The 123,176-nt window shown below is 46.2% G+C and overlaps 1 protein-coding gene across 6 annotated transcripts; it reads right to left on the reverse strand.

The window, feature by feature from the left end:
• Nucleotides 1-17,161: 17,161 nt before the first annotated feature.
• LZTS3 (leucine zipper tumor suppressor family member 3) lies at nt 17,162-94,242 on the reverse strand. 6 transcript variants are annotated; one of them, XM_081876868.1, is made up of 5 exons: nt 93,566-94,241; nt 32,701-32,797; nt 29,408-29,896; nt 25,593-26,423; nt 17,163-18,241 (listed from the first exon to the last, which is right to left on the reverse strand). In XM_081876868.1, exons 3-5 carry the CDS (start codon nt 29,855-29,857, stop codon nt 17,525-17,527), a joined length of 1,998 nt encoding a protein of 665 aa, XP_081732994.1. In that variant the 5' UTR covers nt 29,858-29,896; nt 32,701-32,797; nt 93,566-94,241; the 3' UTR covers nt 17,163-17,524. The 6 variants fall into 6 exon arrangements, with proteins under 6 accessions (XP_081732999.1, XP_081732998.1, XP_081732994.1 ...); XM_081876871.1 differs by having other exon boundaries at nt 93,539-94,241; XM_081876869.1 differs by lacking the exon at nt 93,566-94,241 and adding an exon at nt 55,431-55,549.
• Nucleotides 94,243-123,176: the final 28,934 nt, after the last annotated feature.

The following is a 123,176-nucleotide window of genomic DNA, read 5'->3' on the forward strand; positions in this document are numbered from 1 at the left end:
AAGACCCCATAAGGAGTCTCATCGCGGCATGGTCACTGAGACCGCTTATTTTAGAGGGAGTCTCACTGAAGTCTATGGAGGCCATTGGTCATCGCAGGGTGTGTGTGTGTGTTATTTATTTATTTCCTGTTGTTGTTGCTCCACTGCCTCCCGCAGTTTGGTCAAACTCATGCTGGTAGCTTCGAGAACACTGTCCAACCATCTCGTCCTCTGTCGTCCCCTTCTCCTTACACCCTCCATCTTTCCCAACATCAGGGTCTTTTCCAGGGAGTCTTCTCTTCTCTTGAGGTGGCCAAAGTCTTGGAGCCTCAGCTTCAGGATCTGTCCTTCCAGTGAGCACTCAGGGCTGATTTTCTTAAGAATGGAGGGGTTTGATCTTCTTGCAGTCCATGGGACTCTCCAGAGTCTCCTCCAGCACCATAATTCAAAAGCATCAATTATTTGATGATTTATTTCCTATCCTGCCTTTTTCCTCCCAGGAGCTCAAGTCACCACGCGTGGTTCTCTCCCCCTCCATTAATCCCCACAACAACCCTGTAAGGTAGGCCAGGCTAAGAGGCAGTGACTAGTTCTTGGCTAATAAAATTTGAGCTGCAGTTGTGGCATACAAAAACAATCTAACATTTTTTGGGGGCAATTCCACACCTGTTATTCCAAGAAGAAAGGCCTCTGGTTTCTTAACAAATGTGTATTTCAGCATTTTTTTCAGCTCATTATAAATCTTCTCCCAGAAGTCTTCACCTTGGGGCAGGTCCACCACATATGGTGAAAGGTACCCTCCTTTTCTTTACATTTCCAGCATAGATTATCACTATTGTGGTAAATCTTTGCTAACTTTACAGGGGTCAAGTACAATCTATATATCATTTTCATTATATTTTCCTTTAACATTGTAGCATTTTACATTGGATGTAGCATTTTACATTGGGGTACAGGAGAATCTTGTATTATACGGTGCAGATGGCAAAACCTACTGGACTCCTAAGGTCACCTTTCACAGCCCAGTGGCAATTTGAACCCTGGACACTCCCAGACCTTTAATCTTACACTCTCTAACCACACCAACTCTCCAATGTGTTAACATACGCAAAATTAACTGCCTAATTGGGATTAAAGTTTAGCCAGGACCTTGTGCAATTAAACAGGACATAAACACTCTGGGTGACCTGTTTATTGAGCGTGTGCCCTAATTTGCTATTTACTGAACATTCATTCTGATTTGTTTGCAGGGAAGTTAGATGCTGTTGCGTCAAGCAAACAGCCAATGCTTTCCAGTGTGTTTTCTTGTCGCTTTCCTCAAGACCAGATGTTTTCAACCTTTTCTGAGTCCACGGCTCCTTTGGCCAACTGCATTCTTTTTGCTGAATCCCTGTGGAGCTCAGGAGCCCAGTTATGTCACCTCTTGTCTGCAGAGCTGGCAGCCTCTCACCCTTTTTTGAATACCCTCCCTTGTGGATGTTCCCTCCTCTCCTTAGGAGTCCTCTGGGCAGCCACTGCTGCTGCCCCTGGTCTCTGAGTCCCGTCCCCCCCCCCCCGGTGCTTCCCAGAGGACCATTTGCCCGCAGAGTTTATGGCCAGGGCTGCTGCAATAAACAGCTGTGCAAGCCTTGGGGAGGCAGAGATACGAGAATGCATGGGGAGGGAGGAAAGGAAAGAGAGACAGAGGCCAGTGTTGCCCACGATACCCCTGACCATCATTCAAGGCACCCCAGGGCGTCATGGCACATTGGTTGAAAACCACTGCTCTAGACCAATGGTTCTCAATCCCCCCCCCCACGGGCCATATGGGGGACCACTTAATGATTTCGCCCTGAATGGCAGGGGCAACCCAGCAAGATGGGTGGGGTATAAATAGTAAAATTATTATTAAAAATAATGCCTGTTGTTGTATTTGCAATGCCCTGTTGTATGACTACAGACCTATTGCATTAACATTTATAGTGATGGAATGCTTTGAAAGACTGGTCCTTCAACAGCTTAGAACCTGCTTTCCACAGGACTTTGATAAACATCGGTTTGCCTATAGAAGAAATAGGTTTACAGACGATGCGATAGCTATCACCTTTCATCTGGCAGCAAGTCATCTAGAGAAACCAGAAAACTATGTCAGGATGTTGTTTATTGATTATAGCTCGGCTTTTAATACCATCCTTCTGGACAACCTCATTAAAAAGTTGACATGAACCTTTCTTCTACCATCTGTGACTGGATTAAAGACTTTTTGGTAGATCAGACACAGTGAGGATTGGACATGTAACATCTAATTCCTTAAAAATCAACACTGGCACACCACAGGGATGTGTGTTAAGTCCCTACCTGTATTCATTGTACACATACGATTGTGTATCATCTGACCCGTCTACTGCAATTATTAAGTTTGCAGATGACACCACCATAATGGGTTTAATAACAGGTGGAGATGAATCAGCGTATAGAGGGGAGGTCCAAAAAAATATCTACATGGTGAATAGGGAACAACTTGCACCTTAATATCAGCAAGACAAAGGAGATGGTGTTGGCCTTTCGGAGGAAGAGAGAACTAGCCCCGCTGTACATGGGGGGGGGGGGGCTTTGTAGACAGAGTCTCTTCCTTTAAATTCCTAGGAGTTTATCTCAGTGAAGACCTTACTTGGAAAATCAATACAACCCAGGTGGTTAAGAAAGCCCAACAGAGACTCCATCTCCTCAGAGTATTGCGAAAGAACGATGTCAATCAACATTTGATGATCAACAAACATCAAACCCGCGAGGAAAATTCTCAGGGATGATTCACACCCTGGCCGGCACTTTCTTGCTCTCTTGTCCTCAGGCAGAAGATAGAGAAGCATGATTAGTCGCACCAACAGGGTAAAGAACAGCTTCTATCCATGGGCTGTTAGGCTGCTGAATGAAAAGATAACAACAGGGCAACTGACTTCCGGGTTTGGTGTGTGTGTGTCAGTAAAAGAGGGGATCTAAGACTAAGAGAGCTGAGTGGGGGGTGCTCGTGTAATCTCACTATATACAAGTTGTACAAGTGACAATAAAGTGTTTCATTTCGTTTCATTTTTACAGATTCTGAGGCCACCTTGCATTGTGTGCTTTTATTATTATTTTGTTGACATGCAAATTTTTGTGTAAATTGTTTTTGAGCTTGTCAACAGGCCATATAAAAATGTTTTATCATAAACTGTACCATGCACTTTTGGGCATGTGAAAGTTTATGCCACAGTATATCTATTGCGCTTTGAAGTATCACCACAACTTTTAATGCAGATTATAATCAGGCTGAGTATTTCTGTGCTAGCCATTAAACTCTTAACAGTGTCCTTAGCAACAGAGGAGGAGATGTAGCATATATATTTGAGAGTGGTTGTTCACATCCATCTGTACTTCACGCTTGCTGACCAAGGCAATAACTATGAAGAGCAGCAACTATAAAAAGAATGAACTGGGAAACAGATGGACGTTTAGACAGGCCATGAATAATTCTGAAACTCGTGATAGCTATGCCATTATGGCAATTTATGGGCAATATATCCTCCCTTAGCTGTGTTGGTTTTTTTCCTCCTTTTCTGCAGTTTATATTCTGGGGGGGGGGGGGGTTTGACCACAGCTGTATGCTGTATTCCAAATGTGCCCCCACCATCTATTTGAATGAAGTTGCTATGATATTTGGAAGACTGAAATCAAGACAGCTGGTAATACCTAACATAGAATTTGTTCCTACCGAAAACCACCAGGGTGGAAGGTCACCATTATGCTCCCAATATCTTTTTCTTGGAGCCAGCTCAGACCCTATGAGTGTATACTAGATGTGAATATTTTTTTGCTCCAATAGACATCACTTTACATTTGGAGCTAAACCACATGCCAAATGTGAGAAAGGTGTGATAGTTCTTTGCTAATTTGAAGTTCTGCGTAGGGGTGATTTTGCAGATGAGAAACAGTGACGGAAGACTCCTTACTGTCCATGGCCCCCACCCCCCTGCTACGCTTTCCACTGCAACTTCCCCCTCCTCCCCTCCTCCAGGGTTCCATACAATTATTCTACTACCTTCAGTGTGTGGATTTTCTGTATGGGATTTTCCTATCTTGAATAATTTGGTCTTGTCCACAAGTTTGGTTTAAGGGCTGTTTTTAGAATCCTAAGCTACTAGCCCTCATGGCTGCAAACATGAGCGTAGGCAGGATTTTTTCCCCCCATAGGGGCAGGCATTATTTTAGAGGGGGCAGAACCGAGTTATCTGCAATGCAATTGGTCAGTAAGTTAAGTAGTATGCCTTCACCTAGGAAATGCAAGCATCAAAACTTCCTAAATTTACATAATTTTACACTTGCTGTTCTTTTAAACATCAGGGGAAGGACAAAGGGTACGGAAATGCACAAACTAATATATAACCCAGTTGAAATGATTTATTGGTGTTTTCCACTGTACTGCAAACTTTCCAAGAGACCTAGCTAGCTCAACACCCGGGCACCAGACTGAATTTTAGGGCCAAATATCTTTTTTTTGCTACCTTTGGGGCCTTTTACAAGCCATATAGCATCCTAGTGGCTAGGGGGGGTTGCTCTATGCCTCTGGGTCAATCATTTGTTCATTTCCTACCCTTAAAAAATAAAAGAGGCACCCCACCTTTCTGCTTCAGGCAGTTTCAGAGCTCCCAGAGCTGCTGCTTATGTAAAAAATTAAAACGGTTGCTCACGGTTATAATCCCAGCTAGCTCAGCTTCATGAAAGCATTCGGACATGACCACAACTAAATGCCATGCAAATGCCTAGGCAGATCCATTAATTAAATCAGCTGTTCAGCAAAGGCCCTAATTGGGCTGTGACAAGCTCCCGGAACAATTGTGACGAGAGTTTATTCCTTGTCTGTTGTTCTTATTAACTGCCACTTCCTCTGCAACGACAGGCCCCTTACGCTGGAAAACTGCCTATCTGCACCAGGTTCATCGCCTCCCAGGAACCTAAGAAGAGCTCTGAAAAATGAGTCCAAGGGTTAATCTAGATCAGGGGTAGGGGATCTCATGCCCAAGGGCCAAATGCAGTCCTGTCTGGCCCTCAGAAGTCTCTCCCATCTTCCCAGGCTGCACCCTTCACTGGCCTTGCTTTAAAAGGTAAAGGTACCCCTGCCCATACGGGCCAGTCTTGACAGACTCTGGGGTTGGTGTGCCCATCTCACTCAAGAGGCCGGGGGCCAGCGCTGTCCGCAGACACTTCCGGGTCACGTGGCCAGCGTGATAAGCTGCATCTGGTGAGCCAGCGCAGCACACGGAACGCCGTTTACCTTCCCGCCAGTAAGCGGTCCCTATTTATCTACTTGCACCCGGGGGTGCTTTCAAACTGCTAGGTTGGCAGACGCTGGGACCGAGCAACGGGAGCGCACCCCACCGCAGGGATTCGAACCGCCGACCTTTCGATCGGCAAGCCCTAGGCGCTGAGGCTTTTACCCACAGCGCCACCTGCGTCCCGGCCTTGTTTTACACCCTCCTTAAGTGTTTCTGACTGGCTGGGATGTACCCTTGAACCCCCGAGATGCCTCTTGCTTCTCTGGATGGGGGATAAGGAAGAGGGTGTGCAGGTGGGTGCACAAAATCTAGCCTAAAGGTAAGGGGACCCCTGACCATTAGGTCCAGTCGTGGCCGACTCTGGGGTTGCGGTGCTCATCTCGCTTTATTGGCCGAGGGAGCCAGTGTACAGCTTCTGGGTCATGTGGCCAGCATGACTAAGCCGCTTCTGGCGAACCAGAGCAGCGCATGGTAACGCCGTTTACTTTCCTGCCGGAGCAGTACCTATTTATCTACTTGCACTTTGATGTGCTTTTGAACTGCTAGGTTGGCAGGAGCAGGGACCGAGCAATGGGAGCTCACCCCGTCGCAGGGATTCGAACCGCCAACCTTCCGATCGGGAAGCCCAAGAGGCTCTGTGGTTTAACCCACAGCGCCACCCGCGTCCCTACTGTGCACTTAAAATTTATATGAATCGCTTTGCCCACTTTTGTCTCTGGCTGCATCCAGCACTGACAAGTGGCCCTTGGAAGGTTGACCAGAAGAGAATGTGGCCCTTGGGCGAAAGGTTACCCACCTCTGATCTCAATCAACTCCCAAGCAAGTGTGCACAGCAGCGCAACCTTAGCATCTGTAAGATACGTTGGCAAGACTTCAGTCGGGCCTCTTTATAATTGTCCATGGGCTTAATGCATTTCTAAACTGGACTGGATTTAGAGGTAGGTGGCCCAGCTTGCCAGACTCTGGGCAGGGTGACTGTCATATGATACAGCTGCTCAACAGCTGTAACCAATTCCACAAACAGTGGAATATGTGGATCTTGCTCCTGCCCCAAGGTTCCCTGCAATACACAAATTTCCCCTTCCTCCCTCTACACGTGCATATGTGTCCATTTTTGTAACTGCAGCCACTTTTTCCAGTCACAGAGGCAGATTCATTCATATTTCCATCAACAAAAACACTGCAACAGCTTTCAAATGTTTAAAGGGTTTTTTTCTCCATTTTTAATTTTTGCTCAGATAAAACACCTTCAGGCATATGGAGATATAGACAGACAGATGTGTGTATTGTGTGAGCGTGTGCATATGTACACACCAACATATACACATACCTCTCTACAGATATATATATATACATTATTTTAAAAAAACACTATCCCATGGCAAGAGCTCTTCTTGTCTTTAAAAACCAATGAAGACGTACAAGAAAAGAGGAGATGGTGAAACAAGTTTATTATTATTTTTAAAAACTATTATGTCTCTGCTGCACATAAAGAAAAGGACTTTTTGTTGTAGCCTTTCCCATCCAGTTGTTTTGGACTACAGTTCCCATCAACCCCAGCTGCACAGCTGGGCTGCCTGGTCCAAAACCTCTGGAGGGCATCATGTTGGGGAAGGTTGCTTCAATATTTTAAACACAATGACCAGCAAGGCAAAGTTGGTGGGTCAGTGTCTGAATGCAAGGGTTGGAAAGGATACACACCTCAAACTTTAGAGTGTTAGTTCTGAAAAGATTCTTTAAAAAAATAAAAATTGTGTTTCAGTCCCTTCCGCCTCCCTTCTTGTGGGTTTTGTGGTTTTAGTTTGCAAATCTCAGATAGACATAGTTCCAAGAACCATCAACAGTCAGCATGTGACAAAAAGATTAACAGTTTTGATTCAGTACACTTCTGGCTTAAATTCACAGTAAGAGCAGATATACAGACACAGATTGAGGCTTGTGGTTTGTTTCGTGTTTTTTTAAAAAAGGAGAAAAATAACATCAAAGCCATTTTGCTTCCAACGTGCTGACCCAGAGCCAGTCTAGATTTTGTGTTTTAAAAGATATTAGCCGTCAGCAAAATCTAAAAACATGCAAATGAGCAGAGTTCTTATTGCTGGTGAAATCGCACTGGGTTATCCTGTCAACTAATTAAAAATCCTGCAGCTTCACGTGTGTTAGTCCATGTTTTTCTAGAGCAGACTTCCCCAACCCCGTGCCCCCCCGCCAATGCTTTTTGCTGTTCTGCAACTCCCATCAGCCCATGCCGACACAGCCAGTAGTCAGGGACTGTCTGTTGGAGAAGGCTGTTCCAGGTTGTCATCTCTCTGGCAAAGACTAGTCTGAATAATGACTAGTCATTATTTGGGTCGTCTGAATAATGATGCTTCTTTTGTGCTGCGTCCCCCATTTAATGGTGTCTGAACAGCTTCTCCCATTTGCAGCCAGCCAGGGCCACCACAATTGGCACAGTGGTCTCAGGTGGCAGGTATTAAAGAAATTGCCAGTTATTTAATGACTACATTTAATTTTATTAGGCTTTTTACCTCAAGGGGGTGCCACCTGACTTTTCTCCCTCAGATGATGCTAGATCTGGCCTGAACTGTAGGAAGCAAAACTATTTTTGTCATTGTTTTTGACTGGTGGGTGGGAACTCTGTGTCACTCAGGCTAGCAAGTGAAGTCTCAGCTCCATTCAGTCTCTCCAAAATTGATGCAACACACACCAGAAATTAGCCAGGGGGAGGCATCCTTTCATTGATTTCGTTCCCAACAAACTTCAGCTCCAGCGCAACTTATATAGAGTCTTGCCAACTTTTGACATCTAAATTTCCTCGCTTCTGGTGTTCCGGCCGGCAAAGGCTTCTCGTGCAAAATAATTCCATTGCCCAGAATTCCACAAGTCCGGCAAGAAATGAGACATTACTGGACGCAGCCTTTCAAGACTTTTCTTTGGTAACATACTTACAATGAGCTGTAGAATGGAATTCCCCCATGCGTTGCTTGTTTTGAACTGTGACCATGCGTTGGGCGACAGTACAGTATGCGCAAAAATTATTGTGTGCATACAGCCTTGCAGGACTTAAAAAGACAGCAAATTGGGAAAAAGAGAACTCTCCCAGTTCCCTGGTTTATCACAAAGCTGTGAGCCCTCTGGCCCTGTCTGCTCTGTCCTTTTCCATGTGTGATATCTGCAAAGTGGTTTTGCTATGGGCAGCAAGGTGCACACACACTGGGCTTTTGCAGATGTCTCTGTATTACCTAGCTCTGAATACAGAATGAAACCATAGAATTGGACAGGACCCAAAGAGTCATCTGGGCTAACCCTCTGCCATGCAGGAATCAAACACAGTGGTACCTTGGGTTACATACGCTTCAGGTTACATACGCTTCACGTTACAGACTCCACTAACCCAGAAATATTACCTCAGGTTAAGAACTTTGCTTCAGGATGAGAAGAGAAATCGTGCTCTGGCGGCGCGGCAGCAGCAGGAGGCCCCATTAGCTAAAGTGGTGCTTCAGGTTAAGAACAGTTTCAGGTTAAGAACGGACCTCCGGAACGAATTAAGTATGTAACCAGGGGTACCACTGTATTTCCTGGCAGATGTTTAAAAACCTCCAAATGAGAGCCAACTGCTTCTGAGAAAGCCCATTCCACTGTTGGGCAGCTCCTACCACCAGAAAGTTCTTCTTAATGTTCAGTCAAAATCTCCTTGTGATTTGAATAAAAATATCCTTGTAATATGCCCGATTACGATTTTGTTTTGTTATCTGCCGTACTGTGCAAACACACACAACCAGTCCTTTTGAGGAATCTCCAGTTGGAGGCTAGCTATTGTAAACTGAAAAGTACAGAACCAATTCCTTCTGGTCAGTAGTTTTCCTGCTGACCAGAAAGCAGAGAGAAGCATTTTGAAGCAGCGATTCTGGGTGGCGATGAAGGATTGCAACTCCGCCCCCCAAAGTGGGCTACTGGGGAAAAAATCATAACCACGCAGAATGGTCAATACAGGTTTCTCTCGTTGGCAGCTAAGGCACTAGAGAGTGTGCCTTAAGAGGACTGCATTTTAGTTCAGAGCTGACAGCTGCTGATTTTATTCCCAACTGTTAGGGTGGGGGAGCTGTAGGCTCTTTCTATTCTTATTTCCAGTTTTGTCTCATTTATTCTTACCAACTTTTGCTGGTTAATGTCCTTCAGGTTAGTGACCGGGAACAGTTTTTAAAAAAACATCTCTCTGAACACAAAGAACATCAGCCTCTAGAAAAAAGCCAAGTTTCAGTCACTTCTGCAAAAATAAAAAAGGTTGAATTAAAAATAAATTCCTCTGAGGGGGAGCAGCAAGATTTACAAGAGGAGTAGGGTGGGAAAGGGTATCTTGTTCCATTCTTGCCTCCCCACCAACACCCAAATCTCTCAGACATCCACAGCAACAAAAAGCTCGCTACCCCTTTCATCCAAATCACAGTGGTTATTTCCCAGAAACTGGTATTTTAAAACAGTGCCTTTGTTTCAGCACCCAGGCCTATCAGTTTCCCCCTGGTGTTTAGGAAACATCTATTAAGGACCATTTCTCATGGCACCTGTGCATGGCTGCCTATTTTGGTTCCCGCCCCAGGCCCAGATGGTGCTGTACGACAAAGCACCTCATCCAGATGAGGCCTTTGCCATAAAGCCAACTCGCCATTCGGTATCGCAACGCCTAGCGTGCCAAGCAGTGGCTCAACGGTTGCGACGAACGATTGCACTAAACCGAAATCCTGCACAGCATCCAACTACCTGAGAATCTCAGCTTTTCGCTTCGGAGAACAGCAAGCGTTTAGCCCTCATGGATGCAAAGAGTAGCAGCTGGAAAATGTGCTGGCGGCCACCTCCTCACAAGGGAACCCACAGCACGCAAAACCCAGCAGGGATTCTGTCAGTCGCCAAGGCCTAGAACCTCATGGCACCAGCATAAAAAATAGAAATATGGTTCCGGTAGCATCCTGACGGCTCATTGGAGCAGGTCTTTGGTCGCACTGGCCAGGAATCGGAAGGAAATATTATAAAGTGCTGTTTCAATGGGTGGGTCCTCCTGGGTTTTTTGCCCACTTGGCTGCTTCCGTCCACAATGAACCTGCAGGCAGCGGTGTCTCTCAGGAATTTCTTCCAGGCGGAGGTGCCTCAGGAGCAGGGGTGGCAGAAATCTAAATGGTCTTGTTCAAGTGAGTTTGGTTTCAAACCACAAGTTAGAAGCGAAAACACACAGACACTTCAAAATAGCTTAAAATCCTCAGGTTCCCCCCACCTACCTACAAGATTATCGACAGGTAGACAGAAAACATACACCAAAACAAGACCCCCAGGAAGGTATAATGTAATCTCTAGAGCGCATGAAACCAGTGGGGCCTTGGAAAACCCTCCAAGATGTTGTCTTCTTGCCAGAAATTCCGTTCTCGACAGCCAAGTCTGCTCTTTCCGCAAAGCCCAGTTACTCACAAGAGTTTTCTCTCTCTATTTTTTTGTACACGTGTTTTGCTTTAATAATCATATATACATATACAGAAGTTATTTACATCCAAGTACACTTGTCTCTGTATAACTTAGCAGCATATAAGTAAATGATTTGCTTCCTAGTTCAGTTAATAAGCACTTTCACATACAGACAACCCGGCAGTGATTTTCCTGCAGATGCTAGCAACAGTAGGGTTTGCCCAATGCCGCCTCCACTAGGCAGAAGGTGTCTGCCTCAGGTGGTAGAATTTGGGCACCATCGTAGAGTGGCAAACCATTTCGTTCCAAAACCTATTTATATATATTTAGAGAGGGTGACTCTGCGCACGTTTGTGAGAGTGTTGTTTCTTAGGCACCAGAATGTCTGAGAAGGCCTGACCCTGTGTCTTGCTGTGGTGGGTGATTGGGAAAATTGGTGTAGATTGGAGAAATTTGTGGGTTCTTCTCCGATATCTATGAAGGTGTCCCCCCCCCCCCACAGAAAAGCACCATTAAAAAAACCCTCTGAAGAAGGCATTGACCATCAGGCATTCTGGAGGCAAGCTAAACCATGGATTGTGCAAAAAAAAGGAAGATGACCCAAAATCTTTTATGCAGCCAAATCAACTTACAGCACAAAGTTTTTGCTGCTGTTACTGATTCGATGTGGAATATGCAAGGGCACGTCTGCACTCCAAATATAAACCATCTTAAAACTGGGTTTAACTATCGCGGTTTCCCCATAAATCGCGGGAAGGCTAGTCAAAGCCCCAAAGAGAAATGGGATATTGCCTCTCTTAATACGAGTGCTCAGGATTTAGCATTAGGTAATAAAATGGGGCTAGAAATAAGATTCTGGAGCCAAAAACCTTTAACCACAGTATGTAGACTCTAGCTTACATATTCCATGGCCAGAAGATGTGGCAATAACAGCTGTGGGCTTGAGAGGGGAATTTCACAAATTGGCGAGACACGGGCCAATTAGGGACGCCAGCTAAATGGGCCTGACATTTAAAGCACTATGATGCCACTTCAAACAGTCATAGCTTTCCCCAAGGAATCCTGGGAGGGTGCTGAGAGTTGTGAGGGAGATCCCAATTCCACTAAGCAAGCTACAATTTTCAGAGTGGTTTAACAGTCTACCCCCTTCCCAAAGAACTCTTGAAAACTGTCGATCTGCCAGGGAAATAAGGGTCCCACAACAACTCTCAGCAGCCTTAACTAACTGAACTTTCCAGGATTCTTTGGAGGAAGCTGTGATTGTTTAAAGCGGCATGACACTGCTTTAAATGCATAATGCAGATGTAGGGCCTTAGTTCCCATTGCAGGGGAGCAAAAGCGCTGCTTTTGGGCTTCCTGAGAGCACTTGGTTGGCCAATGCGAGAAGCAGGTGGCTGGACCAGAGAGAGACTGCTGGCTGACTTGACCTTGAAAGGCTCTTCTTGTGTTTTTATGGGTTCCTTGTTTGGTTGGGTGCCAAATCAGCTACCTGAGCTTGAAATGGGATTAGCTTTGCAGTGCAGACAGGTTCCAGATTTCCTGCTTCCAGGCAGCACCTCCTATCGCAAGGATGCCATGTTCTTCCAAACACTTCACTTGGTGACGTTTTGGTATTGGAAAAATGCCACTGCCCTTTCCTGTCCCAGCTAGCAAGCAGGCTTTTCTTTTATTTATTTTTAATTTTTCAAATCACTTTAAATGCAAGTCCAACAGCACAATGGTAGCCACAAAATCCTTGAGGTGGCCCCCTCCTTCACGTAAGGAATTCTGAGCTCCCAATCGCTTCCAAGAATAATTGGTTCTTTTATCGGCCTTGCATAGCATTCATTCCTTTCCTAACCTAGGGCAGATAAGAAGGTCCATTAGAGGGTGTGGAAAAGCTGGGAGGAACTGACTAAGTTGGTACAGACTAGCAAAATACCGCTTTTGAGCAAATCCATTTGCTCAAAAGTTCTGCCGCAAATATGGGAGCTGAACTCGTGTTCCTGGGACCTAATCAGCACTTGCTAAATAAATCCAATTGCATGCAGCTGAAGCAGCAGGGACTTGATGGCAGGGGCTCCTTCGCTAGGGAAGAGGAAAGTTACCGACTACGCTGGCTCCCAGTGGAGTACAGGGTGAGGTTTAAGGTGCTGGTTTTGACCTTTAAAGCCCTATGCGGCCTAGGACCCTCGTACCTACGGGACCGCCTTTCCTGGTATGCCCTGCGGAGAACCTTAAGGTCCACAAATGACAACACTTTGGAGGTCCTGAGCCTCAAGGAGGTTAGATTGGTCTCAACTAAGGCCAGGGCCTTTTCAGTACTGGCCCCGACTTGGTGGAACGCTCTGTCACAAGAGACCAGGGCCCTGTGGGACTTGACATCTTTCCGCAGGGCCTGCAAGACAGAGCTGTTCCGCCTGGCCTTTGGTTTGGACTCCGTCTGACACTGATGTTTCTCTTCCCTTATGGTTTTGATTTATAGGCTACTTTTAAAATGAGGCAGAATTTTAAATTACATTTTATCCTGGATTTTAAATTGGTCCCCCCCCCCATTATGTTTTTACTGTAATTTTACTGGTGTTAGCCACCCTGAGCCTGGGGAGGGCAGGGTATAAATAAAATTTATTATTATTATTATTAATGCAAAAGGACTGGATGGTAGAGCCAGCGGCGGAGGAAACATCTCGGGCACCTGGGGCGGAGTGCCCAGGGGCAGGGCAAACTGCCCATGGGGCGGGGGGGGGCAGCGCCCATAGGAAGGAGACGCGGGGCCTCAGCCGCCCAACAGCTGGGGGGAGGCAGCGGACGGACAGTGCGGAGCCTGCAGGCCCCAAGACACATGGCCTGTGCGCACTGCAGGCCCCGCAGTGACGAGTGCCACCCACCATTTTGTCACACACACCCCGGTCAAGGTGGCACCCAGGGCGGACCGCACCCCCCTTCCTACGCCCCTGGGTAGAGCACCTGCTTCTCATGCAGAAGGCCCCTGGGTCAATGCCCAGAACCGCCATGCAGGGCTGGGAATGCCTCCTGCCTGAAATCCCGGAGGGTTGCTCCCAATCAGTGTAGACGATACTGAGCCAGACGGACCAATGGGCTGGCTCAGTATAAGGCAGCCTCCACATGTGTGTGTTTCTGCTACTCAACAAAAGCAATGTTCTGGGGGAAAGGCCTGAGGGGAGAGAAAAACTACCCATCTCTCGATCGAGATCATCTCTAATTCTAAATACAGTCATACCTTGGGTTACAGACGCTTCACGTTGCGTTTTTTCGGGTTATGGACCGGAAGTACCAGAATGGGTTACTTCCGGGTTTTGGTGGCTGCACATGTGCAGAAGTGCTAAATTGCGCTTTGCGCATGCGCAGAAGCGCCGAATCGCAACCCGCGCGTGCGCAGACGCGGGTTGTGAACATGCATCCCGCACGGATCACGTTTGCAACCCAAGCGTCCACTGTATGTTTGGCCAAACCATCTTCCCATTAAAAAAAAATACAAACCCACTCTAGTTTTTGGCTGAGCAAAGAGCAGTGCAATGATCTAGAACAGCATTTCCCAAAGTGGCTTAGTGGGATTGCCTAAAGGGGTGCTAAGAGACAAGGGGGCGGCCGGGGTGTGGAGGTGCAAATGATGACGAGCCTTTGAAAAGCTAGGGTCACTGGATCATCCATTTTGCTGAATTAATTTAACGTAATAATAGTAATTAGATTTTTTCTTTTATAAAAATAAATGTTTTGAATTTTATTGTGCTCTTATCTTCCTTGGTCGGTTGTGCAAATCGCTGTTCTGGAATACTGGTTTTTTATAGGGGAGGGGGGCACCAGGGATGAATTTAAGGAGCCAAGGGTGTGTGTGACTTGGAAATGTTTAGGAACTACTGACCTAGGAGAAAGCTCCTGCTTTCTTAACCATGCTGGACAAGGCAGGTGACCAACTGTGTGTGTGTTTAGTGTTTGGAGTCGGACTAGATGCCCCACATAATTTCCTTTCCATCCTGTTCTCCCCCAATGCCAACTGCATGTGGTAGCTTAGTTCTTGCCCTCCCGGCTGCATTAAAGGAAAGGAACGAGGTGTTAAGTGCCAACTATCTAAAATGGTAAAAGGGAAGCGGGTGGCGCTGTGGTCTAAACCACAGAGCCTAGGGCTTGCCGATCAGAAGGTCGGCGGCTCAAATCTCCGCAACGGGGTGAGCTCCTGTTGCTCGGTCCCAGCTCCTGCCAACCTAGCAGTTCGAAAGCCTGTCAAAGTGCAAGTAGATAAATAGGTACCGCTCTGGTGGGAAGGTAAACGGCGTTTCCGTGCGCTGCTCTGGTTCGCCAGAAGCGGCTTAGTCATGCTGGCCACATGACCCGGAAGCTGTACGCTGGCTCCCTCGGCCAACAAAGCGAGATGAGCGCTGCAACCTGAGTCGGCCACGACTGGACCTAATGGTCAGGGGTCCCTTTACCTATCTAAAATGGTAGTCAATATAAAAAATGTTATAAATGTTTTTGGGGGGCCACGGTTTCACAAATCCAGGCCTACTGATGCCACCTCAGTTCACGGCTCTCTCATCGGGATATCTGGAGCACTGCCTTTGAGAGAGTTGTTTCGATTCAGTCCACGCTGCAGAGCATAGATTGTACATGCCAGGGAAAGACCTGCCCTCTCCTATTGTATGTGCAGCCTCTCTCACAGCTTGTGTGTGTAGATGCCTGAGGGCATAACCTTGCAAGAATCAGTTACAGATAGGTAGCCGTGTTGGTCTGCCAGTCAAAACAAAAAATTCCTTCCAGTAGCACCTTAAAGACCAACTAAGTTAGTTCTAGGTATGAGCTTTCATGTGCATGCATACTTCTTCAGATACACTGAAACAGAAGTCACCAGACCCTTCTATATAGTGAGAAGGTGGGGAGGGGTATTACTCAGGAGGGTGGTGGGAATGGGTGATTGGCAGATAGCTGTGATGAGCCTGTTGACGACTCTTAACGACTGCAATAGGTCTTACAGGAAAAAGCAAGGGGTGAGAAGGTGAAAAATGGCTTTGTCATGTATAATGAGATAAGAATCCAATGTCTTTGTTCAGACCAGGTCTCTCCATGGTTTTAAGTTTGGTAATAAGTTGCAATTCAGCAGCTTCTCTTTCCAGTCTATTTCTGAAATTCCTTTGTAATAGAACAGCGCTACAAGATCTCTATACAATAGAGATTGTATACAAGATCTCAAAGTAGCTGTTCTATTCAGTGTATCTGAAGAAGTGTGCATGCACACGAAAGCTCATACCTAGAACTAACTTAGTTGGTCTTTAAGGTGCTACTGGAAGGCATTTTTTGTCTTGCAAGAATCAGATAACCTGCAAACTGCTCCCATCCGCAGAATACGAACACCACCACAAACTAAGATGGAGTGTGAACCAGAAAGTAAATAAACACACCTTGCTTCCAATTTTTAATTGGCTTAGCCTGGGACCAAAGGTGGCACACATGAAGCCCGTAATTGAGAACTCAGAATTGGCTTTCATAGGGAACTCCTTCAAAAGGGGGCGACAGACAGCAACACTACGAATTCGTATCACTTTTATACTGGTCATGGCTCCTCTAAAAGGATCCTGGGAATTCTAGGTGCTGAGAATTGCAAGCGATCTGCAGCCCCTGCTCCTCTCAGAACAACAGTATCCAGAGTTATCTGGGGAGCAGAAATTATGATTTATGTCCGGTTGTGACACAGAAATGTGCCAAATGTTCTGGACCGTAGCTGCCATCACCCCCTGACTCTCGGCCATGTTGACTGAGGCTGATGGCAGTTGGGAGTCTGATACCTGGAAGGCTTCCTCAGAAAATAGAAACGTTCTGCTGATGTGGAAGAGAACGTCTCTTTTCCCCTGAGGAATGTCGGAGGGATTCCGCCCTGGGTTATGGCGAAGATGAGGCAAGCCTGAGTGTGGCATGAACTTCTACTAGCCAATATGGCTAAAAAATGCCCTGGGGAAAGAAGGTGGGCCAGAAGACGATTAAGAGAGGTGCTGCAGTAATGGCAGACACAGAAAACTCTGCGGTGTCTTTGTCAATGGGGCTAAGGGAAAATAAAATAAAAACAAACACCAGGCACGCCAACTCCTAGGGGCAGAGGGCTCTTCAGCCCGCCTCAATATTTGCTGGCAGGGGACCGGGGCCCCTTGATGTTGAGGGGGCAGAGAAGGCCGAGTGCAGCGTGGCTCAATGGCTGGCTCCTCCTGAGTGTGAGAGAGGAGGCTGCACCAGGCCACCCAGTCGGCCTCTTCCCGACAATGCACGTCACACACATGTGATGTCATACACGTGATGCGCATTCCACGTCACGTCAAGAGGAAGCCGAGCAGGGAGCCCAGTGCGGCGCAGCTCCCTCTGTTGCACTCAGGAGGAGCCAGCCATTGAACCGCACCACGCCGGGCTCCCCACTCGGCTTCCTCCCACCAATGTGCGATGACATCACATGCAAGTGACACACGTGCGACGCGTGTCCCAAGCATGACATCACACAATGCAACACACTCTGGGCCCCGCAATCTTGGGTGCAAGACTGCGCCCCGACCCCTCCCCACATACACACTCAATCCACCCCACAATACTCCTGATGTCAGCCCATTCCCTAGAAAAACACAAAAAAAACCTGTCTCTATTTTTCCTTTATCACCTGCAAAGCACCAGAGCATTGTGGGAGATGCCCAGGGCAGACGAACTTACACTGCTGGTTATATAGCATATTAATTCTCCTCGGGAAGATCACCGGCTGAAGTACATGCACAGTAATTTGGGGAGGTGGGGTTGGGGGGGGGGACAACGTACTTTGAACGCCTCAAGTCCTTTCCTCAGATCTCTGTGGACTCTATCCTCTCCAGCCTGGAAGGAGTCCATGTTTTCTTCTCGTCGGTGTGTGGCGGGCTGGTGACCTTGCTGGTCATTTCGCTGACTTTGTGCTCAAGGATTTGGTTCTTCTGGTACATCTCCACGTAATTCAGCTGCAGCTGCTTCTGGTACTTGATGACCTTCTCTTTCTCCTCCTGCCAGGTGCGCCGCTCCTCCTCAAAGTCCAGGACCAGCTGCTCCCGCTGCTGCCTCTCGGCCTTCAGCTCCGCCTGCAGCCGCTCCACCTCCTTCTTCAGCGCGTTGAAGTTCTCCTCGCTCTGCCGCTTCATCTTGGCCTCGTCGCTCTCGCAAGTCAAAGGGTCCCTCGCCAGCTTCTCCGCAAGCTCGGCACCAAAGTGGCCATGGGCACCGCCCAGGCTGGTGAGGGTCTGCTTCAGGTTGGAGACCTCCAGCTCACACTGCTCAAGTTTCTCCCTCAACATCTGCACCTCGCCCATCTTCCGCTGCAGTTCGCCCTCGGAGATCTCCAGGCTGACGCTCTTGGTGCTGTAGGAGTCTTTCAAGGTCAGGATCTGCTCCTCCTTCTCCCTCAGGAAGCTCTTGCCTTCCTTCAGCTGGGTCCGCAACCCGACGATCTCGTTGAGCTTCTGGGAGACGTCGGACTGGGAGTCCTTCAGCTGCTGCTTCAGCAGAGAGATCTCACCAGCCTTTTGGCACACCTGGAAGAGAGGCCTTGTCATGAGACAACTCAAACAGCGTTTGCTCTAGCACATGCTATGCTTCAAGCAATATCACGCCACTCTGAACAGTCATGGCTCCCCCCAAAGGATTCTGGGAGCTGTCATTTGTTAAGAGTGCTAGAAATTGTTAGAAGACCCCCTATTCCCCTTCAGAGCTAGAGTTGACAGAGTTTCCTGGGAAGAGGGATTGATTGTTAAAACACTCCGGGAATTGTAGCTCTGGGAAGGGAATAGGGAACAGCACCCGAAACAAACTACAGTTCCCAGGATTCTCTGGGGGAAGCCATTGATTTGTGAAAGTGGTATAGCACTGCTTTAAAATGTTAAGGCCTACTTTAAGCTGCTGCACCAGCCCCACAGAATGAAAAGCATAAGGCGCCACTGCGCTCCTGCCCAATGTACTTTACCCAGCCCCTCCACACGCAGAAATGCCATTAGAGACGGACACATCTATCAGTCTTGGGATTGCTCAGTTTCTCATTTTTTCCACTGGTAACTTCCGTTTTCCACATTTTCATTTCAGCTAGTGACCTATTTATTTTTAAGTCCTTGTGAAAATTCATCAGCTCCCTAATGCAGATTTCTTCTAAGGCATGCCGTTTTCACTAATATGCACATTTCTGCAAAGCAGTTTGCATAACACGTTTTATGCTAGTTTACTTGCCCATTACTTGGCTGGAGAACGGCATTGCAAAATTCAGACAAATGCACATTTCATACGAGAGCTTTTTTTATTTTTTAAATGTACATTGTTTTGGAAAATGCAGATAAGGTTGGTTCACCTTTAAATCTGAACCAAATCAAATTCCCTCCCCCGCCCCTTTGCCAAATGCTAACCACACCTATCGCTGCAGAAACTTTGTGTTGGAGCTTTGAATTCTCATCTAGTAACAGCTACTACAGGCAGTCAGGCTGGAGGAGCTCACAGAACTCTCAGAGAAAAGAATGGGAAAAGAGACCTTTCTTTGCCCTAAGGGTGTCAGGCTAAATGATGTATAGCAATTTTAAGGGCTGCACCTGTTTTTGCCAAGGATGAAGCTGCTCGCCCTGCTCTCTGGGTGTGCAGGGCAAGGCAAGCCCGTCCCGGCAGTATTCTGCACCCGTCTACCTGTAGTGGCTGTTGGTAGACAAAAGTGGTTGCCTTCCTCCAGCCTTCCAACACAAACCAATAGTTGTTCAAATAGAGGCATTCCCTCATTAGGATGGGAAGATTATGAGCCAGCTCTGAGAGACAGAACGGCTGAGAGTTTGCAGCAGAAAATGTAGCTTGAACCTCTATGCATGATCCCCAGGGCGATAAACAAGGACTGTTCCAATAAGCAGAGAGAGGCTCCAATGCACACGCCCTCATTGTGAAAGTTATATGTGAAGTATACGGCCTAGGACCCTCATACCTACGGGACCGCCTCTCCTGGTATGTCCCACGGAGGACCTTACAGTCTTCAAAGAAAAACATCTTGGAGGTCCTGGGCCACAGGGACGTTAGGCTGGCCTCAACCAGAGCCAGGGCCTTTTCAGTACTGGCCCCGATCTGGTGTAATGCTCTGTCACAAGAGACTAGGGCCCTGCAGGACTTGACATCTTTCCGCAGGGCCTGCAAGACAGAGCTGTTCCACCAGGCCTTTGGCCAAGACACAGCCTGACCCCCTCCTTCTGTAAACCTCATAGAACTCTAGCCCAAGGGTTGCCTTTAATTTGATTCTGATTTTAGAATGAATTGATTTTAGAATGTATTTTATTTTTTTTTTTTTTTTTTTTTAATAATATTTATTAAAATTTTCCAATTAATTACAAATTAATAAAACATCCAATTTCAAATCTTTTTCCAATTACATCCTTTCAGGACTTCCCCTTCCCTCCCCCCCTTGTATTCCAAATCTCTCAAATGATCTCAACAAGTTCTTCTCCTCAATTCAAACTTGTTATCCTTAACCCAATTTTTTTTTTTAAAAAAAACAACAACATTATTTTCCATTCCCCTAAAATCGGCTTATTCCCACCACGAGTTCCCCACTTTAGAATACCATATAAATGTATATAGCCTAAATAAAACATAGTTTACGCCTTTAAGGATTCCACATTTCCCACCCCCCCTTTTCCCGGTTGCGTTCCCAATGTTCCTCAATGTCCGATATTTCCATGTCTCTCTAAATCATAGTCCTTTGCCAGTCCTCTTTAATTTCGAGTGTCCAATCATGGAAGGATTCTGTCTCAAAGAGAGGCCCATTTTTTCCATCCAGATTTTTATATCCAGGAGTGAAAAACTCCAAATTATAATCCTTAAGCTTGTCAAATCTGGATGTCCCAAATGTCCCCACTTTTGACTTGGTCCAATTCTTGTTATTTTGTTGTTCTTATTGATCAGACTCCTCTTTCTATTTCTTTCTGTCCCTGTTTTCCTGCACAAATGTCCTAATTCCAAAAGTTAGTTCCTTTACAGAGGCTTGTTATTCAGAAACAAAACATTACGTCAAGTTCCTTTCATTCCACAACAGATGATTCCATTGTCTTCTTCGATGTAGTGGCCTCTGTAGTCATAATAATGTTCCATTTCTGCAGTTTCCCAGGAGATAAACAGTTCAGTTCCAATTTCCAGCTAAAACTTGTAATATCCCTCGGCTCCTCTAGGTGGATTGCAAAAACTGAGTTCTCTTCCAGATCGCATCCATTAGCCCTAGTAACTTTGTAATCCTTATTTAAAACAATTTTAGAATGTATTTTAATTAATTGATTGTGATTTTATGTAAACTGTGTTGCTTTTACTGTTGTTAGCCACTCTGAGCCCAGCTTTGGCTGGGGAGGGCGGGATATAAATAAAAAAAAAATTATTATTATTATTATTATTATTATTATTATTATTATTATTATTAGCTAAGTCTCAACTGACTTTGATTATCACCAAAACTCCACTGTGCCACTCCTTCAAGCTTCCATTGGCTTCAAGAAGTGGGAGGACAGCATTGAGGTAGGATAAATAGCACGGTGAGGGAATAACGAGAGAATGGGGAAACACAGCCTAAATGGCAAACTCCCGTCTATGTCTTGACAGCAAGGTAGCTTAATGGTAACCCTGCCGGAAATTCACGGACTTACAGAAATGAAGAGTTGGGGCCCTAGCAGTAATCCAATCTCCTACAATGCAGAAACCACTGTCCCGCCAGAGTGGTGCATTGTTCTGCCCAGACACTGAGGTCCAGCACTGAGGGCCTTCTGGTGGTTCCCTCGCTACAAGAAGCCAAGTTACAGGGACCAGGCAGAGGGCCTTCTTGGTAGTGGCACCTGCCCTGTGGAACGCCCTCCCACCAGATGTCAACCATCTGACTTTTAGAAGTCACTTGAAAGCAGCCCTGTATTGGGAAATTTTTTAATGTTTGATGTTTTACTGTGCTTTTAATACAGTGGTGCCTCGCAAGACGAAATTAATCCGTTCTGTGAGGCTCTTCGTCTAGCGGTTTTTTCGTCTTGCGAAGCAAGCCCATTGACAGCTTAGCGGATTAGCGCTATTAGCGGTTTAGCGGCTTTTAGCGGATCAGCTGATAAGCGGCTTAGCGGCTTAGGAAAAGGGGGGGGAGGGGAAAAAACCCGCAGGAACTCGCAAGACATTTTCATCTTGTGAAGCAAGCCCATAGGGAAATTCGTTTTGCGAAGCGCCTCCAGAACGGAAAACTCTTTCGTCTAGCGGGTTTTCCGTCTTGCGAGGCGTTCATCTTGCGGGGCACCACTGTATTTTACCCAGCCCCTCCACACGCAGAAATGCCATTAGAGACGGACACATCTATCAGTCTTGGGATTGCTCAGTTTCTCATTTTTTCCACTGGTAACTTCCGTTTTCCACATTTTCATTTCAGCTAGTGACCTATTTATTTTCAAGTCCTCGTGAAAATTCATCAGCTCCCTAATGCAGATTTCTTCTAAGGCATGCCGTTTTCACTAATATGCACATTTCTGCAAAGCAGTTTGCATAACACATTTTAAGCTAGTTTACTCGCCCATTACTTAAGCTAGTTTACTTGCCCATTACTTGGCTGGAGAACGGCATTGCAAAATTCAGACAAATGCACATTTCATACGAGAGCTTTTTTTTTATTTAATGTACATTGTTTTGGAAAAAGCGGGTTTTCCGTCTTGCGAGGCGTTCGTCTTGCGGGGCACCACTGTATTCTGTTGAGTGCCCAGAGTGGCTGGGGAAACCCAGCCAGATGGGTGGGTATAAATACTAAATTATTATTATTAAAGAATCCCTGGCAGATGGCACATGCAACTCACCTGTGCTCATGTGTCTCTTGGCTGGTGATTGAGTTCCTGGTCATTGATACCCACCTGTGGTGCAACCACAACCTTGAGGACTCTTGATTTGCCATTGGCACCTTCTCAAGGTAGCATACTAAGGCAATAGCTTTGACTGAAGCGACCGGAACAGCCTTCACCAGTCTGGTACCTTCCAGAGACCTTGAACTAAAACTCACATCAGCCCTGCCTTGCTGGCAGGCGTTCATGGGAGTTGTAATCCAAAACATTTGAAAGGCTCCAAGTTAGGGAGGGTTGCTCTTGAGACACCGGGGTTAACATTGGCCTACTTGTTACAGACTGGAGGCCTTTTTTGCAGAGGTGAGACCTAATTCTGAGCATAGCTGTCAACTTTCAGATTTGAAAATAAGGGATCAGCAGCCTCGAAAATAAGGGATCAGCAGCCTCATGTGTCCCAGGGACAGTCCGCGATAGCAGCAGGAAACGGCCCTGGAATAAGGGAATTTCCCGCCAAAAAAGGGAAGGTTGACAGCTATCCAACATAAAAGGGTACAGTTAACACACTCTCTCTTAAGTGCTTTTCAGAGGGAGTCTTTTTGGGGGGTCAGGCATGTTTGCTCAGACACACTTTGATGCCTGGAGACTCACAAGGTCTTCCATTTCATTTCTCTCCAAAGGGCATATGGAGCACCTAAGCCACAATTCGGTCGACGAAAGAGCATGGTTCATTGTGCTGGTTTCCTGCTAGTCCAAACAGGGCACAACTCAAAAGAGTCATTATAGACCAAGCCTAAGCTGCTTGATGGACGCGGGTGGCACTGTGGGTTAAACCACAGAGCCTAGGACTTGCCGATCAGAAGGTCAGCGGTTCGAATCCCCGCAATTGGGTGAGCACCCGTTGCTCGGTCCCTGCTCCTGTCCACCTAGCAGTTCGAAAGCGCGTCAAAGTGCAAGTAGATAAATAGGTACCGCTCTGGCAGGAAGGTAAACGGTGTTTCCGTGCGCTGCTCTGGTTCGCCAGAAGCGGCTTAGTCCTGCTGGCCACATGACCCAGAAGCTGTACGCCGGCTCGCTCACCCAATAAAGCAAGATGAGTGCCGCAAACCCAGAGTCGGTCACGACTGGACCTAATGCTCAGGGGTCCCTTTACCTTTTTAAGCTGCTTGATACTCCTCCCCACTGTCTCCTGAAACACAAAACCTGAGGGAATCTGCATTCTGTGATCACCCTGAGTTGATCTCAAACAGCAGCTTGCAGACTTTTTAACCAAGCCTGCTGTCTGCAGAGAGTCAATTCTGAAGGTTGCGTTTTGGTGGCGGCACAACAGCGTTTTTGTAAGAACCTTGTAATGTTAAGGCCTTCTTCCAGATGACCAATTTAATGAGGCTGCACCCGGATTTGCTTGCAGGGAGATTAGAAACCATTGGCTATTTAATGTGCATTCATTCCAATTTGCTTGCAGGGAGGTTAGATGAGATTGCGTCAAAGCAAGTGCTATTATCTCACACTTTCCTGTGCATCGCCCCCCCCCCCTTATTGAGAAAAGTCCAGTCTTTTGGGAAAGCCAAGATTGTTGCACAAGACCTCCCAACCCACTATAATTTAACAACCTGAATTTACCAGTATGCAATGGAATCCAACCCCAAAACACTGACAAAAGTCGAAGCGCCCTAAGATTTGGGTGCCTGAATTTAATTTGTTTCTTTAGATAATAAACCGCAGGATCGAAAGAAATTATCCAAGAGAATGTAGAAAACATAGCTAAAACCCATGAACCACTTAGAAAGAAATATGCATAGAATCATCATCAATATCACCACTATGAAAAGATAAAACCAGCAAGTCTTTACAACAAATATAAGTAACTGTCCAGGGGCCTGGACAGACTTGCTGGAGCAGAAATGTTTTCAGGAGGCATCTAAAACTATCCAGAAAGGCATCTACCTAACATCAAGGGGCAGGGAGTTCCACAGCACACATGAAGGAAAAGCTCCTTGCAAATGTGTAGTAGACATAATGTAGCACTTGTATGAATGCTAGTTTGGCAGAGTGAAATGATCTAACAGACACGGAAAGGGGCAAGTCAATCCCATAAGTAAATTGGTTGTCAACAGTTAGGGGCTTCATATACTAATACAGTGGTACCTTGGTACTCAAACAGCTTGGCTCCCAAACCAATCGGCTTCCGAACGCTCCAAACTTGGAAGTAAGTGTTCCAGTTTGCAAATGTTTTTCAGAAGCCGAATGTGTGACGTGGCTTCCAATTGAGTGCAGGAAGCTCCTGCAGCCAATCAGAAGCCGTGCCTTGGTTTTCAAATGATTTCGGGAGTCGAACGGACTCCTGGAACAGATTAAGTTTGAGAACCAAGGTACCACTGTTAGTAAAATATAAATGAATAAATATAAATGAAAGTAAAACCACCACCACCACCTTTGGCCCTCCAAATATCGCTGACGAACAAATCCCATTGGAGTTGTAGCTCTGCAACATCTGAGGTTGCACACACATAATGTGGGCCTTCAGGACGCTTCTAGATTACACCCCCTCCTCAGGCCAACATCTTGAAAGACCTACATTGGCTCCCAGTACGTTTCCAAGCACAATTCAACTTGTTGGTGTTGACCTTTAAAGCCCTAAACGGCCTTGGCCCAGTATACCTGAAGGAACGTCTCCACCTCCATCATTCTGCCCAGACACTGAGGTCCAGTGTTGAGGGCCTTCTGGCGGTTTCCTCACTGGGAGAAGCAAAGCTACAGGGAACCAGGCAGAGGGCCTTCTCGGTGGTGATGTCCCCCATGTGGAACACCCTCCCATCAGATGTCAAAGAGATAAACAACTACCTAACATTTAGAAGACATCTGAAGGTAGCCCTGTTCAGGGAAGTTTTTAATGTGTGACATTTTGATGTATTTTTAATCTTAGTTGGAAGCCGCCCAGAGTGGCTGGGGAAACCCAGCCAGATGGGCAGAGTATAAATAAATTATTATTATTATTATTATTATTATTATTATTATTATTATTATTATCATCTTGAAGGCCCCCAAGTTGGCTGTCTGTGACACGGACCACACTGCCTCTCACCTCCCACTTGGTCTCCTCGATCTTGGGAAGGAACTCGGCCTGCTCCTTCTTGAAAGCCACAAACTTCTTCTCCAGCTCTTCCCGCTGCTGGAGGAGCTGCCCCACGTCGTCCTGGAGCTTCTTCTTCTCCTGCTGGAGCTTGAAGATCTGCAGCTGCAGAGCCTGCTGTGCCCTCTGGGCCTTCTTGGACACCTGCTGCAGCTTGTTGGCGTAATTCTGCCGCAGGTCCTCCATCTCCCGCTCCCAGATCTTCTGCTTCTCCTCAAAGACCTGGTAGATGGCCGCCTCACTCTTGTCGAGGTTCCTCCTCATCTGAAGGACCTCCTGCTCCTTCTCCCACAGCCGGTCCTCCAAGTCCTGGATGATGTCGTCCGTCGAGGGTGAGTGGAAGGGCATCGTCTCGTTGAGGTGGTTGAGCCGGCTGAACGAAGACGTGCTCTTGCTGGAAGACCGGCCGCTGTCTGAGGTAGATATCCCATTGTAGCCCACAATGTTCTTGTCCACGTAGGTGGTCCCGATGCGGTTTATGTGGCTGGTTGAGGCGCTCATAGGCCCGATGTGCTGGCTATAGCCTGTGCCGTAGGTGGGTAGGCTGGTCAAAGAGTTCCGCCCGGAATCGGAGAGGCCGCCCGCCTGGTTGGTAGTCCTGTTATGGCTGGCCTTCTCCATCCCACTTTTGACTGTGGAAGGGCTATTGCTGTTGGTGTGGTTCAAGGTCTTCCGGGTCTCCGAGATGCCGTTGTTCTGCGGTGGGCACAGGTTCTGCATGGAATGGAAGTTTTTAGGGACTACGGGCTTAAAGGCTGAAGGTCTAACTAAGGGCTCGTTGCTCTGCAAGGAGGAGGGAAAGAAAAAAAACAGGACAGCAAATTAAACACAAGGATTGACACAGCCTGGATAGCTCGGCTGGCTAGGGCATTGGTTTCCTTTTTTAAAAGAATTATTTCTTTTGTTTTTCAAATTGAAATTCCACAGAGATATATCAAACATAAATCATAAAAACAAGATTCCAAGGAATCTCCTGGACTTCCATCCTCCCCTTAGTGCAGCAGTTCTCAATCTGTGGGTCCCCAGATGTTGTTGGATTACAACTCCCATCATCCCTGAGCTCTGGCCTTGCTAGCTAGGGCTGATGGGAGTTGTAGTTCAACAACATCTGGGGACCCACAGGTTGAGAAAGGCTGCCTTAGTGGGTCCTATTATTTATCATTTCCTCCTTTTATGATAATCCAAATCCTTTACCTCTTCCAATATGTCCAGAATCCAACCTTAAACTACAAGTGATATTCCAATCCTGGGCATTGGTTTTCAACCGGTGTACCATAGCACCCTGGGGTGACTTGAGGAAAGTTCAGGGAAGCCGGGGGGGGGGGCAGCACATCCTTTCATTAACTGGCAGCCCATAATTTCCTGCGTTATCTCTATTTCTCTCTGAGGAACCGGCAGCTTTAACTTGCAGCCCAAAATAAAGCTATGGCAAAAAAGGGGGGGAACACTTTTGCATGACTGTTTCTCTTCTTAAAATCTCCCCCAACAACAAAAATCCTCCCCAGTTTCAGTAACTAACAGTTCCTTGGTTTTATACAGAGATCTTGAGAAATGCAAGGAAACGACAAAGTACCAGGTAACTTGTTGGTGTGTGTGCTCTATAAGGAGAGATATAAATATAACCCTGAAAGTGAGGAGTGTCTTCTGGGTTTCCTTCTCCTTCTACCCCTAACATCCCTCCCCTCCTTCTTCTCCATCTCTCCCCCCAGGCAACCGCTCTCCTCCTTGACAGTCACCCAGCTTTATGGGGACAGGGAGAATGAGGCAGGAAAGGACCATGTCCGCATGTGATTCCTGCGCTATTTGTGTTTCTCATATTTCTTCTCCAGCGCTGAGGGCCTTCTGGCGGTTCCCTCAATGCAAGAAGTGAAACTACAGGGAACCAGGCAGAGGGCCTTCTCAGTAGTGGCACCCGCCCTGTGGAACGCCCTTCCATCAGACGTAAAACAGATAAACAACTATATGATTTTTAGAAGACACCTGACATCCCTGTATAGGGAGGTTTTTAATGCTTGATGTTTTGTGGATTTTTTAAATATATTTTTTTATTCTGCTGGAAGGTACTCAGAGTGGCTCAGATGAGTGGGGTATAAAAAAATAAAATAATTATTGTTATTACTACATAAAAACTTTTTTTTAAAACCCTAACCCAAAGATGTGTACAAATCAGACACAGGTTTTAACAGATTCTGCCACGCCAAAAGAGGCCGCAAATACGTAAAACACCTTCACATTAAGGGCAAAAAGGCTGGGTAGAAAGGGTGCACTTTCCCAAAGTCAGTCCAACAGGTGCAGCTCTGACGCCGGAAGACCTGGGAAATGAGAAACCTGCTTCTAGCTTATCAGACCTGCAAATGACAGCAAGTTGGGAGGGGTAACTAATGCCACGGAAGACAGAATTGAGATTCAATATGACCGCAAGAGATTGGAAAACTGGGCCCAAAGTAAGATAATGAATTTCAATAGGGACAAATGTCAGGTTCTGCACTTAGGCAAGGAGAACTACATGCACAAATATAAGATGGGGAACAACTGGCTTACTAGTAGTACATGTGAAAAGGATCTAGGGGTTTTGGTGGACCACAAACTGAACATGAGTCAACAGGGAGATGAAGCAGTAAAAAAAAGCTCATGCTATTCTAGGCTGCATCAACAGAAGTCTAGTATCTTGGTCAAGGGAAGTAATAGTACCACTCTATTCTGCCTTGGTCAGACCACACCTGGAGTCCAGTGACCAGTTCTGGGCACCACAATTTAAGAATGTTGACAGGCTAGAAGGTGTACAGTTTAGGGCAGGCATAGGCAAACTCGGCCCTCCAGATGTTTTGGGACTACAACCCCCATCATCCCTAGCTAACAGAACCAGTAGTCAGGGATGATGTGAGTTGTAGTCCCAAAATATCTGGAGGGCCGAGTTTGCCTATGCCTGGTTTAGGGCAACCAAGATGGTTGAGGGTCTGGAATTTCTCCACCAATTGTTTGACTTGGCAGCTTCCTATGTTCCTAGGACATCAGGTCTCAAATTCCAACCCCCGGCCATGCCCCACCTGAAAACTGTGGGGGGTCTTGGCAGACCACTTAACGAGGATGATGGTGATTTATTAAATTTGTTCGTGTCACTGAAGGAGCGTCTCCACCTCCATCATTCTGCCCGGACACCGAGGTCCAGCGCCGAGGGCCTTCTGGCGGTTCCCTCCCTGCGAGAAGCCAAGTTACAGGGAACCAGGCAGAGGGCCTTCTTGGTAGTGGCGCCCGCCCTCTGGAATGCCCTCCCACCAGATGTCAAAGAGAAAAACAACTACCAAATGTTTAGAAGAGATCTGAAGGCAGCCCTGTTTAGGGAAGCTTTTAATGTTTAACAGACCACTGTATTTTAATAGTCTGTTGGAAGCCGCCCAGAGTGGCTGGGAAACCTAGCCAAATGGGCGGGGTATAAATAATAAATTATCATCATCATCATCATCATGTTGCCCAAGGCAACTCCAAGTGACTTATAACCAAACAACCAAGCACTGCCTGTTGTACATGCAAAGAGCTAGATGTTTTGTTAATTTTAACCGTGTTTTAAAAATGCTTCCTTCAAACTGCAATACAATGAAACGCAGTCTGGAAGAAATAAAGGAAGCAATGAAAATACAATTGAGAATGAATGCAAACATTTAATGCGGTCATTCCACAGACCACCTGGATGAAGGCCATGGACCAGTGTGGCTGTTCACAGACCACGATCTGGGTACCCCTCTTCTAGGATACAAATTGAGTCTCACCTGGTCTAGTTTACCAGAGACTGGCAATATCTTTGGTGGGTTACTGGGTTCTCTGTACTGGGGAGGAGGTGGGATGTTCTTCTCGTTGTTGGCTGCGACGTTCCCGCAGAGGTCTGCCTTCCCTTTCTCGCTCTTGCGCAGGTCCCCGTTGATGAAGATGGAGTGGGAGATCTTCTCCGTCTTGTAGGTCTTCTCCTCCCCGGAGTAGCGGTTCGAGATCTCCCGCGTGGAGTAGCTGTTCCGGGACCCATCGACCTGGCGGCCGCCGCTCTGCGTCCTGGTACCCACGCTCTTCATGGCGAACTCTTGCTCGCCGGCGACACCGCTGCCGACGCTTCCCATCGTGCCCTGGGAGGCAGGTTCGGTGAGCCTGGGGTCGAAAGGGTGGAAGGCTTCCTTGTTGTGGTAGCTGGCGTCACTAAGGACGGAGAGAGTCTCTAATTTGGCCATGGCAAGGTATGGTAGTGGAGGCACAAGACGTCAGTGGCACTGGGAGAGAGAAAGGTGGAAAGAACAGGACGTCACAAAAAGAGGTTGCTTGGAGCAGCCGTGAGCACAAGACAAGCCCAGCTGTGGAGGCACAAGGGGAATAAACGTGGGAACACCTCACCAAAGGCCCATCTAGCCAGTCTAGCATCCTGTATTCAAAGTAGCCAAAGAGATGGCCACAACAGGAAGCATCCAAGCAGGATCTGTGTGCAAGTTTGTGGTGATCTTTAAAGCCCTAAACAGCCTCGGTCCAGTATACCTGAAGGAGCGTCTCCACCTCCATCGTTCTGCCCGGACACCGAGGTCCAGAGCCGAGGGCCTTCTGGCGGTTCCCTCCCTGCGAGAAGCCAAGTTACAGGGAACCAGGCAGAGGGCCTTCTCGGTAGTGGCACACGCCCTGTGGAACGCCCTCCCACCAGATGTCAAAGAGAACAACAACCACCAGACTTTTAGAAGACATCTGAAGGCAGCCCTGTTTAGGGAAGCTTTTAATGTTTGATGCATTACTGTATTTTAATATTTTGTTGGAAGCCGCCCAGCAGCTGGGATTCAGAGGGCGTATTGTCTCTGACCCTGGGGGACAGAATACGGTCATCGTGGCTCACAGACACAGATGTCCCCCATGGTTTCCCCGGCTCCCCCTTTAAAGCCATCCAAGTTGGTAGCCATCACTACGTCCTGCTGGAGCCAATTCAACCCAACGGCATGCTATCGGTGGCTACTAGCCACAATGGCTTGTCTCCATCTCCACCGAGGGAGGCAGTAAACCTTGGAATCCCAAACTGCAGATGGAGAGAGGGCTGTGGGCACTCAGGTCTTGCTTGCAAGCTTTTCTTTCTGGTTGGCCACTGTGGGAAAAAGGATGCTGAGAGCTAGATGGGCCATGGGCCTGATCCTGCAGGGCTCTACTTGCATCCTTACGATTCTTGTTTCTGGGCCAGGGTAAGGGCCAGGGGCTGGCGCATCGCAACTCCTGCTCACCTCTTTCACAGCGTTTCTGAGCTGCCGAACATTAAAAAAATATATAAGCGGTACGAAACAAAACGCAGCGAAAAACGGAAGAATGGTATAAAAACAGTACACATCAAAACAGCGGGGGTGTAAAATTCCAGACTTTATTGGTCAGAGAAAGGAGGGTGTTCCAGACTACAGTCTCCCTGACTCCTTGCAAAGGGGGCATCAGCGAAGGGGCAGTTTGGATGGGCAGCAAGCTAGCAAAGCGCGGCAACCCTCACACCAAGACGGCAGGGAGTAGCACAACAGCAAACCGGACGTAATTACGATTGCTGCACTTACAGCAAAATCACAGCTACCAACGCCTCCATGCTCCCTTTCCAACACACACACACACACACACACACACACACACACCAATAGCATCCTGCAGCAAGGATTTTAAGTGCACTGGCGTTCGGAAAACCACAACAGCTACACACAAACACACAGAGAGAGCCACAAAACAACACGTCTAGTCCCCAGTGCCGTGAGGAAAGTGCTGTTGGATCAGGCCAATCTCCTGCTGTTTTTGGACTACAACTTCCATCTTCCCTGACCACTAAGCTAGGGAAGATGGGAGTTGTAGTCCCAAAACAGCTGGAGACCCGAGTTTGGGAAACGCTGGACGAGAAGACCCTCGGGGTCCCTTCAAACTCGCCGATCCTATGATCCTATGAATGCCATTCCAGTATCAGCTACTAAATGTCAGGGAGGCTGGTAGTTAATTGCATCATAATCTAAGGAGAGCCTTGGGCTGCTGGATGAAGCCATAGACTCATCTGGTCTCTTATCCCCTGCTCACAGTAGCTAATCAGGTGTCTACAAGCAGGTGATGAAACTGGAGGAGCGAGAGGAGAGAGATGTTTCACCAAACAGGTCGAGATCCACAAATGTGATAGCCTGCAGCTCCTCGCTGCTGCCATTTGAAAACCGGGGAAGCTGAAGCTTTAACTGTATAGCTGTATTGATATGCAGGGGGCAGGGAGGCAATGTGTGTTTGTGTTTATGGGTGTGTGTGTGTAAGACATTTCTTCAAGGTAACATGCAGTCACAGGTTCCATGTGACCAACTCAGGCACCTTTCCATACCAGGGCATGCCATTTTAGGGGGTGAAACTTAATTTTTGCCAATTTCTTCAATGGGGGGTGTGTCTCTAAATCTGCTGTTCTTTTTGTGACTGGACAACATTTAGCTCGGCAAGTCTGCGCTTCGTGAAGAAGCACATATACTGCTTTAGGAAAAGCGAAGACTTTCACCTTCTGAAAACACCACGTAATGCTAAATAAATAACAGCAACAACAATAAATGCCTGCAAGTACTTGGCAATCATTTTTAATGATTTCTATGCAATTTTATGCACACTTTACCTACCAAACAAAACTAAATTGTATTAATTTAAGTGAAATATCTTTCAAATTTCCAAGCCAGGTTAATTTCTTTCCTTTTCTTTTTAGCATCCCTAGTTTTTGGAATTTGAAAGTTGAAAAATTTGAAAGTTGAAGCCATCCTCTTTCACTAAGTTGTGGCACATTCAAAAGAACCATTGGCCACAGCGGAACGACAAGTCTCTTCACCTAGCAGGGAGAGATTGCTATTATAACCCCCATGCAAACTTACTCACCAACCACGGGGGGTACAGATTCTGACCAGGGAAATGTCAATCCGCAAAAGGGATGAATTGGGTTGACTGCGGGGGCGGTGAGGAAGAAAAGGAATTAGCTTAGGATGCAGTGCTCTCGTGGGTTGGCCTCGAGGTCATCGTGTCCTTATCCCTCCCTCGCACAAGACAGAACAGTGATTTTATTTACTTGAATGAGCCGGCTCAGGTCTAAATCTCCGGCTGCGACACAGCACCTCCTAGGTTCCCAAACGATCCCCGCTCATTCACAGGCCTGGTTATAGGTGCTAAAAAAATGGAATGGAAGAAGATAAAACAGATTAAAGCAAGGCCCAGAAAGTCTTGAAAACAATACAATTTTCATTCTGCCCCTCTTACCCTGACATGTGTTCGCTTCAGAAGCGTCACCCAAGAAGCGCCTCTGGAGAAACAGGAACCACAAAAGCCACCTCAGATGTTGTATACGAGCAAAAAAAATGGCATTTGCCCAGGTAACCCTTCACCACCTGAACACAGGATGTGTCTGTTCCCTTCCACACTCATAAATGACTGAAACAAAATAAAAAAATTCCTTCCAGTAGCACCTTAGAGACCAACTAAGTTTGTTCTGGGTATGAGCTTTCGTGTGCATGCACACTTCTTCAGATACACTGAAACAGAAGTCACCAGACCCTTATATATAGTGAGAGGGTGGGGAGGGGTATTATTCAGAAGGGTGGTGGGAATGGGTGATTGGCTGATAGGTGTGTGTAATGGTTCTAAGGGGGTTGCTCGTGCGTAAGTTGCCGCCACTCCTGGCTAGGTTGCCTGGTTGAACCCTTTCTCTCTGGACAGCCTTGCACTCGTGGCTGTCTCAGTCGCTGGCAGAATCCGTCAGTGGGTGTTTCTTAAACTTCTTCCAGCAAAGAAGTTCTTTGACGCCAAGTCTCCTCCTACTCTCCCTGCGCGGAAGTCTTCTGCGCAGGGAGGGTGTGGGCAGCGGAGGACCCGTGCTCTCCCCACTGGTCTCCGGTGAAGAGTCTTGGAGCCTTCTCTCCGATTCCCCCATCTGCCCCCCTTCACCTCTGGTGTTACGCTGATTTCCTTCCCCAGCAGATAGGCTGCCTCTCTCCCTGCTGGGACCCTCTCCGGCATCGCTTTGGAGCCTTCCCTCCACCTCTGGCTCCGATGGCAGTTCCCTGACAGTGTGGTAGACCTGTTAACGATTGCAATTTGTCTTACAGGAAAAAGCAAGGGATGAGATGGCCAAAAATAGCTTTATCGTGTATAATGAGGTAAGAATCCAATGTCTCTATTCAGACCAGGTCTCTTTTAAGTTTGGTAATAAGGTGCAACTCAGCAACTTCTCTTTCCAGTCTATTTCTGAAATTCTTTTGCAACAAGACAGCTACTTTGAGATCTTGTATAGAATGTCCTGGGAGACTGAAGTGTTCTCCTACTGGTTTCTCTGTCTTGCGATTCCTGATGTCAGATTTCACCGAAGTCCATAATTCATTGGCTTCGAATACAAATCTCACTTATTCATAATGCTACTTTCAATACAGTGGAACCTCAGATTGCAAACGTGATCCGTGCGGGAGGCACGTTCGCAACCTACACCATTCGCAACCCACAGTGACGCGTCTGCACACACGCAGGTCGCAATTTGGTGCTTCTGCACATGCACAAAGCGTGTTCCGGTACTTCCAGGTTTGGCACGGTGTGCAAGCCGAAATCGCGTAACCTGAAGCGTCTGCAACCCGAGGAACCACTGTACAAGGTGAGCATTAAGAATCCTGAGTTATGCCCCGACTTGGATTTAACCTGAGGCGCAGAAGAACTCCTCCTTATTCCCACCCACTGACCTGACTGTTGCCAATGTCCTAAGTGCCAGGAGCCCTGGGAGGTACCTGGTATCAGTATGGCTACCATTGCCTTGGGAAAAGTACATTTCCCAGGGCTCTGAAATGTAACTATAAATGGAATTCCAGGCACCAAGAATGGTGGGAGAAAGGAAGAAAAGAGTCAAGACTCCCCGCCCAAAAGAGAACTTAGCACTGTACATGAAGATTCCCTTATGGTCAGTTTTGAACCACTGGACTCACAGACTTTGAAAAATATGGTCCTAACAGACCCATAATGTGCTCCTTGCACCTGCAAGAGAAGAGACCATAAAACAAGAGAGTGACGACACAGCCAAGGACTTTCTCGGATCAAGGCCACAGCGCGCCTTAAATTTTGCTTTCCCTGCCTGGCGGCACGGCAGAGCTCTCAATGTGGCAAAGACCAGCTATAAATCTGTTCGCTGCCTGTTGATGGCCAGTGCATGGTTTGTTCAGCCCTTGTAATAAAGAAAAACCGACAACCTGCAAAAGCTGCTCTCCTTCCTCCACCGTAACAGATCCTGAGTTATGTTCTTCGGGAAGCAAAATCCTGCACTGTTCCAACTCAAGCAGCCTTCAGTTACAGAAAAGGCCCCTGCTCTCTCGCCGCCAGCCCCCAGAACACCCTCAGAGGGGGCACACAGAGAAGGGGCTCAGATACCGATCTCAGGGTCTGAGAGGGTTCGCATGTATTTTTTAAAGTATTTATGTTTCGCTGTTTCATGTAAAATACCGTGGGTCCTTGGTTCTCAAACGGCTTAGTAGTCAAACAAATCAGCTCTCAAATACCACAAACCCAGAAATGAGTGTTCTGGTTTATGGACTTTTTTCGGAAGACGAACGTCTGACGCGGCTTCCGATTGAGTGCAGGAAGCTCCTGCAGCCAATTGAAAGCCGCGTCTTGGTTATCAAATGGTTTCGGGAGTCAAACGGACTTCTGGAACGGATTAAGTTTGAGAACCAAGGTACCACTGCCTACAATATATGCACATATACAGTATTTAAACATAAAGCACCACAAATACAAATTAAATAGCAAGGCAGCCTACAATGTACAGACATAAAGGTAAAGGGACCCCTGACCGTTAGGTCCAGTCATAGACAACTCTGGGGTTGTGGTGCTCATCTCACTTTACTGGCCAAGGGAGCCGGCATACAGCTTCCGGGTCATGTGGCCAGCATGACTAAACCGCTTCTGGCGAACCGGAGCAGTGTATGGAAATGCCGTTTACCTTCCCGCCGCAGTGGTACCTATTTATCTACTTGCACTTTGACGTGCTTTCGAACTGCTAGGTTGGCAGGAGCCGGGACCGAGCAATGGGAGCTCACCTCGTTTTGGGGATTCAAACTGCCAACCTCCTGATTGGCAGGTCTAAACCACAGAGCCACCCACGTCCCTAGGCATATACAATGTTTAAACACCACAAATACAAATTAATCATTGAAACGACCAGCTGATCAAGAAAATTTAAGCAGCTGCCGAGACTCCTTAGCATCAAATATGCTTTTGTGTGAAGAAATACCTCCTTTTGCCTCTCCTGAATTTCCCAGTCTTCAGCTGCACTGGATATCTCCTGATATTTGTTATAGACCTCTACTCACCTTTCCCCTAAACTAAAAAGCTACAAATGCTGCAATTTTCCTTCACAGGAGAGTCAATCCATCTCCTTGATGGGTTTGGATTGTCCCTTTCTTAACCTTTTCCAGCTCTGCAATATCTTTTTTAGAGGCGAGGTGACAAGGACTGCACACAGAATTCCAAATGCAGCCGCACTATCAATTTGTTCGACAGTGTCGTAATATTGGAAATGTTGTTTTCATTCCCTTTCCGAATGATCCACACGGAGCACACCGTTCTTTTTCACAGCCGTCAAATACAGGGCCAGCACCTCTACTTAGCCATCCTTCATGACCCAAAGGTCTTGTTCCAGTTCAGTCACTGCCAGTTCAGGCCCCATGAGCATATATGTAGAAATTTTGGGATCTGCTAAAAAGATCACATCGCATCACATTCATCCAGTGCTTTACCAACTGCACTGGCTCCCGGTGGAGTACAGGGTCAGGTTTAAGGTGCTGGTTTTGACCTTTAAAGCCCTATGCGGCCTAGGACCCACGTACCTACAGAACTGCCTCTCCTGTTATGCCCCGCGGAGGACCTTAAGGTCTACAAATAACATTTTGGATGCCCCAAGTTGCAAGGTGGTTAGATTGGTCTCAACTAGGGCCAGGGCCTTTTCAGTACTGGCCCCGACTTGGTGGAACACTCTGTCACAAGAGACTAGGGCCCTGCGGGACTTGACATCTTTCCGTAGGGCCTGCAAGGCAGAGCTGTTGCGCCTGGCCTTTGGTTTGGACTCAGTCTGATCCTTATGTTTCCCTCTCCTTATGGTTTTGATCTATGGGCTACTATTAAAATGAGGCTGCATTTTAAATTGTATTTTAACCCATATTTTAAATTGTCCCCCCCCCCTTTCCAGGCAGAAATCGCTGGATGCATGGCAGCCCATGTTGGTACTATAGATTTTTGAAATATGGCAACTCTCCTGACGCCATCCTGTCATCCTCCACGCAGCTTGGCTAAGGAGGCAAACTTTTTGAGAACCCGTAAAGGAAAATAAAATGCTTGGCACCCACTGAGGCTGCTGAACAAAGTCTGTTTCATTAGCTAACAATAGTCTGGCATGCCCACCGGGCGCTGTGAGTTGGATTGTCAGATTCTACTTATGATAAAGCCATGCTTTTGAAAGAGACGGGCAAAGGGGGGTGATTATGGGTGGTTTAAAAGAAGGGGACTCACCTACAGACTGAGACAGGGCAAGAGAGAAGGCTCTCATTTCTTTCTAGGGAACAGGCAAATATATCAGTTTTGGGTTCTCCCCATTTCCCGTTCTTCCAATCTTGAATTCAGGTCTCCATATTTCCTCAGCAAATCGCAAATTCTTTCCTCATGAAAATGCATCTAGTGCATCTAGTACAAATTTCTCCTAATAAGCAAATCTCTGCATTCAGCTTTGATTAAGATACATATTTCTGCAAAAAAATTACCCCATTATAATGCATTTCTGTATGTTATTTTTTCACTAATACCTGCATTTTAATGCACACTTTATCCTTAGATATGCATTTCTGTACATAGCATTTGGAGAACTGCATTGTGTTATTCAGAGGTGTGCAAATTTTGAAGAACAGGTTCATGCATTGGCATGGGAAGCTCAAATTAGCTAGTTTTTCATTAAAATTCAACGAAACCAATTTTCTCCCTCATCCCTATCCCCCCCCCCCATTGACATTACTATAATGGGAAATTCTGTGCTAATGAACTTAAAATTTCACGAGCGGAATCTTCCATTCTCACTATTGCAACAAAACTAGCAGGTCCCCAATTCACTCCTAGCGCTGTCACCGATATTTTCTTACTACTGGAAGACTCACCCTGACTTTTGAAGAATGCTATATGAACAGCGGGTGGGACGCGGGTGGCGCTGTGGGTTAAACCACAGAGCCTAGGGCTTGCCGATCAGAAGGTCGGCAGTTCGAATCCCCGCAACGGGGTAAGCTCCCATTGCTCGGTCCCTGCTCCTGCCCACCTAGCAGTTTGAAAGCATGTCAAAAGTGCAAGTAGATAAATAGGTACCGCTCCAGCGGGAAGGTAAATGGCGTTTCCGTACGCTGCTCTGGTTCGCCAGAAGCGGCTTAGTCATACTGGCCACATGACCCGGAAGCTGTACGCCGGCTCCCTTGGCCAATAAAGCGAGGTGAGCGCTGCAACCCCAGAGTCGGCCACGACTGGACCTAATGATCAGGGGTCCCTTTACCTTTATATGAACAGCAGAACCATCATATATGCTTTGTAATTCTTCCCTTGCATCATGAGGACTAGCACCTTGCTTGTTGTTTTTTAAAAAAGAAAAAAATTCTTAAAGGAACCATGAAGATTATTTGGATCCTGCAGCACAATACTAAAGGCTGAGTTAAAAGATAACATTTCAGGCTCCCGGGACAGAGACTGGAAGCCCTGCTTCTGCATCATTTGTGCAAGAGAGACAGAACTTTCCCATCTTTATTACCGCCCCGTTCTGGTATGTGTTTGTTATGTTTGGCTGAACATGAGCAGGATTTAGCCTACAAAACTCGACTAAGCCCACAGTCAATATTTAACCAGCCCCTCCCTCACGGCTCCAAAAGGGTTTTGGTTTCCTCAGCTGAAAACATGCATTAAGAGAGATTTCGTGCAACTACAAAAGGGGAGACAAAAGAGAACTTCTCCATCATCGATGCTGATCGAGTTTTGTATTTCCGGGGAGCTGAATCCCAGGTCTTTGTTTAGCCTAATTCCTTTTTCTCCCCATGTTCAAGCGAGGCTGAAAAGAATCTCTTTGTTTGGGTTGGACTGTGGTAAACGGAGACGTCCTTTGCAAATCCTCTTTTTTTTAAAAAAAAGAAGAGGTCTACGTACACTCATTGAACTGGTTAATGCTGTAATAAAAGGGATGTCCTTGCTCTAGAAGAAATTCTCAAGCTAAGACTGAACTCTCAGGGTGGGGTGAGAGGCCTGGCCCCGTGCCACAAAACAAAGGGACTCCCTTTTGGCCTCTCTCCTCCATCTGGTTTCAACTCTCATTTCTGTTCCAGGTCACAATCTTCAACAAGCCCATCCTTCAACTTCCCCTCGATTGGGATGTACTTCCGTTTAGGGCAGTTTTCCCCAAACTTTCTGGGGCAGAGAAGCTGTTGGGTGAGAGCTAGTGTTGTTGTTTAGTCGTTTAGTCGTGTCCGACTCTTCGTGACCCCCTGGACCAGAGCACGCTAGGCACTCCTGTCTTCCACTGCCTCCCACAGTTTGGTCAAATTCATGCTGGTAGCTTCGAGAACACTGTCCCACCATCTCGTCCTCTGTTGTCCCCTTCTCCTTGTGCCCTCCATCTTTCCCAACATCAGGGTCTTTTCCAGGGAGTCTTCTCTTCTCATGAGGTGGCCAAAGTCTTGGAGCCTCAGCTTCAGGATCTGTCCTTCCAGTGAGCACTCAGGGTTGATTTCCTTTAGAATGGATAGGTTTGATCTTCTTACAGTCCATGGGACTCTCAAGAGTCTCCTCCAGCACCATAGTAGGGTCCACCAATTTCAAGTAGGGTCCACCAATTTCTGTGTGAAGCAAGGGTTCAGAACAACCCTTGAAAGAGGACTCTGCATTACTATCATCATCATCATCATCATCATCATCATCATCATCATCATCATCATCTCTTTCAGGTTTTGTTTTCATTTAGATTAGTCTGGGTTTTTTTATTCTATTGCATTATGAAAAAGCTTTAATGAAATCTCATGGAACGGGGGGAGAGGGTCATGCGAGCCAGCCCTCAGTTGGCTAAAGCTGCCAACTATTTGAAAACAGAATTCCATTGAGATAAGAACACGAAATAAGCCCATTTTGGGCCTGGTAGGTTAATTATTAATGTTGTGTTAGCGAGCAGCCGTGTGAAAAATCCCTGGGCATCTTTCCAGTCCCAAAACACACCAGGAGGACTAGAATCATAGAATCATAGAGTTGGAAGAGACCACAAGGGCCATCGAGTCCAACCCCCTGCCAAGCAGGAAACACCATCAGAGCACTCCTGACATATGGTTGTCAAGCCTCTGCTTAAAGACCTCCAACGAAGGAGACTCCACCACACTCCTTGGCAGCAAATTCCACTGTCAAACAGCTCTTACTGTCAGGAAGTTCTTCCTAATGGTTAGGTGGAATCTTCTTTCTTGTAGTTTGGAGCCATTGCTCCGTGTCCGCTTCTCTGGAGCAGCAGAAAACAACCTTTCTCCCTCCTCTATGTGACATCCTTTTATATATTTGAACATGGCTATCATATCACCCCTTAACCTCCTCTTCTCCAGGCTAAACATGCCCAGCTCCCTTAGCCGTTCCTCATAAGGCATCGTTTCCAGGCCTTTCTAGGGAGAAACATGTAGTTACCAACAGCAAAGGAGCCCAGTGTGTTCTTGTTTACCCTTCATTCATGGCCACTGGAAGCGTGGAAGTTTGGGAATGTGGACATTTTGGGGGAAGCTTCCGTTCTCAGGCACGGGAGGGTCACAAGAGCGGATAAGTCTGTCGCCACGAAGACTGAGCTCTGTCTCCTGCGTCAGAGACAGTGTAAAGAAGATATCGTTCCACATGCTGCCCTGCTGCATTCATCACACGCACCGCTGTTTCCGTTCTGCTGCAGTTATGCTTCCACCAGAAATCAAGCTATTCGCCTTGCATTCCACAGTGGTGAAATCACGTTAACTGATATAGTTTACTGTCACGGACTGGTTGGGCGGAGAGGAATGGTGGGAGGAACCAGCTGGGGGACCCCCAAGGGAAAGAGGCTGAGAGCCAGGGAATTGGTGGAGAGAGAACGATGAGTGGCCAGAGGGAGAAGAGGGAGATGGCTGGGAAGAGGAGATGTCAAAGCTGAAGAGGTAACAGGGCTTAGTGAGCAGGGAGAGTCTGTGGAAGAGAAGTGCAGAAGGTGAGGCAGAAGCTGAGGCAGGAGAGAGGGGAGACCGAGAGGAAGAGATGAGTCTGGCTGGTGAAGAGTCATGGATATGACAACAAGCTCCCCACAACAAGCTCCCCTACTGCTGTCTCCTAAAACCAGGAGAGGCATGAAAAGGGTGGAGGAGAGGTTGGCTTCACAAAGGCACAGTCTCTGATTGCTGGTTAAAAAAAACCCCAGAGAGGGGGCTTAGACAGCTGTGGGGAGACGGGGGCCTTTAGTCTCGGCAACTGATTTCAGAGATGGAAGGAAGATAAAGTCCCGACCAGAGATGACTGGCTGAAGACTACGCTGAAATGGCAAAATTGACCGGGTAAATCAGAAACCAGGAAGAGAAGAACTTTAAGAAGGAATGGGGAAAAAAAAATGTATTATGTAATAATAATAATTATTATTATTATTATTATTATTATTATTTATACCCTGCCCATCTGGCTGGGTTTCCCCAGTCACTCTGGGCGGCTTTCAACAGAATATTAAAATACAATAGTCTATTAAACATTAAAAGCTTCCCTAAACATGGAAGAGAACATTGTAAATAACTAAAAACTTTGGCAGGATTTGAACAAAGCTTGTAACGTGCGAAAAACTACGGTAAAAATTGATTCTTTTTAAAAAATTGAGAAACTAAGAGAAGCAGTTTGTGAGGGGAAAGATTGATAATGGTAACCCTGGAAGGGCGGAGGGGAGTCGAAGGATTCAGGGATGATTTTGATGTTTAATGTTTGAATTTAAATCAGCAATGTCAAACTCAATAAAAATATATTTTTAAAAAAACAATGCAAAATCCATTTTGGAAAGGTAGCAGCTGAGGCAAAGTGGCAAACGAGGCCTCCGTCTCCTATGGGCGTGGGGAAACGCAAACAAACAAATGGCTGTGAACACAACGCACAGGCTTCTTTTTCTCCCTTTCATCCCAATAATAAGATAATTGTAGGCTTTTCCATTCTGGAAGACAACATGCCCATTATGGGGGCTGCGTCGCCCATTTGCATAAGTAATCACAAGACAAAGGACAGGCGAGATGGAAACGGGATGGCGCTGCAACAAGAAAGGGGACGAACGACAAAGATGCATCGCACACAAACAAGAGGGACATCCTTCCATCATCCCAAGGTGCATCCATCAGGCATTATTTATTATCATCATTATTATTACTTGACCTTCACCGTAAGGTCCCAAGGCGATTACAGCATTACAAGACAATATTAAAAGCAGTTGTAAACTGCAGTCATTCCTTGGTTCTTGAATGGCTTAGTTGACAAACAAATCAGCTCCCAAATGCCAAAAACCCAGAAGTAAATGTTCCGGTTTGCAGACGTTTTTTGGAAGCCAAACGTCCAATGCGGCTTCCGATTCAGTGCAGGAAGCCAATCGGAAGCCATGTCTTGTTTTCAAACAGTTTCGGGAGTCAAACGGACCTCTGGAATGGATTAAGTTCAAGAACCAAGGTACCACTGCCTACAATATAAGCATATATACAGTATTTAAACATAAAGCACCACAAATACAAATTAAATAGCAAGGCAGCCTACAATGTATAGACATAAAGGTAAAGGTAAAGGGACCCCTGACTGTTAGGTCCAGTCGCGGACGACTCTGGGGTTGCGGCGCTCATCTCGCTTTATTGGCCAAGGGAGCCAGCGTACAGCTTCCGGGTCATGTGGCCAGCATGACTAAGCCGCTTCTGGTGAACCAGAGCAGTGCACAGAAACACTGTTTACCTTCCTGCCAGAGCGGTACCTATTTATCGACTTGCACTTTGATGTGCTTTCGACCTGCTAGGTGGGCAGGAGCAGGGTCCGAGCAACGGGAGCTCACCCCGTTGCGGGGATTCGAACTGCTGACCTTCTGATCGGCAAGTCCTAGGCTCAGTGGTTTAGACCACAGCGCCAGCCGTGTCATAACCTGAGGTACCACAGTGCATTGTCAAGAGCATAGCTGTCAACCTTCACTTTTTTGTGGGAAATTCCCCTTTTTTTTTTGCTGGAAATTCCCTTATTCCAGCGCCGTTTCCCACTGCTATCCCGGATTGTTAGATATCCCGTAGACTATCCCTGGGACAGGTGAGGCTGCTGATCCCTTATTTTCGAGGCTGCTGATCCCTTATTTTCAAATCTGAAAGTTGACAGCTATGCAAGAGACAATGGAGTGAGACTTCCGGTCGGCGCCAGCGTTTGATGGCGGTCCTAGCCTCGAGCTCCGAGGCAGGACTGCTCCGTAAGTTCGGGTCTTACCCGCTACGGCAAGCGGGGGACCCCTAAAATCACAGGCGCTGAAGCCTGTGAGCAAGGAGATTCGGTGGGCACCTTTGCGCCCCCCCGGCATCGTGAAAGAGCCTTTTTAAAGGCTCCGGAGCGGCATCGGGGTGAGCGCGGTGCTGAGGATCGCTACCCAGCTTACGGAGTGAAGCCGCGTCGCCATTAACGGAGAGCGCCGATTTCTTTCTGAAACTAACGATTGGCAACAACAATACCCGTGAGTAAGAACGCAAAATTAAAACGGGACTTAAAAATTCAGAAGATTTGGCTGAAAACGGGAAGGTAAAAATTAAGGAAGTCAGCCTCCCGGATCTGCATGATTAACGGAGCAATGAAAAGACCGAGCTGTGTTTAAATGGACTTTCTTTTTAACTTTTACTAGACCAGACATCGAAAGGATCTCCCCCCTGTAGTGCAGGGGAAGGGGGGGAGGAAACAGAATTAATTTAACCTGCAATAGAAAGGGATAAGGAATAAAAAACCTCTGCTGCCGACACTTCTGGTCAGGCTGCCGGAGCAGCGATCGCCTGAAAAAGGAACTGTCAAGTGAGCTGTCAAAGGACAGTGGTTATAAAATAAGACTTATTTGAAACATATTAACGGGACTTTGGTGGATTACAATTTTAACAGTAAAGTGCTACAAATTAAAGACTCTTAGTGGGACTTTTGCCTCTGGACTTTCTGTTTCTTTGTTGTGGGTGACTTTGGATGGTTACAATTTCCCCCTCTAGAGGGCTTTAGTTGCATTACGGTGTATCCAGCGGGACTTTCCACTTGCAACTTTCCTGTGTGAATGACCTTGAGTTATGAGCAACCCGCCAGAAGAGATTTCAACAAGAAGTAAAACAAAGCAGGCTCAAAAACAAGCTCAAAAAAGAGGCTCTTTATCAGGAGCAGCAGCTGCACAAGAAAAAACAACAGCAGCATCAATGGAGTCAATGACACAGGCTCTGCTCAAAATAAATCAGTCACTAGAAGTACTCACCAAGCAATCTGCAGAACTTACTAAACAGTCTACAGAGAACTCTAAGAAACTGACGGAGTTGACAACAAGATTAGACCTGAACACAACAACAATTTCATCTAACACAGATTCTATAAACCGTTTGGTTCAAGAGTCTACGGAAACAAGGAGAATAGCTGAGAGTGCTAGGTCTACTGCCGAAGAAACCAAAGGAAAGTTTGCGCCTATTGCAAAAAAAGTACATGAACATGATACAGCATTAGCCCTACTAGAACTGGAAAGGAAAAGCAAGAACCTGAAACTAAGACTGGTTCCAGAAGAGGAAGAGGACAAGCTTGGGGAATTCCTCACAGATAAATTTCAAGATTTTTGGAATGATGAGCTAGATGGAGAAGAAGATGAATTTGTGATAACCTCAGCCTTTCGGATTGGCAGGAAGCAAGGGAAGAAGCCAAGAGATTGTTTAATTACCCTGGGATCAAAGGAACAAAGAGACAAAATACTGAACCTACATTTCCAGAAGGCCTTGGTCATTAAAAATTCTCAGATCCAGATTTTCAAGGATATTCCTAAATATTTTTTGGAGGTTAGATCTCAATTTAAAGAATTAGTTGATCTACTTAAACAGAATAATATCCCATTCAGGTGGGAATTTCCACAAGGGCTGTCCTTTAACTTTAAAGGGAAGAAAATTAAAATAAAATCAAACCAGGATAAAGAACTCTTTTTGGAAAGAAATCAAGAGGATCTTCAGAAAGGAACTGTTAGTGAGGGGGAAGTACCGGACATTTCAAATCTATCATTTGGACTGAACCGAGCACCGACCGAGGAGGAACAACAACTTGGTGCAGTCGGTGGAAGAGCTACCCAATAACAAAAATGTCTCTGCAACTCTACAGCTGGAATTGTAATGGTTTGAACCACCCTCGAAAAAGGGGCCAAGTATTTCATCTATTAAAGAAAGAACATCTAGATGTAATCTGCCTACAAGAAACCCACATTGCCAGGATACATAGAAAACTTTTAATAAACAAGAGATTAGGACAAGAATTTATTTCATCAGATAGAGTTAAGAAAAGAGGAGTTGTGATTTATGTTAAGGAAAAATTTGAACCAAAACTGATTTTTAAGGATGACCAAGGAAGATACCTGGCAGTGGAAATTCAAATTCATGGAGAAAAGATGTTGATTGTTGGAGTTTATGCACCAAACGAGGGGAAGGCTGAATTTTTCAAGAAGTTGCACGAGACTTTAATGGACTTTTTGGACTTTAAAATCATAATGATGGGTGATATGAATGGAGTCGTCTCCACAAACATGGACAAGGCCCAAAGACAAACAATATCTAATGATGGAAGACTACCAAAGACTTTCTTTGAACTGACTGACACTATGGACCTGATTGACATTTGGAGAACTAGGAACCCTCTGGAAAGGGAGGGGACCTTTTTCTCTGAAGCAAAAATGACATGGACTAGAATTGATCAAATATGGACTTCTAGTAATCTGGCATCGAAGGTTAAAAAAATAGAAATCTGCCCAAAGACCTGTTCTGACCACAATGCTGTCAAGATGGAAATGAAACTGACAACAGCTGGAACCTTTAGATGGAGAATGAATGACACCCTCTTTGGAGATGAGGAAATTTGTAAAAAGGCCCAAAAAACACTTAAAGACTACTTCGAGATTAACATGAGATCAGACACCGAAAAAAGAGTTATTTGGGATGCAAGTAAAGCCGTGATGCGTGGCTTCCTAATACAACAGAATTCAATAAAGAGGAAAAAACAGAATGAGAAGAAAGAGAAAATTTGGAACCTAATAAAAGAAGGGGAGAAGAAATTGAGATCTAAGCCTAAATCTCATGAGATATTAAGAGAAATAAAATTCTACCAAACACAATATATGGAATTGATGAATCAGGAAATAGAATGGAAAATTAAACAAATGAGACAAAAGACTTTTGAGACCGCAGATAAATGTGGGAAGCTACTGTCTTGGCAACTGAAAAAGAGGCAAAAATTGAATACAGTGACATCACTTGAAGTAGATGGGAAGTTTATTAATAAACCAAATGAGATAAGCAATTGTTTTCAAAGTTTCTTCAAGAAATTATACAAACAAGGGCCAAAAAACGAACAGGAGATAGAAGAATTTATCGGAAAATACGGCCTACCAAAAATCTCTGAAAATAATAGAAGGAGTTTGAATGAGAAAATTACAGATCAAGAAATAGAGAGCGCCATTCAGGACATGCAGCTGGGAAAATCACCAGGACCAGACGGACTAACCGCGAGATATTATAAAGTACTGAAGGATTGGTTAATACAACCATTGAAAGAAGTCTGCAATCAAATTTTGGAAGGGAAAAAGGCTCCCGAATCGTGGAAGGAAGCATTCATTTCACTTATACCGAAGACAGAAACTGAGAAACATCAAGTTAAGAATTATCGCCCTATATCACTTTTGAATGTGGATTATAAAATTTTTGCAGACATTTTAGCAAAAAGATTCAAAAAAGTGTTGTTAGAGGAGATTCACAGGGACCAAACAGGCTTTCTACCAGGCAGGCAATTGTCAGATAATGTGAGGAATATTATAGATATTCTAGAACTTCTGGAAACTGACATAAATAGAAAAGCTGTTTTGATTTTTGTGGATGCAGAGAAAGCCTTTGACAATATTTGTTGGAGCTTTATGAAGAGGAATCTCCAAGGGATGGGGGTAGGCAAGAACTTTGAAAATGGTATAAGTGCAATTTACTCTGAGCAAAAGGCCAAACTAATTGTAAATGGTATGGTTATGGACGAAATTCCAATAGAGAAAGGGACACGACAGGGATGCCCAATCTCTCCTCTATTGTTTATATCGGTACTGGAGGTTTTCCTAAATATGATTAGAAGAGACCAGCTGGTTAAAGGTATACAGGTCGGAACTAAACATTATAAGTTAAGAGCATTTGCAGATGATCTAGTTTTGACATTACAACAGCCGGAAACCAGTACAAAAAGAGTTTTGGAACTTATTGAAATATTTGGTCAGGTAGCAGGTTTTAAATTAAATAAACATAAGACAAAGGTGTTGGAAAAAAATCTTACGGTGGGGGAAAAAGACAGTTTTCAAAGAGAAACTGGTTTGGAAATTACTAAAAAGGTAAAATATCTGGGGGTGAATTTAACATCTAAGAATGTGAACCTATTTAAAGATAATTATGAGAAATGTTGGGCTGAAGTGAAGAAAGATTTTGATATATGGTCAAGATTGAGACTTTCCTTGTTAGGCCGAATTGCTGTTATCAAGATGAATGTATTGCCGAGATTGTTGTTTCTGTTCCAGACATTGCAAATCCTAGATAGGATGGACTGTTTCAAGAAGTGGCAGAAAGACATATCTAAATTTGTCTGGCAGGGCAAAAAACCCAGAATAAAATTTAAGATTCTAACTGATGCAAAGGATAGAGGGGGCTTTGCCCTGCCGGACTTAAAACTTTACTATGAAGCAGCAGCTTTCTGCTGGCTAAAACCATGGCTACTTCTTGAGAATACAGATATTCTAGACCTGGAAGGTTATGATAATAACTTTGGTTGGCATGCATATTTATGGTACGATAAGGTAAAGGTACATAGAAATTTTAAAAACCATATTGTTAGGAAAGCATTGTATAATGTATGGAATCGATATAAAGATTTGTTTGAAAGTAAAACCCCTAGGTGGTTGTCACCAATGGAAGCCAAGGCGGTAAAAAGACTGAACATGGATACAGATTGGCCAAAATATTGTGAAATTATAGAATATGATGGTGAAAAGTTGAAACTACAGAGTTTCGAGAAATTGAAACCTAAAGTCCGAGATTGGTTACATTATTTCCAGATCAATGAAACTTTTAAGCAGGACAGAAAACTAGGATTTCAGAAGGAGAGGTCAAAGTTAGAAACAGAATTGCTAGAACCCAATACTAAGAATTTGTCTAGAATGTATAATCTGCTGCTAAAATGGAATACACAGGATGAAACGGTTAAATCAGCTATGATTAAGTGGGCACAGGATATTGGTCATGATATTATGTTTGCTGACTGGGAGCAGTTATGGACCACAGGTATTAAATTTACGGCATGCAGTGCCCTGAAAGAGAACATAATGAAAATGATCTATAGGTGGTACATGACCCCAGTCAAGCTTGCAAAGATATATCATTTGCCCAATAACAATTGTTGGAAGTGTAATGAATGTGAAGGAACTTTTTATCACCTTTGGTGGACCTGCCCAAAGATTAAGGCCTACTGGGAAATGATCTATAACGAAATTAAGAAAATCCTTAAGTGGACATTTGTAAAGAAACCGGAGGCTTTTCTCCTGGGCATGGTCGGCCAATTGGTACCAAAGAAAGATAGGACCTGTTTTATGTATGCAACAACAGCAGCAAGAATCCTTTTGGCGAAGTATTGGAAGACTAAAGAATTACCTACTCTGGAAGAATGGCAGACCAAGGTGACTGAATTTATGGGACTGGCAGAGATGACCGGCAGAATCCGTGACCAGAGGAAAGAGACAGTGGAGGAGGACTGGAAAAAATTTAAAATCTATCTTAAAAATTGTTGTAAAATTTCGGAATGTTAAGATGTCAAGGGATTGGATACAAAGAATTACAGCTATGAATCGAAATTTATAAAATAGAATTTTTTTTTAAAGAGAATTAAATATAAAAATGGGATGAAGAATTGCTAAAAATTTTAAAATATGGATGCAGTGAAGGGGAGGTTCGGGGAAGTCGTGTTATGTTTATTTGTTTTTTGTTTATGTTGTAAAATCAATAAAAATTATTTAAAAAAAAAAAAAAGAGAGACAATGGAGTGCACCTCTGGGGGTGAAGTCAAATGGCTGCATTAGCAACACCATAGTGACCTCCCTAGGATGCAACCCTGGGCAGTGTGTATGGAGGTCCTGGGCTGCCCAGATGACAAGACCCCCTCTCGGCCTCGCTGACTGAGGTCCAAAGGAAAGCAGTGCAAGATGCTTGACACCAGTTTGGCTGTAGGAGTTACTTAAAGGACTCGTACATGGCGCCACCCAACCGCCTTAAGGACTCCAGTCTGGATTTGAGCCTTTTCTGCTCCCCAATATATCCTGCACGAGAGAGGAGGTTTTGGATCAGAGTTTCTATTCTCCTAGATGGGCTCCCTCCCCAGGCTCACAAGCCCCCTCTGGCCCCTCTACATCACATCCAGAAACCATCTTTGTGACCAATGGGCCCACTGGAGAGCCAGTGTGGTGTAGTGGTTAAGAGTGGTAGACTCGTAATCTGGTGAACCGGGTTTGCGTCTCCGCTCCTCCACATGCAGCTGCTGGGTGACCTTGGGCCAGTCACACTTCTGTGAAGTCTCTGAGCCCCATTCACCTCACAGAGTGTTTGTTGTGGGGGAGGAAGGGAAAGGAGAATGTTAGCCGCTTTGAGACTCCTTCGGATAGTGATAAAGCGGGATATCAAATCCAAACTTTTCTTCTTCTTCTTCTTCATCCGCTCAATTCGCCAGAGCCTGTCTTTGCTTGCAAGAGAAGTCCCTAACTCACCGGGGGTTTGAGATCCATTGGCTACCCTCACCTGGTTTAGCTGACTAGTCGAAGCTGTTTCCCAAGCCACAAACCAAATTTGAACATTGGAAACAAAAGCGGCCAGTATCATAAACTGATCTGCGCAATTCCTCATCATTTATTCTGCAGTGAATCCTTCAAACGCAGGTCCTGAAGGGTCAGCAGATATGAAGGCAGAACAGGGTTAGTCAGAAATGAAAGGAAATTTTTAGTATAAGGGGAATACCCAAGTTTGCTAAGTGCAATTGAAAAAGAATTTAAGAGGGTAATTCGCACCCCTCCCCAAAGTAAGTCCAGGGTAGTCTTAACATAGCCGAAGAATACTGAGTGGTCAGGTGGAAAAGAAAGCTGGGACACTTTGTGGTGAGCCTTATAACTAGTTTGTAAAATTTACTTCAGTTTTGCTAGTCCCAGGAAGCGACAGGAAACTGTGCAAGACAACAAAGTCCTTCCTGGGTGGAAATTGTATTCAACTGGCTGGATTCCAATATTCCAGCTGATGTTGCCCATGCGTTTCCAAGCGTATCTTTCCCTCCAGAAAGGCTGTAAACAGAGGAGGAATACAGAGTGTTCCACCAAAGACAGATTTGTATTTTTTAACTTTGGTACCTGGTAGGTGAGCCTGGCTCCCGTTCCACTTTCATTCGTCACACATACCTGCCTCCACGGCAAACGCCAATTTCCTTGTCGAGCTTTGCTCCACCCTTGCGCTTCTGGGGGACGGCCAAATATATAAGCACACAAATAGCTCTTTGGAACACAATCTGATTGCACCTGCTTAAAAAACAAAGGGCGAGGAGAATACCCACACGCAAACGCCCAGGGTCTTGCAGCAGGGAGCAGTTTATTTGCAAATCATACCCACTGTAAGAAGGTCAAATCTCCCCACAGTAGCCCCAGCGACCCTGGACGGTGAACGCATTACGGATTTGCTATTAACTTGGCATAAAGAAGCTGAAACGCAGCATTGCACCTCTCACCTCCTGGTATGCTACTGGCAAAAGAAATTCGGCGTGGGAGGGTCCAAAAACACTAGTTATTCATTGGTGGGGATTCAGCCAGAAACTGCAAGTGTCAGGCCTTGAAACCAGTTTGAAAGCCGTGATTTTTAAGGCAGCCTTCGCTCAGCTGGTGCCCTCCAGCTTCTTTTGGACTATAATTCCCATCAACCCCAAAAGCTTCTCTGGTTTGGCTTCACCCCTTGAGGCACACTCCATTGTTTCTCGAGACAGACGGGTGCCAATAATGACTAGCATGAGCCTTGATAACTTATAGGGATGCGGGTGGTGCTGTGGGTTAAACCACAGAGCCTAGGACTTGCCGATCAGAAGGTTGGCAGTTCGAATCCCCACGGCGGGGGGAGCTCCTGTTCCTCGGTCCCTGCTCCTGCCAACCTAGCAGTTCGAAAGCACGTCAAAGTGCAAGTAGATAAATAGGTACCGCTCTGGCGGGAAGGTAAACGGCATTTCCGTGCGCTGCTCTGGTTCCCCAGAAGCTTAGTCATGCTGGACACATGACCCGGAAGCTGTATGCTGGCTCCCAATAAAGTGAGATGAGCGCTGTAACCGTAGAATCGGCCATGACTGGACCTAATGGTCAGGGGTCCCTTTACCTTTATACCTGGTTATTATGTTCAGAGATTTCTGCATTTTCAGGGTGTAAAATAAATAAATAAGATAAATAAACCAAGCAACTATTATTATTACCATTATTATTATTATTATTATTATTATTATTATTAAAATCACAGCCTGCAACCTGAACCCGTTATGCAAAGTGAGCAAGTCGGCATTCATTTCCTTATTTTACCATGCAAATCAGGCTCCTGGCAGAATTTTGCAAATGAAAGCCAAGGAGTGCGGCACAATCTCTTGAATATCGTTGCCGTACACATCTATTTGCATAAATGCAAAGCTGCCTTAACAGCCTGGCAGTTCCAGCCCAGCACTGCGAGAAATCTCGCCAGCCAAAGTCTCTTGCAAATATCCTGCTTCTTGAGATCTTTTTTTGCTCATCTGGGAAGGCTTGGGTTCGAACCTGGGATTTTATGAGAGCTGCTGCTGAGCTCTGAGCCATCTCTGAGATGGTAAACGATGGTGGATTAAGAAACACAGAAAACTGCCACTATGGCTGGTCAGATTATTTGCCCGTCTCAGCCCCAGCAAGCCAGGCTCCCAGGGTGCATGGGAGTTGTAGTTCAACATCTGGAGGGCCAAAGTTTCCTCACTCCTAATTCTAATCCTATCCATGGAGGCTGGTCCATTAGGTTGAACTGCTTGCTGCCCCACAAACCTCAGTCCGCCCCCAACTGTGTGACGCCAGGCAACTCTGCCTGCCTGCTCTGGCTCCAACTTCTGTTGGTATCCTTGCCCACCAGTTGCATTGGGCACCAGTCCCTACTGGATCCAATCTTGTCTACTCAGACTGGCAGCAATTTCCCAGGGTCTCACGGAGGTCATTCTCTAATCCTTCCAACTGAAGCTACCAAGGATTGCATACCCGCCAACATTTCTCCAATGAAAATAAAGACATCCCCTCCAACATTTCTCTGATGAAGATAGGGGCATTCTAAGGAAAAGCAGTGAGAGATTTTACTTTCTTGGGCTCCACGATCACTGCAGATGGTGACAGCAGTCACAAAATTAAAAGACGCCTGCTTCTTGCGAGGAAAGCAATGACAAACCTAGACAGCATCTTAAAAAGCAGAGACATCACCTTGCCGACAAAGGTCCGTATAGTTAAAGCTATGGTTTCCCAGTAGTGATGTATGGAAGTGAGAGCTGGACCATAAAGAAGGCTGATCGCCAAAGAATTGATGCTTTTGAATTATGGTGCTGGAGGAGACTCTTGAGAGTCCTATGGACTGCAAGAAGATCAAACCAATCCATTCTGAAGGAAATCAGCCCTGAGTGCTCACTGGAAGGACAGATCCTGAAGCTGAGGCTCCAAGACTTTGGCCACCTCATGAGAAGAGAAGACTCCTGGGAAAGACCCTGATGTTGGGAAAGATGGAGGGCACAAGGAGAAGGGGACGACAGAGGGCAAGATGGTGGGACAGTGTTCTCAAAGCTACTAACATGAGTTTGACCAAACTGCGGGAGTAGTGGAAGACAGGAATGCCTGGCATGCTCTGGTCCATGGGGACACGAAGAGTCGGACACGACTAAACGACTAAACAACAACAACAAGGAAAAGCAGGACATTCCGGAATCAAATCAGAAACCAAGATGGCTTCTGGAAATCCAGGACTGTCCCTGGAAAACAGGGACACTGTGAGGATCTGGGGATTGAAGTCGAACCTGGGTTGTTCTGCAGGCCCCATGAGCATCTGTTCTGCTCCAGTAGCAAAAATACCTTTCCTCTGTTTTGTACACAACCCATCATTGCTCCTGATGAAATTGTTTATCTCGTTGCACCATTCCCCCTGGGAATAGCTCTCCTTCTAAGCAAAGGTATTCTATGGGGTATAAGCAAAGCTGACCAATTATTCCACTCCAAAGCCACAGAAGCAGTTTCGTCCCCAGAACCAACCACCCTTTCAAACAAGCGGTGCCCCTCAAACAGCCCCGTTCCATGCTCGCAACGCAACCATACAGAACTGCAAATCCACTCTCCCTCCTCAAAAACTGCAGATTGATCTGCAAAGGGCTATCTAAGGGTCCTTAAAAATCAAAATAAACCAGTCTCCTAAAATAGTAACGTAAGGATATAAGTTGAACCCTGCTGGGTTACCGCACCCGCTCTGGGCGGCTTCCAACAAATTAAAACACCAAACAGAGAAACACATCAAACATTAAAAACTTCCCTATACAGGTATCCCGGTCCCAGGCCGTACTGGGATTTAAATACCGAATCTTGAAAGCTAAATTGAAGCCAGTATAACCCTTTGAAAAATGGGTGTAGCCAATTCCAGTTGCCACCATGCTCTGGACTAGCTAATGTTTCTGAACGCTTTTCAAAGGCAGTCTCTTGAACACAGAGCCTCATCAAGCCCCTTTAAAAAATGTTCTGCCTTCGGAAGTCAAAACAGATCTTTCCAGCAGCTTTTAAGGGAATCCAAGCCCAAACTTAACAGATGTGCAGCTTGGGCCAAACACATCCCACAATCTCAAAAGAACTCCCCCCACAAGTAATGGGGCATATGACGGCAGCAATCTCAAGCGTTGGAACGAACACTGGTCAAGTGTGTATGTGTGAATCTGCCAACAACTGTGTCAGTGGCAGCTCTCGACAATTTGCTTGTGCTAGCATGCAGGCAAAGTTTAAGGGGGGGTCCCCTGATTCTCAGACCCCAATTCTCACAAGTGGGAGGGTTGGGTTGCCAGCTTCTCAGGGGAAGCAGAGCTCCCATGCCTTTAACTGCTCCACAACAAGCAGAGGTTAGGCAGGACAAACCATGACAGCAACCGCTTCGCTGGCTCAGTCCAAACCTGCCATGCAGTTTTCAAAGACCTGGGAGTTCTGCGAGAGAACAAACCCAGCAACCTTACTCACAAGGCAGAGGCTATATCACCCCTGCCAGAACTTGAACCCGGCCTTATTAGATGCCGAGGGGGCAAAGTCTAGCCGTGCAATCTGCTCTGAGCAAAGGAATGAAAAGCAGAGTGTCAGATGAGCAAGGAGAAATCGTGCAAAGCCACTTACTTACTCAAGAGGAGGTGAAAACTCCCCAAACACATTTGCTGCAAACAGCACCTCTGGGTGCAAAAAGGAGGCGGGTGAGATTTTCTGCAGGAAAAGCAGCAGATCAGGGCAGACAGCCCTGGCGACGGCTTGTATTTATTATTACATTTTTAAAAAGTATTCCCCCCACAAAAGGGCTGGCTGGAAGAAGCTTACAGATGTCAAAGCAACATGATCCTGGTACTCTAAAACTGAGACAGGAACACTTTTCCAGCTCAAGGGCCACTTCCCATTCTTAGCAACCTTCTGGGGGCCACATTCCAGCAGTGGGAGCTGCCAGAGAAAAAATGCGGGCAAGTAGCGGGTGCGAATTTGGCCACTGTACACTAGGTTTGTTGCTACACCTACACTCACCCCCAGCCCTCTGTCCTCTATCCAAGCAAGCAAAAGGCATTGCCATATTCCAGACATGCAAAAAACTCAGTCGGCAGAGCCTGAGACTCTTAATTTCAGGTTCATGGGTTCGAGCCCCACGTTGGGCAAAAGATTCCTGCATTGCAGGGGTTGGACTAGACGACCCTCGTGGCCCCTTCTGATTCCATGAATCGAGGAGGGTGCAAAGCATAGTTGGTAAAAGGGCTGTTGCTCAGGAGGGGGCGTATGACCTGGGGAGAGTCCCCGGGGGCCAGACGGAGATATCTCGAGGGCCACTGTGTCTGAGATTTCCCCCTCCGCGCTCCAAACCTATCGGTGGAGGGGCTTGGAAACAAACTGCAAAAATGCAATTCCAGTGGGAAAAGGAAGGGAAAGGGTCAGAGATTCCGGTTCAAATTCTAATGCAGCAGCAACAGAATGTCTGTTCTGCACCTGCAGACAGAAACTCACCTGTCTGAAGCCTCCTTCCTCAGCCAGCAAGGACAGAGCTGGCTTCTCAGCTTGTCTGCCCAGCCTAGGCAGGTCCTGCCTTATTCAAAAGAGGGGAGTTTCAGGTTACCCTGCAAAGGGAGGTGGGCGGGAAGCAAAGTTTCCTTCTTTTCTTTTTTTTAAAGGAGTCTTTTTGAAAACCAGGAATTCCTCAGGTCATTTACCTCCAAGCTCCAGGAGAGGCTGGCTCCCATGCTCCCTCCGGATCTTGGCCCTCGCTGGGCTCTAAGCTGCTTCCTCGCCTGCAGGGACTTCTGGAGAAAAAACTAAAATTAATACCTGCCGCAAACAAACCCATCACCTGTTGCCAACCTTTGTTCCCTCCGATTGGCCGATACCAGGAAGCGCTCGCCTGCCAAGTTCCATTAACTCTTCCCAGGCGAGACGGCAACTTGCCCTGACCTGCCTTAGTAAACTTTAGGAACAGAATCGTAGAATTATGGAGCTGCGAGGGACCACGAGGGTCATCTAGTCCAACCCCTTGCAATGCCGGATTTATTTTTTTTGTCCAGTGTTGGTTCTCGAACCCACAACTCTGAGATTAAGAGTCGCAGGCTCTACCAACTTTGAGAACAGCAAAAGCAGCTGGGAAGAAAGAAGAGGCGTTCAGGGATATTTTTTTAAAAAAATAATTGTATAATTATTGTGTGTCCTTGTTTTTCAGTTTGATCCTTTGATGTGGTTTTGTACGTTTGGTGGTATTTTATGCATGACTTTCCATTATTTTTATTGATTATCGTTCAGTAATTCTTTATTGTAATGAGTGTAAACGGTTTAATTATTATTTGCTGATATTTAACTTTGCTGCTTACTATTAGACTCTAATCAATTACTGAATATTGCTTTATTTGATATAAATTGTTTTTATTATGACTTTTTGTACTGGATCAGATTGTGTGATCTTTGCTGTCCATTTTTTTATTTCTTCAGCTTGCAACCCACCTTGTGTACAATAATATAGAAAGGAGTTATACAAATTAAAAGTGAGATGAAATGAAAATGCTTAAACTGAGGTCGGTGAGAACAGAGGCAAACCTCCCGGATTTTATTTTTCTTTCTTTCTTTTGGCTGGGATAGATTCTTCATTTTCCAGGGTTGTGGGTTCGAGCCACGAGCTGGGTGAAAAATTCTGCATTGCGGGGTGTTGGACTAGATGACCCCAATAAACACATTTTGTTTTTTGTTCTCAGCTCTAAGACACAAAGAAAAACAATGTCAAACCTAGACAGCATCTTAAAAAGCAGAGACATCACCTTGCCAACAAAGGTCCATATAGTCAAAGCTATGGTTTTCCCAGTAGTGATGTATGGAGGTGGGAGCTGGACCATAAAGAAGGCTGATCGCCGAAGAATGGATGCTTTTGAATTCTGGTGCTGGAGGAGACTCTTGAGAGTCCCATGGACTGCAAGAAGATCAAACCTCTCCATTCTGAAGGAAATCAGCCCTGAGTGCTCACTGGAAGGACAGATCCTGAAGCTGAGGCTCCAAGACTTTGGCCACCTCATGAGAAGAGAAGACTCCCTGGAAAAGACCCTGATGTTGGGAAAGATGGGGGGCACAAGGAGAAGGGGACGACAGAGGACGAGATGGTTGGATAATGTTCTCGAAGCTACCAGCATGAGTTTGACCAAACTGCGGGAGGCAGTGGAAGACAGGAGTGCCTGGCGTTCTCTGGTCCATGGGGTCACAAAGAGTCGGACACAACTAAACAACAACAATATGACACAATGTGATCGTACGTATTTATATCCTCGTTACAACAAACACAGCAAAATACAACCTATTCAGAAGAAACCAGGTACTGCAATTACATCTCCGGAAAAAGTCAGATTATTTGTCTATCCAAAGTGGGGCCTTCCAGATGTTTTGGGCTACAACTCTCATCAGCCCTGGACAGCATGGCATGTGGGGGAAATCCAGACTCAAACCTTCACTCAGCCACAAAGCTTACCTGGTGACCATGGACCAGCCTAACCTACCTCGCAGGATTGTTGTAAGGACAAAAACAGCGGGAGGAGGCTCAATGCCCTCAGAATACTGACTGACTGTGGGGACGGGAAATGGCAACCAGATGGTGGTGGAGAGAATTGGAGATAAAAAGGTGAAGGAAGAAATACACCAATATAAATAGGGTGAACTGAACCACCTTACTGTCTGGATAGGTGATGTTTTTATTTTTTTTTTAAAAAAAATATTTATGTTTTTCAGGTTTATACATGTCACTAATTTTACAATCATTTTAACATTTCAAAACTTGACTTTCCACCAAGTTAAGTTAAGCTAAGCTAAGCAGATATATAAGATTGAATGTTTAATTATTAAGATACAAAATTACAATCTCAATAATAAAGTTACAAAATAATAACAAGGAAGTCATGTACGGGTGGAGGGAGGACACAAGGCAAGAAATAAGAAATGAATAAATTTTGGTACATAATGAAATGTGAAAATGTGAATTTACGAATGTAATGTATATGTATCAATATGTAAAGATTTCATATATGTATTGCAACATTAATAATAAATAAATAAAGTGCAAAAAAACCCCTTGACTTCCTTCCCCCTCTTTCTGCGGTTCCTTAAATTTATTTTTAATATCTTCTGCATATCCAAATTAACTTAATTTGCTCATTTGTCTGTCTACTTTAAATCTATACCCTTATAAAACTGCAGGTTATTACAATAGTCCTGCCAATGTTCTTATCTGTTTGCAAATTATCTGTAAATATTCAATAAACCATTTTCATCCTTTTATAAAAAGTTTGTTATCTTGATTTCTTATTCTTCCCCTGAGTTTTGCCATTTCTGCATATTCCATAAGTATTTTTATCCATTCTGCTCTTCTTTTTTTTAAATGGTCTGCCAGGTTTGAAGTAAGAGCTGCCCATCAAAATCAATGAGGAAGACCAATATATTCGAATCATAGAATCTTGGAGTTGGAAAAGACCCAAAGGTCATCTATAAAAGGATGTCACATAGAGGAGGGAGAAAGGTTGTTTTCTGCTGCTCCAGAGAAGCGGACACGGAGCAATGGTTCCAAACTACAAGAAAAAAGATTCCACCTAAACATTAGGAAGAACTTGCTGACAGTAAGAGCTGTTCGACAGTGGAATTTGCTGCCAAGGAGTGTGGTGGAGTCTCCTTCTTTGGAGGTCTTTAAGCAGAGGCTTGACAACCATATGTCAGGAGTGCTCTGATGGTGTTTCCTGCTTGGCAGGGGGTTGGACTCAATGGCCCTTGTGGTCTCTTCCAACTCTATGATTCTATGATTCTATGATCTAGCCCAACCCCCTGCAATGCAGGAATCTCAGCTACAGCATCCATGACAGGTGGCCCTCCAACCTCTGCATAGAAACCTCCAAGGAAGGAGAGTCCCCCACTTTCTGAGGGAGACCATTCCACTGTCAAACAGCTCTTAATGTCAGAAAGTTATTCCTGATTTTGAAATCTCCTTTCTTGTAACTTGAAGCCATTGGTTTGAGACCTACCCTCTAGAGCAGGAGAAAACAAGTTCGCTCCATCTTCCATGTGACATCCCTTGAGATATTAAAAGATGGCTCTCATATCTCCTCTCAGTCTCCTCTTTTCCAGGCTAAATATACCCAAATCCTTCAACCGTTCCTCATAAGGCCTGGTTTCCAGACCCTTGATCATCTTGGTTGCTCTCCTCTGCACCTCCTTCTTAAACTGTGGCGCCCAGAACAAGACACAGCATTTCAGGTGTGGTCTGACCAAGGCAGAATACAGCAGGACTATTACTAACCTTGATCTGGACACAAGACTTCTGTGGATACAGCCTAGAATAGCAGTAGCTTTTTTTGTTGCTGCTGCATCACCCTGTTGACTCATGTTGAGCTTGTGGTCCACCAAGACCCCTAGATCCCTTTCACACAAACTACTGGCAAGCCAGACATCCCCTATGTTACATTTGTGCATCTGATTATTCCTGCCTTACATTTGAAATTCATTTGGTTAGTTTGGGCCTCGTTCCCCAATCTGTTCAGGATATTTTGAATCTCAATTAACCAGTTTATAATTAAATGTTGTATTCATTGAGTGTCATGTATATACTGCACATGTGTATTCAGAGAAGCTTAGAATCATAGAATTGTAGAGTTGGAGGGGACCACGAGGATCATCTAGCCCAACCCCCTGCAACGCAGGAATCTCAGCTAAACCTCCAACTCTATACCAGCCATGGCAAATGGCCACCCAACCTCTGCTTAAAAATCTCTGAAGGAGAGCCCACCACCTCTCGTGGGAGACCGTTCTATGTACTGTCAAACAGCTCTGCCTTTCGGAAAGTTTTCCCCGGTTCTCAGGGAGAAACCATTTTCAACAGAGCCCAGCATTGGAAGTGAGCAGCTGTTCTGAAGCAGCACCGGATGTTGAAATTTTGTGCCCCTAACAATGTTGTGCCCCGGGGCAACCGCCTCTGTGCTACTCCACTGGAACCTGGCACCTTCTGAATGCCTGCTCGATAATGCCTGGCACACTAAGATGGGAGGGCCTGGGGCTTTCTGTTTTCCGTCCCTCCTCCATCCCAAGATCTCCACATTTGCACCAAGCTAGTTTGGGCACAGAGCACTCGATGCAAGAAGCAAAGGGCTTTCTCCTTTCGGAAAGGGCTTCCCTGCACTGGGGATACTAGCTGACCTATTAAACATGGGCAGGAGGCAATCTTTTGATCACCCGCGGAAACTAGGTCAATGTTAGCATCCGCCAGCAGCCCGCAGTTAACCAAAAGGTACCTGCTGGAGAACTCGAGTCTCGAGGCTTAATTTCGTACCAGAGCGCCAGAGTCCGGATGCCCATTTTAAGACTCCCCACAGGACGGTAAAACTTTTTTTAGGCGTTCATGGTGCCGAAGTGGTAAGTGAATCACAACGTAGGACAGTGATCCCGGATAATCTGTTTCGCAGGAATCTTCTTCAGCACAACCCATAGATTGGAAAAATGCACAAGGAGCAGTGGTCATGAGAATATGTTAAAAAAAAAAAAGTTTTACCGCTTAGCCCACAGGATAGCATCTATTACTTTGTTTCAACCATAGACTTATTATACGAACTTTCAAAGATTGACAGATGTGTGTTCATTTGATTTCAAATATATTAGAGAATTTACAAGTGTACACATTTTGTTTTTGTTGCACTAAATCATGTATATTATGCAAAAAGAATTGCGGTGCCATCAAGTATACTGGTCTTCGTGTTACTTGTATTGTTTGTTGTGTTAAGTTTGCAACACAGGGGTTTGTTCTGTGTTTACTTTCTAGGCTTGGAAAGTCTGAGAACGGAAGTCAGTCTTATCTTTTCCTCTCTCTCTCTTGGAGGAGAAGTGAGAGGACGCCATGGCTGCTTTGTCCTGTATATATTACTTAAATATATATATACACTTAGAATGCTACACTCACACTCCACAATCATTTCTGCTATGTGTCACTGGTGCACACTGGGACTGATTTGTGAACGTCCCGGGCTGCGCTTCACCAGAAAGACACCCGGAGAGGTCTGTCTCATTCCGGGGGCTGCGTGTGCCCCCCAGGCATGTTCCAACAGTCTCCCCCTCCTGCTGCAACCAGCTCCCTCCCCCTTGGTCTCCCAGAACCCAAAGAGGTATGAAAAGGACGGAGCAAAGAGATACAAGACGACGGAGCCTTAGGCTGCTGGGGAAGGAAATGGGGGGGCCTTAGAGAGCGGTAGAAAGGTATGGGGACCTTCAATCCACGCAACTGCCTCCTTGGGGCAAGACCCACTGGGAAGAGTTGCTGTGATGGCTAGGCAGAGTGCTTTTTTATTATTGCTCACCTACGCTTGACTGTGGCTTCTGACATCAGTTGTGCAAAAATGCATCCGAACGAATAAACTGCATTTTATGCACACAGCGGTTAAAACCCAAGCTAAAATTGTATTATATGAGCGTTGTTGTTGTTTAGTCGTTTAGTCATGTCCGCCTCTTTGTGACCCCCTGGACCAGAGCACGCCAGACACTCCTGTCTTCCACTGCCTCCCGCAGTTTGGTCAAACTCATGCTGGTAGCTTCGAGAACACTGTCCAACCATCTCGTCCTCCGTCGTCCCCTTCTCCTTGTGCCCTCCATCTTTCCCAACATGAGGGTCTTTTCCAGGGAGTCTTCTCTTCTCATGAGATGGCCAAAAATGAGCGTCTGAAGAAAAATTGCACGGCAATGTGTATATTGGGAGAAATTCACTGGTGAATGTCTTTTTTAAAAATAAAAATCCACAGTGATGTGGAAATGTGGAGAACTAAATTTAAGACTAGAAAAATCTGAAACATAGAAACCAAAACTGACAGAGTCACTGAGCCCTGGCGTCAATCTAACCCAGGGGTAGTCAACCTTTTTATACCTACCGCCCACTAATGCATCTTTCTTGATGGTAAAATTTCCTTACTGTCCACCAGTGCTCGACGGAAGGAGGATTCAACTTGTGCCGTAGAAAGGATCCTGAAACGCCCACTAGGATCCTGAAACGCCCACTAGTGGGCGGTAGGGAGCAAGTTGACGACCCCTGATCTAACCATTAACACGTTCGACGTTGCAGCCCTATTCCTGGCTTTGCGCCTTCGTTTTTGCACAAGGGATGGAACTCATGCACACTGACGGCTTTCCAACCGTGTCCAGAAAAACTCCGGCATCCCTAAGAAGCTTGCAGCTCCCTGGTGAGATGATCAGTATCAGCAGATAAGCTTCCTTGCGAGAGCACTTGCCCTCTCCTGCTGATTTTCCCTTGCAGGGTGCCAATGTAGGGCAGAGTCGATTACGGTCATCTAAGGGTAGGGATGAGCAGGAGAGCTGGCTGCGTTTGCAATCACAGAAGCAACACACACACGGAAACCTAGCTAGGTCCTTCAAAATTTGCACTTCTCCGAAATTTGCAGTGCAGTTCTGGAAAACAGCGACAAGCCTAGAAGGAGCCCATTGTATAAAAGAAGTTTCATGTAAGAATGGGGGACTTGTACGGTCGACTTCCGAAACATCCTGCAACCTGAAGTCAGGGGAGCGAACGTAGAAACAACACCTTGGAGCTGCACAAACTTCTTTGCTCTTTCAATTGAGCAATTTTCATTTTAAAATTTAAAATTCTGCAGGCACCGTACACTCAACACTACAAGTTCACAAGCTACGGAGCAACTGGATTTATCTCCTTGTATGTTTTGCGCTTTTCTTCTGCTTAAAAGAAGAAGTCGTCAGTGACTTAAAGTGGGGGTAAGGCATTTAAAACGTAGAGGTTTTGCTGTTACTACCAATGTAAAATAATGCACAAAGACACTCCACAAAACACCATAAAGTTAAGCACCAGATTTTTTTCAATAAATCCAGGGACACTTTTATAAATAAATAAATAAATAAATAAATAAAATTGATTTATAAAAAAAAAGAGAACAGAAGTTATTTTTAAAAATTAAGAAAAAAAATCAACACCACAGATCAAAGTTTGCTTTAAAACTGAGCTTTGGTTAATTGAAAAACAAAAAAGCCCCCTAACATGCAACGTATTAAATCCAGCAGAAGCAACGCGCAGGTGCGTTCGAAAGAATCCGAGTGTGGCTGACGTGCCCCAAAGAGGAAAGGGGCATAAAGGGGAAGGGATGAGCATGAGCATCGGGATGCCAAGCGCAGCACGCTGCTCCTCTCTAGAAGCCCCGGTGCAAACACACAGAGCAGGACGCGTTGAAAGCGAGGTGTGGGGAGCTCTCCCCTTCTCCTTCAGCGAAGCACAGGCACACAACACGTACACACAACCCAACGCCAACAAAACAAGATGCGCACCAGGCACACACGCTAAACACAGCGGATTTCCCTGCTGCTTGTTGCGTTTCTCTGCCACCAGTCCCCTTGTTCGGTGCTTCTACTTGCTGCAAGGTGCCGCGGCGGCTAGGAAGGAATTAGTAGGCAGACACGATCCTGTCCCCTTCCGTTGCTCAGCGCCGGCCACGGCAGCGTCACCTCGCAGCAAGCAGATGCGCAGAGCAAGGGGACTGGTGACAGACAAACATAATAAAGAGCAAGGAAATCCCCAGCCCTCACAGCAAGCAGAGGGGAAGGGATCGTGTCCTTCCTGCTAATTCCTTCCTAGCTGGACTGCGCGCAGGCTCCAGCCCACCGGCTCAGTTTCCGGCGGCTAGGAGCGCAGCCACTGCCTCCTCCTCTCGGTGTTCTGGTGCTGCTGCTGCGTCCAGGGAAGAGTGCCAGGGACACGTAGGCAGCCGGAAAATATACAGGTGGGAGGGAGAGGGGGGCTGGTTGGGGTGGGGTGAGAACTTTTGCCTTCCTTTCCTCCCCCCCCCCAAACTCACCTCTCCTGCATCCAGTTAGCCTATGGTTACCAGATTTTTTTCAATGAAGCCTGGATCCAGGCTGCTGAGACATTTCCCGGCGACATTTAATAAAATCCGGGGACATTCCGGGGACGGAATTTCTCCGGGGACGTATTTGCAAATCCGGGGACTATCCCCAGGAACCGGGGACGTCTGGTAACCCTATCATATCCTGCTAGTTAACATAATAAGGAAAGGTCCTGTAATGGTTCTAGGGGTTGCTCGTGCGTAAGCCGGTGCAAACACCTGGCTGGGTTGCCTCAGTGAACCTTTTCTGTCCGGAGAGCCACTCACCTGTGGCTGTCTCAATCGCTGGCAGAATCCGTCAGTGGGCGTTTCTTAAACTTCTTCCAGCAAAGAAGCTCTTTGACGCCTAGTCTCCTCCTACTCTCTCTGCGCGAAAGCCTTCTGCGCAAGGAGGGCGTGGGCAGCGGAGGACCCCTACTCTCCCCGCTGGTCCCCGGCAAGGAGTCATGGGACCGCCTCGCCGCTTCCCCCATCTGCCCCCCTTATCCACTGGTGCTACGCTGATTCTCTTCCCCAGAAGATGGGCTGCCTCTCCCAATCCCGGGATGCTCTCTGGAATCTCTCTGGATTTTGCTCTCTCCCTCCGGCACTGATGGCAGTTCCCTGACAGGTCCGTTCAGATTACCCCCCAGACTCTGGTCTGAGGGACCTAAAACAAGTTGAAGACTCACATTCTCCTCTTTCCACCTGTGTATAACTTCCATATTTTCCCACAATCATAATTTCAATTGCCTCCCAACCTTGCAAACAGAAATAAGGAGGGGTGGGTGAGAACCAGGGCGGAACCAAACGCACAGAAAGACCCCAATATCATCACATCAGACGTTTCCTTCCTGCTTGATGCTCCGCATCAGGAAAGCCCAGATTTCCGGCGCTGTCGCAGGACTCTCGGAACTGGGTGCACACCATGTAGCGCTTATGGATTTTGCATGCTGAGTTTCCCCTTGGAGCCAACAGGGGCGTGAGCAGAGAGGCAGGGAATGCCTTGCTATTCCTTGACCTGGCTGAGATGGATTAAGGGCAATGGAAATATGTCCAGTAATGCAAAACACATGATTGAGAGAGAGAGCACGTGAGCATCAGTGTCACAAAGCCATCTCCAGAAGATAAAGAAGAACACAAGGGCTCAGAGACACCAGAAGCAAAGAGGGATCATTGGTAGCAAGTAATGGGGAAAACCATTTACAGTGGTACCTCTAGATACGAACGGGACTCGTTCCAGAGCCCCGTTCATATCTAGAAGCAAACATAACCAGCAACGGCACGTCTGCGCACGCACGCGTCGCTTTTCGCCGCGTCTGCGCAAGCGCAACTCGAACTCGCTCATCCCGAAGCACATTCAACCCACGGTATGACTATTTCTGGTTGATCCCGGACTCTGAACACTTCTAGACAATCTGTGTTTATTGAGCATCCATTCCAATTTGCTTCCAGGGAGGTAATAATAATAATAATAATAGTTACAGATAGGTAGCCATGTTGGTCTGCCATAGTCAAAACAAAACAAATTCCTTCCAGTAGCACATGGAGAAACCTGGTCTGAACAAAGACCTTGGATTCTTATCTCATTATACATGACAAAGCCATTTTTCACCTTTTCACCCCTTGCTTTTTCCTGTAAGACCTATTGCAGTCGTTAAGAGTCGTCAACAGGCTCATCACAGCTATCTGCCAATCACCCATTCCCACCACCCTTCTGAGTAATACCCCTCCCCACCTTCTCACTATATAGAAGGGTCTGGTGACTTCTGTTTCAGTGTATCTGAAGAAGTGTGCATGCACACGAAAGCTCATACCAAGAACTGACTTAGTTGGTCTTTAAGGTGCCACTGGAAGGAATTTGTTTTGTTTTAATAATAATAATAATAATAATAATAATAATAATAATAATAATAATATTATACCGCGCCCATCTGGCTGGGCCTCCCCAGCCACTCTGGGCGGCCCCCAACAAAATATCAAAACACAGTAATGCATCAAACATTAAAAGCTTCCCTAAACAGGGCTGCCTTCAGATGTCTTCTAAAAGTCTGGTGGTTGTTGTTCTCTTTGACATCCAATAGTAATAAATAGACGACATTGCATCAAAAGTGCAGGAATCTTCCGCACAGCCGTTGCTGGGTGGGCTCGAACCACCAACCTTCAGGGTCGCAGACAGATGCACTGACCCATTGTGCCAAGTGCCTGCTAAACACACGAAAACAAAGGCACTGACTGCCAGCCACCGCTGCGTTCGCTCCGTCAATGTCATGGACTGGCTGGCTGCAGAGGGAGCAGCCGGGGGGGGGGGCACCAAGGGAAGAAGGCTCCGAGTCAGGGAACTGGTGGTGGGACGACAATGAGTGGTCAGAGGGAGCAGACTGGGAAGAGCAGGTGTTGGTAGCGGAAGAGGCAACAGGCTTGAGTGAGCAGGAGGAGTCCGTGGCAGAGAGAAGTCCGGAATCAGAGGCAGAAGCAGAGGCTGGAGAGGAAGGGGGCGAAGAGGCAGAGATCAGGTACGCTTCTGAAGAAGCCGGGGGTCTCCCCCTCCTGCTGTGACAAGCTCCTCTCCCCCCAGTCTTCCAGAACATGGATAGGAATGAAGAGGCTGTAGCAAAGAGAGACAAGACATAGGAGCCTTGTGATGCTGGGGAAGTAACCGGAGGAAAAGTCTTAGAGGTGGGAATGAGGGGGAACTTCAGCCCTTGCAACTGCCTCATTGGAGCAAGACCCACTGGGAAGAATTGCTGTGATCGCTAGGCCTGTGCTGTTTGGGTTTCTTTGAACAAAGAGTTAACTTCATGAAGAGAATCTTTTTATATGCAACAGCTGCCGCAAGGCTATTGATTGCAAAAAATTGGAAATCCGAACATTGAAAGATTGGCAACATAAATTTTCTGAAATGATTGAATTAGCAAAAATGATGGCAACAATTAGAATGCAATCTAATCAAAATCTCAAACAGGAATGGAAATGTGTAGAGGAATACATGACCAAAAGATGCTCCAACAAGAATTTATTGATATGTATAGACTGAGTGCTCACTGGAAGGATCCTGAAGCTGAGGCTCCAATACTTTGGCCACCTCATGAGAAGAGAAGACTCCCTGGAAAAGACCCTGATGTTGGGAAAGATGGAGGAAACAAGGAGAAGGGGACGACAGAGGAGGAGATGGTGGGACAGTGTTCTTGAAGCTACCAGCATGAGTTTGACCAAACTGCGGGAGGCAGTGGAAGACAGGAGTGCCTGGCGTGCTCTGGTCCATGGGGTCACGAAGAGTCGGACACGACTAAATGACTAAACAACAACATAGTCTGATTCCACAAAGCAGATATATAAGATTGAATGTTTAATTATTAAGATACAAATTTACAATCTCAATAATAAAGTTAACAAAAGAATAACAAGGCACAGGTGGAGTGAAGACACAGGGCAAGAAATAAGAAATGGATAAATGTTGGTACATAATGAAATGTGAAAATGTGAATTTATGAATATAATCTATATGTATCATTATGTAAAGATTTCATATATGTATTGGAACATTAATAAATAAATAAAAAAGAGTTAACTTCACTGGCAGTGAGTGTTTTATTGTTGACTTGCCCCTGACTCTGGCTCCTGGCACTCAAAGAGAGAGGCTCTTTGCACCTCTGCCCTGCTCAAGGAGTTGAGCATGCTCAAGGGACCATTTACAGATAGGTAGCCGTGTTGGTCTGCCATAGTCAAAACAAAATAAAAGAAAAAAAATTCCTTCCAGTAGCACCTTAAGGACCAACTAGGTTAGTTCTAGGTATGAGCTTTCATGTGCATGCACGAAAAAGAAGTGTGCATGCGCACGAAAGCTCATACCTAGAACTAACCTAGTTGGTCCTTAAGGTGCTACTGGAAGGAATTTTTTTTCTTTTCTTTTGTTTTGTCAAGGGACCATGTTCAATATAGGAGAGTGGAAACAGAACGTAGCAGGAGCAGCGAACGGTCTCTTGCGCATTGCTCAGGGATTATTTGCTGAGATCTGTCACGGGCATCACAGGAGGTGATGAAGGGCTTCCAGGAGCCCTCAGGCATTGGGTTGGCAATCCCTGGCCTAGAGAGACTGGCATCAGATCTTTTGGGTTTAAGAAAATGTAACCGGGCATTGTGCTGGATCCCAAATAGATTGCAGCGTCACCTCTGAATATATCCTTTGTCCGATTTAGAAAGGTCCACCCCCAGGTTCTCCCTGGTATATCACGACCTCTTTCCTAACGGCCAAAATCCAGCCGTTCTTAGTCACTATTCCTGGGCGAGATCATCCGTGACTTCAAAAGAAGGACCTCTGCAAACGGAGAATCTTCATAAAAAGAAAGGCACCAGAAGCAAAGATTTTGTGTCGACAAAGAAGGTGAAGTAATATGGGCAAGATGGGTTTTTGTTTTCCGTTTTTCATCTCGGCAACAGATTACATAACACTCTCAGAACACACACTTGACTATTCTACAGCTGGTATCTCCAGAGGAACAAATGTGAACAGCAACAACAAAAAAGTTATAAGATTCTCTCTGAAGTGTATGATACAGTCCTCATTATTTCTTTAAAATAAAAAATCCTCAGGGGCAGAAATAGTGGGGGTTTTTACTTTTGTGGGAAAATTTTCCAGGATAACCACTTCTGTCCTTGCAGGATTTGCCATCCTAAAATATTCACTGCGCCGAAATGGTCAGGCCAAAGGGAGGGAGAGGAGCTGCTTCCTTTGAAACCCGGGAAATTTAAGGGACATCATCAATAAGGGACAGCAGCGGAACACGGCGCTGGGATAAGGGTGTTTCCCACCAAATAAGGGACGGTTGACAGCTATGCTCCGGAGGTCTTGAGGTACGCCCCACCCCTATGGGCAGCTTGCCCCGCCCCTGGGCGCGCCACCCCAGGCACCTGAGCGGCTTCCTCGGCCGCTGTTTGGTTGGCATTGTTCTGTCTCAGGAGACAACAGAGGAGTGTGCCTTTGGAGGTGAAGCCAAACAGTTGGAACTTGCAGCGCCTGCTGTGGTTGTAGAAAACGATACAGGAGAGACATGCTTTGTTGTAGCTGGGGCAGACGAAGGCAACCGGTTGTGCTTCTGCAGATGCCCCATGGCTTTTCACCTCTCTGCGCTCCTTCCTCCCTCTGGTCACTGCTATGGATGCAATGGAGGCCCCCCAATGGAGGCAGCAGGATGAGACGGGCAGCAGAGTGGTTTGGCAAAGCAACCCCATTTTCTTGAAACTGAAATTGCTTGCTTCCTTTTCTATGGAATCAAGTTTTATCCCTCCTGCCCCCGCCCCCCTAGCATCCTTTTCTGAGGATGCATTGAGCATCCTGGCAAGAAAATAAATACAGAAATAGAAAAAGAGGAGGCAGCTGACATTCTAAGCTGCCTCCCAAGGAGTCCGCAACTCCTCGAGCCGCTGTGTAAATAATTTTTCGCTGGAGCTGTCTGGTAGACACTGAGATCATATTCCCAGCGCTCCAGAACCACTTTGCAAGAGACTTTTAAACCTCCAGCTAGCTGCCATTTCAGAAGCGTGTAGGAGGTGAAGCCGAACGCGCTATATAAAATGCCGACAGCCTCCGCCAAGAGGCAAACTCTCCTCCGATGGCAGGTTCAAAATGCACAGCGATGCACAAGCCTTTCCTCACTCTCTTTCATGCAAGGATTGGCCAATCCCAGTTTCTTGGCACGCCAAAAATTCAGATATATAAGCTAACCACCCAACGGCACCTTAAACCTAGATTATGTTCACCACAACGGAATGTCTGGCTGCCATTATTTTTGTCAAGAAATTTATTGTAATTATAATTACTTTTCATTTCTATACTGCTTTATATTTTAAAGAAAAAGGATCTCAAAGCGGTTTGTAGCACATTAAAACATCAAACCAAACAAATCCAGACTAAAATGAATTCAAGCTTCAAGGAATATACAGTGGTGCCTCGCAAGACGAATTTTTTTTTTTTTATAAATATTTATTAGAGTTTTTAAATACAAATGCACCAATAATAAACAATCTTACTTCTATCACAACGTAGTTTCATCACTTCTTTGGACTCCCTCACGTCTCCCGCTCCCATTTACATCGTTAAAAGGTTTTTCCAAGCAAATTATCAACTTGTTTACGATCTTATATCCACTCATTTAAGTATAATCTAGCAATTCTCCATAAAATTTATGTTTTCTTTAATCTCACTTATCATCAAATTCAAAATCTAATTTAGTGGTGGCCAATTTTTTATAATCTAGCATCCTTCTTAACATTCAACCAAATTACAATGTTTTTGTAAATACATCTTAAATTTCTTCCAGTCTTCCTCAATCCTCTCTTCTCCCAGGTCTCAGATTCTGCCAGTCATCTCGGCCAGTTGCATATAGTCCATCAGCTGCATCTGCCACTCTTCCAGTGTGGGTAGATCTTGAGTTTTCCAGTTTTTTGCGATGAGTATCCTTGCTGCCGTTGTTGCATACATAAAAAATGTTCGGTCCTTCTTTAGCACCTTCTGGCCGACAATACCCAAAAGGAAGGCTCTGGTTTCTTAGTGAAGGTATACTTAAATACCTTTTTCAACTCATTATATATCATTTCCCAGAAGGCCTTCACCTTAGGGCATGTCCACCAGAGGTGAAAGAATGTTCCTTCATTTTCTTTACATTTCCAACATTTATTATCAGACGAATGGTATATTTTGGCAAGTTTAACTGGGGTCATGTACCATCTATATATCATTTTCATTACATTTTCCTTCAGAGCATTACATGCAGTGAAGTTCAGCCCAGTGGTCCATAACCTTTCCCAGTCCTCGAACATAATGTTATGCCCAATGTCCTGTGCCCACTTTATCATAGCCGATTTAACCATTTCGTCTTGTGTGTTCCATTCGCAAGACGAAATTAATCCGTTCCGTGAGGCTCTTCGTATAGCGGTTTTTTCGTCTTGCGAAGCAAGCCCATTGACAGCTTAGCGGATTAGCGCTATTAGCGGTTTAGCGGCTTTTAGCGATCAGCTGTTAAGCAGCTTATCAGTGGATCAGCTGATAAGCGGCTTAGCGGCTTAGGAAAAGGGGGGGAAAGGGGGGGGAAACCCCGCAGGAACTCGCAAGACATTTTCGTCTTGCGAAGCAAGCCCATAAGGAAATTTGTTTTGCGAAGCACCTCCAAAACGGAAAACCCTTTCGTCTAGCGGGTTTTCCGTCTTGCGAGGCGTTCGTCTTGCGGGGCACCACTGTATTTCAGATCCTTCTCTGACATTTTGCTTTCCCCATATTTATCTACCTACTGAGTTTTTAGAGTTGCCCCGTAGCAGAAGTACTGGAAGAAGGCAGAGTGGTGTAGTGGTTAGTGTGTCAGACTAGGGCCTGTGAGATCAGGGTTCAAATTCCCACTCAGTCATGTAGCTCACGGGGTGACCTGGGAATCAGTCACACCCTTTTCACCTACAAACAGACAAAACCGGTCCAAGTCTAAAACAAGTAGAACAACAGGCGGTGGATATAGGACATAATATTGATTTAGCTGTATGGGAGAGATTTTTAATTCACAGCATGCTATGCGATAAAAGTCAACTATATGAAAATGTCATGTAGATGGTATTTGGCTCCTAGTAAATTAGCAAAAATGTATAAGTCAAAATCTGATACCTGTCAGAAATGTAAAAAGAAAGAAGGTACCTTTCTCCTCATGTGGTGGTCATGTAAGGTGGTAAAAGCTTTCTGGCAAATGATATATAATGAATTGGAAAAAATGCTGAAGATAACTTATGTTTAAAAACCAAAAGATAACTTATGTTTAAAAACCAGAAACTTTTCTTTTAGGAATATTTGGTGGAGAAGAACCCAAGGAAGAGAAAAATTGACTTATGTTTGCTACCACAGCAGCTCGTATGATAAATGCCCAAAGCTGGAAAGAAGAAACAGTTCCAACAAAAGAAGATTTAAATTGATGGAATATGCAGAAATGGCAAAACTTATCGGAAGAATAAGAAATCAAGATGAGAGATTCTTTATGATTGAGTGGAGAAAATTTATTATTTGAAGTCGAATTGTAGACAACTTAAAATGTTAGCAGGGTTGAAATAAACCGGTGCAGTAACATAAGTAAAAGAGAATGTAACGGGAAGTTAATAAATAGATTTAAATTGTATATGCAGTAATGAAAAGATATAAAATAAGTAACCGCAGAAAGGAGTGGAGGCAAGTTGAAGAAAACGCGGACTGATGTAAAGATTGTTTCTTTATTATTCGGCAAATATGTGTAATATGAAAAATTGTTAGGGAAAAAATCTAGGTGCGAGGCTGCTCAGTCACCCAGCTCGTCGGGCAGAGCCTGCGGTCCCTGCGGAATAAAGGAAGGAGTCCAGCCAACTGGAGCAAGTACAGTGGTGCCCTGCAAGACAAATGCCTCGCAAGACGAAAAACTCGCTAGACGAAAGAGTTTTCCGTTTTTGAGGTGCTTCGCAAGACGAATTTCCCTATGGGCTTGCTTCGCAAGACGAGTTCTTGCGAGTTTTTTCCCTTTCCCCCCCTTTTTCTAAGCCGCTAAGCCGCTAATAGCCCCTAAGCCCCTAATAGCGCTAATCCGCTGATAGCCGTGCTTCGCAAGACAAAAAAACCGCAAGACGAAGAGACTCGCGGAACAAATTAATTTCATCTTGCGAGGCACCACTGTAGCTGTAGACCAAAGTTTATTGCGAAATAGGTTCAAAGAGCAAATTTTGAACCCCAAGGATGGGGTGACAAAGGCTTTTAAAACTTTCCCACCACATCCCAGAATACAGTTCGAAGGGGAGGGGTTAACCTTGGCAAACATGTCCAGACAAGTCCTTGGTACAAGATTAGCATAAGCAGACATGGTGGGGCAAGACTCAGGTATAAGATTAGCATAGACAAATATGTCTTAAGTACCCACCACCCAAAAGTACAATAGAAGTTCCTTTGCATGTCTGATGAGATTGGGCTTCCTTTGGCTAACAATGAGCCCAGCAATTTTCACCTCTGAGAACTTCCTGGAGTCCTTTTGCCAAGGGAAAATAGCTTTTGAATGGGGGGAACTGGGAAAGGAGGTGATTTTATATTATTTTTTAAAGGTAGGTGACTTCCCTGAGCTGTCAAGTTGGAAGGATATATTCAGGCATAATATCTGTAATATTTAACTTTAAAGATGTGCCCCCCCCTGTAATTTCCGTAACAAAAATGCAATTCAAATTAAAAAACAAAACGAAAAGGAGAACGGTTCCAAACAGAAGGGTTTTTCCACGATTTTGAATGTTCACCAGTGGAAATATTAAAGAGTGTTGGGAAACAGGAGAGGGAAGGGGAAGAGGACCCACCAAACAATTGCAAAAAAGAAATGTTTTTGGCAAAGCATTAGTGACCCCGATGCACTGGCAGCTATTTCCAGATTAAACCCGGCTTCAATTCTCACACAGAAAGCTTCAGAGGCTCAACAGCCCATCATCCCCAAACAAACAAACAAATGCTAAAAAACGCTGTCCTTAAATGCTCTGCAAGAGAACATTGGAGAAGCTCCCATTTCGGTTTTCAATTGGCGGGGGGAGGAGAGGGAGGAAAAACCGCTTTTGCAATAATAATAATAATACTACATCCTTTTTTATCCCAACATGATACCAGCAAGCAAGACCCTGTCCACTTCTGTTACTCTCGTTTTCTCATGTTTCTCATGTGTTCACATTTACCTAGATCTGGAGAGGGTAAACTTTCTCATTTATTTAAATTTTATCATATAGATAGATGTCGAGAAGCAGTTTCCAACATAAAAAACAACAACCCATAAAATCACAAATAAAAGTAAAAATGCATTCCGCCAATAGAAATCCAGGATGAAAAGAAACTGAACTTTTCTTGGGCTTCTGTTTGTTTTAAACGCTGCCAAGTCCCTTCGAAGACCCCTGGTGCTTAGAGAGGTGAGACTTGTACGATTTTACAGACTAAATGAAATATACTCGGAGTCAAGAGTGGATTTCATGCTCTTTATTCAGCTCATAGTGGTGAGGAGGAATGGAAGTTCCCCCAGAATGTCTGCTTTATATACATTATTTACACAATGGGCCCCACGTGATTGGCTAATTCCGGGATTCTCCTGTGGCCAATCAGGTTGCGGATTCAATTCCACCTGGAGTTAGATTGGGTGGCTCCTGCAGACCAATCAGACTGCTGCATTCTGGATCCTATTGTTCTAGGACCAATCAGACTGCTGCATTTTGGATCCTATTCAACTCAGTACATAACACTAAATATATGCTCAACAAGTACCCTTCACTCCAACCTAGCTTTCCTGGTACAGTGGAACCTCGGTTTTCGAACATAATCCATTCCGGAAGACCGTTCGACTTCCGAAACATTCGAAAACCAAGGCGCAAAGGGCTGTCTGCCAATTCAATAGAGAATATTTTGAAAAACAACAGATACACGCATTGGAAGCCATTCCGAGGCGCGTTCAAAAACAGAAGCATTTCTTTCCAGGTTTTCGGCATCCAAAAACCGAAACGTTCAGCAACGGAGATGTCCGAAAACCGAGGTACCACTGGAAGAAATTTAGAATAATGAACGGTTGTTTTTCTTCTTTTCTAGGGCAACATTCAGTGCTGCACTTCCGTTTCTTGCGAGAGACAAAACCTCTTCTCCCCTCACCTGTAGTCCTAAGCACGCTCTCAAAATTTGCTCCAGGGGATTGAGGAAAACCTCTGGGGCAGATTTTGGGGGAACACAAAATTGCGGGGGGAGGGAGAGGAAATCCCACTTTGCAAGCCGAAATCTGCTTCTTGCAGACTTGCATGCAAGCTGCACATGTTTAAATGTCGTCTTTATTCCATCGCGGTACCCAAAGGGGCATAAATGTGGTTTGCAGGCAGCTGGATCCAGAACTGCGTAGCTTCAGAAAGGGACTCCAGACCATAAACTGCTGCCACCTTTGCTTTCAAAAGCTCCCCTGATATTATGAGGGCCTGCAGGGGATTTCCCTAAGCGTTTTGTCATTAGCAGCAACCCAGAGGGGGAAAGAGGGGCTGACAACCTTCCCCCTTCTTCCATTCAGTTACATGAGTCACCGGCCACCCGAGATTTGCTTGAACTTTCTGTCATCGCAGGGTAATTCGTTCCAAATTGCTACCATCAGCTAATGAGCAAACAAGATCAACTCAAATGAAGTGTCTCTGTCAACAGACGGGGCAGCCCTGATGGAGCCACTCAGAACTAAAAAACCCCCCCGAGAAAGTCTAAATCTCAACCTAGAGCAAGCTCTCGGCTCAGGGACGGAACGGAATGTGCGAATCCTACCTCTAACAGTTGGGCCTGGTGAGCATTTAAGGTCCCCAACCCTAATCTGTGGGTTGCCATCTGATTGGATTTTATTCTGATCCTGATCTGATTTGAGGATGTATTTTAATTGATTGTCTGATTTTATGTTAATGTGTTATACATTTGATGCAGCGAGGAAGGAAAGGGGCGTTCTCGGGCCGTGCTGACCTTAAATTGTCCCAAGCCCTGCTCCTGCAGCCAGCCGATTGGCTGGCCCAGGCAATGACGCGGCCCGAGGATTCCCTGCAACCAGCCCCGCGCGGGTGAAGGTGGGCGTGAGCCCGCAACCCCCCCCCCTCCTGATGTCGGGAGAGGCTTTAGATTGGAATTCCATACGAGATACAGATCCAAAGAAGTGATTGACTGGTTTCTGTCTGTTCCCCCAATCACTTTAAAACACGTGGGCGACCTGATGTCTTGGGCCTAATGCTTTGCGAGGACCCCCCCAATCCCCCCCTTAATTTCAAAAGCTCTCTGCAAACAATTCAGTTCAGATCTCTGGCAAGAGTGATGTGATGCCTGCCTGTTACACACAGAGAGAAAGGCAATGGGGTGGCTGAAAGAGAAAAGGGGTGGCCCCATCCATTTTCTTCTCTGGTACCCCACCCACAATCCACATGTAGCCCCCTAATGGCAGGGGTCAGCAACCTTTTTCAGCTGTAGGCCAGTCCACCATCCCTCAGACCATGTGGTGAGCCAGACTATATTTTGGAAAAAAATATGAACGGATTCCTATGCCCCCAAAATAACCCTAGGTAAAGGTAAAGGTAAAGGGACCCCTGACCGTTAAGTCCAGTCACGGACGACTCTGGGGTTGCGATGCTCATTTCACTTTACTGGCCGAGGGAGCTGACGTTTGTCCGCAGACAGTTTTTCTGGGTCATGTGGCCAGCATGACTGAGCCGCTTCTGGTGAACCAGAGCAGCGCACGGAAATGCCGTTTACCTTCCCGCCGGAGCTGTACCTATTTATCTACTTGCACTTTGACGTGCTTTCGAACCGCTATGGGGGCAGAAGCTGGGACCGAACAATAGGAGCTCACCCCGTCATGGAGATTCAAACCGCCGACCTTCTGATTGGCAAGTCCTAGGCTCTGTGGTTTAACCCACAGCGCCACCCACGTCCCAACAGCACATCTACAAACATAATAAAAACATCAAGCATTAAAAACTGCCCAATACAGGGCTCCCTTCTGATGTCTTCTAAAAGTCAGACAGTTGTTTATCTCCTTGACATCTGATGGGAGGGCGTTCCACAGGGCAGGCGCCACTACTGAGAAGGCCCCCTGCCTGGTTCCCTGTAATTTCACTTCTGGCAGTGAAAGAACCAGCAGAAGACTGTTGGAGGACCTCAGTGTCTGGGCTAAACGATAGGGGTGGAGACACTCATTGGAGATACACACACACACAAACACACACACACACACACACACACACACAGACACTTATTAAAAAATTAAGACGTGTGAATTTCAAAGGAAAGCAGTCTTTCATTTAAAGAATATTTAGCTAAATATTGTGATATAAGATAAATAGAAAATTCTTGGAAGTAATAAATAGGCTTAGGGGTAGAATAAGAATATTGGTAGTAAATATTAAGGATTAGAATATTAATAAAGGACAAAAGGAGTTAATATTATTAGAAATATGAATTTGGAGAACTGTTATATAGGTGATATAATGAAATTCAATTACAGGGGATTTGAGGAAGTCAGCTATCAATGTAATGAGAATTAGGCATTTGAATAAATCATTTTTCTTTGTGTTTAGTTATTGTAGTTGTCAGGGGCTCAGGAGCAGAGACACAGGGGAGAGAGGAAACGGAGAGCGAAGGGGAGGAATCTGAGGGCAGTTTAGGGGAGTATGACAGTGGCCCGAGAGATTCCATGAGCTTCTCTAGCGATTCAGAAGATTCCCAGAGGGGGGCGCCGGTGGCCAGGGTAAAGGGGGTCCCGGGGGGACACACGAGAAGCAAGGGGCCAGCGGGGACTCCCAAAGCAGCAGTGAGAGATCAGGACCAGTTCCCCCACCAGAGCGGAGTGGGGGGGAGGAGTCCCATGAATCAGGGCCAGCGTCTTCTCCAGTAGGGAGAGAAAATGAGTCCGGGCTGGCCACGCCTCCATCGGAGAGTCAGGGAACGGAGGGGAGGTCAGGTCCAGCTACCCCCCCCCAAGGGGGGAAGCAGTGACAGGAGCAGTGAAACGGTCAGAAGGTTGGTTGCCGGCTGGGCGCGCGCGCCAAGTTCAAATGTACAGGCGCGCGGGACAGCTGGAAGCCCGGATTGGGAGCCAGGTCCTAAAGCACGCCGGAGGCAGGGGGAAGAATCTGGGGACTCAGCATCAGAAGAGTCCAGAAAGGGCAACACCCCAGCGGGCAGACGGACCCAGAGGAGGAAAGAGCAGAGGAAGAGGTGGAGCAAGGCTAGAGTCTTAAACTGGTGTCTGGGGGGGGAGGAGATTCAGACGGAGATTCAGCGGTCTAGCGTTGAGACGTAGAGCTGCGTGCCACGGCTTTGAAATATAGACTGAACTTCAATAAAGACTTTTGTATATAACAACGAACTGGCGTTGGTCCTCTGTGAGCTGGGATCTCGGGCAGCCCTGACAGTAGTGTAATGTGTCTTTTTGTTGTTGTGTGTTTTGTTATGTCATTTTTGTGATAAATGTTGAAAATCAATACAAATTTTGAGGGGGGGGGGGAGGAAAGCTGTCTTTCAATTTGCTTACTGGTCCAGGAAACACGAATTAAGTAAATTCGCATCAAAATGTGAACTAAGGAAATTTCTCCTCCATGTCACAGAACAGTAGAGTTGCAAGTGTCCCCTAAAGGACATCTATTCTCACCCAGGAGCCCCGGACAGGTAGCCCTCCAACATCTGCTCCAACCTACAACTACAACTAATCCAGAATGCGGCAGCTAGACTGGTGACTGTGAGCGGCCGCCGAGACCACATAACACCGGTCTTGAAAGACCTACATTGGCTCCCAGTACGTTTCCAAGCACAATTCAAAGCGTTGGTGCTGACCTTTAAAGCCCTAAACGGCCTCAGCCCAGTATACCTGAAGGAGCGTCTCCACCTCCATCGTTCTGCCCGGACACTGAGGTCCAGCTCCGAGGGCCTTCTGGCAGTTCCCTCGCTGCAAGAAGCCAAGTTACAGGGAACCAGGCAGAGGGCCTTCTCGGTAGTGGCACCCACCCTGTGGAACGCCCTCCCACCAGATGTCAAAGAGAAAAACAACTACCTGACATTCAGAAGACATCTTAAAGCAGCCCTCTTCAGGGAAGTTTTAAATGTGTGACATTTTAGTGTATTTTTGGTCTCTGTGGAAGCCGCCCAGAGTGGCTGGGGAAATCCAGCCAGATGGGTGGGGTACAAATAATAAATAATTATTATAACCTAGGAGACCCTGCCACCTTCTGAGGTAGGCCGCCCCCCTGCCAAACAGCTCAGAAAGAGGGGCTCGAACCCCTCTTGCTAACAGTGACAACTCGTGGGCACCCCAAGGCTTTGCTTTCCTCTCCTGATAGCCAAGGCCGGCCGCACGCAACCCCTTCCCACGTCCACAGAGCTGCAACGGAGGACGGCAAAGACCCCCCCTTCCGCATCCTAAACCGAGCGTAATTGAAATCTAATCACAAGCCGCAAAACTCCCTTTGCTGTTGGCAGCCAAGCTGGCAGCCTGCCCGACGTCTCTATTTTGTTCGTTTCCCTCCACTCCACAATCAGCCCTGGTTGCAGCTGAATGGGCTGCCTCTTCGGAACAGCCGTGCGGGTCCGTCTTCCCAGGAGAAGGTCGGGCGAGAGCCTCTCTCCGCCACTTCAGAGACAACGTTCGGAGGCTCCCGGCCAAACGTCAGCTCTCCTTAACCTCATCTGCCCGTGCAAACGTCTCCTCCGATCCAGCCTTTGCCAGCCAGCCGGCAAGGGCTTCCGAGCGAGGTCCTCAGGCGGCTCAAACAGGGGGTGGGCAGCCGGGCAGGAGGGAGAACGAAGGGGAGAGGAGAGGAAGGAGAGGAGAGGAAAAGGCCACAAATCTCCAAACGGGATCGCATTTCGGCAGGACAACGCAAATGCCTTTTTCCTGTACTGCAGAAAGGGGGGGGGGATTGTTGACCTTAAGGTCTGGAGGCCGAATTTGCCTCTCCAGGTGCAAATGAGCACACCTGTCCATTTTCGTCTCTCTGTGGTTTTCCAAGCTTCAATACTTCGCATTCCCACATGAGTTTGCAATTACAGTCATACCTCAGGTTACAGACACTTCAGGTTGCGTTTTTTCAGGTTACGGACCCGCCGAAATCCGGAAGTACCAGAACGGATTACTTCCGGGTTTGGGGGTCGCGCATGCAAAGGAGCACTAAATCGCGCTTTGCGCATGCGCAGAAGCGTCAAATCGCAACCCGCGCATGCGCGCCGCTGTGGGTTGCGAACGTGCATCCCATGTTCGCAACACTGAGCGTCCACTGTACTATTTTTTTTAACAAAAGGTCATCATAAAAATTCACACACTTTTTATACGTTTGCATGCCATTTCCCCTAATATGGACATATGTTAATTTATTTTTTTGCAAAGCAGCTTCCCCATATAGAATGCGTTTATATACGTTATTTCCATTTACATGTTGTTTATTAAATCTGTATACTGCCCTCCATCCATAGATCTTGGGATGCTTCACATCATAGAAATGTAAGATAAAAAACACATAATGCATAATACAAAACAAGAACAGAAACAAAGCAATAACCTTGGATGCCAATCGGCCAAAGGCTTGGTTGAAGAGGAAAGTTTTCACCTGGCACCTAAAGGGGTACTATGAAGGCAACAGCCAAACCTCCCTGGGGAGAGCATTCCACAAAGGGGAGCTACAGCAGAAAAGGCCCTGTTCTCAAACACTTAAGCTAGTGCATGTGTATGATGCAACAAGTCAGTCTCATTAAGCATTTCTTAAATCCAGAGTTTTACTCAATTTTCTTCTACCTCTTTCAGCAAACCTCTGGCTGAAAGTCAAGGCCCTAGTTCCCCCCTCTTGGTTAACCTATGCCCGGGCCACAGCAGTTCAGTTTGCCAGGACTCACATAGCAGAATGCTCCTGCGTACAATTAATACATAAATCCCTGCATGTAGAAAGCTAGCACGTCAGGGAGGAAGTCGGGCTCAAATCCACCACCATCCTAGATTTCTACATGCAGTTTATTTTATTTGTTTTATAAAAAAAAAAACCCAGAAGCCAAGCTGAAATGGCACAGCTCACACACAGATTGATCACACAGCCTATGACTGCATATGCATTTAAAGCGCATTAAAAGCACATGACTCCTCCCAAGAATCCTGGGAACTGTATTTACCCTGCTCAAGAGCTACAATTCCCAACATCCTTAACAAACTGTTGTTCCCAGGATTCTTTGGGAGAGTCACGTCCATCAAATGGGTTTTAAATCTATGGCGTGTAGTCACAGTCTCCCCATAGACGTGGAAAGTTCACCTGCTTTCTGCAATGCCTCCAAGCCACTTCAAGAGCTGGAAAAGCCTAAGAGAAGGAGGCTAAACAGCTCCAGTTTATAAGAGTTGTGCAGGAGATTTCCCCCTTTGCTGCCAAACTACTACGGAGAGTCGCATGAGCCCTGTGGATTTCAGCTGGTCCTGTTTGCATTGACATACGGCAGACACTAACAATTTCTCGCTTCATTTGCAGGCCTTGCATTCCCAAATACAAACACCACACCCTGGGGCCTGGGCTTCTGTTTTCTACCTTCAAAAGATAGTAACCTACCCGCACTGCATCATCGGCTTTGTAGTCTTTAAGGAAACGCAAACGGCCGCTGGCTCTAGTTTGTGAGCATTTCGCAGGGCAACCCTAGGCATGTCTACTCAGAAGTAGAGTCCACTGGGGCTTTGCTCCCGGGGAAGTGAGTCACTCAGTCACACTGCAACATGGGTTTTATTGCCTTGTTTCCCTGTGTTATTCCGAGATGTAATACTGGCTTTGTGGTCTTAAACCTATACAAAGGGTGTATCAACGCTCATACGGATGCATGTCATTCCAGAGTACTTGTGAACGTTATGTGCTTGGCAAAAAAATAAAACAGAAAAAATAAAATAAAAGACATTGGCAATCCCGCCTGCCATCAAACCCAATGTGTTTTGACTATACGCGAATTGGGCTTTCCTATTAGGTATTACAGGAGTGGACTTACCAAAATCTCAAAAGAATTTCTTTATGTAAGCCACTACAGCCGCACAGACATTACTAGCACAACTTTGGAAAGAAGGAAATGCCCCAGCTTAAGAAGATTGGCTGTAGTTAAATTAACGGAATATGCTGAAATGACGGAATTGACAATGAAACTAAGAGGAAGCGACGACAACGAATTTAAGGAAGAACGGAAGATGTTTATTGCGCATATACAGAAGCAATGTACACAGGTTCATACATTAGCAACGTTTTAAAAACTACTTGTAGTTTTGTTATGAATGGATAATAGGTGAATTAAATGAGTTTTAAATTTAACTATGGATATGCGGTATGTTGATAATTGATGGAAGCAAGGAAGGGACTAGGGGGAAGTCAATTTTATTTTGTTTTGGTATTGCTGTTGTTGGAATTTTGTTATTTTGGGGAAATTAATAAAATGTTTGTGTGTGTGTGTGTGTGTGTGTGTGTGCGCGCGCGCGCTTTATAGCAAAATACAATTCCTCTGGCTGCAGCTTCCCTTTGGCTCCCCAAACTATGACAGCTATTCCAGTTTAGAGGATTAGGCAAGCACAATTAGTCTCACTCCCTGTTTCTTCTACACAGGTACAATGCGTTCATTATCCATACTCTGCAGAGGGGGAAATGTCAACTCGTGGTGTGTGGGGTTTTTTTGGGGAGGGTGGGGAGGTTGCATTAAAGGCATCGCTGTTAAATATCTCGCCGGATTGTCGGAGGTGGCAATTAAAAGGCTCTCTCTCCCAGGTCTCTCACACAGTGGAACAATGTGGGTTTTGGCTGTCCGTCAGCAGCCAGAAGCAGTCGCCAGCGAGAAAGGGCTGCCTCTGATATTACTAGTATTTTATTAATTTGTATGACCTCCTTTCCCCCAGACCCGGCCACCTCAAGAAGGCTTACACAAGCCACACAGTTCAGAAAGCTAAAAGCGTGCAAAGGATACTCGCTAAAAAGCAATTCAGCTCTAATAAAATTAAAACAGTATTTAAAAAACAAATCTATTAAAATGCAGGAAATAAAAACAGCACAACACTATTAAAAGCACATTTCAAAACAACAAAAACAGTTCCCAATAGCCTGTTGGAACATGGAGGTCTTTTCCCACTGGTGGAAGAACCACAATATATTTTGTGGTTTTATATTTTGATTTTGTTAAGTGAACCGCCCTGAGACCTCCAGGTATAGGGTGGCATAAAAAATTCAATAAATAATAATATCGTATTGGCCTGAATATAAGCCACACCCAAATATAAGCCGCACCTTTAAAAAAATTGGGGGGGGGGGCAATACCCAAATATAAGCCCCTCCCTTAAAATTCTGCAGGAAGTCACACCCATTTCATTTACCGTATGTCTGTTCCAGCAGCGATATTGTAAAAGCCAATTTTTGTAAGGTCGCGAATTAAAGCCGCACTTTAACTTTTCACAGTCCGAATTTGGGGGGAAAGTGAGGCTTATATTCAGGCCAATATGGTAATAATAAATAAGGAGGGAGTCGGTCTAACTTCACTAGGACGTTTCACCTTCTGAAAATGTCAGGTAATGCTAACTAAGAATAATTACGGTAATTATAATCTTAAATAATGTATAATGTAACTGCAAGTACTTGGAAAGCCAGGGATAGCTTCGCTGGCAGAACAGGAGACTGTTAATCTCAGGGTTGTGGGTTCGAGTCCCACGTTGGGCAAAAGATTCCTGAATTGCAGAGGGTTGGACTAGATGACCCTTGTTGTCCCTTCCAACTCTACCATTTTTAATGATTTCTATGCAATTTTATACATAGAGTGGTACCTTGGTTCTAAAACTTAATCCGTTCCAAAACCAAGGCGCGCTTTCCCATAGAAAGTAATGCTAAACAGATTAATCCTTTCCAGACTTTTAAAAACAACCCCTACAACAGCAATGTAACATTAATCTTACTATCTAAACGAGACCATTGATCCATACAATGAAAGCAATAATCAATGTACTGTACTATAAAATAAACAAGACAGCGTTGTAGATAAAAATTATCATGCATGCAGTCACAAAACAAATTAACTGAAAAAGTCTCAAAAACGCAAAATAAACAGCAAAAACAAAAGCGCCAAACTTCATCCGTTCCGTTGGACTTCCGAAATGTTCGAAAACCAAGGCGCAGCTTCTGATTGGGGCAGGTGCCCCGGAAACAACAGCTGACAACTGCATCGGATGTTCGGCTTCCAAAAAACATTCGAAAACTGGAACACTTACTTCCGGGTTTTTGGTGCTTGGGAACCAAGGCATTTGAGAACCAAGGTACCACTGTATTTTGCTTACCAAGCAAACCTAAATCACATTACTTTAACCAAAATCTCTTTTGAATTCCCAAGTCTTGTTGCAACTTTTTAGCAACCCTCATTTTTGGAAGCAGAAAGTTGGAAAATTCAACACGGCCTACTGTCGGCGTGTCATGGGCCCCTATTGAAAGCAAAGGTTGTTGCCCTGGTAGGAAAGGAGATTGTGCCAACCAACAGACTCCACCCCATCCCCTTCTTGCAAAGTTGGCACCAGAAAGTCTAATATTAGCTTTTCCAAGGCACTGGGCTGCAAGTCTTCCCCTCCCATTTTGGACCCTCCTTGTCATGTTCGCTTCCAAGCGAACATTAAGGTCAGCCCGGCTGGAGCAAAAGAACGATGATGACAACAACAAAAATCCTTCTCTTGGCTGGAAGGATGGCAACAAATCCAGCCCGCCTTCTTAATAATCTTTTAATCTGCTGCTAAAATTCCACTGTGAAAGCTCCTTTTAAGTGCTGCAGATTCACCGCTAGCCAATTCCAATCGAGCAAAGCGAAAAGGGGAAAGAAGAAACACACCCTTCGCTGGATCTCGTCAGCTCCTTGTTCCAATCGCTCCAATTTAATTCACTGTCAAGGAACCACTGGGCTGAATCGTGGGAGGATTAACACACCTCCCCATACACACACACACACAAATAAAATCACACACCCACAAAGTGATTCTCGCCGATTGGTAGCTCCTGCAAACTGGGAGCATGGAAGCTTGCAAATACCGTATTTTTCCGTGTATAAGACGCCCCCATGTATAAGATGCCCCCTATTTTTGGGGACTCCAAATTAAGAAAACACCCCTCAGCACTACCCATGTATAAGACGAGCCCCAATTTTAAACCTACTTTTTTTGGTAAAAACAACCTAGTCTTATACACGGAAAAATATGGTATAGCTCAAGCTGGGGACTAAGGTTAAGCCCAGAAGCACAATCTCAGATCCACTCAAACCATCGTTTGTTTTCTCAAACCACGAATGTCTGCCAGAAAGGGGAGAAGAAATTTGGGTCACGAGTTCAGATTCAGGAGAAAGGTTTCAGCTGACGGGGTGGGGGTGGGGTGGGACCAGCGATAAGCATCACAGTTTTCCGCCGCACATTGCTTGAATGTTGTAACTGAAGGCACGATGATTCACAGCCACAAAAGTAATATCTTTCACCCGTCTCTTTTGCAAGTACATATTGTCCTAAATAATGTGCTGTCTTGCTCACATAGTATTTTAAACTGGCTGTGTGGGGAGCAGTGGTTGCTGCAGGTTACAGGGAGTGGCCAAGACAGGTGTGCAGTTCTGCTTTGGATTGGGGTTGCACCCCAAGTTCGGTTCGGTTTGGGGGTGCTCATTGACCAGGTGCTGGTTTTGGCTGGTAGCATGCCAGCTTTGGCTGGTTTGCCAGCTTCAACCGTTTCTGCAGCAGACAAGCTTTAGTAACTTATAGGCTGGACTACTGCAACTCGCTCTATGTGGGGCTGCCCTTGAAGAGCGCCCACAAATTCCAACTGATCCAAAAAATGCAAATTCTACAATATTAATTAGCGCTAGCTAGATTGAGCGTATTGCCTTAAGGCAGGGGTGCAGAACCTCTTTGGGCTGGCGGACAAGACTGTTAACACCCCACCACCTAGAGGGCCAGATTTGGCATGTGGGCAGGATTGCCCACCTGTCAATCATCACCTGGTGTCACCTGTTGATGGCATTTTACCATTGTACTGTGGAGAGTGTATTAACTTATGGTCTGCGTGTGTGGTTTTGGAGCTGCACGGTCAGGGGAAAAATAATGCTGTCCAGGGATGTAAGGACTGCAGAGAGAATAATTGGGTGCACTCTTCCCACCTTGGATCAAATCTATGTTTCCAGGTGCCATAAGAAAGCTGCAGAGATAGCGCAGGATAGTGCGCACCCCGGAAATTATCTTTTTCAGCTTCTGCCTTCTGGAAGAAGGTACAGGGGGGTTATAAAGACTAGGACTAGTTGCCTGAGAAACAGTTTCTATCCAAATGCAATTTTGGTTTTAAACGCAGTGTAAGGTAGTCTCTATGGGAGTATATTGTATTTAATTATGGGGTATCTGAGTTTTTAGGGGGATAACCAGGCTGGGATAGCTGGCTTGTTGGTTTCTGAATGTCTGACGTAGATTTTTCAATTTTGTTGTTCTGTATGAGGCAATGACAATAAAGAGTAACCTATCGTATCGTATTGTGATGTTGAGCTCTGATATCCTGATTACTGGAGTTCCCAGTGCTATCTGAAAGCCTTTTGATGCTTGCAAGGGGCTTTCAGACAGTTCCCATGCTCCACCTGAGGCCTTTGAAAGCCCTGAACAAATGATCAGAAGGGCTTAAGAAATGTCTTTTGGAAGCACCACCTGCCCGCTAGGGCAGAGCGATATCTGGTTTTCAACACTGTGACATATCACCAGCTAAAGATTGTCATATGCTGAAATACCACAATGTCTGAAATAAGCATGGGACTATGTGGAGCCACTGGCTGGCTTCACTGTTTTTCCCACATTGCAATCTTTGCACAGCACACAAACGCACACACAACGATTCGCGATATATTGCCAGGTCAAAAATTATGAAACCGATACCATGATATGGACTTCAAACCGGTTTTGGGTGATATATTGCCCAGCCCTGCTGCCCGCAGGATATTCTTACGTACAGGAGACTCATCCGAAAGGGAAACTTCGCAGCACTCCTCTCCTGAGCACCTGATCGGATTTTGAAGGACAACTGCCCGTCAGTTCTTGCACTGTTTCAGAAACGGTGACTCACGTAGGTTCATTATCAGACGGGAAGTGAATCGGATCTATCCCTCTTCCCTAATCTGGAATAGAATCATAGAGTTGGAAGAGACCACAAGGGCCATCGAGTCCAAAGCCCTAGAGTAGAGACTGGCCTGAGTCCATTTTCACTATGGCGACCTCGGATTGGAATTCCCAATCCTATCGGTGACAGCAGTCACGAAATTAAAAGACGCCTGCTTCTTGGGAGAAAAGCGATGACAAACCAAGACAGCATCTTAAAAAGCAGAGAAATCACCTTGCCAACAAAGGTCCGTACAGTGGTACCTCGGGTTAAGAACTTAATTCGTTCCGGAGGTCCGTTCTTAACCTGAAACTGTTCTTAACCTGAAGCACCGCTTTAGCTAATGGGGCCTCCCGCTGCCGCCACACGTTTTCTGTTCTCATCCTGAAGCAAAGTTCTTAACCCGAGGTACTATTTCTGGGTTAGCGGAGTCTGTAACCTGAAGCGTCTGTAACCTGAGCTACCACTGTATAGTTAAAGCTATGGTTTTCCCAGTAGTGATGTGAGTGCTGGACCATAAAGATGGCTGACCGTCGAAGAATTGATGCTTTTGAATTATGGTGCTGGAGAAGACTCTTGAGAGTCCCATGGACTGCAAGAAGATCAAACCTCTCTATTCTGAAGGAAATCAGCCCTGAGTGCTCACTGGAAGGACGGATCCTGAGGCTGAGGCTCCAATACTTGGGCCACCTCATGAGAAGAGAAGACTCCCTGGAAAAGACCCTGATGTTGGGAAAGATGGAGCGCACAAGGAGAAGGGGACGACAGAGGACGAGATGGTGGGACAATGTTCTCGAAGCTACCAGCATGAGTTTGACCAAACTGCAGGAGGCAGTGGAAGACAGAAGTGCCTGGCGTGCTCCGGTCCAGGGGGTCACGAAGAGTCGGACACGACTAAACAACAACAAACAACATGCACATCTGCTCAGAAGTAAATCCCACTGGACCTGATGAGGTCACTCTGTGGTGTAGTGGATGGAGTGCTGGACCAGGACCTGAGGGAGCAGGGTTCAAATCCCCATTCAGCCATGAAATTCACTGCGTGCCCTTGGAACAGTCACTCATTCTCAGCCTAGCCTACCTCACAGGGTTGTTGTTTAAGAGGATAAAAGAGGGAGAAGAATTATGTACGTCACCACCTTGGAGGAAAGGTGGGATATAAATGCAAAAGATAAATAATATGTCTACAGAGAGTTATTTTTAGTACAACTGACCGATACACCTTATGTTCTGGGAAGCAACTGAAAGCGATTCCTTTCCAGCTTTAGAGTACTACACAAACAGAGGGAGGGGAGAACGCTGGCAGCATTAAGATAAATTCAACAGTGCAAATAAGTTTTGATGGATGCAAAAGTGGAATACTGAATGGTATAGTTTTTGTAAAATATGCAAGGATTTATGATATGTAAAATAAACCATAGAAAGAGAAGAAGGTAAGTCGCTGATATTTTAAGGATGTAAAAGGAGTATTTTAAATTGCAAAAGAGAAACTTTAATAAAAGTTATATAAAGAGAGAGAGAGAAAGAGAGGAGAGTAGCAGTAGTAGTACAGTGGTACCTCGGGTTAAGTACTTAATTCGTTCTGGAGGTCCATTCTTAACCTGAAACTGTACTTAACCTGAAGCACCACTTTAGCTAATGGGGCCTCCTGCTGCTGCTGCGCCGCCGGAGCACAATTTATGTTCTCATCCTGAAGCAAAGTTCTTAACCCGAGGTAATATTTCTGGGTTAGCGGAGTCTGTAACCTGAAGCGTATGTAACCCGAGGTACCTCTGTAGTAGCAGCAGTAGTACTAGTAGTAGTAACTTCCCAATTTGTTCAGGCAGCTTCAGAAAAAAAAGTTTGTTAATTTCTTTCCCTGGCTGTATTACTATATATATATATATATATATATATATATATATTTAATAACAAGATATTGCCCTTTCCAATGGTGTTGTGAACACCATGGAACGAAGCAAAGGAAGGAGAATGAAGGAACTTTTGTCGTGATAGAAGAATGAGGCAGCTTTAGGATATGTTGAGGGCCATAGAGTTGTAAAATTGGAGGGGACCTCAAGGGTCATCTATTCCAACCCCCTGCTATCCAGAAATCTCAGCTCAAGCATCCATGGCAGATGGCCATCCAACCTCTGCTTAAAAACCTCCAAGGAAGGAGAGTCCACAAACTCCAGAAGGAGTCCGTTCCACTCTCAAACAGCTCTTACTCTCATAAAGTTCTTCCTCATAGGACAACAGTCACGAGAAAGGAATCCGTTGAGGAAGACTAGCTGTTGCTGCTAAACAGCGATGACACGAGACAGTGCCATAGAGAGAGGAGAGCTTCAAATGTGGAAAAGCCATTCCTAAACATGCTCAAACTCTATGGGAGGGAGGGAGGAACCCAACAGGTGCGGGGCTAAGATTTCACTTCCCCAAATAAAGAATCTGTTCGCAGGCGACACAAAAGGCGTAGCAAGTCGGAGATGGTCACACTGGAACAAGAGCTTGCAGTTTTAAGAACTCGATAAAGTCAGGTTTAAAAACTGCATTTGTCTTTCGCACGTACAAATCAGCAGTGGGAGGGAGGCTCCGAAGGGCACGGAAAGAGAGAAAGACATGCGAGGTTGGTCGTGGCCCTTATCCCTAAATAGAACAAACGGCACAAAACTCCGTTTTCCAAAATTGCAACCTCAGCGGCAGCAAACGGCGGCAGAAGACAGGCGGGCTTGTGGGGGCTGGAGGCAGGAAGCCAGCAGCCTTATGGCAAGTCAGATCACTGGCCCAACAAACAAGGAACTGTCTTAATCAGAACGGCAGCGGGTCTTTGTGGTTTCAGGCAGAGAGAGAAGAGAGGTCTTTCTCATTACCAGCGCTAGGCTGGTACCCTTTGGGACTCATAGGGTGGAAGGCAGGGAGACTGACACTAGGTGGCGCTAGAGCACACAGCAGGCACAGCCAGCGGAGTCAAGCATTGTCCGTAATCACACTGTTCTAAGATGGAGTGAACTCTTTATTAACACGACCCCCACAGACTTGGTGGAGTGTCAGGCCTAAGGAGCAGAACGGCTAATTCCTGGCGGTCTTCCTCCGTCAAAATCAGCTGCGGAGACTGAAAGCTCTCGCGTCCTCACCAGGGCTCTTTCCGAGCAATCAGAGACTGTGTCTGCGTGCAACCGACCTCTCCTCCACCCCTTTTCATGCCTCTTCTGGTTCTGGGAGACCAGGGGGGAGGGGAGCTGTTCACAGCAAGAGCGGGAGACACCCATGTCTCTTCACCAGCCCCTCCTCTCTCCTGCTTCAGCGTCTGCCTCTGATTCTGGACTGCTCTCTGCCACAGACTCTCCCTGCTCACTAAGCCCTGTTACCTCTTCAGCTTCTGGCACCTCCTCTTCTCCCTCTGACCACTCATTGTCCCACCACCATCCCAGGCTCCGAGCCTTCTTCCTTTGGGGGTTCCCCAGCTGGCTGCTCCCACCATTCCTCTACCTCCAACCAGTCCATGACACCTCCCCACTGAGTTCTACGCTTGGCTAAGGGGGAGGAAACCAACAGGCAACGCCGCCCCCCCCCCCGACTGGTTGTAGGCAAGAAGGCAGACAGATGGGGGATGGCTAAGGGAAGGCTGACTTTGGCTGGGCAGCACCCCTCTTGCCCCAATGGACCAGCCTCCACTGCCCTCTGCCTAATCGTTTTATATCACAATGTCTGAAATAAGGATGGAGCTACGCAGAGGTTGTTGGCTGGCTTCACGGTTGTCCCCCACATTGTGATTTTTGCACAGCACAAACACACACATCAGGATTGGCGATATATTGCCAGGTCAAAAATTATTAAACAGATTATCACAATATGGACTTCAAACCAGTTTGAGATGATATATCGCCCAGCCCTACTGGAGTCCTGTGTCCATTTCTGGGCACCACAGTTTAAGAAGGATATTGAGAAGCTGGAACATGTGCAGAGAAAGGTGAACAAGATGACCAAGGGTCTGGGAAACCAAGGTTTACAAGGAACGGTTGAGGAGTTCGGTTTGTTTAGCCTGGAGAAGAGAAGACCTAGAGGAGATTGGATAGCTGTCTTCAACGATCTGAAGGGCTGTTGCTTGTGCTCTCCTGCTCTGGAAAGTAGGACCTGAACCAATTCAAGTCACAAGAAAGGAGAGTCCAACTAAACACTGGGAAGAACATTCTGATTGTAAGAGCTGGTTGACAGCGGAGCGGACTAACTCAAAAAGTGGTGTGCCTCTGTTGTTGTTGTTGTTGTTATTTATTGAATTTATATACCGACCTATACTCGGAGGTCTCAGGGCGATTCACAAAACAAAATAAAAATATAAAAGCACAAAAGATATAATCAAAATAAAAACAACAGCCCAATAACTCTTCTCCCCCCAAAAAATTTTTTTTAGGAGGGCCTAGGATGTCAATCAAGGGAAGCGGGTGGCGCTGTGGGTTAAACCACAGAGCCTAGGACTTGCCGATCAGAAGGTCGGCAGTACGAATCCCCACAACAGCGTGAGCTCCCGTTGCTCGGTCCCTGCTCCTGCCAACCTAGCAGTTCGAAAGCACGTCAAAGTGCAAGTAGATAAATAGGGACCACTCCGGCGGGAAGGTAAACGGCGTTTCTGTGCACTGCTCTGGTTCGCCAGAAGCGGCTTAGTCATGCTGGCCACATGACCCGGAAGCTGTACGCCAGCTCCCTCGGCCAGTAAAGCGAGATGAGCGCCGCAACCCCAGCGTCGGTCACAACTGGATCTAATGGTCAGGGGTCACTTTACCTTTAGGATGTCAATCAAATCAGCCAAAGGCCTGGTTAAAAAGGAACATTTTTGCATGGTGTCTAAAGGGGTATAATGAACTTCCCTGGGGAGAGCATTCCACAGATGGGGAGCCACTGCAGAGAAGGCCCCGTTCTCTACTTCCTTTGATTACAGATTGGATGGCCATCTGAGGGATTATTTAGCTGTGATTCCTGCATCGCGGGGGGTTGGCCTAGACAACGCTTTGGATCCCTTCCCGACACCACAATCCTACAATTCCGTGAGTCTATCACAGGTGGCTTATTCCGAAATCTGGGCCCCTACATTCACCTCCTGTTAGTCTTGCTTTTCCTCCTCCTCTGGCGTCTCCCACTGTGGAAAAACTGAGAGCATCACAAGTGGGGCAGAGACTCATTCCAGAGAAAGGCCGCCTTTGCCTGAATGGGCAGTGACGCCTTTCACAAGAACAGCTACACCATAGATCTGGTGGAAAGCCGCTCCTTCGACCAATCACCAGCAAGAAACCTTTCGCTCTCTTGCTCTCCTCTCCCATGCCAGTGACCGGGAGATCAAAGCTTTTGCTGGAGTGTGAAAGACGACATATATGTGCGTGCGTGCATGCATGCGTGTGTGTGAAACCCTGCCAACGTGTTTGCATCATGCTCAACCGAGCCAGCATGAAAATAAGCCGAGTGCAGGGTTGCAAAGGGGCAGCAAAGGATGGGGAGAGAACGCTAGCCAGCTCTCTCCCTTATCTCCACTGCACTGCAGCTAAGGGCTCCCTGAGCTCTCTACTAGGGAGAAGGCGGGAGGAAGAGAGCAGGAAAATGCCTTCCTAAAGCAGATCGGAAATCCAGCTTCAGGATATAATAATTATATATGAGTGTGTGAGATAGAGAGGGGGAGAAATTTGCATGCACAATGACCCAGTTATGCACCGGGCCAACTCTAGAGATGAGCAGTAATGAGCGAATGCTTCAGCAGACCAAAGCCACTTGGGGTGTGTGTGTGTGTGTGTGTGTGTGTTGTGTGTCCCACACACACACTCAATATTGTCCCCTAATAGTACAGGTGTACCCGGCTACATTTGCTGGATAGCTCTCCCCAAAGAGATGCGATGTGCGCTCTCTATTTTAGGAAACCTTTGCAGGGATGGGAGAAGGAAGGTTATGGACTGGGTGGATTTCAGATGCCCCAAATAAAGGATATGCCAAATTCGCAGGATCTGGATTATCATCATTTTTAAAGGATCCATCCACAACAGGACTGAAATGAAATCTGCTTTAAAAAAAACACAACAACCACAAAACGAAGGCTCCATCTTCAAGAAACGAGAGAGGTCTCTGGCGAGTTCAGTGATCCATGCACAGCCAAAAGAGACCTGATCATCACAGAATTATATATCCATGCGTATAGGGAGCCAAAAAACGATGTGATGGAGGGTTATAGCAAGCAAAAAAATGTTTCGGTCTTTGAAAAACACACACACACAGAGGAAGAGGACATTTAATCCTTCTGCTCAGCTGGACAACATGTCACGTTTGCCGGGAGTATATGGTCATCCTTGCTTTGCAGCTATAATGCTACCGACATTTAAAAACCAACAAACCAAGGGGCATTATTTAGCCATTTCGAACCTCTCTCTCCCAGTTTCTACACCTTGGCTTAGCCTAAAAGGGGAGGGGGGGCTGGATCCCTCCACCCCCCCCCCCACACGCGTCTAGTTTGCCAGCGAAATGGCACGCAGCAGTAGCATCCAGAAAAGCAGATGACATAATTTGCAGCCATCCCCTGTTCATCACCCAAACGCCAGCACCTCACCTCGCGCTCTGGATGACACCCCATTTATGACATCATCTTAACAAAAAAACCACACACACACAGAGACACACAACCCAACCCTAACACCAACCATCCCTGATCATACCTGCAAGGGGTTTTATGGTTTTACTTACACAAACGCACGCACATCCTTTATCAATGGGTGGCTGCTTCTTCAACATTGCAAGGCGGGGGGTGGAGAAAAGCAAGTGAAGAGGCTATATGCCCCCGCCCCAGATGACCAAAAAGAAAAAAACTGGTGGAAATATTTTATTCTGGAGCAATGCACACGTTTGCAACGGATATGCATCCCCTTGCATTTTCAGATTATATTGCAAGAAGCAGAGGTCTCCAAGCTCATGGAGGGTTAGGTGGGGGAAAGCAAACTAAACTAATTAAGCAGAAAATAAATCGGAAGAGGTGGCGGGGCTTATTTCGGAGGACCCCCGCATCTCCGCCGTGCACCACATTTTAATTGCAACCATATCTGCACACGCTCCCATCCTCCCACAGAATCCTCTTCGTGCACCGATTTCCTCAACCCTGAGCGATTTTGCAAAAGGGAGGAAAAAAAGGTAGCGCGTGCAAACGTAACCAGTCTTCCACCACCATGCAAGCAACCCCCCCCCCCCCGTCCAAGTGTGTGGCGACGCCTCCCTCTCTCCCTCCTCCTGCGCCCCCTCCCCAAATCCCTCCCGGGCGTGTAGGCCAGAGCTACCTCGCCTCCTCCCCGCTGTGCCCTTACTCTTTGCAGGAACGCAGGCGATGCGCCCTGGGCGCGCAGCAGCTCCTTCAGCCGGGAGGCGTCCGGTTTGTAATCCTCTCTTTTTTGGGGGGCGGCGGCTCGGGATGCAGGAGAGAAGCATGCACCGCGACGGGGAAGGTGCTTGGAGTTCAAAAATGAAATGCAACCGAAAACGACGACCTCCGACCAATTGCACGGGGGGCAAATTCAAAGCGTGCGCTCAGGCGGCCATCCGGCGCAGCGCGGAGCCTTTGCAAGGAAGGAGGCGAGCGGCGCTGCAGGCGAGCGGGCTGGCGGCTCGCATCCCGGCCAGCGTCACCGATCCACACGCGCGCACTCGCAGACACGCATCTTGCCCCTTTTCTTGCGGCAAACGGCAGCCAACCCCCCTGGCCACGCCCCCCTTGTCACAGCCTCAGCCTATCGGAGAGCAGGATCCGGGAGGAGGGTGGATCGCCTGCCCTTTTTAACTCTTCCCGCACTGCAGCGCTCCAAGGCTTGGAGGAAGGGTTGGGGCTGGTCTACACGTGATGGGAGATGTTTGGGTTTGATGGCATTTTTATTTTTTTAAACACGTTTTATTGTCCCATTTTTCGCGGATTGCTTTTTTCTGCGCACCGGTTAGAAGTTGCAAGTAATGAAGCGTTTCCTCCAACTGGGAAACTGAATCCACATTCATCAATTGACCACAACCGATTGGAGAACTAGGCGCAAGCTAACAAAATGAATTTCAATATAGTAGAGGCAAATGTCAGGTTCTGCACTTAGGCAGGAAGAATCAGCTGCCCAAATATAAGATGGGCTTGACAGCAGTGTATGTGAAAAGGATCAAGGGGTCTTGGTGGACCGGAAGACACAAGATCTACCCACTCTGGAAGAATGGCAGATGAAGGTGATGGACTATATGGGACTGGCAGAAATGACTGGCAGAATCCGAGACCAGGGAAAAGAGTCGGCGGATGAAGACTGGAAGAAATTTAAAGACTATTTACAGAAGTATTGTAAAATTAATGAATGTTAGAATGATGTTGGACAGAAATTAAGTGGTTTCCAGCTGTAATGCTTAAGAGAATATGAAAAAAAAAAGGTTTAGAAATAAGTAAAAACTAATGGTGAGGATTTGCTGAACTAACAATCTGTATTGGAATACAAAAAAGGGAGGTATGAGGAGGTCTGGGAAATAAGTTAAAAGAAAATAAGTAATGGAAATTCTATGTGTTTTTAATTGTTTTTATTTTTGTATTTTTGTTATTTTTTCTTTTTCTTTTACATTGTATTAATTCTGAAAATTTTAATAAATATTCTATTAAAAAAAGGGGGGGTCTTGATGGACCAGAAGTTGAACATGAGTCAACATGGTGATGCAGCAACAAAAAAAGCAAATACTATTCCAGGCTGCATCAACAGAAGTCTGGTGTCCAGACCAAGGGAAGTAATATTACCACTCTATTCAGCCTTGGCCAGACCACACCTGTAATACTGTGTCCAATTCTGGGTACCACAATTTAAGAAGGATGTTGACAGGCTGGAAGATGTGCAGAGGAGGGTGACTGAAATGATCAAGGGTCTGGAAACCGTTCCTTATGAGGAACGGTTGAAGGAGCTGGATATGTTTAGCCTGGAAAAGAGGAGACAGAGAGTAGATATGATAACTCAGGAAATTGTGGACTCTCCTTCCTTGGAGGTTTTTAAGCAGAGGTTGGATGGCCATCTGTCATGGATGCTTTAGCTGAGATTCCTGTACTGCAGGGGGCTGGGCTAGATGACCCTCAGGGTCCCTTCCAACTCTACAACTCCATGATTCTATGATTAGAAATAGCTTTTTGCCCTTCTCTCATAATAGCAGAACTTTGTGGATGGCCCAATAATATTAAGTGGCAGAAGCTCAAGCATTTCTTCACACAGTATTTCCTTAGTGTACGGAACTCCCTGCCACAAGTAATAATAATAATAATTTTATTATTTATACCCCACCAATCTGGCTGGGTTTCCCCAGCCACTCAGGCCACTTCCAGCAAAATAGAAAAAAACACAATAAAACGTCAAATATTAAAAACAAAGCGAAGCTTTAAAAGGGATGAAACGAATTTGTGGTGGAGGCGAAGAGCATATGTAATTGGCGGTTAGACATGATGGACCCAGTCTATTGAAGGTGAATGCACATTTGGGGGGTGTGATGTGTTCGAATTCTGCCCCATGGAAGTTGCTTTGTCCAGATTCCCCTGTTGCCGTGCAGGGTTTCCCAAAGGGGTCATTATTGATCCTCTTGGGGTCGGCAGGACTGTGCAGGGGATGACTAAAGCCCCAGAGATCGAAAAAGAAATTTGCAAGGTACAGTGTAAAAAAAAAATAATAATAACTGGGAAGTCTGAGCTTCGGCACTAAAGAGGATGGCCTTCTACAGAGGGCACGTCCGTGGCCAGTGGGGAAATGCTGTATTTAATGAGATGACTCCATAATTCAATAGTCATTTCCTTATTTTTTTACACTTTAAGATATGTAATCACAGTGGTTGATAATAAATCGATGACGATTGTTCCTTGGCTTTATTTAATTTACATTCCTAAGAATCTGGGTGGGGTCAAGGGCAACTTCCAAGGATTCAATAATAATAATAATATAATAATAATAATAATAATTTATTAATAAATTATTATTTGTACCACGCCCATCTGGCTGGGTTTCCCCAGCCACTCTGGGCGGCTTCCACAGAAACCAAAAATACACTAAAATATCACAGATTAAAAACTTCCCTGAACAGGGCTGCCTTAAGATGTTTTCTGAATGTCAGAAAGTTGTTTATCGCTTTGACATCTGATGGGAGGGCGTTCCACAGGGTGGGTGCCACTACCAAGAAGGCCCTCTGCCTGGTTCCTGTTGCTTTGCTTCTCGCAATGAGGGAACCGCCAGAAGGACCCCAGAGCTGGACCTCAGTGTCCAGGCAGAATGGTGGGGGTGGAGACGCTCCTTCAGGTATACAGGACCGAGGCCGTTTAGGGCTTTAAAGGTCAACACCAATACTTTGAATTGTGCTCGGAAACGTACTGGGAGCCAATGTAGGTCTTTCAAGACCGGTGTTATGTGGTCTCGGCGGCTGCCCCCAGTCACCAGTCTAGCTGCCCCATTCTGGATTAGTTGTAGTTTCTGGGTCACCTTCAAAGGTAGCCCCACATAGAGCGCATTGCAGTAGTCCAAGCGAGAGATAACCAGAGCATGCATCACTCTGGCAAGACAGTCTGCGGGCAGGTAGGGTCTCATCCTGTGTACCAGATGGATCTGATAAGCAGCTGCCCTGGACACAGAATTAACCTGCGCCTCCATGGACAGCTGTGAGTCCAGAATGACTCCCAGTCTGCACACCTGGTCCTTCAGGGGCACAGTGACCCCATTCAGGACCAGGGAGTCCTCCACACCTGCCCGCCCCCTGTCCCCAAAAAACAGTACTTCTGTCTTGTCAGGATTCAACCTCAATCCATTAGCCGCCATCCATCCTCCAGCCGCCAAAGAATTTAGAAGGGTTTAAACTTTCCCAGTAAGGCAATGGGGTGGTTGTTCTGTTGCATTCACCTGATGGGGAGAAAGATGGGGGGCTGGCAGGCCGCCGGATCCAGGCCCCTGTGTTTGCCGCGCTGGTTCTAAGCCATTTCGACCTGCGATGTGATTCAGTCACTCTCAACTTCCTTCGACAGCTCTTCTCATCTCCCACGACTAATGCGGTTCCGCCGCTGCTATAGAGACTGGGTTTAAATAAGAAATGCACACAGCCCACTAAGTGTGTGCCCAGGGAGATAGGGAATAATTATACAATTACATGTTGTTTTCATTTTTTGGAGATAAGAGGTGCTGGAGCTCAAAGGTACTTGAAAGCCCTTTGCTATGGAAAGTTTAACCCCCTTAAGCCCAGGTATGTTAGGGCGGGGGGAGTCCAAGCTTGGGAGTGGGAATATGCACTCTGCATATGCTCAGAGGTACTCTTGCCTGTTAACAGAGCGAATGCTATTCTAGGCTGCATGAACAGAAGTCTAGTGTCCAGGTCAAGGGAAGTAATTGAACCACTCTATTGTGCCTTGATCAGACAAAGGACACTGAGAGGAGAGATGACAGCCATCTTCAAATATCTAAGATGGAGTAAGATGGTTTTTAAGCAGAGGTTGGGTGGCCATCTGTCATAATAATAAATAATAATAAATTTTTATTTGTACCCCGGCCGGAGCCGGGCTCAGGGCGGCTAACATCATAAAACTAACACAGTATACAAAGAACATACAGTGGTGCCCCGCAAGACGAATGCCTCGCAAGACGAAAAACTCGCTACACGAAAGAGTTTTCCGTTTTTTGAGGTGCTTCGCAAGACGAATTTCCCTATGGGCTTGCTTCACCCAAAAACGTCTTGCGAGTTTTTTTCCTTTCCCCCCCTTTTTCTAAGCCGCTAATAGCCGCTAAGCCACTAATAGCGCTAAGCCGCTAAGCCACTAATAGCCGTGCTTCGCAAGACGAAAAAACCGCAAGACGAAGAGACTCGCGGAACGGATTACTTTCGTCTTGCGAGGCACCACTGTAAAAACAGGCAATCAATTAATTAAAATACATCTTAAAATTAGTTCAGAACAAATGAAAATCTGGACAGATGGCAGTCCACGGGTAAAACTGAGAGTGGTTCATATTCTCCAGGGCCAACTGTTACCACTGGTCTTATAACGGACCTTTGAGCGGGCTAGGAAACCTCTTTAATGCTTGTTCTTATACAGAAAGAAAAGAATCAGACTGAACCCCAACCAAAGGCCTGGTGGAACAGCTCCATCTTGCAGGCCCTGCATGGATATTTTAGCTGAGATTCCTGCATTGCAGGGGCTGGACTACATGACCCTTGAGGTCCCTTCCAACTCTACAATTTATTTATTTATTCCATTCTTCCTTTTTCAAAAAAAATAAACAAATTATTAGTCTTCCTATATTTACCCAATATTTCCACACTTTAGCCAATTACAGTGGTGCCCCACAAGACGAATGCCTCGCAAGACGGAAAACTCGCTAGACGAAAGAGTTTTCCGTTTTGGAGGTGCTTCGCAAAACAAATTTCCTATGGGCTTGCTTCGCAAGACGAAAATGTCTTGCGATTTCCTGTGGGTTTCCCCCCCTTCCCCCCCTTTTTCTAAGCTGCTTATCAGCTGATCCGATAAGCCGCTAAAAGCCGCTAAAAGCCGCTAAAAGCCGCTAAACCACTAATAGCGCTAATCCGCTAAGCCGTCAATGGGCTTGCTTCGCAAGACGAAAAAACCGCTAGACGAAGAGACTCGCGGAACGGATTCTTTTCGTCTTGCGAGGCACCACTGTATGCAGTTTTTTAAAAAATAAAATAAAAATAAATTTATGATTCCAGTCTTCCATTGCCCATGAGCTGTGCAATGCCCTTCCCTCTGCCATATGCGAAGCAGCAACCACCAGTTGCTTCAGATGCCTTGGAAAGAGGTAGGTTTTCATCCAGGCATTCCCTGACCCATGAAATCAGACCCAGGACAACTGCTTCAGTGCTGCTGCAACAACAACAACAACAACATTATTTGTATGTCACCCATCTGCCTGGGTTGCACCAGCCGCTTTGGCTGGCTCCCAACATAGGGTAGCCATATTTATAGAAGTAAAAACTTACCGAGGTTTCTTTTCCAAAAGTTGTTGAGCATTTCTTGGGAAAGTTTCAAAAAACCCCGGACATTTTCCCAATTTCCCCAAATTCCCCCTGGACACTAATTCTGTCATTAGAAAACGTGGGGAAATCCAGGCGTATGGCAACCCTATCACGACACGTATATTAAAAACACGATAAAACACCAAACATTAAAAAGCTTCCCTAAACAGGGCTGCCTTCAGGTGTCTTATAAAAGTTGTAATTATTATTATTATTATTATTATTATTATTATTATTATTATTATTTATTATTTATACCCCGCCCATCTGGCTGGGTTTCCCCAGCCACTCTGGATGGCTTTCAACAGAATATTAACATACAATAGTCTATTAAACGTTAAAAGCTTCCCTAAACAGGGCTGCCTTCAGATGTCTTCTAAAAGTCTGATAGTTGTTTTCCTCTTTGACATCTGGTGGGAGAGCGTTCCACAGGGCGGGTGCCACCACCGAGAAGGCCCTCTGCCTGGTTCCCTGTAACTTGGCTTCTCGCAGCGAGGGAACCACCAGAAGGCCCTCGGCGCTGAACCTCAGTGTCCGGGCTGAATGATGGGGGTGGAGATGCTCCTTCAGGTATACTGGGCCGAGGCTGTTTAGGGCTTTAAAGGTCAGCACCAACACTTTGAATTATGCTTGGAAACGTGTAGTTCTTAATCTTCTTGACATCTGATGGGAAGGCGTTCCACAGGGAGGGTGCCGCCACCGAGAAGGCCCTCTGGCTGGTTCCCTGCAGCCTTGCTTCTTGCAGCGAGGGAACCGCCAGAAGGCCCTTGGTGCTCAAAGTCAATGGGGGCTGAGCAATGGTGCTGGGTGTCAATATCTGGGCTGAGCGATGGGGGTGGAGATGCCAACAGAGTTTCCCACCAGCTCAGCCCCCTTCCCTATGCTCTGCTGCCTTATGGCCTAGTGGACACACACACCAGACCTTCTGTACTTAGCCAAGGCTGTTTCTCCTTATACAGATCTGTTCCTCCCTGCAATAGATCTGAGCATCCATTCTGCGCAGGCCAAAGCATGATGAGACAAGGGAAACAGGAGGAGCTGAGATTTGTGCCACCGAGGGAGCGCAACCTGCCCGAGCCATCCGATCGGAGCAGGCCCCGGCAAGAGAAAGGCGCCAAATCAAACACATGGCCCGGCGGTTCTTTGCAAATATCTACCCCCATCGGAACGGCGCCCTGGCTAGGAATCTGCTTGTTGATGCAATTTTGCCAAATGTGGCTTTTGAATTTGCTCTGTTTTCATCAAGCACGAGGATATTTGTGGGCGTTGCGGAGACTTTAGAGGCCCGGAATATGATGGGATGGATCGCTGGAAGGTTTCCCTCCCTTTTTGCAACCAGATGGAGGTAGCCAAAGCAAGGAGAGAGAGAGAGAGAGAGGGAGAGAGGGAGAGAGAGGGAGAGAGAGGGAGAGAGGGAGGGAGAAAGGGAGAGGTGTTTGCACTGATTTCTGCACCCATCTCAGGTCCCCACACATTGCACAAGAGAAGGTAGCAAACTCAGAAGTGTGGGGCAGAATTCAGGATGCATGCCCCCTTTCCGCATCTGCAGTACATGTCAGGCAGGTGATGAGAAGCAGTCTGAGGTGAGTCAGAAGCTGCATGTGACAGTCAAAAGCACAAGGAGAGCCAGGAAGGCAGGGTTGCAAAAACAGGTGAAAAAAGTGAGTAAGGGTGGTTTGATTTGCTTTCTAATGCAAATCTACCTAATTCATGCTCGCTGAAGCCACCTGTGAAGTAAAGAAGAACTACGATTCTATGAAAGCCACACGCCTCTGAATTTTGCGATGCAATTCGGCAGCCCAAGAAAAGGTGCCTCTGAAATGCACACATTATGGGAGAGCATGCATGAAATATCCGAAGGAGGAGACGGGATAGAAATTAGTAAAGTCATGTTTCTCTCCCTCTCTCATAGCACTAGAACTTGAGGCAGGGGCATCCTAGGGACCAAGGCAGTTTTGGCGCCTCAGATATTTCTTTTGAGGGGGCTGCCCCCATCAATATTCAGAGGACATCCCATGGTGTCATGTCAGCCCCCTCTAGGGAAGCTGGTGCCTCTGCCAATGAAGCTGAGGGTTGGGAAATTCAGGACAGATTTTAAAAGAGTATTTATTCATACCGTGCATAGTTAAACTTTGGAACTCATTGCCACAGGAGGCGGTGGGGGCCACCAACCCAGATGGCTTTAACAGAGGATCAGACCAATTAATGGAGGAGGGAGCTGTCAATGGCTACTATCTGCTCTGCCTCAACAGTAGGAGGCCATGATGCTTCTGAGTAGTGAGGGGAGAGTCTTCTTGTGCTCAAATCCTGCTTTCTGGTTTCCCACAGGCATCTCGCTGTGAGCACAGGATGCTGGACTAGACGAGCCATTGGCCTGATCCAGCAGGAGAAGAAGAAGAAGAGTAGAAGAGTTTGGATTTGATATCCCGCCTTTCACTCCCTTTAAGGAGTCTCAAAGCAGCTAACATTCTCCTTTCCCTTCCTCCCCCACAACAAACACTCTGTGAGGTGAGTGGGGCTGAGAGACTTCAAAGAAGTGTGACTGGCCCAAGGTCACCCACCAGCTGCATGTGGAGGAGCGGAGACTCGAACCCAGTTCCCCAGATTACAAGACTACCGCTCTTAACCACTACATCACACTGTAGGCAACACTGAGCTAAAACAGAGACTCTTCAGCTCTCCACACGTTGTTGTTGTTTAGTCGTTTAGTCGTGTCCGACTCTTCGTGACCCCCTGGACCAGAGCACACCAGGCCCTCCTGTCTTCCACTGCCTCCCGCAGTTTGGTCAAACTCATGCTGGTAGCTTCGAGAACACTGTCCCACCATCTCGTCCTCTGTCGTCCCCTTCTCCTTGTGCCCTCCATCTTTCCCAGCATCAGGGTCTTTTCCAGGGAGTCTTCTCTTCTCATGAGGTGGCCAAAGTATTGGAGCCTCAGCTTCAGGATCTGTCCTTCCAGTGAGCACTCAGGGCTGATTTCCTTCAGAATGGATTGGTTTGATCTTCTTGCAGTCCATGGGACTTTCAAGAGTCTCCTCCAGCACAATAGTTCAAAAGCATCAATTCTTCGGCGATCGGCCTTCTTTATGGTCCAGCTCTCACTTCCATACATCACTACTGGGAAAACCATAACTTTAACTATACGGACCTTTGTTGGCAATGTGATGTCTCTGCTTTTTAAGATGCTGTCTAGGTCTGTCATTGCTTTTCTCCCAAGAAGCAGGTGTCTTTTAATTTCTGCACATTGCTGAACTACAATTCCCATCCTCCTTGGCCTTGCATGCTGGGCGCAGATGGGAGTTGTGGTTTTGCAGCCCCTGGAGGGCCAAATTCTCCCCGCCTCTGAGTGATGCAGGCCAGCAATTTGACTCAGCACCATACAGCTTCCCGGTGTCCCCATGTCCATAGCAACTTAAATGAGAAGAGAGACGCTATTTATTGTCTTGCTGCGGCAGGATCCAATTTGACAGTGGTTACTCACAGAGAGTGGGCGCATCTCTCTCGTTCTCAGCATAAGAGCCCCCTTCTCCTTACAGGGACCCGAGGAGAAAGGAAGAAACTAAAAGCAGATGGCTGGAGGAGGCTGGTGGCAGTTTCCATCAGAGGTTGCCAACCCAAAATAAAAAGCACAAACGATGGCTGCCACTTTGGCCAAGGCTGTTGGCAAGACATGATGTGACATTGTGAAAGCCCTTGAGATGCTGAAGAGGGCTTTCTTCTCTCCTCTCAGTCTCCTCTTTTACAGGCTAAACACACCCAGCTCCTTGTGGTGTAGTGGTTAAGAGCAATAGACTCGTAATCTGGGGAACCGGGTTCGATTCCCTGCTCCTCCACATGCAGCTGCTAGGTGACCTTGGGCCAGTCACACTTCTCTGAAGTCTCTCAGCCCCACTCACCTCACAGAGTGTTTGTTGTGGGGGAGGAAGGGAAAGGAGATTGTTAGCTGCTTTGAGACTCCTTAGGGTAGTGATAAAGCGGGATGTCAAATCCAAACTCTTCTTCTTCTTCTCCTTCAACTGTTCCTCATCAGGCTTGGTATCCTGTCCCTTGATCATCTGACTGTAAAAAATAGCCCCATAAGAAGCCAATTTTTACAACTCAAAATGACATGTCAAAATAAAAAAATTCCTTCCAGTATCACCTTAGAGACCAACTAAGTTTGTCATTGGTATGAGATTTCGTGTGCATGCACACTTCTTCAGATACCTGCACACAAAAGCTCATACCAGTAACAAACTTAGTTGGTCTCTAAGGTGCTACTGGAAAGAATTTTTTCCTTTTGTTTTGACTATGGCACCAACACGGCTACCTACCTGTAACTAAGACATGTCAGAGTTTAGCTGAATCTGAAAAGATGATTGCCCTGATCAAGAAGCCCTTAGAATCAAAGAATTGTACAATTGGGACCCCAAGGGTCATCTAGTCCAACCCCCTGCAATTCAGGAATCTCAGCTAAAGCATCCATGACAGATGGCCGCCCAACCTCAGTTTCAAAAAAAGTCCAGTGAAGGACAGTCCACCACCTTCCGAATGAGTCTTTTCTGCTGTCGAACAGCTCTTTCTGTCAGAAAGTTAATCCTGACATTTAGCTAGAATCTCCTTTCTTGTAACTTGAATTGGTTCTGGTCCTCCCCTCCAGAGCAGGAGAAAACAAGCTTGCTCCTTCTTCCATGTGACAGCCCTTAAGAGGTCATATCTCCTCTCAGTCTCCTCTTTTCCAGGCCAAACATACCCAGCTCCTTCAATTGCTCCTCATAAGGCGTGTGTGCTGGGCCTGGGGGTTAACTCAAGCAACGCGGTCCAGGTCCAGTCCCGAATCCAAGGATTCCATGAGGAGTCAGTCCAACAGGGCCAAGGCAGGAAACCAGGCTAGGTCAGGCACAAGGTAACAGGCAGGTAACAGCAATGTTGCTCCCGCAACCTGGGGCGGGGTCCAACAGCCTTTTATCTCTGTCGAGGTAGTGGCTGGTCCTGATCCTCCGGCAACTCACCTCCCTGTCTCGCCCAAAGGTGAGAACTCCTTCTGAGAGTACTCAGGTCTCTCCTTCTCTCAGATCTTAGTCTCTGCAGCTTGGGAGACGTCAGTGGGTTACTAGACTCAGAGGCCGCCTCAGCCTCCCCTGACCCAACTGGTAGTGGAGCAGCTGTAAGCGATGGCCCATCTGAAGGCAACGAGGTCATCCCCGCATCTGGAGCCAGGGCAGGCTCAGGCCCCTGACTCGGCCCAGCTGGTGCTTGTTGCAGGGGAACCTGTGCAGACTGGGGCTCTTCAGAATCAGGCCCCAGACTTTGTTGAGATGCCGCCTGAGGCAAAGGATCTGGTGCGGACTGAGACTCCTCTGGTTCCGAGTCCAAGCCTGAGTCCCAGGCCATCACAGCTTGCTCTCCAGACCCTTGATCATCTTGGTTGTCCTCCTCTGCACACCTTCCAGCTTGTTAACATCCTTCATAAATTGTGGTGCCCAGAACTGGATACCATATTCCGGGTGTGGTTTGACCAAGGCAGAATAGAGTGGTACTCTTATTTCGTGGATGCTAGACTTCTGTGGATGCAGACTAGAATAGCATTAGCTTTTTTTTGCTGCTGCATCACCCTGCTGACTCATGTTCAGCTTGTGGTCCACTAAGACCCCTAGCCTAGATCCTTTTTGCATGTACTGCTGTCAAGCCAGGTCTCCCTAATCTCATATTTGTGCAGCTGGTTCTTCCTGCCTAAGGGCAGAACCTGACATTTACTTCTATTGAAATTCATTTGGTTATAAAGGGTTATAAAGACTAGGACTAGCTGCCTAGGAAACAGTTTCTATCCAAATGCGATTTTGATTTTAAACGCAGTGTAAGGTAGCCTCTATGGGAGTATATTGTATTTAATTATAGGGTATCAGAGTTTTTAGGGGGCTAACCAGGCTGGGATATCAGGTTTGTTGGTTTTTGAATGTCTGATGTAGATTTTTTCAATTTCGTTGTTCTGTATGGGACAATGACAATAAAGATTATGGTATCGTATTTTGGGTGTAGTTCGAGCGTCAGAGAATTCGCTCCCAATAAACGCCCCATTTTGAGTTTTGATCTCACTTCATTATCTGTGTTTTCTCCAAATCTCCAGATACTTCTTGAATATTCAATGAACATTTGAACTTTGCAATTGTCCCAATTGAGAGTCATTTTGTTAGTTTGGGCCCAGTTCTCCTTTCTGTTGAGGTCATATGTTGAATCCCAATCCTGCCTTCTGCAGCATCGGCTCCCGGTGGGGCTGCGTACACCCCCGTCTGAAACATTGTAGAGCAGCTGCCGATCTATGTGGACAATACTGAGCTACACGGACCAGTGGTCTGACTTGGTAAAACTATCTTCCTATCTTCCTTGGCCAACCACTAGGGAAAGCCAGCTGCTAAAGGAGAATGAAAATAAGTGAAAATAAACAAGAGTAAGGCCCACAGGGAAATAGCTGCTCTGCTCACTAGGCCTGCCACTTCAATAATCTGTGAGGAGTGTGTTTTGTTGGTAAAGCGTTAACTCCCACTTCATTTTTGTTTTAAAAAAATAATTTTTATTAATTTTACATATAATCCAATACGTAACATCGTATCCTCTTACTAAGTCTCTTGGCTCAATTGAGCCTAAATGGCTTCCCTCCCTCCCTAATAGCTTACAAAATTAAATTTTACATTTTTGCACTTCACTTCACTTCCTTTCCTTGTTATATCTTTACTTAAAATATTAAATTACTCGACCTGAATAGGTAACTAATTCATCTTACAAATCTTCAGATAACCCTGCTAATGGTGTTAATTGCTTACAGTTGTCTCTCAAATATAATATAAATTTGTTCCAGTCTTTTTGGAATACTTGATCTTACTGGTTCCGGATTCTTCTAGTCAGTTTCGCCAGTTCTGCAAAGCCCATCATTTTCATCTGCCACTCTTCTTTTGTTGGTACTTCATGCCATTTCCATTTCTGGGCTAATAAAATTCTTGCTGCAGTTGTTGCATATAATAACATTTTTTTTAAATCTTGTCTCGGTATCTCTTTACCCACTATACCCAGTAAGAAAGCTTCTGGTTTGTTTGTTTTTAAAACAAAAGTGTTTTTAAACATTTTCCTTAACTCATTATATATCATCTCCCAGAAAGCTTTTACCTCTTTACATGTCCACCACATGTGGTAAAAAGTACTCATGTTAACTCCCACAGTATGATATCCTGGCGGCTCACTCTGTGACCCTGGGGCTGCAAAGGATTGAGCCCGGGCCCTTCTGCGTGCGAGGCATACGTCGTGCCACTGACTCATCTCAAGAAAATTAATAATAATAATAATAATAATAATAATAATAATAATAATATTTATACCCTGCCCATCTGGCTGGCTTCCCTAGCCACTCTGGGCGGCTTCTAACAAAATATTAAAATACAGCAATGCATCAAACATTAAAAGCTTCCCTAAACAGGGCTGCCTTCAGATGTCTTCTAAAAGTCTGGTAGTTGTTGTTCTCTTTGACATCTGGTGGGAGGGTGTTCCACAGGGCAGGTGCCACCACTGAGAAGGCCCTCTGTCTGGTTTCCTGTAACTTTGCTTCTCACAGTGAGGGAACCGCCAGAAGGCCCTCGGCGCTGGACCTCGGTGTCCAGGTAGAACGATGGGTGTGGAGATGCTCCTTCAGATATACTGGACCGAGGCCATATAGGGCTTTAAAGCATAGCTGTCAACCTTCCCTTTTTTGCGGGAAATTCCCTTATTCCAGCGCTGCTTCCCGCTGCTTCCCGCTGCTATCTCGGATTGTTAGATATCCAGTAGACTGTTCCTGGGACAGGTGAGGCTGCTGATCCCTTATTTTCAAATCTGAAAGTTGACAGCTATGCTTTAAAGGTCAGCACCAACACTTTGAATTGTGCTGGGAAACGTACTGGGAGCCACACGCAGGGCGAGGTCTGGCTCTCCGACTCTGACGGCTCTTGCTGCTTGCTTTGCTGTGGGGTTGGCGATGCCCCCTCTATGCACGTGCCTGCTCCTCCCACCTTGCCTGCAGCTCCTGAGCAAATCCACCAGCAGCTTGGAATGAAACTTCACCCATCTCCTACACACCTAGCCTCTGAAGCAAACACGTTTCCTACGCAGCTTCTTCTGCCGAAATTATACTTTCTGCCTCCTCCACTATCCATCACTGCTTGGAGTCACATCTCAGTTCCAGCAGCTTTTAAGATTCTTCTTCTTCTTCTTTTTGGTGGGGAGGGGCCTCTTGTTGGAGGGAGATGGGAAAACGAAGGTCCTCTGTGTGTGGATGGGAGGGAGAGAGAGAGAGAGAGAGAAATGTGAGTGTGTGAGAGATTGTCAGTGTGAGAGATGGATTTGAATGCGAACCTTCCTGATTTGCATTTCCTGAAACAGCGGATGAGCAAAAAACGCAGCTCTTTCCAAATCCACACTTTTCCAGATTACAAAATGCCACGTAAATGTGTGCAAAAAATGCACATCTTGCGGGAATGTGTGCATCAAGTTGCATGTGTTATTGAAAAGGCATTGTAACACAGGAAAACATTTGCAAAAAATGTGTGTGTTCAGGCAAAATTGCATAGAAAATACGCGTTGAAGGAGAAATGAGCCCTAAAATGCTGGTGAGTTTTGGTGAGACCTTTTTTTATAAAATAAAATGTGCAATGCGACGCAGAGCCGACTCTTACTGGAAATATTTTCCTTAATGGGATTGTGCAAAGGAAGGCAAAGACTCCAGCAAAGGTAAATGATTATATAATTATTGGCTTGTTTGACTATTTTATTATCCCCAAGGATATGTCAATACTTCCTCAAAACATTTACCCTGAAAACAAACAAACAAATAAAGTGATTCAATAACCGAATTTAGGTTGGAAAAAATATGGAGATTGATCTGTGATTGTAGCAATAAAGAACAGAACTGAAGACTGAAAAATAGAAACCGAAATGGACAGCATTGTTTGTCTTGACTTCTGAGTAATTCCTGCTTTTACTCTCAAAGGCGCCATCCATTTCCCCTGCAAAAAGTGTTTTGCCCAGTTTTGACTCAGAACTGTGTGCACCTCAGCTATCAAACAGTTGGGGAACACTGATGCAGAGAACGAACGAAAACAGAAATCCAAAATCCGTGGGTAATCATACCAAACGTTCCCGTTAGAAAAGGCCACGCTGACACCCAAGTGCGGCTTGCGGCTGCTAGCCTGAATGAGCCCCCGGCACCCCCACCCCAATGGCACAATCAAATAATTTCTATCAAAGGCGCCTTTAACATATTATCTTTAAATAGCACCCACACTGAACTAGGTTATAATTACTGACAGCTTCTAATTCTGGGAAGCTGTTTCAACTCCCTGCAAATCTCTGCGTTGTTATTATGAGAATAATCTTTTATTACTCAGTCCCCATAGCTTCATCTCTGATTTCCTTAACTTGAAAGAGAAGGAGAAACAATTCCGTTCCATTATCGCAGCGGGATCCCGGTTCCTTATCAGCAAATAACAAAATTTGCTATGAACTGGCTGGAATAGTCGCGGCGGATGAGGAGCCTTGCACCTGAGCGTTCGTTCTCTTTAATGGAAGCGGTTACGGTTCCTCCTCTGACCCGGCCATCTTTGAAAGTGAGGCCCATTTAGTTGGCAGCTGATACAGATAATAATAATAATAATAATAATAATAATAATAATAATAATAATAATAATAATTTTTATTTATATCCCGCCCTCCCCAGCCGAAGCCGGGCTCAGGGCGGCTAACAACAATAAAACCGTACAACAGTACAACAAAACACTCTAAAACCATTCATTATAAAATTAATTCAAAACAAACCACTGGCAACCATTGGGCCAGAGCTCCGCGAAGATTGCCGAGGGAGGGAGTCAGGCTGTGCCCTGGCCAAAGGCCTGGTGGAACAGCTCTGTCTTGCAGGCCCTGCGGAAAGATGTCAAGTCCCGCAGGGCCCTAGTCTCTTGTGACAGAGCGTTCCACTGAATTGGGGCCACGGCCGAAAAAGCCCTGGCTCTGCTTGAAGCCAGCCTAACCTCCCTGTGGCCCGGGATCTCCAAGATGTTTTTGTTTGAAGACCGTAAGGTCCTCCGTGGGACATACCAGGAGAGGCGGTCCCGTAGGTACGAGGGTCCTAGGCCGTATAGGGCTTTAAAGGTTAAAACCAGCACCTTAAACCTGTTCCTGTACTCCACCGGGAGCCAGTGCAGCTAGTATAGCATTGGGTGAATGTGATCCTGCAGCAAGGACCCCGTAAGGAGTCTCGCCACGGCATTCTGCACCCGCTGGAGTTTCTGGGTCAGTCTCAAGGGCAGCCCCACGTGCAGCGAGTTACAATAATCCAGTCTGGAGGTGACCGTCGCGTGGATCACAGTGGCTAGGTCAGGGCAAGAGAGATAAGGAGCCAACTGCTTAGCTTGGCGGAGATGGAAAAATGCCGCCTTTGTTATAGCTGCAATCTGCGCCTCCATGGAAAGGGAGGTGTCAAAGATTACACGCAAACTCAAGGTGTAATATCAAGGTAATATCATTGTGGGCTTTGCGGAGGGGTCAGTCTGGATGATGCCCTGAGCCCCCTTCCGTTTCTTGGGCCATGGGGAGTTACAAGTTTGAGCCTCCTGCATCTTAGCATCTGGCTGCTATTTCAGCTCCTAGCTTATTTAGAGCTGAGTGTCCATTGGATCTGACGCTCGCCAGATGTTCATTTCATCATATAAGGAGATTCTTGGCCCCAGGAGAAATCACATGATGACACGTCCCGGGACTAATATGCATCTGATGGAGACCAAAGATCGTGGCAGATTGGAAGCAGGCTGTTTGCAGCGAGCTGTTTGCGGCCGCACGTTCTGTGTTTGCGGGGGGTGGGGAGAAAATGTGCTCACACCAGAGAGGCACCAACTCTAGGCCTGGCAGGTTCAAATCTCCACTTGGCATGAAGCTCTTTGGGTGACCTTAGACAACTCACTCTTTCTCCCCCACAGCTATCTCACAGGGTTGGTGTGAGCATAAAATTACTTTTCAAAGTGCTGGTGTTTGTAAAGATAATATGGCATTAGTGACATGGTAAAAAGAAAAATGCAAAAATGTTTTAAAAGAAAAGGGTGTAAAGGCCAAAGTAATATTATGTCGAAATTAAACAATATGATATAAGGGATTAAGTTATAAGGAACATGTAAAAATGGATTTAAAAAGAAAGGGAAAATCGAAGACATAATAGGTTGAAATGTATAATATTAATTAAGATTTGAAAGAGGGTAAGGATCTGCTGAATCTGATTGTGTAAAGGGGAACACAGGAAAGGGAGACGTGAGGAAGTCAGGAAAGAGGGCTATGAAGATAAGAATCAAAAAACTAATTTTCTTTACTTTCTGTTTTTTCTTATCTTTTCTGTTATATGTTCTTTTCTGTGTTTTTTAGTTCTGTTGGATTATGTTGTTTTTTATTGTATTTCTTTTCTGTTTTGATTGTGATACTTGTTTTATTATATAAAATCAAAATAAATATCTTTAAGAAACGGCAAAAAACAACAAAAAAACAACAACAAAGTGCTGGTGTTTGACTCATAAAGTCTTACTGTGCTGGGCCCTGGGGTAACCTGTGAAAGGCGGTCCAGGACTGGTCCAGAATCCAAAGGTTCTGCTGGGAGTCAGTCCGACAGAGCCAAGGCGGGACGCGAGGCAGGAAACCAGGCAAGGACAGGTACAGGATCTCAGGCAGCATCTAGCATATGACAACGTTGCTCCCACAACCTGGGGTGGGGTCCGACAGCCTTTTATCTTTGTTGGGGTAACGGCCGGTCCTGATCCCCCGGCGACTCACCTCCCTGTTTCGCCCAAAGGCGAGCCCGCCTCCTGCGAGTACTCAGATCTTTCCTTCTCTCAGACCTTAGTCTTCAGCTCAGGAGATGTCGGTGGGTTACTAGACCCCTGACCCAACCGGTAGTGGAGCAGCTGTAAGTGATGGCCCAGCTGAAGGCAAGGAGGTCATCCCTACATCTGGAGCCAGGGCAGGCTCAGGCCCCTGACCCGGCCCAGCTGGTGTTTGTTGCAGGGACACCTGTGCAGACTGGGACTCTTCAGGATCAGGCCTCAGACTTGTTTCAGCTGCTGCCTGAAGCAAAGGATCCGGTGCAGACTGCGTCTCCTCTGGTTCCAAGTCCGAGCCCAAATCTCAGGCCATCACACTTACATTGCTCTGGACCTCCATACCTTAAGGACCTCCTCTCCCCATACAAACTGACCTTGGCCTTGAACTCGTCAGCTGAGGACTTTCTCCATGTCCCCCATCACAGAGAGGTTTGAGGGTGGCAGCATGAGAACGGGCCTTTTCGGTGGTGGCTCCCCGATTGCGGAATGCTCTCCGCAGAGAGGCTTGCCTGGCACTATCCTTACATGTCTTTAGGTACCAGTCACGCCTGTCCTCCCGTCAGATTTCAAAGAAATACACAACCATCTGACTTTTAGAAGACATCCGAAGGCAGCCCTGTTCAGGAGGGAAGTTTTAAATGGTTGATATCGTATTGGGTTTTTTGTTTTTGTTTAATTTTTTAACATCTTTATTGAAAGTTCAAAAAGTGCATATGTGCACCAAAACATGGTGAGATACAAATAAAAAATGAGAAAAAGAGAAAGAGAAACAGAACCCGTGCAGAATGGAAAACAAAGTAGGGAGGGGTGTTATGTACTGAGTTGAATAGGATCCAAACTGCAGCAGTCTGATTGGTCCTAGAACAATAGGATCCAAATTGCAGCAGTCTGATTGGTCCTAGAACAATAGGATTCAGAATGCAGCAGTCTGATTGGTCCTAGAACAATGCAGCAGTATGATTGGTTGGCAGGAACCACCCAATCATGCTCCAGATATAAGTGAATCCACAACCTGATTGGCTTACAGTAGAATTCCAGAATTAGCCAATCATGTGCAGCCCATTGTGTAAATAATGTATATAAAGCAGATACTTTGAGGGGACATTCATTCCTCCTCACCACTATGAGCTGAATAAAGAGCATGAAATCACTTTGCGATTTCACTGGCGACGAAGGTGGGATCCCGCTGAGCTGACTGCCACACACAGCACCGCAGCACCGCCACCTGCCGCACCGCTGCCTCGCACCGTGTATCCAGGCTTCAGCTCCGGGACACAAGGAACTCAGAATGGCAACCGACAGCAGCTTCTCGCCGTTCAACCCAGCATCTGGAGACTGGGAAGCATACGCCTCCCGTTTCACCTTCCTCCTGGAAGCCAAAGGGGTCACTGATGAAGAAGACACCAAGAGGAGGGCAATATTCTTCAGCGTCTGCGGAGAGGAGACGTTTGAAATCGCCTGGGCTCTCCTTGCGCCTGAAGACATCGCTACTGTTCCATACAAAACAATAATGGAACAGCTGAAGGGGCACTTTTCGCCGCAGCCCTCAGTGGTGGCTCGTCGAAATTTCAACCCAAAACTGTATATTTTACAAGGTTGTTATTTTACTTCACCAGATCTTAACATATTGCAGTATTTGTAAGAATGGATTCCAAATATCATTGAATTTGTCCATGGCAAGTCTGCGTTGATATGCAAGTTGCTCATAAGTTGCGAATTTGTAGAAGTCTTCAATCCAGTTGTAGAAGGGATGTTGTATTGTGTTTTAATTTGTTGAAAGCCGCCCAGGGTAGCTGGGGGAACCCAGTGAAATGGGCAGCATATACATTATTATTATTATTATTATTATTATTATTATTATTATTCCTCTTTACCCAGTCCTTTGACCATTAAATAATCTGTAGCCTGTTAAATGTGAAAGGACTGTTATTATTAATTTGGGGGTGGTTGTTTTAATTTGAGAGAAGTACAAATTTTGATAGCTGTGTTTGCATATTAACTTGAGAAATGTGAATTAGATAGTTTCTGATTAAAATACAAACAAAATCTAATTGAAAGATCTCAGCTGCATCTTTAGTACCTGCAGTGAAATTATCTCTTTGGTAGCAAAGAGTCTTGCCTCAGAGTTGCTGCTATGAGCCAGTCATGGAAGACAACACTAGACTGCTTACCCGATAGTTTGGGGCTGAATTGTCACATTACGCTAACCCACAGTTTAGCAGCACAAACCATGGTGTCCTGGTTTCACATGTCTCAAATAGTGTCAGAGATCAAATTGCTGAAATCAAATACCCTAAGATTTCAGCCGCATCTGTCAAATGCTCAGTGAATACAGTGGTACCTCGGGTTACATACGCTTCAGGTTACATACGCTTCAGGTTACAGACTCTGCTAACCCAGAAATAGTGCTTCAGGTTAAGAACTTTGCTTCAGGATGAGAACAGAAATTGTGCTCCAACGGCGCGGCGGCAGCAGGAGGCCCCATTAGCTAAAGTGGTTCTTCAGGTTAAGAACAGTTTCAGGTTAAGAACAGACCTCCGGAACAAATTAAGTACTTAACCCGAGGTACCACTGTATTCAACAAGTATCTGAAGATTTGGATAATACATGGATAATACGTGAGATCAAAACTCACAGAGGGGAATTTCTGGGGAGCAAATTCACTGCAGCTCGAGCGATAAATAAGGGGACACCAGCAATTACAGGGCATCCTTCGAAAATGGCAATTTAATCAGCTGACGTTAACGAGGCAGCCAATGCTGATATGATCTCGGTGTTGTTGACCCATTCAGAGCTAGGCTTGATGGTGATTTGTGGCGACAATGCTCCTGTTGCAAAGAACACTGGCTCTAATCTTCTCGACTCTCTGGCTGGTCCCAGGGCCGGAGCTAGGAAAACAGAGGGGTCAACGGGGCAGATAGTTGCTGAGATAGTGGACAAACAGGCCCCTTCACTCGCTACATTACTGTAGTAAAGAGCCAATGAACCAAAGGAGTGTTTCTGCCACTTTGCAATCTTCACCAGAGGAATTTTCCATCCTGTGACTCTAACACTTCCCATGAGAGTTAAGGACAGACCAGAGGTCCCAGGTTCGTTGGTGTCTGGTCCAAAAGTAGAAATCGGGACACAAAGTTGTTGAGCTTTTTTGCCAAGGTTGTTGAGCTTTTTGGGGGAGGGGGTTGTCGAGTAGAGATGATCCTTAGTCTAGGGTTACCAGACATCCCTGGTTCCCGGGGACACTCACTCGGAGCCAGCTTGTTAGCGCAGTTAGCTTTGGCTGGCTTCAGGAGCTGCTTGCTGCCGTGGTGCCCACCATTTTTCCTTGACCGAAGCGCCCATATGACGTGTCTTGTGCGCAACACATCATATGGGGACTTCTGGCAAGGAAAAATGGCGGGCACCACGGCAGCAAGTAGCTCCTGAAGCCAGCGTGCTTTCTTTCTTTCTTTCTTTCTTTCTTTCTTTCTTTCTTTCTTTCTTTTTTATTAGATTTTTTACAAATTTTTCTTTTACAAATTATTCAAACATAACCATATTCGCCAATTTACAAATTTTTGACTTCCCCCAGCTCCTCCCACAATCCTCATATTTTGTATTTGTTACGCATTTCCTTTATAATATATTGCCAGTTAATAATATCCTTTCGTCTCGTTTTCTTTTTACAATACCCTTTCTCATCACAAAGCCTCTTTAAAACCGACTAGCGTTGTCTGTTCATCACAGATATTTTCCAGATAAATCGTAAACTTTCTCCAGTCCTCAGTGAACTTGTGATCTTTTTGGTATCTGATTTTCCCAGTCATTTTGTCTAATTCTGCAAAGTCCATGAGTTTCATTCTCCACTCTTCCACTGTCAGCGTGCTTTCGAACTGCTAGGTTGGCAGGAGCAGGGACCGAGCAACGGGAGCTCTCCCCGTCACGGGGATTTGAACCGCCAACCTTCTGATCGGCAAGCCCTAGGCCAGGGGTCAGCAACCTTTTCCAGTCGTGGGCCGGTCCACCGTCCCTCAGACCATGTGGTGGACCGGACTATATTTTGGGGGGAAAATGTGAACGAATTCCCATGCCCCACAAATAGCCCAGAGATGCATTTTAAATAAAAGGACACATTCTACTCATGTAAAAACATGCTGATTCCCGGACCGTCTGCGGGCCGGATTTAGAAGGTGATTGGGCTGCATCCGGCCCCTAGGCCTTAGGTTGCCTACCCCTGCCTTAGGCTCAGGGGTTTAGATACACAGCGCCACCCGCATCGCATCTTAGCAAGTCTAGGTAAAGGGACCCCTGATCATTAGGTCCAGTCGTGGCCATCTGGGGTTGCGGTGCTCATCTTGCTTTATTGGCCGAGTGAGCTGGTGTACATCTTCTGGGTCATGTGGCCAGCATGACTAAGCCGCTTCTGGTGAACCAGAGCAGCGCACGGAAACACCGTTTACCTTCCTGCCGGAGTGGTACCTATTTAGCTACTTGCATTTTTTTACGTGCTTTCGAACTGCTAGGTTAGCAGGAGCAGGGACCAAGCAACGGGAGGTCACCCCGTTGCGGGGAATTGAACTGCCGACCTTCTGATCGGCAAGCCCTAGGCTCTGTGGTTTAACCCACAGTGCCACCTGCGTCCCCTTAGCAAGTCTACTTGGAGTTAAATACCCTCTATAAAGACAACTCTGAGTCTCATGCTCTGCTCTGCTGACTGAGCGATCCCTCAGGTGGCCATATACTGAGTCTCAGCATTGCCTCCACTGACCGGCAGCAGCTCTCCTGAGGTCTTTCAGCAGGGAGTCTCTCCCAGCCTTTCCTGAATATGTTGAGGAGGTTGAACCTGGAGCCTTCTGCATGCACGGCACATGCCCTGCGGCTGAGCTGTGACCCTGCCCCAAAGGCACAGCTGCAATGGAATGCAGAAGGAGCCAGGTTTCAAGGCTTTCAGGCCCCCTCTCGTGCAGCAACTGCCGTGCAAGAAAAAGGGGGTGGTCCATAATACAGTGGTAAAAGGTAAAGGGACCCCTGAACATTAGGTCCAGTCGTGGCCGACTCTGGGGTTGCGGCGCTCATCTCGCTTTATTGGCCGAGGGAGCTGGCATACAGCTTCCGGGTCATGTGGCCAGCATGACTAAGCCACTTCTGGCAAAACCAGAGCAGTGCACGGAAACGCCGTTTACCTTCCTGCTGGAGTGGTACCTATTTATCTACTTGCCCTTTGACATGCTTTCAAACTGCTAGCTTGGCAGGAGCAGGGACTGAGCAACGGGAGCTCACCCCGTCGTGGGGATTTGAACCGCCGACCTTTTGATCGGCAAGTCCTAGGCTCTGTAGTTTAACCCACAGCGCCACAGTGGTACCTTGGGTTAAGTACTTAATTTATTCCGGAGGTCCATTCTTAAGCTGAAACTGTTCTTAACCTGAAGCACCACTTTAGCTAATGGGGCCTTCCATTGCCGCCGTGTCGCCGGAGCACAATTTCTGTTCTCATCCTGAAGCAAAGTTCTTATCCCGAGGTAATATTTCTGGGTTAGCGGAGTCTGTAACCTGTAGCGTATGTAACCTGAAGCGTATGTAACCCGAGGTACCACTGTACCACAAAGAGCCCTTGACCTAAATAATAGCATTTATTGACACATGGGGTACCTTTGGTGTGCGCATACACAGAGAAATGTTATTCTGATTTCCCCAGCAGTTCCAGATGTGTCACAGATGCATCTGCTAAATTGGGTTGCATAACCACTTTTTTCAAAAGAGAAAGCACTCTAACACACACTGCTGGTCTTGTTAGCTCTCTTATCTGGTGAGTGAAAACGGAAAACATGTGGTTTCTTTCCTTAGAAAACGGCCCCTGGCGATACCAGGGAACTCCAAACCTGTCTTTGCCAAGCGTGAGAAGCTGGGGGCGAGGGGGCAGTCGAAATTTGAACCCAAAGGAGATAAGAGGGTAATGCATCTCTGTTGTGAATCCACAACTTCCAGTGCCGGGTGATGATTCGAACCCTGGTCTCCCAGCTCCTAGTCCGACACTCTAACCACTACACCACGCTGCCTCTCAAACTTAAAAAGCCAACCAATGTGGGAATCCACTGCGTCTGCATGCTGTGAATGAAAGAAAGATTCTGGTTGGCAGGAAGGGCAGGCATCAGCTTGATGCCAGAGTCCACCTGGCTTATATTTGACTCCCCAGTCAAATTTTGACCTATAAAGCCTTAAACGGCTCAGGACCGCAATACCTCAAGGACCACCTCTCTCCATATGAACCTACCCAGACCCTGAGATCATCTTCTGAGGCTCTCCTTCGTGTGGCACCTCAATTAGAGGTCTGGAGGGTGGCAACACGAGAACGGGGCCTTCCCTGCAGTGGCTCCCCATCTGTGGAATGCTCTCCCCAGGGAAGTTCACCTGGTGCCTTCATTATACACCTTTAGGCGCCAGGCAAAAATATCCAGACCTTTGGATGATTTGATTGACTTCCTATGCCCTTTTAAAATGTGGGGTTTTGTTTTGGAGGAGGTGTTATTGGGTTATCATTTTTATTTTGATCAGTGCTTTTTTTCGGGGGGGGGTACCCCTAAACATCTTGTGAATCTTTGTACTTTTGTCCATTTACAGTATTTATTTTTATTTACTTCTTTCCCCCGATTTGAACTATAAAATGGTGATTTTCTTGAGTCAAAATGAGAGTACCCCTAAACATATTTTTAGGGGGGGGGGAGCACTGATTTTGATTATGTATTTTGCAGTTTTATATTTTGATTTTATTCTGTGAACCGCCGAGACCTCTGGGTAAAGGGCGGTATATAAATTCAATTAATAATAACAACAACAACAACAACAACAACAACAACAACAACAACAACAACAACAATGAATTCATTTCATTAGTTGCCATGAAGGGGCCCACTTTGCTCCTGACCCTACGCAGACAGCTACAATGGCTTAGGCGGGTGGTCTTTGGCATTCTGAGCCAAATGCCTAGAAAAAGCTAATTAAATTATGCCGACAGCCTCGGTGTGCTTTATTCCGCCACAGCTTCCTGCGGCAGGCCGGCAATTCAACACTCTGCAACTGCCTCGCAGCGCTTTTGTGCTTTGTTTACCCTCTCAGGTCGCCATTGCCGCGCCAAATGACAGGGTTGCTCCGACTCTGGGGTCCTTGAAATCTGTATAATCAAGCCTCTGAGCCGCAGGTCTCTTTACGTGTGGGTCAGGGCCGGGGGTGCCAATAAGCAGAGAAAGGGTCCTTGTCGCCGGCTGCTATGGTCATCTCTGTTATGTGCCTCAGCACATCTGTGGCACGCGGAGAAAATGACACGGAGATAAATTTACACCGCAGGGTTTGAAATGTGCACGTACCCAAGCGGGGTGGGTAACCTTGGGCCAGTGGGCCCAATACGGGGCTAATAATAATAATAATAATTTATTTGTACCCCGCCCATCTGGCTGGGTCTCCCCAGCCACTCTGGGAGGCTTCCAACAAAAAGTTAAAAATACATTAAAATGTCACACATTAAAAACTTCCCTGAACAAGGGCTGCCTTCAGATGTCCTCTAAATGACAGGTAGTTGTTTATCTCTTTGACATCTGGTGGGAGGGCGTTCCACAGGGCGGGTGCCACCACCGAGAAGGCCCTCTGCCTGGTTCCCTGTAGCTTTGCTTCTCGCAGTGAGGGTACCGCCAGAAGGCCCTCGGCGCTGGACCTCAGCGTCCGGGCAGAATGATGGGGGTGGAGACGTTCCTTCAGGTATACCCAAGCCACACCCCCTCTTCTCAGGCCACCCCCCCCGGCCAGACCATGCCGTTCGACGCAGGGAATGAGGAGTGCCGGCTTGGCTGAGGATGCCAACCTTCAGAGAGAGGAACATCCTCTGCAAATTAGGACACCCTGACACCTTGCTTTCCCCAGAGAGGTGGGCCTGACCCTGCTCCCATTCCTGCGCTCCTCAGCTGCCGAAGGTGCCAGCGGCCTTCCTCCCTGCCTTAGATGCGGGAACACCCAGCAAAGCCACTTCCACCTCTGTGATTCTGTAGCGCCGAGTTGTGACTTTGCTGCTCCGCATTCCCATTCAGGCGAACGAGCTGCCGAACATCAAAGATGAGAGAGGGAAGACAGATTGCCATAGCAACCCTCTCCTTCAGTGACTTGATGATGGGATTGCCTTACATCACCGGCTTGGCTGAAGCAGGTCAAGCAAAGGTGCCACCTTATTTTGCCAAGGGGCCTGTATTTTTTAGAGACGACCGCCCACCCTCGCCCGGCAGCATCAAGCTGCACAATAAAACCCCGATATAAATAATAAGATGCTCCGTTCCCTGATATTCCTCCCGCCGCCGCTTGCCACAAGTTTTGCAAATGCTTTTTAAAAAAGGAGATTCAGGAGAGAGAGAGAGAGAGAGAGAGAGAGAGAGAGAGAGAGGAACACACACAGAGAATTTGTACAGGATTGTTGCAATTGCATATTAATTTTTCATCCAGTGCTGCTTTAGATACTATCTGCTTGTATACCAACCTCGCAATCACTGCCAGTTTGCAAATAATAATAATAATAATAATAATAATAATAATAATAATAATAATATATAATATCCCGCCCTCCCCAGCCGAAGCCAGGCTCAGGGCGGCTAACAACAATAAAATAATACAACATTCTAAAATCATTTCATTATAAAATTAATTCAAATCAAATTGATGGCAACCACGAGGAAAGCTCAGATTCTGCATTCGAAGAGGAAAAAGGTTTAAAAGGGTCTTTTGCCAAATGCCTTGCGGCGGGTCCCCTCTTAAGATAGTGTCCGCCCCCCAGCCCCAAACATTGGCTAACCCTGTGGCAGTTAGGAGTTGGCTACTGGTCACCGTTTTAATTTCCCCGCAATGCTTTTAATCTACAGCATTAAAGTTGTGAAAGACTCCCAGGAGAATTGCCACCTATTCTCTGTGTCTTTAATTGCCCCTTTGCAGGCAGAAATCCAAGGGGTGCCGTTCCTCTTTGCAGACAATGGGTTAGTACATGTCAAACTACTAATTTAAACTCAGCTAATCATATGCAGATCAACGGGTTAAATCTGCAAAGAATGAAAACAGATCAAAAGCTGCCTAATATAATAATAATTTTATAATGAAATGATTTTAGAATGTTTTATCATTTTACTGTTGTTAGCCGCTCTGAACCCGGCTTCGGCTGGGGAGGGCGGGATATAAATAAAATTATTTATTATTATTATTATTATTATTATTATTATTATTATTATTATTATTAATTGAACCATCCGCTCATCTAGTTCAGCACAGTCTAAACTGACAGGCAGGAATCCTAGCATATCACTTAACAGTGTACCATTACAAAATAAGAATACAGGTCTCTGCCCCTAAGAGCTTCCAGTCTAAATGGTGGCAATGGGAAAGATGACAGAGAGGAAGGGAGGCAATCCAATTATCAAAGTATTATGTCCTTGGAAGATGCAACTATGAATGAAAAATGAAAAATGAAACGTGACTCAAAGAAGTAGGAGGCCCAGGGTTCGCTCTGATTGTTTAGAAATACACAATCGCTTTGAGGTCCTCTCCCCTAGCATGGAAGACGAAGAGCAGACTCCATTTGAGGATCTCTCCTTCGTTACAGTCGATCAGGTATATGAAGACGAGCAGCAAAGTCAGTCCTCAGGGAATGTGCAGGCGACCTTGGAACGGACAGATCACGGAAGAACCCCGACCAAACCTAAGAGGAGGCGTGTAGTGGTGATAGGGGATTCCCTACTGAGGGGAACAGAAGCAGTGATCTGTGGGCCTGACAAGATGTCTCGGGAAGTGTGCTGTCTCCCCGGGGCTAAGATCCAAGATGTAACTGAACAACTGCAAGGAATCATAAAACCCACTGACAAATACCCCTTCCTCTTGGTTCATGTGGGAACCAATGACACTGCAAGCAATAGCCTCCATAAGATCAAAAGAGACTATGAGGCTCTGGGCAGGAAATTGAAGCAATTAAATGCACAAATTGTCATCTCATCTGTCCTCCCAGTTGAATGACGTGGCCCAGGGAGAGAGGGAAAAATAGTGGAAGTGAACCGCTGGCTTCGCAAATGGTGTAAACAGGAACGGTTTGGATTCTTAGATCACGGACTGCAGTTTCTTGAAGATGGACTTCTGGCAAGCGATGGGCTGCACCTCACAACGGTTGGAAGGAATGTTTTTGCCAAAAATCTCAGAAACCTCATCAGGAGGGCTTTAAACTGACTAACGTGGGGGAGGGAGACAGTGCTCCTGAAGGTAGGAGTCTATCAATTGATGAAGGTGATCATCCAAATGTCATAGACCAAATGGAGCAAACAGCACACAGACCTAGTGGTGGGAGGAAAAAATCCTTAAATAAGAGACACGGAGGAATGATTAATGGAAGAAGAAGAAGAGAAGAAGAGTTTGGATTTGATATCCCGCTTTATCACTACCCGAAGGAGTCTCAAAGTGGCTAACATTCTCCTTTCCCTTCCTCCCCCACACCAAACACTCTGTGAGGTGAGTGGGGCTGAGAGACTTCAGAGAAGTGTGACTGGCCCAAGGTCACCCAGCAGCTGCATGTGGAGGAGCGGGGAATCGAACCCATTTCACCAGATTATGAGTCCACCGCTCTTAACCACTACACCACACTGGCTTAATGGACTTCAATGTCTGTACACTAATGCGCAAAGCATGGGTAATAAACAAGATGAGCTTGAGCTCTTGGTACAGCAAACTAAATATGACATAATAGGCATCACTGAAACCTGGTGGGATAAGTCCCACGACTGGAATGTAATAATGGAGGGATACAATCTATTTCAGAGAAACAGACCAGACAAGAAAGGAGGAGGAGTGGCGTTATATGTCAGGGATGTGTATACCTGTGAAGAGATCCAAGATTTAGAACCTCAAAGCCAAAGTGAGAGCATTTGGGTCAAAATTAAGGGAGAGAAGAATAACAGGGACCTCATTGTGGGAGTTTACTATAGATCCCCAAGCCAAACGGAGGACATAGATGATGCCTTCCTGGAACAGATGGCCAAGCATGCAAAAGGAAGGGAGATAGTAGTAATGGGGGACTTCAATTACCCGGATATTTGCTGGATGTCAAACTCAGCCAAGAGCATAAGGTCAAACAGATTCCTCACTGGCCTTGCAGACAACTTCGTTGTCCAGAAAGTGGGAGAAGCAACAAGAGGAACAGCCATTTTAGATCTGGTCCTAACCAATGTTGATGACCTGGTTAGTGGGGTAGAAGTGGAAGGATCATTAGGCCCGAGTGATCGTGCTCTTCTGAAGTTTACTATACAGCGGAAAGCAGCAGCCAAGCATACTAGGACTCAATTTCTTGACTTTAAGAAAGCCGACTTCATAAAACTTAGGGAAGTGCTGGGTGAGATCCCATGGACAGTAATACTAAAAGGAAAGGGAGTTCATGATGGCTGGGAGTTTGTTAAGAGGGAGATAGTAAAAGCACAACTTCAGGCAATACCAATGAGACGGAAACATGGAAGGTGCCTAAAGAAGCCAGGGTGGCTATCTAAAGAACTTTTAACTGAGTTAACATTAAAAAAGGATGTGTACAAAAAATGGAAAAGGGGGGAAACCACCAAAGAGGAATTCAAACAAATAGCCAGCACGTGTAGACACAAAGTCAGAAAAGCTAAAGCACAGAATGAACTCAGGCTTGCTAGAGAGGTTAAAAGCAACAAAAAAGGCTTTTATGGGTATGTTCGTAGGAAAAGGAAGAAGAAAGAAACAGTGGGGTCACTCAGAGGAGAAGATGGTGAAATGCAAACAGGGGACACAGAAAGGGCTGAACTCCTCAATGCCTTCTTTGCCTCAGTCTTCTCCGATAAAGAAAACAATGCCCGACCTGAAGAATTTGGAGCAAATGATTCAGCAGAGGAAACACAGCCCAGAATAACTAAGGAGATAGTACAAGAATACTTGGCTAGTTTAGATGTATTCAAGTCTCCAGGGCCAGATGAACTGCATCCAAGAGTATTAAAAGAACTGGCAGATGTGATCTCAGAACCACTGGCAGTCATCTTTGAGAATTCCTGGAGAACAGGCGAAGTCCCGGCAGA

The sequence above is a fragment of the Podarcis erhardii genome (assembly GCF_964252035.2).
Source record: "Podarcis erhardii genome assembly, chromosome: 9".
NCBI lineage: Eukaryota > Metazoa > Chordata > Lepidosauria > Squamata > Lacertidae > Podarcis > Podarcis erhardii.

Excerpts from the sequence above, each read along its gene's own strand:
- LZTS3 (XM_081876873.1), bottom strand. The coding sequence starts at position 29,857 with ATGGCCAAATTAGAGACTCTCTCCGTCCTTAGTGACGCCAGCTACCAC. Across the intron at positions 26,424-29,407 it reads TCTCTGGTAAACTAGACCAG|AGCAACGAGCCCTTAGTTAG; the intron begins GTGAGACTCAAT and ends TCCTCCTTGCAG. Across the intron at positions 18,242-25,592 it reads TCGAGGAGACCAAGTGGGAG|GTGTGCCAAAAGGCTGGTGA; the intron begins GTGAGAGGCAGT and ends CCTCTCTTCCAG.